The 144,179-nt window shown below is 40.7% G+C and overlaps 4 protein-coding genes across 11 annotated transcripts; 2 read left to right on the top strand and 2 right to left on the bottom strand.

Annotated features, from left to right (window-relative positions):
* Positions 1 to 31,728: 31,728 nt before the first annotated feature.
* On the bottom strand, positions 31,729 to 60,502 carry ADPRHL1 (ADP-ribosylhydrolase like 1). The gene is made up of 7 exons (XM_048495407.1): positions 60,025 to 60,502; positions 50,522 to 50,686; positions 43,135 to 43,260; positions 40,565 to 40,705; positions 37,580 to 37,707; positions 34,043 to 34,175; positions 31,729 to 32,765 (listed from the first exon to the last, which is right to left on the bottom strand). The coding sequence occupies exons 1-7, from the start codon at positions 60,236 to 60,238 to the stop codon at positions 32,608 to 32,610; spliced, it is 1,065 nt and encodes a 354-aa protein (XP_048351364.1). The 5' UTR covers positions 60,239 to 60,502; the 3' UTR covers positions 31,729 to 32,607.
* Positions 60,503 to 64,456: 3,954 nt separating this feature from the next.
* Positions 64,457 to 80,025, bottom strand: DCUN1D2 (defective in cullin neddylation 1 domain containing 2). Of its 2 annotated transcripts, none has more exons than XM_048493124.1 (7): positions 79,886 to 80,025; positions 77,312 to 77,528; positions 71,368 to 71,536; positions 68,711 to 68,841; positions 66,676 to 66,758; positions 66,159 to 66,255; positions 64,457 to 64,973 (listed from the first exon to the last, which is right to left on the bottom strand). In XM_048493124.1, the coding sequence occupies exons 2-7, from the start codon at positions 77,484 to 77,486 to the stop codon at positions 64,894 to 64,896; spliced, it is 735 nt and encodes a 244-aa protein (XP_048349081.1). In that variant the 5' UTR covers positions 77,487 to 77,528; positions 79,886 to 80,025; the 3' UTR covers positions 64,457 to 64,893. The 2 variants fall into 2 exon arrangements, with proteins under 2 accessions (XP_048349081.1, XP_048349080.1); XM_048493123.1 differs by lacking the exon at positions 79,886 to 80,025 and adding an exon at positions 79,673 to 79,820.
* On the top strand, positions 79,765 to 112,947 carry TMCO3 (transmembrane and coiled-coil domains 3). Of its 2 annotated transcripts, none has more exons than XM_048493121.1 (13): positions 79,765 to 80,436; positions 82,373 to 83,248; positions 87,605 to 87,784; positions 88,383 to 88,574; positions 90,162 to 90,290; positions 91,363 to 91,455; positions 94,327 to 94,513; positions 96,821 to 96,938; positions 99,235 to 99,430; positions 103,509 to 103,659; positions 107,353 to 107,432; positions 108,758 to 108,907; positions 111,461 to 112,947. In XM_048493121.1, exons 2-13 carry the CDS (start codon positions 82,727 to 82,729, stop codon positions 111,572 to 111,574), a joined length of 2,112 nt encoding a protein of 703 aa, XP_048349078.1. In that variant the 5' UTR covers positions 79,765 to 80,436; positions 82,373 to 82,726; the 3' UTR covers positions 111,575 to 112,947. The 2 variants fall into 2 exon arrangements, with proteins under 2 accessions (XP_048349078.1, XP_048349079.1); XM_048493122.1 differs by lacking the exon at positions 79,765 to 80,436 and adding an exon at positions 80,475 to 80,643.
* Positions 112,948 to 114,252: 1,305 nt separating this feature from the next.
* Positions 114,253 to 143,629, top strand: TFDP1 (transcription factor Dp-1). Of its 6 annotated transcripts, none has more exons than XM_048493774.1 (12): positions 114,253 to 114,392; positions 116,358 to 116,443; positions 128,544 to 128,610; positions 132,328 to 132,434; positions 134,566 to 134,687; positions 135,249 to 135,414; positions 135,721 to 135,864; positions 136,905 to 136,973; positions 138,162 to 138,313; positions 139,456 to 139,622; positions 140,968 to 141,049; positions 142,363 to 143,629. In XM_048493774.1, exons 2-12 carry the CDS (start codon positions 116,432 to 116,434, stop codon positions 142,511 to 142,513), a joined length of 1,239 nt encoding a protein of 412 aa, XP_048349731.1. In that variant the 5' UTR covers positions 114,253 to 114,392; positions 116,358 to 116,431; the 3' UTR covers positions 142,514 to 143,629. The 6 variants fall into 6 exon arrangements, with proteins under 6 accessions (XP_048349731.1, XP_048349726.1, XP_048349730.1 ...); XM_048493769.1 differs by having other exon boundaries at positions 135,718 to 135,864; XM_048493773.1 differs by lacking the exon at positions 114,253 to 114,392 and adding an exon at positions 115,399 to 115,420 and having other exon boundaries at positions 135,718 to 135,864.
* Positions 143,630 to 144,179: the final 550 nt, after the last annotated feature.

The following is a 144,179-nucleotide window of genomic DNA, read 5'->3' as shown; positions in this document are numbered from 1 at the left end:
TGGTTCTATGCTGTATTTGTTCAAATTAGATTTGAAGTATGTCATCAAGAAAAAAGAGGAGATCAGCTTACATTTACATTTGTATATAAGTTACAGATGTCCAGTAATTATATTTGTGGGTGTTTATAGCAGTTGGAAGGGTCATCTTACATTCAGAGTAATCTTTTTTTTAAATAAATATGGTAAAAGCAGAGAGGCAATGCAGTCTGATTTTGTTTTTTGTATGTGAAAAACAATGATGATATGGTTTTAGTTCATCTGAAAAGGTCTTAGCTTCTGAGATCTGGCAAGACTGGCCTAGCCTTACTCATTGCATTCTAATAAAAATGCAGAGAGTTTCATTTAACACTTGAATTTTTGGACTAGTAATGATGCATATGATCAGCAGTGGTGTACCGCTAATGGGGACATGGGGTATCCCATGTCCCTGGGCACCCCCATATGACAAAATGGTGTGCTCTCGAGCTGCACACCATCGAGCTCCACCCCCACCTGCCTCCCTGCTGGCTCTTGTAAGTGGAATGCAGGGGGAAGGGTGCGGGGAGCTGGGACAGGGGGCAGCGCAAGGAGGCGGTCATGACCCAAGGCACCATTTAGGCTTGGTATGCCACTGATGATCAGACTGCTCATTTGCATATAGGTTCCTAGTACTGCACTGAAGACAGGCTTCTGCCCACCCAAACAGTTCATTTTGCTTGCAAATTAGAACACGCTAGAAAGAAGGGATAGGGGTAAGCAAGATGTACCATATCTTCTCTCTTGCAAGGTAAGAATAGCTAACTGGCAGCGCCGTGACTTGCTCTAGGCCACAAAGCCAAATTATGGTAGTGTTAAATTTTAATCAAGGTATGATATAAATTATTCCCATAATCCTTCTTGTAAAGATTATCCTTGAACATCATGCTCATATCAAATTTTTATAAATTGTCTATATATTAAAGTTGGCATCACTGCTGTTTTAATTTGTGAGGAAGGGGTTGGCAGAAGAAGCACAGCAAGTGATGTTCAGAATACTGTGAACACAGGGAGCAATGCTAAGCAAGTCTGTTTAGAAGTATACCCCCATTTTATACAGTGGGTCTTACTCCTGGGAAAGTGCTCTTAGGATTTCAGCCACAGTCTCTTATTTTTATTATTCAGTCAACAGACCATTTAGTAATACAGTCATTAAAATAAATCTTAGTACTTCTAGATGTTTGATTTAATAGAGTTTTTCAGCTTTCAGAATCTATATAGCTGCATTTTTTTAAAAGCCATACTTTCTATAATTAGATTCAAGTCCAGTAGCACCTAAGGCCAATTAAACACTGCTGCTCTGCTCCACAGCGAGGGAACATTTCCTTTGTGATAGAGTTTTCCTTGCAGATCCACTCTATGTTACAGTGCCTCAGATTCCAAAAGCCCTGTGGTTAGTGAGAGTGGGAAACCCCTGATGTATTCCCTTGCTTCAGAGTTTCCATTCCTTCTGGTTTCCTCCCCCACAACACCTTACGGGCTTTTCCTAGGGCTTTTATGAAAAGCACAAAAATATTGACATTACATAGAAATATCGATATAGCATATAAATATCAATATAAACATTTAAAAACAAAGCCAGCAATCTTGCAATGACCAGGAGTGACCTGGAAGTGGGAGTGGGCAAGCTACGCAGCAGGCAGTGAGATACCTCCTGACTTAGAAACAGAGAAAGATGAGGAGACCCCACTATGACCACACAATGCAGTGAAGAGCCCCAAGGAAAACACTCCATGCATAATGCATCTTAGAGATCAACAAGAGGTTCAAGATATACACTTTCGACAGTCACAGCTCCCTTTGTCAGACATTAGCCTGATTAAGGGAGCTTTGATTCTCAAAAGCTTATACTGGTACCCTGAAACGCTTGTTAATCTCTAAGGTGTCACTGGACTCAAATGTAACTGTTGTACTGCAGACTAACTCAGCTGCCCTCTGAGGCTCTGAGACTTTCTATAATGTGCACATTTCTCTTAATCAAATAAAAAGAATTACAAATTCTTTTGTTAAACTGGCTTTTTTTTAAACCTAGGCCAAGAGTGGAGCAATTACTTCATCTATGAACCCTTCAAAGAAACTACAAAATAGCAATACGCAAACAGCCTACAGTTTCTTCTGTTACTCCTGAAATCCGGGAGCATTTGGAGGAATTTACTTGTAAGGGTCCTCAAGGATTTGTTGGCAGCAAAACCTTACAACTTGCTGAAGCAGAGTAACACAGTATCTCCATAAAGCACATACAGTTGTCAGAATGGAATTTCAGTAACAGGCTAATTGCTACTCAGGAGTTACTTTTTATACTGCTCAGCAGGTTAAGGGGAGAAGCGTTGCATTCTTATAGGACATTCAGCCTCTAGGCCCTTGCAAGAGTGAGCAATACTGGTTATTCAAGTCTGCTAGTAGTAAATAACATTCAACTGAAGATTAATGACCAACTGGGAGGAGGTAGAGAAGAGAGGAGCCAAACAGGAAAATCTACTTAGTAGAGGATTATTATGCAAGAATCCATTATCACACTTAGGTGTTAGGGTGCAATATATGCCTTTAGTACCAGCCCTTGATATGTGGCATCTACATACCTTAACACTGATCATACTATTACATTTTTAGTCATTTATCATTAGCATGTATTTGACACATGACGTTCCCTATTGAAATGTACTTGGTACTTCTTTTTTAAATGTAGTTCTTTATTACAAAATTAGAAGTATTTGTGAAAATGTAAAAAGTAAATCAAATTGATACTGTTGAAGTCAGCAGTCTTGAGCAATAACTTTCACAGGAATATTATGCTGAGATCAAAGTTTGCAAGAAGGAATGGATAATTACAATCTAGGATATGGCGGATGCCACAGGACAGGAGATTTTTAAAATGCCTACAGACAATTTTCCTACTGCTTGTTCCTCTTACTCATTTGTTCACTATGCTAGCCTAGAATGCATTGATATTACTATTATTTGCCTAATTTCTATTTGGTTCTACTTGAGAATTAGCCAAAGGACCACCTCTTTTCCCTATTATGTTTGGTCATTTCCCCACTTCTAAAATGGAGGCTATTTGAGCACACACAATATGCGTCTATGCCCATGTGTGCTCAAAATGACGTGCAGATGTGGATTTCTAGCGTTAAAACAAAAAAGTACAAAAACAGGCTGCGCGCGCATCACGCACACCCCACCGTTGCCTAATTGGACGGGTGGCTCTACGTCACCAGCAGCGGCAGGAGACTCAAACCCGGAATCACCCCCCCCCCCGGGCTTCCCCACTCCCCTGCGCTCGGCGAGGGGTTTTTAAAAAGGTGCTCGACCATCCAGGAGCAGAAATGATGCACGCTGAGGGGGAAGGAGAGCGGCAGAATCGGGGTCGCCGCGCTGTCGCCACTGAGGTAGTGGGGAATGCAGCAGGCCCCCGGATTACTTGCTGTGAGTAGTGCGCAACAAATGGTGAGTGAGGAAACGACCTTTCTCATCTGAGAAGCAGCTGCTGAAGATCTCTCACAGACAAGTGCAATGTGTAATAGCCTGGCTTGGGCCCTCTCAGTTGTAGCTCTTACATGATGATGTTAGGAAACCCCCTTTCTTCTTTCCCTCCACAGACTATTCAAATTTACCCAAAACAAAGATGATCCTGAATGTACAACATTCCCTCTTTTCAAAGGTTGCTGTCCATAACTATAATTTGCATGCACATTTCACATGCCCCCATCTTTTAATTGATGGCACATGTAAAAACAACAACAACCCTGTAGTGTTCCTGGTAGGTAAGCAGGATATATAAGTAGGGTTGCCAAATCTGCTATGGGAGATTCAAAGAGACTTGAGGTTGGGTTGTGAAGGGAAGGGATCTCAGCATGATACAGTTTACACTCAAAAACTAATTTTCTCCAGGGCAATGGATTTATGTAGTCTGGGAGATCTCCAAGCTTCTCCAGGAATTTGGCAACAGAACTATTTAAGAGGGTTCTTTTATCACTGATGTTTCTAATAAAGTTTGTAGAAGTTTTATTAATATTTATTAGGCTTAAACATTTTAATTTTTTATTGATATTTATTGGTATTTTATTGGTATTTTATTCTTACCTGTTGGTTTAAATATTTTGAGATGCTCCTTTTCTTGATAAAGAAAAAGAGTTTGGATTTATACCCCACCATTCTCACCTTTAAGGAAACTCAAGTCAGTTTAAAAACTCCTTTCCCTTCCTCTCTCTACAGTAGTCACCTTATAAGGTAGGTGGAGCTGACAAGAGTTCTGAAAGAACTGTGACTGTCACTAGCCCAAGGTTTACCAGCAGGAACATAGGAGTGGGGAAGCAAATCTGGTTCACCAGATAACAGTCTGCTGCTCATGTGGAGGAGTGAAGAATCAAACCCCATTCTCCAGATTAGAGTCCATTTGCTGTTAACTGCTACACCACACTGGCTTTCAGCAAACTATAGTGCTGTAAAATATATAATTAATGAGAACATGTAGCAATGAATTAGCTGAAAACCTGCCATTTTATTTGGCACTTTATCCTTCATTGGTTCTTCAGAAGCTGAGACCTAGGCCCAGTTCACACATGCAGGGAAATGGATGGTAGTAAGATGGTAAAATGGCTGGCACAGCAGGGGATTCCAGCCCAGCGTGTTCATTTGTATACTTTTCCCCAGGTAACTGGACAACTATTACAGCTAGGAGAAGGCTTCTATTTTGCTTGGTTTTCTATTTTGCAGGGATTTTTAAATATCACTAACTTTTAAAAACGTGATGCTCTGTGACCTTCCATTTGCAGTCTGATCCTCCATATGCAGGGCTTTGCTATCTCATTCCCATGCATGTGAGAACTGGCTGTTGGAATAAGCAACTTCTGCATGCCTGGACACTGGGGGGTGCTGTGTATCTCACTCTAACTGTGTTGTTGCCTCTCTTGTTTGCCCTCCTTCTCTAGGCCAGGAGACCGCCCACTAACTTCCTTTCTTCCCCATGCTGGTTTCACTTCTGTCCTAGTCTTTGACCTGAGTGCAAGGTCAATGGCTGCCTGCCACAGTGGGGCTTTCCCACTATAGCATTCTCTCACCACCACACACATGATAGTGTGGTAGAGTGACCACTTGTTCAAAGGGAAAGTATTCCTTAGACTAGGGCCCCTTCCGCACACGCAAAATAATGCGTTTTCAAACCACTTTCACAACTGTTTGCAAGTGGATTTTGCCATTCCGCATAACTTCAAAGAGCACTGAAAGCAGTTTGAAAGTGCATTATTCTGCATGTGCGGAATGGGCCCAGTAGGTTTCTTTCTATCTACTTTTTTCCTGGAACAAAGCTGTGAACTGGAGATGCTTGAAAAATGTAAGTTTTACCTTTTACATTTTATCTCTTGAGAAGTTTCTATAAACTGCACTCACACACACTTCTGGGCAGATCCATTCTAAACAAAATCTAACACTGGCAAACAGTGGGAGGAGAAAGCAGTGGGAATAGGGAGTACTGACATGGTGCCATTGACAGATATCCAGAAGTGACATCATGTTACCAATGTTGAGCCTTAGATGTCTAAGCTACTGTAGCCTGAATCAGGCCATGCCTCAGATCTAACTTTAGGGGCAGAAAATAATAGGGACATACAGTATCAGCATCTGTGACTGACAAATAGTATAAACCCCCTGGATTAGACAGGTCTACCAGGGTTTCCAACTGGCAAGAGGGTTGGGAGCCAGGTGCTTGACGATGTCACTTCCAGGGAAGTAGCTGTTAAAATTGCTGGAAAAAATGGTTTTCCTTCGAGTTTTTTGGTGATTCCTAGAGCTACTGCCATCACTTCTAGGTTTTCCCTGGAAGTGCCATGCTCATGATGCCAGTAAGTTTTTAAAATGTTCCCACCACTTGAGCAATAGGAGATAAGGGTGGAGTATGCCATGTGCCAAATGGAGAACTGGTAGACCTAGTCTTTACATCTTTTAAAAATACTCTCTCTTTTTCTTGATGGCACAAATGGAAACAAATCAGGTGTCTTGACTGGTCAATAGAGCTGTACATTTTCTCTTATTGCATTTGAGTTCCCAGCTCTTATATCAACTGTGAACCTTAGAAACCATTAATTGGGAAACCCTGCATGTCTAAATTAAGTACAGCTGTTTATTGCTCTGAACTCAGAGCTAGTTGTATTTACATCTACCAACAGCAAGCTCTTTTGTAATCCAGCGGTTCAAAGCAAATTTGTTTTGCAAGTTTAGTCTAAAAATCATGTTTCCAAAAGCTAAAATAGCTCTGAGAATGTGTTTTTGACTCCCATGAAATTTAGATGATGTTAGTAACTGTCAACTGCATGTTGTAATTCAGAGATGGTGCAGCTCACATTTTCAGCGGTGAGGTTAAATAATTGAATAAATGTTCCACATTAAATTAAAGGATTATACATAAAAGTGGCCGGGTCTCAGCATAATCCTTTAACCATCCAGAAGAGACAACAGAAATGTGGCATTATTACAGTAGACTGAAATTTTGTACAAGATGATTCTGAGAACTGCCAAAAGTGGGGATTTGGTAATTTGATGGCGTCTTTTACAGAACCTTTCCTAGTTTGCAACAATTTGTGTTTCTTCTGTCTTGACATTATGGTAGTTAACATAAAGCAAAAGAATGTGTGCAATGACCATTCTCTTATGTCTTTGTAAATATGATGAGTGTAAAATAATGTTTATGTATTCCTTTCTTTCCATATCTGTATATCGCTGCCACCAGGAATTTAACTGCAAACCCTTTTTTATTTCATCCTGAAGTAGTAAGTAGTTAAAACAGTTTCAAACGGCTAAACAGAAATTACTAGTGTTGGAAATTACTGAGGAAATTACTAGTGTTGGATTCCAGGTTTAATTTACTGAATTAAAATTTTATTTATATATGTTCTTTAGCTTAAAGGTTTGAAGAAATAATTTACAAGAAATGAAACAATCTGAGGCAACAACTTCTGATGAGATAACTTTCAATCCACTCATTTACATCTCTGAGATCCTATTAGGATTTGAATCCATTTCTAGTCTCTCAATGTTTTTACCAATTTGCGGGGGGTGGGGGGTGGGCAGTTCTACGCTTTGTATAATTCTAGGCTGTTAACATCATCAATCCCACTTCTCACTATAAGTTTAAAACAGACAACTGTTTTCAGCACACTCTTCACAGTCACTCTTCAGTGACAACCATAATCTCACTCTCTCATCCCCCTTTCATGCCCCCTTCCTTCTACAATTTACATCTCATTTTAAAGGAACACACATACAACATTTTAAATCATTACAACGTGCATTTCTTAAAACATAAATAATTATAATCCAAAGATACATTCAAGGGCTTTAGGTTTCTATTTCTTTTTCTGGTGTAGAAACCTCTTATGGCTGCAGCTTCCTCAAGTTTAAGTATTAGTCTATTTGAGGGTGTGAAGGCCTGTTTTCAAAAACTGAGGATGCTCAGAATCTCTCTACATATATAAAGTAAACGGCATAGTCCCAAAGGTCAGAGCTAATGACATAAATTTAATGCATTTTTATCACAAGAAGCTTGTGGGCAGTATACATAGTATGTCTCCATTTTATTGCCACAACAACCCCATGCAGGTAAATTAGACTGAATGACTGGTCAAAGGTAGCCCAGTTGCTTAGTAAGGGTTTGAACCTGCGACTCTCTGGTAGTAGTGTTGATGGTGCTGGCACCTGACAGGAGTAAGGTTGCCAACTTCCATGTGGGGCCTGGAGGTCTCTCCCAGAATTACAACTGATATCTAGACTAAAGAGATCAGTTCCCTTGAAGAACATGAATAATGGACTCTATGGCATTATACCCTTCTGATATTTCTGCTTACCCCACCCCCCGCCTCCCCATGATCCACCTCAAATCTCCAGGAATTTCTTAACTTGGAACTGGCAACCCTAGAGCTACCTGATCAATATCAGGCTGATAGTGGGACATCACTGCTGGCATGAAATGGAAGTGATGTCATTGCATTGCCATGCCATTCTAGTCACCAAAAACTTTATGGTTTCAGCAAAGAGATTCTAGTGACTCATAGAGCGGCACGTTGGCATGATGGCATTATTTCTGGCTTATGCCTGTGATGTCACAATACTGGCTTGATACTGAATTACACCCCCTCCCCATTTCTCTACCATCCTGCTGAGCAACAGGGAATGAGTGATCTAGAGCAGGAGCTACATTTTTTTAACATGGAGTAATGCTTATGTAATATAACATTATTTTAGGTATTATTTTTATCCTTCCCTTCCTCCAAGGAGCTCAGAGCATCATTGTGCCTGCCTTCATTTTCTCCTCACAACACTCCTGTGAGATAGTTTAGGCTAAGAGAAAATAACTGACCAAGATCGTTCAGGGAGCTTTATCACTATAGTTTGGGTTGCCAGCTCTGGGTTAGGAAATAGCTGCAGAATTTGGGAATGAAGCCTGAAGAAGGCAGGGGTTGGGAAGGGGAGGGACTTAAATGGGGTGTAATACAATAGAGTCCATTTTCTAAAGTGGTCATATTCTCTAGGTCAGAGGTGTCTAACTCTGGTGCTACAGATGTCCATGGACTACAATTTCCAATTGGCCAAGCCAGCAGGGGATGATGGAAATTGTAGTCTATGAACATCTGAAGCACCAGAGTTGGACACCCCTGCTCTAGGTGAACCAATCTCTGTCACCTGGAGATCAGTTGTACTAGCAGATCTCCTGCCACCACCTGGAGGTTGGCAACCCTAGTGGATGGCCTGGCCTCCCTGTTAGGGAGACCAGGTCTCCTGCCACAGCGGGAGGCCTCCTGGCATCCCATCTTGTTTCCTGTTGGTGCCTTGTGGGAGGAGATAAGGGCGGGGAGAGCATGCACCAACATTACAGGAAGCCCGGTAGCCCTCCTCGTAGTGTTGTTGTCTAAAGGCTGTGGTTTCTGTATGCTGTAATAGGACTCACTGTTGGTTTTCATTCTAACTCAGCCTGACCATATATCATTCTGTGGGAAGCACAACTCAGAAAACAACAACTTGAAGGAAGGGAAGGGTGGTGAGACTAAAAAGAAGTACTAATAATTTCCCCTAACTTTGAACGTTGTGTGTAATGCAGTTTTCCCCTTATAATTTTTCCATGGAAGTATAGCCTCAGCAAAACAGCAGAATTTTGTTTGCTATCTTGCTGATTTAGAACTCACTGAATTTCTAAGAATTGAAACATGGCTAATATGGAACTGCTGGGGTTTTAAATATCATGTGAAGCTTTTGGGGTAGATAGGATTGTTATCCTTGGTTAGTGAGAGCCACTGCGGCACAGTGAATAGCATGCCAAACCACTGGGTAAGGTGTAGAGTTCCCAGGCTGTGTAACCCTAAATAGGCTGTCTCCATTTTTAGTTGGCGGAATTAGCCGTGGAGACAGCTTGCGGGGGCAGTGGGGGGAGCGTACTGAGATCTATAAGCTGTGTATACAGGGATTGTCCGGGTGGAAACTCTTAAATAAACAGACCATTGTAAAAAGAAAGAGTTTTATTAATAAAATAACGAAAAACCAACATTGTATTTATTCAATCAAGCGTGCAGACACAAAGCATACAAGAGCTAACTAAAATAGAAAGGGCAGAAGTTGGATAAGGATATAGGGATGGATAATAGTTGCCAATCTTGCAGAGAGGGACTTCCAATGAAGGCAGTGCTAAAGAGGAAAATGGCCAGAGTTTTCAGGGGGGAAAAGAAGGGTATAGTGGTTAAGAGCAGTGGACTCTAATCTGGTGAACCGGGTTTGTTTCCCTGCTCCTCCACATGAAGCCTGCTGGATGACCTTGGGCTCTAATAACAGTTCTCTCAGAGCTCTAAGCCCCACCTACCTCACAAGGTGTCTGCTTTGGGGAAAGAAAGGGAAGGTGATTATAAGATGGTTTGAGATTCCTTAAAGGTGCTGAAAAAGCAGGGTATAAAAAAACCAACTCTTCTTCTTCCTCTGCCTGACAAACTTAACCACCATAGTTTCAGATTTTTGAAACCTGCAGTTTCTGCACGTGGAATGGGATTCAACTATTTTTGTTAAAATGCAGTGTGTTGTGGTGGTTAGAGTGTCAGACTAAGATCTGGGACATCCAAGTTCAGATCCCCGCTCTTGCTATAAAGCTGTCTGGATGACTTTGGGCCATTTGTTTGTTTATTTTCTATATATTTATTACCTGCCCATCACCAAAGTCCCTGGATGGGGTACAATAATAAAAGCACCATAAAATACAATGATGTAAAACCATCCTTTTTAAAAAAAATTCATCCTCTACCCTAACTCACCCTCCTAAAAATTTACTCTTTATTAGCCTAACCTACCTCACAGGGTAAATGTGAGGGTAAGATGGAGGAGGGAAGAACAATGTACATCTTCCCTGAGCTTTTTGGAGGAAGAGCAGGACAAAAAGGAACAAATATGATTATATTACATATGTATAATTGCATATTAAAATGTTCATTATTAATGTAGGCATACATGTACACTCCTATTTCACTGTGGGCCATTTCCTCATATAAATTATTTCGCTCATCACCCACGGTTGTCTAGGTCGCAGCGCTCAAGGCCTCACCTCATGGCATCATCCAATCTAGCATGTTATGCTGTTGCCAAATATTCTGACAAACACATTCCTCCACAGCTTCTTCCTCAATTTAAAAGCGTTGCTGCATAATGGAAAATGCACCATCTTGAGGTAAAAAATAATACTGCAAGAAAGGGTTCAAAGTACGTAGCTTTTAGCAGGTTTATTCAGGTTCCTATTCAGGTGTATTCAATGAGGCTTATTCCCAGGAAAGTGTTCATAAGATTGCCCTGTTACAGTGTCATCCTACACTGAGTTATACTCTTCTAAGTCCATTGAAATCAACAGGCTTAGAAGGGTGTAATTTTGCTTAGGATGGCATTCTAAAGGATAAGGAGATAGGGAGACTTTTCAAAATGTGCTTAGTTTGCCATTAGATAAATGGGATCTGACTTATGGGGCAAACTAGACAGTAGCTTTTTGAAAGAACTGAGATTGGGTTTCCTGGAACATTACATCAGCTGTGGGAAATGGTTATTAGAAAAATAAAACTGAGCCTCTTTGGGCTCAGAATGTCACCACAAGGGTCAGAAGGGCTCCACACACGCTTGCAGCCATTTTCTGTGCCAAAACAGTGGTGAGAGCTTATTTTCCTATTTCTGCTACTCTGTGCATAAGAACAAGTGGGCCCAATCCTTTACAAAAAGTAAATGTCTAGTCTGGCTCTAAGCCTAGCTGGATGGTGTCCTTTATTTTCTGCCTTCAGGAAGTTCTAATACCTTGTGTCAAAAAAATATACCATCAGCTGAAACAGCAGTTTCATTTGGGTTTTTTCCTCCACTCACCTCCTTCCGCTGCGAAGCTACAGGACCAGGCAGGCTTGGGCCTTCACAGCCATGCTGCTGCCCCTGTGCCCTTGCGTAGCTTTGCTGCAGAAAGGTGGGGACTGGGAAAAAAGGGAAGCGTGGCCAAGTAACGCGCTTCTCGAGGCAGCTGTTAGCTTGTGAATTGATGCAATCTGCATTACAACCAAAGAATCGCAGATAGTGCAATTCTCAGATAACCTGTTTTGGGCAGAAATGTGGGGTGGACTTGTTCCCACCAAATGGGTTCCCCCCATTGTTACCCTGGGGTTATTGGTCCATGTGGAAGGGGCCTTAGAAGCACAACATTAACTGTTCTTGCAAGGCAACTAATATCTTCTTAATAGTCCAAACTGGAATGACTAAATAGAATGACTAAAATAGAATTACTAAAAATACCAATTTGTTGTTACTCTTTTGAGGTGGTCAATCTGACCATCTTTCTTTTGTGAACACACAAATATTTTAAAAAGTAGAGAATGTCCTTCAAATGTAATATCTCAGGAAACTGTAAACTGCTTTTAAAAACATGTGAGCCTGTGTATAGATTTGTAGAGATGATCCCTTCAAAACAAAAGGAATCTTCCTTTCTAAGTAGGTTCCCATAACTCTGTTACATTAACACTTTTAAGGTCTTTTTTAGTTCTATATTACATTACATTATTACACTAAAATATTATGATCTGTCTTGACTCACATTATGAAAGTATGTGAGGTTATACCAAGTTTCATAGAATATTATTCTTCTCCAAAATAAAAGAAGAGCTTTGATGCCTGAAAGCTTATACCTCGATAATATTGTGATCTCTGCTACTGAACTTGAATCTAACTGGTTTCCAATAGCAACCCTTTGAGTCGGATCCATGTGGAATGATTTGAACCAATTAAATGCACATTCCCTGATACCTACTTCTGCCTCCAAGCTCCTCAACAAAGTGACATGATCTACTGTATCAAAGGCTGCAGATAAGAGAAATAATTGTAATAGAGAGGCATGGTCTTTGTATATACTCAGAGATCATCAACTAATGCTAGCCATCTCTGTCCTGAAAAGCATCCAGAGCAGATGCATTGCCCACAAAAACCTAGAGTTGGATTGCTATTACACTCTCAGTCCCTTTGTCCAGAAAGGGCAAATTAGAGACTGCACAACATTTCTCTTAGACCATCATAACTAGTTGAGTCAATAGTATTGCTATCTGATTTTTTTGCTTATTATGACAAAGAAAATATTGCATTGGATTATGCAAGTATTTTTGTTCACCATACAACTAGCAGCTGATTCATAAAACTGGTTGTACATAAACAGAAATTGAACCGTACTATAATTAATGTAAATATTTGAAGCAGGCTCAAAAATATCATGTCTGTGGTATGATGAACAGTTCTATTAGAATAATAGAATTACAGAGCTGGAAGAGACCACAAAGGCCATCAAGTCCAAACCCCCACCATGCAGATGGCCATCCATCTGTTTAAAAACCTTCAAAGAAGGAGATTCCATCACACTCCGAGGCAGTGTATCTCACAGTCTTTACAGTCAGGAAGCTCTTCCTAATGTTTAGGTGCAATCTCTTTTCCTGCACCTTGAATCTGTTATGCCTTGTCCTGATCTCTGGAGCAGCAGAAAACAAGCTTGCTCCATCTTCAACATGACATCCCTTCAAATATTTAAACATGGCTATCATGTCACCCCTTAACCTTCTCTTCTCCAGACTAAACATACCTAGCTCCCTAAGCCATTCTGTTCTCTGTGTCAGAACAGAGGAATTACTAAAAGGCATATGTCTGCAGCCATGCCGGGAGGAGATAGGACTTAGCCCTCTTCCTTTGTTTTGCTGATCAAAACAAATTTCTTCCCTCTACAGTGCTGGATTAACGTAGTAGCAAAAGTACAGTATGGTATGCTTCAGGCCCTGCAAGTTAGAGGTCCCACACTAAAGGTTTGCAAGCTATCTGGTGAAATGGGCACCTCACTGTATTCTCATCTGTTTTCTGGCAAAACTGTTGATTACTTGTTGGGGGAGCTGCATGGTACTAGTGTGCAGGCGTGTGTTGGCTCCTTGCTGTATCATGTGCACAGGCATGATGTCCTTTGTGCTATCTTCCACACTCCCAAGTTGCTGCAGTGTGCACTGTTACGGCCCTGGAGAGCATGCCTGTGCGATTGTGTTGACCTGAAATAAGGGCCGTGCAACTCTAGAGTTGGGCTGGACATGGCCAGATGTCAGTGATTGTCCATTACTGTCACTTTGTGACTTGTGAGTATGATTGTGTAGAAGGCGCAGTCATTACGGACATCATGTCATAAATAACATAAGAATAAATAATTTTGTTCAAATTTATTTTTATTGAATTAGTTAAGTTTATGTTTAGACTGAGGAGTGTAATGTAAAATGTGGTGTGATGAGATGTGGTGGAGTTTCGACTGTTTTATGCGGCACAACTCAGTTCATAATTCCTCATTTTTTTCTTCAACAAATTTTCTCATGCTGAATCTGGAAAATGTAACTTTTAAATTGCAGTTTTCTTACTTTTGACATTTGAAAGTAATACCTACATGTAAGTAGTAGCGTTACTGAAGTATTAGCTATTTGTCTTATTATCTGGCTGTATAGCAAATGATAAAAATTGAATTACTATGCAAGTGAATAATTTATTTTTTAAATATTTATGTGCATTTTTAAAAAGAAATTAGAGCCCCTTCATAACATATACTACAGGCCCTGCACTAGCTTAATCCAGCCCTATCTCCCTATGAGAAGGAGAAAAGTTGAGCACCTTGTCTTTTGCCTGCTTTTTAAAAATCTTATAATAGTGTAGGAGGTCCACATGTTGTGTGTTTTCCAGGCTGTGTGGCCGTGATCTGGTAGTTTTTGCTCCTAATGTTTTGTCCACATCTATGGCTGACTCTTCAGAGGTACGTCACAGTGAGATGAGTTTCCCTCCATGTTACGTTTCACCATGACATACCTTTGAAGATGCCAGCCAGAGATGTGGGCAAAATGTTAGGAGCAAAAACTACCAGATCATGGCCACACTGCCCTGAAAAAACAACCAGTTGATTCTGGCCATGAAAGCCTTTGACAATACATAGTGGGTGGGTGTTTGCCAAACCTGTAAATGGAGCAGTGAGGAAAGCGTTAAATGCCTTCTTCCTTTCAACATGGCCTCAGTCCAAATCTGCTTCTACTACAGTTTTAATAGCATTTAAAAATATTTGTCAGATAAGTTTATAGCTCTCCCAATGTCTTGTCTAGATTAACCCTGATTAATTCCCTCTGAACTGACATACTTGTGGCTGAACTGTACCACTTCCGATTTCTGGCATAGGTTCATATGATGCATTGCCACACTTTGTCCCACTCCATCTCAAAAATTAGCACATCAAAAGGGAGGATATTGCTCTGTCCTTCTGCTTGATTAGACTGAGCTGTGTGCAAATGACTGTGCTTTGCTAAAAGAACCTGCATTAAACATTCCAAACAAGGCAAATATTATTTTAATCATGGCTGTACAATACAAACTATTATTCTGAAAATACGGTATATAAACCAAAGTCCTTACAAGAATCCAGGTAATTCATCACATGATTCAACATGCATGCCTGGAATTTTTGGTGCAATCCTATACAAAGTTATTCTAGTCTAGGACAGGAGTACAGGGGGCATCGAGGACATGGATAGCACTGTCAGCAATGGTACTGCGTTAGTTCTGGGGAAAACCCAGCAGTGATGTTCCATGTTCACAGGAATTTCTGGACACTCTATAGAAAAATGGTGTCTAAGGATAACTGCCTAAGGATTAGAACACTTGACACCAACACACTTTCCACCAGTGGGCACACCCTGCACACCCATTGGTTGGAAGTTAGTCGTGGGCTCATGTTCCAAACAGTCCCCTGACCGCCTTTTCCCATCAACAGTCTCCCCATTGTCCCCCCACCCTCCCCCACTCTCCAGTCCCCCTCGCTCTCTCCCAACCTCAAAGATGAAGCCCTGTGGGACATCAGCAGCAAGCTGCTGATGCTCTGTGGGGCCCAGCAAAAATCCCCCTTCCCCCATTTGCTGTCTCCCCCCAAGACAGTCAAGGTCCAGCAGAAGCCCTCTCATCCCGTTTGCCATCTCCCATCACCCCAAAGACAAACCCTGCTAGAAGCCCTGCTAGAATGCCCCACTCGCTGTCTCATACCCTGAAGTCCCAGCAGAAGCCCCTTTCCCTCACCCATCATCTCCCACCCCTCAAAGATGAAACCAGGGTCTGCCAGAAGCCCCCCGCATTTCCCCTGACTGCCATCTCCCACACACCTTAAAGACAAGCCTGGCTGGTAGGGCACCACCGACCTCTCTATCTCACATCTGCCTTCTTCCACCCCCTGTGCTGCCAGCAGGCAGTGCATGGCCAGGTCTGATCCCACAGGACAAGATGGCCAGCAAACACAAGTGTGGTCAGGTCACAGTCCAATGGGTCAAATCAGGTGGCAGTCAAGGCGTAGTCAGGTCACAATCCAATAGGTCAAGGCACAAGAGAATTGAGAAGCAGGCTGGGAATCAACAAAGAACCAGGCACACCGCAGTGACAAGTAACACACTTGTTGCACCCCAGCAAAAGCAAGCTCACAGCAAGGCTTATAGAGAGAGCCTTGTTCAAGGGGTAGGGATTCTGCAAGGAGTTAATCTTCATCAGATGCAGAGATCTCCCATATCTTACTGCCAAACAAGCAGTCCTTTGCTTCTGCAGTAGCAGCCTCTGCTTCTGCCTCCTATGCACAGCTGGTTCATCACTGGGCTCCCTAGGAGGATCTGCAGGGTCCTCCACCTGTATGTCACCAGGCAGAAAAGGGCTGGGCATTGGCTCTGCTGCCTGGTCTTCCTCAGGAGCAGCCAACTCTGGCTGCACTGTGTCCTCAGGTTCTGCCTCAGAGTCCTCTGTGTCCTGGTAAGTACCCAGGGGCTGGCTCATGACACCCCCAAAGACAAACCTGATTGATGGGGATGTGTCACCATGCCACCCACTGTCCTTTTGAGCCTGCCACTGGCCTCTCAATTCCCCCGCATGCCCACTCCCATCCCCCAAAGACAAGCCCAGCTGGAAGGGCAGTGGCACCTTCTCCCACTTCCCAGAGACCAAGGTGGCCCAGTTCTTTGCCATTTCTCCCTTCCTCACAAAATCAACCAGGGAGACCCCTCTCTGTTTCCTCCACCACATGGCCCCCAAGCAGCCTGCCCATCTCCCGCCATCTCCCGTTGCTTTTCATGCCCCACAATTCCCCTCCACCCTGTCTAGAGCCTGCTGTATTCTTTATTACAGCGAGCTATACTGCTAGTGCAAATATATACTAAAAAGGACACCATTAGCCCTTATGACAGCAAATGATGGTCTAAAAACAAATGCCAAATACAGGTTGATGATCCAAATGGCTGAGTCAGCCCATAGTATTATAGGAAGGCTCTGATCATCTGATAGCACAGTCCATTTGGTTGAATGTAATGTCAGCTTATTTCAGAAGGAAATACTAAAACTGTGTTTCTTGGATATGTGCTTATACAAGTCTAAACAGACTTTAGTAACAATTTAATGTCATAAGCACAAAGTTCATTTGGAATACACTTTAAAATACATATCTGGGCTGATACAAAAGTTTAATTTATGCAAATATGTGCATAATATGTTGTAACTAGACCACTGAAGAAGGCCTAAGGGCTGAAATACATTCGGCATGTGATTTTAGATCATCAACCTTGTATTTGGCATTTGGTTTTGAGATCATCAGCCCTGTACATGCTGCTTTAAGGGCTAATGGTTTTAATATATATTTCCATGTGCGCTTTGTAATAAATCTATTTCACTGTATAATTGGATTTCATTTCACCCAAACCTTTGGGTACCTAACTTTGTTTCTAGATTGGGTCATGTGCCCCTCTGTTCTGTCTAGTGCCTGAAAGTCTAACACATTTTTCCTAGCATGTGGTGAATGTATGATTCCAAACTCACTTCATCAAATGCATGAACCTGATAAAGTAAGATCTAGTTCAAGAATTCTTAGGGCAGGGCTGATTGGTTAGTTCAGGGGTCTTCAGCCTATCTCTTTAGAGTAAATGCGGTTATTTTAAAAGGACAATGAAACCTTTATGTTATGGAAGGGCATGTAGGATACTAGAATAACTAGTATGAGAAGGGAGTGGCAGGCAAAGATTTTTATGGGACTAAAAGTGTTTCTTAGAGACGCCTTAAAAAAAAGAGAATGATTGAGGTGAACAGTCACCAGTAATCCTAGTTTAAACCAGGCATTTATGGCAGGTTACTAAAACAATTGCACAAGATACTCCTGCGTCATTTTATTACTTGTTAAAAGACCATGTGTGTCCCTATTCCTACTAAAGGACGTGCAACAACTGGCGTCTGAGCTGAAAAAATTTATGAATCATTAATCAACAAGCCATTTTGCAAGTACATTTAAGCTGTCTATTTTCAGTTATGCATGCAGACATTCTTATACTGGCTCTTTATTCATCCCTTGCTCAGAATGATAAAAGGTTACTAATAGTTTCAGTTACCCTAAAACACTTTGTTCTATTAAATTACCATCCACTATATAAAGTAATGCCACAAGGTGGAGCGTTCCTCCTTTCTATTAACGAGCACAAGGCAGGAACTAGAGCCCTTAAGGAAGAACTAGTAAAGAGTCTCTGCAACTTCACTACAGGAACGTTGAACTATGCAAGGAGAATCACCAGCAGCTGCACTGCAGTTTTGGTGTCCCTATCTGGAACAAACCCCCACCAGAGCCCCACTTCAAAATCTCTATCACAGTGCAACAAAAAAGCAAGCCCAATGTAAGTCTATGGTGGGAAGTTTAGAAACCCCCCCCCCCCCCCACCCAGGTTGTGTTCTCAGATGTGATGTGTGGCTTTGCAGCAGGAAACATTGGAAACAATGCAAGATGGAGGAACCCCTTTTGGGGGTCCATAATATTGGACCCCTGAACCAAATTTTACCATACTTGCGTAAGTATGGACCCCTGAGCCAAATTTTATCATACTTGCATTTCCACACCCACCATGCAAATTTGGTGCCTCTACTTTGAGAAAAAAACTCCTCCTCTGGATACCCCCAAAAGTTCCCCATAGGCTATGAAGCCAAATATTTTCAGTTTTTGGGCGGGAGACCTCCTCTTAATTAAAAGCTCTGTGCCTCTATCATAAACATTATAGCCACAGAATAGGAAAAAATGCCTTTTAGCAAAAACTAGTCAAGTTTTTCTGCTTTACAGGTTCTGCGACTGTATCTTGGCACTGCACTCAACTCCCAAGGGTGAGCTTTGACTCTGGTTAAGCCTGTGTTTATGAGATATAGATTGGTGAGCATGGAAGGTACCTTTATCCCCCTCAAGGCTGCTGCTGTGAGGAGAGCCTGCTAATCTTGTGCCTTCAGAAAAGAATGTGAAAATGACACCTTTTTTAATGTTCCAGGAACAGCATGTTCCATGTGACATCTTCAGAGCACTGTTCCTACCCTCATAGACGTAGCTGCTGTTTCTGCTGCTTTATGGGGGTTGATTCTTCTTTTTCTTCTGACAGTGGTCCTGAAGAAGGTGAACTCTTAGACATTTTGGACAAACAAATTGAACATTTTGTTAATTGAAAAACCTCCCTATACATAATATATCCAGTTTTATAGAAATATATGATTAAAATTTTCATTCATGCTTATAAAACAAGTAATAGGTTAGGGCAGGGGTAGGGAACCTGCGGCTCTCCAGATGTTCAGGAACTACAATTCCCATCAGCCCCTACCAGCATGGCCAATTGGCCATGCTGACAGAGGCTGATGGGAATTGTAGTTCCTGAACATCTGGAGAGCCGCAGGTTCCCTACCCCTGGGTTAGGGCAACCACATTTCCCTGTAGGAATGATCAGTTAGGCAGGTTTTTGAAAGTTACTAGCAATCTCTTGCCAAATGTGGGGTACATGAATTGGTATATTCAGTGGTGGGATTCAGCAGGTTCGCACCACTTTGGCAGAACCGGTTGTTAAATTATTTGCTTGTAAACAATCAGTTGTTAAATTATTTGAATTCCCACCACTGGAACTAGTTGTTAAATTATTTGAATCCTACCACTGGATATATTTATATATGCTGCAAGTATAGCCCAATAGCTGAGTGGCCTCAGACTGCACAATTTTATTACACTTATTTTAAACATTGATATTCTGCATCTCTACAAGTGGCTTGCAAAGGTAATGGCAATTTCTCTTTAGTTCCTGGTCTTTGAAAATCTGGCAGCCATATAACACTCAGGCATAAAATGCTAGAGTATTTGTGGATATGGGATATTCCTGGATATGTTTTCTCCTTCAACTGAGTGAATTCTCTCAGCCATGGGGGGGGGGGGGGGATGCAATCCGAACACTACATACTTGCCTTTCCATCACAGAAGCCAAAAGCTCCTCATCTCCATAATTTTATTGAACTCTGAGGTGTTCTCACAAACATAATTAAAAAAAACTTATGTGGTATTGTCACAAATATCCAGAAGCATCTGAAAGTTGCAGTAAGCTTGAAGAGATGTAAATTTTACATAAAATGACTGTATGTCAGATCCAGATCTTTGCATCTTAAGTAATGCAATGTTTTTCTCTTTGTCGCCTTGTCACTTATTTAGAATCACTCATTTATACTAATCTGAGAATACCCATGATTGTTCCATTTGAAATATGGCAAAGTATTCTGCATTATTCAGCAGAGATGTCCTTTATGAAGACACAGAAGGCAGTCATCATCCCTCCTCGCGTATTTCAGAATATATTTGGTTATCCCTCACGTTATTGTATATTCTTGTTACTATAAGGTATAATCATTCAGCAAACTTTGATGTTTTCCTCTAGGCTTCCTCCAAATTAAGTGGCTTTCCCTAGAAAAAAGACCACTTCAGTTGGAGGAAAACTTCAAACTTTGCTCAGTTGCTGCCCAAAGTTGCTTTGCTCAGTCCAACCACCCGTATCTCACTGTCACTGTGTTTCCTACTCTCATCCCCACTCATCACTGTCAGACTTCGGTTTCTCTCCCGATATCTGTGTTGCTTAGCTAACAGTAATTATTCCTGGTCCAGAGTTGAGTCTTTTCTATAGGCACCAGACTAACAAAGTCAGAAAAGTTATTCCCACATGATCTCATTGTTGGCTGGTATGGAGACAGCCATAATAATAAATTAAAATCTCCATATTTAGGAGATCACTGCTGAACCACATATAAAATGCAATCAGTTTTTTTAAAAAAAGATAAAATAAGATGAAATGTTTACAATTTGGAGGACAAATTCCAAAGAGACCAAACATATTCAAAATATGCAACTTGTATTAAAAAAGTCATTAATGGATGATCATATTATACAAATCCAGATATAGAGAAGAATTACAGACCTATCTGTAATGTTCACATTACAATTTGTTTACTGAAGATTGTTGTGTGATTGAATAGAGCAATGAAGAGATCCACTGTCAGCAGAAATCTGCTCCATTTCAGGCAACGAGAGGCCAAATTCACATGTGCTTTTCAGCCTCTCTTCAGCTGTTAGCGTGCCATCATGTGAAAATCATAAAGGCAGTTTTAAACATGCCAGAACCAAGTTTCTGGCCATGCAGAAAGGAAGATTTACTGTTGCAATATATCAGCACATGTGGGCTCGATTTCATTCAGCAGCATTCAGTTGGGGAGGGAAGATAAACTGATATATACACATTAAATAATAAATCAATAAACTACTTCTACTTCATTCCATCTTGTATGAAGATCCAAAATTATGCACTTTTAGATTTTCATTAATTGCAATGTGATTTTAAGCACATGTGGTACAATCTCCCATTACAATATTTGAGAACTGGAGTTGCTTAGTTGAATTTGGATGATGCCTTGTATTTGTCAGCTTTACAAATAAAATAGGTTATAAAAATGTTTTCATAATAAATATCTTATGTGATGAACACGAGAAGACTGTGTGGATGTACCTCTTTGAGGCATTTGATAGTCTTAACTGAGCATTTAGTTTTCTTGTAAAAGTTTTTAAAGGAAAAAAAAGGAAATGCATATTTTCTGCATATGAAAATGGGAGGCACATAAAATACTTGACTTGAAGTGGTAAACATTAGTTCTTTAACTCCACTGCTGATGGAACAACTCAAACAAAAGTCCTCTAAGCCTGACCAAATATGGTTCAGTCAGACTCCATCCAGAGGTTGTGTCTGCGCTTGACATTCTGAAAGTCGTCTCCCTTCAGTGCAGGTCAAAAACCTGGGCTGCTCATTAGCGTTGAGTTTCATTTTAGAGTTCGGAATTCTGTTGCTGTGATCTTGACCTTAATATGAGCCCTGCCTTACATCCTTCTGCTGTGTTCACATAACATCAGTGCTTACAGCAAACTGGGTCACCTTTGGCTCCTAAGTCAGCCTCACTCTTTTTTAAGTCAAAAATATTGGAGGAAGAAAGACAGATGCCCTCCCAAGATACCCCCCATGTAGTCTTCAGGGTCTCCAGCCTCCAAGCGGGACCTGAACATCCCTGGAATTACAGCTGATCTCCAGTCTGCAGACTGTTTCTTTGGAGAAAATGGCCACTTTCAGAGGTAGACTCTATGGCATTGTATCCCACTGACATCTCTCACCTCCCCAAACCCTGACTTCCCCAGGCTGTACCTTCAAAATCCAAATCTCCAGGAATTTCCCAAGCTAGAGACAGCAACCATATCTTTGCTTCGTAATTAGGTGCTTGACACAATTCTAATGGTTTTGTTCTGCTTCCATGTACTTCTTCAGTTGCTGAAGATCCAGTTCTTCCAATTCCAGACAATTCAAGGTTCTGGCACTGCTGTACTTACCACACTAATAATAGAGGCCTCAAATAACATTATAAGCCACTACAGACAAGCAAGTGAAAGTAACATCCAAAGTTGTTCCAGGAAGTTAGCCAGTAACATCATATTTGAATGAGTAAATATAAAGTGCATTCTCAGAATAGCCAACTCAGTTATACAGAGATGGACTATTTATTTGTTTATTTCAACATTTATACCCATAATTCTCCCCATCCTTGGCATGATAGAACAGAAGCATTAAACTATAAGAAGGGGAAAATTATACTGTATCCTCCCTGCCAACATCTATCATTAGGGTCCATCTGAGTAATTTTGGGTTCTAGGACAAAATTCCAGAATGGAGCCCAAGAATCACTGTGTGTGTGTGGTGGTGGTGGTGGTGGGGGGGGCAGAATGTCACACAGCTCTGAGGCCCCCTCACTACCTGCCAGCTCATTAACACCACCAGTGAGCCAGTATGAGCTTGACAGAGGGAGAGGAACTCCCTCCTAGTCACTAATCATCAGGCAACACTGACAGTGGTAATGCTCCCGGGGAAGGCCTTGTTAAGCTCATGTTGAGCTCATGTTGGCTTCCTTCCTGTAAGGCAGCGCTGGCAGTGCAGACAATGTGACCAACTTACAACTGATCAAATCAGCTATAGGGTTGTGGGAGAGGCCCCCTCTCACTGCTCTACAGGGGACTGCCTGCTGTTGTGAGTCCCTACTGTGCAAGGCTGGCAGCATGGAGGAAGGATGCCCAACAAGGCTGCTCAATAGGCAGAACCCATAGTATGCCTAGTGTTGCCAACCTCCAGATCAGGCCTGGAGATCTCCCAGAATAGCAATTGATGTCCAGACTAAATAGATCAGTTCCTCTGGAGAATATGTCTGTTTTGAAGGTGTTATATGCTGCAGAGACCTCTCCCCCAAATCACCCCCTCCCCAGGCTTCACCCCCAAACCTCTAGGAATTTTCCAGCATGGAGTTGATATCCACCCTCCGGGGAGGGCCAGAACTGCTGCTCCAGTTGCCCATGGCTTAAGACCAATGCTTTTAAAAGTGAAACATGAAACATGACACACTATGATTTTAAGGTCAATGGGACTCATCAATGCTTAACTTAGGCTGTATTGTTCTAATTATTACACCTAAGTGTTGCCATTCTTGAATAACAGATTTACAATTAACTAATCTCAGATAAAATGTAATAGATTTTTTAGTGTTCATGGTAGATAAAATCCATAATTGATCACTGCGGAGCAATTATTCCGGTACGAATTACATCATGGCTCTGAAGTGACACAGTGGCTGAGGAATTAGACATTCAAGCTTTTATTCCAGTTGTCCAAGCTCTTTTAGTTATCAATCTTAATTGTATCAATTGCTTGAACTACTATTGGTTTAAAAGACAGTGTTAATGGTCCTTCGCTGTAGCTCTTTGCTATGTATTTTTCCAAGCCTGCTAATTTAGTTTTTTTCTCATTCCCTGCACTAGTCTGGCATTTTTGAGTTTCGCCACTTTCAGGACCAGATATGTGATGTGGTGATAGTGTCTGGTACTTGCCAGAACTATGTTGCATTTCCTTCTGATCGCAAGGAGAGCTCTTGTTCATTGGGCCTGTATCATTCACATATTTTGTTTTCTTCTTCTGTACTACTGTGTCATGACTCAGAAGGGGAGCCAGGCCCTTCTCAAAGTTATTCACCCAGCCTCTGTTTCCAGAAGCATTCTTCTCATGCAAGTCCAATCCCTCTGAGGAGAGCAAACTGTCAGAATTAGGATGTGTGTGCTTTCTGTCTCTAGCTCTAGTTTGAGGCTTGACATAATCCTTTGAAGGTTGTGGTTGCTGCTGCTTCTCCAGTCTGATATCTGATGAGGGTGCCTGGGAGTTCTTAGAATGCCACAAAGTCTGTCTGTCAGCCTTAGCCTTGGCATTTCCAAAGTCATTTAAGGCTGGTTTCTGCTTCTTCTCTGCTTCAGGGCTGATTTGCTTGAACTTCATTTCATTTGATGTAATTCCATCTTTCTTAAAGTCACCCGAAGGGTTCCAGTCTCTCCCAGCGTTTTTTGTATTCTTTGGAAGCCTATTTTTAGAAGAAAACAGCTTTTGACCCAAATTTCTGTCATTTTCTCCTTTCTTCCTTGTTTTATCTTCAGACTTCCCTCCATCATCAGGTGATAGTGCTGTCACATTAGTAAGTTTCGTCTGGCCACTTGTTCCTTCATGTTTTCTTTCACCCTCGGGTGATGATGCTTGATATTTTCTAGTATTTTCATATCCTGTCATGGCACATCCATGTTTCACTGGGCCACTAGGTGGCATTTGGTTGTTTGAGTTACCTGGGGAATGTGTCAGTCCTTGATCATTAGCCTCATTCTTTGATGGAGGTAAATGCTGTGGTTGTAAACTTGGAGAGACATTTGGGTCTGTTGCATCATCACCATCCTTTGTAAAGTCACTTCTTATGGACTTCTGGTGCAGCCTGGAGTAAGGTGCCATCTTCTTATTTCCTTCTGTCCGTCTCTTCTCTCCTGTTCTCTCATCTTCTTCCTCTCTTTTGCCAGCAGAAACAGGAATAAGAGGGTTTGCTGCTTGCAAATCACTTCTTCCTGCAGCACTATTGTTTCTCTGCTGTACAGCCATTTCTTTTTGGAAGGGAAGACTCCTTTTCTCTGACTTTCCTTCCACCAGATGTCTTTCTTGCTTCCCAGTTTCTTTTTCAGTGGGCATTTGGTGCTTCTCTGTATTGCACAAGGGATTTGCTTCAGTAGCAGTATTGTTTTCAAGCTTCCTAAACCCCCTTGAGGTGGATGGTTGGTATTTTGGCCCCTGGTCCTTGGTATTCTTTCCTTCTGCTGCGTTATTATCACTCTTGTTCAACTCCTTATATGATGCTAAATTACATGACGTTTTGTTTTGTTTTCCAGTAATGTCACTGGGCTTCTGTGGTTTGTTAGAAGAAGATGAGTGGTATTTATCAGAATTCTGGCTAGTCACCATATCTTCTCTAACAGAGCTTTCATTCTCTGTTGACTCATTTGATGAGGATGTTTGGAGATTCTCAGTATTGCACCAGGGCCTATTGACTTCTGCAGTATTGCCCCCAGTCCTTGCTGAATGGTCTAATGAGGGGGAATGACATTTTTCAGAAGCAGGCCAGGGTGTTTGCTCTGGAATGTGGGTTTTGTGAATGATGAGTTCTTCTAATAGCATTTGAGAGGTATCTAATTGGCTCAAACTGCTCTTCTCATAATTGTTTTCAGAGTTTGTCATTTCGTTAACTGAGCATGCTTTGGCCATGCCAATATTTTCTTCTGCTGTAACAGAGTTGTGCGTCACTATATCACTAAACAAAGGGGAATGGTGCTTTTCAAAAGCACAACAAATACTGTCTCCTCCATTATTTGCATGGCTTCTGTTTGGAGTGGAAGGTTGATTCACTGGACTTGTGCTCTGGGTTGATGTGTTTGGCCTAGAATTATCCACATTATTTTGGTGACAAATCACTGGATAGATTTGTGGCTTCTGGAGGAATTGTGCACTTTCTGCTTGGTTGTCGGGGATCTTGTGTTGGCTTCCCTCTGGACTTGACTCTTTTTGTTTTGCTCTTGTTATCTGTTCATTTTTTGTCTGGCTGGAAAATGTTTCTTCTTTCTCAGGCAAGTTTTCTCTTATAGGAACGACACCATAACATTTGCTCTTGACATCTTGTGCATTCCTCTGACCTGTTTTTAAGGGAGGCATTTTGTCAACAGCTGCTGGTTCCACACTTGATGGTAGGTCATCGATTGGAGACTCTGTGTCGCAAGATGCCTGAGCTACAGGAGAGCAAAATGGGGGAATATTTTCCAGCACTTTATGTTCAGGGAAACATTTTTGGCTGGCAAAAGGGTGATCTTTCATAAGCTCTGTGAATTCTATTTCTGTCTCCTTTGGACTGAACATGCCCTTTGGTATGTCATGAATCTCATCCCCCTTAATATCCTGCTGACTGTGTCTAGCACTAGGTCCTTCTGCTGAATTTGAAGAGTCACAGGTAGGAGATAAGTTTTCTTTGTTAATTGTTTGCAATGCATTTTTATCTCTGGAGCCAGAAAATGTATTAGACACCACTGTGTTGACACTCTTTTTGTCACCTACGCTGTTTTTAGATACAATAGGAGGAATGCTCTCTGCAAGGAATTCTTGTTTGCATGAAGGTGGGCAGCTGTCCAGACTAGGACCTGACGTAACATTCATCTCAACTATGTCCTTTCTGTCATTCACAACCTTGGGCATTTTATGTTTGTTTTGCAACTGTCCTTTCCAATGTCCGTGTGCCAGGCCTTCTGGTATCTCGTTCTCATCAGGATGAACGTCACATGTGTTCTGGGAATCCTTTGTTCCCCTCACTTTATTATTATGATCAGAAGGCGGAATAGTGCATTTGGTATTGGTTGACCAACTCCAAGGGTGGCTAATTTCAGTTGCAACACAGAATTTAGGCAGGGGGACAGTTGTACATACCAAATGTTGAAGTTCAGGGCTATCGATACTTGGGGCTGTCCTCCGGTCTGTCTGCAGCCCCCTGATTTCTGCTTTGTGAATGACTTTTGTCTTTAGGGCCTTTTTGTTCTTTTTCTTCCCATTGCATGGCAGCAATGCTTTCACCTCAATAGCTGAACAAATGTTACTGGTTTGTTCAAACTTTTCTTTCAGTTTGGACATGACAAAGTTCCTGTTGATTATTTTGGGCAGATTATTGTCTGGTGCATTCTTTTTTAGGGTCAGCTGCTTCTCCTTAGTTTCTTTTTCCTCAGCAGCTAGAAATTTCTTCAAAATGTTCTTAACAGTATTTTTTCCACATTTGACTTTTTCTTGAGGAATTATTTTTGGGCTTTCTTCTATTAATGATCTTCTGTCTAGCTTGCTTACAATGGAATTTAGACCATTTCTGCCGGCAGGTTGCTTTTCCTTAATGATAAGTTTGCCAACCTCCCTCACCTTCTTTCTGTAAGGTTCACGGTTGCTATTCATAAACCTGGACTGCAGAAGTTGAAATTTGGTCGGGCGAATGCCATTGGTTGCACCTTGGCGTTCACGCCTCACATTCATCTTATTTTCTATGCCTTCTAGCCACTTCACCTTCTCACTCTGGCCTTGTGGGTGGTTGGATATGAGTTCTGTGAGGTATAGCAACAGGCTGCTGAGGACAGCAAATGCACCCAGTTCAGTCGATATCTTACTAATCTTCTTCTTCAGTGCTATGGGATCGATCAGCACATTATCACTGCCAAACTTTGTACCTTTTCTGTTTCTGTATAAAAGAAAAATGCCTGTTTTGAAGCCATCAACATTGCTATTACTTTCTTAAGTATGTACTTTACTGTGACTCACTGTTATGAACACTTGTCCAATACAAAAGGAAGATAAATACAACAATCACCTTAGAGGCCATCATCAACCAATGGTCAGTAATACATATCTAGCATTATCCACTAGCATAGTGCATATACTATGATCATTAGTCCCCTCCGGGGATGGGGCGGTATAAAAGCTTAAAAAATAAATAAATAAATAAATAAATATACACATTTAAAAAAATACTTTGAAAAAGACAGAACCCCTGCAGAAATTTCCCAGGGGTTTAGTTCCACAGCATCCTGCTTCTGAGCCTGCAGGAAGTTATACCAGAGTGGGGAGGAAACCACCAGTGACTTGGATCCTACAAACTGAAAGCAGAAGGCACTTGTAGTTGCAGATACATCCCACCTCCTGCTACCCCCACAGTAGTTTCCTATGACTCCTTGAAAAATTGGTCTTGAAGGCTAGATGAACCTTATGGGCAAAATGCCAAGTAACATTGAAGTCTGCAATGGAAAAGAGAAAGTCTGTCCTCCCCTCTTGATGAATGGAATGGAACACTAGTTCTGCCATGCACCTCTTCAGCAGTGACAGGGAGTTGCAAGAGAAAGGGGAAGTAGGAAGGATCTGCCTTTCCTTAAGTTTCAAGCCAATATTAGGTAGTGCAGAGGTTTATGTATCATTCTTCAGTGCATTGGGGAAAATGAGCAGAAATAGTGAGGTATGGTACACTTGCAAAATATTATGGAGTCCCAACAACATATTTGCACAGGTGCAATGGGTTTCAATTTTTTCTGGGCTAAATGAGAATCAGATGACACACCACCACTTATTCAACTTCATGTTCTCTTAAAATCACTTTTCCCAAAGGATCGTCCCAATGAAACTGCAGGAGTAAAAATATTTTATATCCACAGCAATGTCAATTGACCTCTGCCTTTCCTTTCAGTTCTTTCAGTGTAGCTGCATTCTGGCATGGCCATAACTACAGTTTGAAGAATTAGCCTTCAGGCAGCTGGGGATTTAGGAAGTGCTTTAACTGGTGAGGATGAGTGGCTAAATAAAATAGTGAACTCATTGTGAAAGCTGCAGAGTGAAGTGAATAGCCTTGGGAGAAAAAACACACACTAAAGGTTTCAACTTTCTAGCACCATACGTAAATAAATAATTCAGAGGTTAATTCAGGGAGGAATAAAATAGCATGTGACTGGGGTTCAGTGTACATACCAGGAAGGTATTACTTGTTTATACCTCTTCATATACGAACAGAAGCAAGACAACAATTCATATTGGGATGAAATCCTGGCTCTGATAGATACAAGGCCGAATGTAACTTTTGTTTCTAGGAGCTCAGCATTTGATCCCAATTGCATAGCAACATGGTGCTCAGATCGTTAAGAAGTACTCTCCAGATTTCAAGTATCAGCATAAGCTGCTTTGTTCAGGTAGATTCTGCCATCCATATCATTGTGAGCCAGTCAGGCTACCTTGTTGTGGCTGGATACCAATAGTGGGATGATTTAAATGTGAGTGATCGGTTGTCTTTGTTGTCATGTCCTATAAACAGTCTGTGTTGGGGAGGGACACAACAGTGCTTGGGGGTGTCACAGAGGACTGTTTTTGGATCAATTCAAGTTAAGCAGTGTGCTTTAAGTCAAGCAGAGCGCTTCTTGTGATTATTATTTTTAATACCTCACAGTAACCGGAAATGCAGATTTTCCAGAGTAACGGTAATATGGGGCTGATTGCCTTCTCCACCCTGTCTAAATAGTTCATACAGTCTGTAAATAAAGATGGCAGAATCTATTGCTCAGAGCTCTTACTCACAGATAAACATTAAATACAATAACATTGAAATGAAGCAGTTGTTCTGAAAATAATTTATGAAGACCATAGCTTTTTAAAAAGTATGTAGAAGAGGGGGGGGGGATCTTTAATACTTGGCTACAACAAGCAATATGCATCACAGTATAAAAAAAAGTAACTGGATAGTGTAAGGCATTAATAACACATGTGGTGATGCATTTATAAAAAGCACCATTTCACTGAAGCCGTGCCATGACACGTGTATGGAAGAATGGATGAAGTCACTGCTTTGAGGATTGCATTTATTGAATCTGGCCTCTCCTTAACAGAAACAGATTATAGAAGTCTTCAAATCAGAAAGACATGGAAGCATTTCAGTTCAAATATGGATTAGGATGCATCTATTTATGAGAATGAACATTCCCATCCCCTACTGCTTATACCTTCAAGTGTGACATAGCTGTTTAAAAGTTTGTGAGTTTATTACCAGACAATATGTGTATATATATATGGGTGATGTGTATATATATGGGTGCTCCACACAGCACCCAAGTGATTCCGGCCGTGAAAGCCTTCGACAATACATTGTGTATATATAACTGCTTATTATCATTCAGTGGGACATATTTCTGAGAATTAAATTCTACTCTATTCTATTGTGTAGAGTCAGTGGCTACATCCCATATATTTCAGTGGGCAGTTAAACATACTTTGTCTTACACTGAAATAAGTGGAATTTCAGTGTTTTACTTCAGAAGAAAGTGAGATTTAAAAAAAATCATACCTACATTTTTTAGAAGTATTGCCAAATGTATGTTTTCAAAGCAAAGAATACATTATAAAAAAGACGGTCAGACCCAGATAATTGTTTTTCACGTTGGAATCAATTGCATTTGCTTAAAAGCCGCCAGATAGCCCTGGAATTTCCAGAAGCAAGAGGGATGTGTTGTGTGTGTCCGGGGACAGCATGCAGCACAAAGAAGAAATCAGCAGAAATCATTCCTCTCCCTTGTGCAAGTGCTACAGAAGTTCTTCTTGCGCTCAGAAGTTTGGATCCAGCCCAGTGATCACAAATAGGTGGCCTCATTTTCTACCCACAGTTAGAAGGATCATCTTGTTCAATGGCATTATCTACTTCCCTTAACATGGTAGCAGTAAAAATGGGTAATTAATTTAGGATTTTTGTCTGTATTGTATTAGTGCATTTTAAAAGGTAGAGAGTCCAGCACTGAACACATATTTAGAAACCAAGCTTTTGACTTTCATATTCCAGGAGGAAGTGAGGGAAATGATAACAGTGAAGCTGTGGCATGAGAAGGAGAGACACGTTGTCTTAATATGTGAAATGGGCACAGCCATCTGAGCAACCCCAACTCTTCTCTTCTGTCCATCTGGTCTTGGACCATTCAAGGATCAAAGGCTAGGCTTCTCTAAACAATGGCCACAGTTGTCTGGATTATTCCAACCTACCACTGTTCCCTGCCTGCATTAGAACACCCTGCAGCCTATCAGGACAAAGGAGCAAATAAACTGGACACTGGCAATTGGAAGATCTCAGGAGGAAAGAGTGGGGTGAGTGGAATGGGGGAAGTAGGGAACTCCATACCTTCCACCTCCCTTGTCCTACTTGTTCAGTGGACAGATCATTAGCTATACTCTGACTCAGAAAAAGATGTTAGTATGGGCAGTTGTGCTACAGCAGTCGAGAAAGCTGTATGCTTTTGCATTAGAATATAGTTCCAGGCGAATATGAGTATTGTCATTTTATGTGCAGGGAAGGCCAGCCAGGAGTAAAGGTGTGTAACTGTGTTGAGTTGTATAATTAAACTGAATGCCAAAATGTATTTTTACTTTCAAATTTTCAAACGGATTGGGGTGGGGGGCAGGACTAGGTAGCCATTCTACAACCACATGGTCCGGCATACTGAGTTATGTGGGAAGAATATACAACCCTACTAACATCTTTTGCTGAGACAGACTATAACACTGTATAATACTAGTTTGATCTTGAGTTTCTCAGGCAGGGTGAGCCAAAAGAATTAAGCAACTAAATAATTTTCACATTGTCTAATGTAATCCTTTGACATTTTTGATACCAGAAAGACGTAAATCTCCTTTTATGCTTCCTTCCTGTTCCAGAACCAGACCTTTTAGACTTCTTAATGGGATACATTTTTGGTTACCAGAAACTCATCCTAATCCTGACCAAAAGTGAGCTGCTGACAAGGGCAAGCGAGAACTCCAGCAAGGACACAGTAACATGCAATAAGCGTCGTAGTGAAAATAAAGAAAGATGCTTATGAAGAGGCATATGATTAATTTATTTACAAGTATTTTAGTCACCCAGTTTTTTAAAAGTTTGACTAGGATTTTTTTTTTTAGAAAACACATCAAAATCTGTAGATTTATTTTCAATATGTATTTGCATGTTTCTTCACATCTGTTTGTACACTGCCATTCCTTAGACAACTTCCTGGTGCTAGCTTTAATTTAGACTGCTGTTATAAGAAAGGAACACTATTAAATGAATTTGTGAGTTAGGTGGTACCAAAGAGACAATGAGAGTAAGGAACTGCAGGGGAAACAAAGGCATTTATAAATATTAATCTCAGAAATATTTTCTTTGGAAGAGTGATCACATTAGTTAGGCTTAAACAAATGTGCAAAAAGTATTTGTTTTGCATGTGAAGTCATTATGTTAATTAAGTTGGGGGACGGGATCCAACCATGCATACAACCATGAAGATGTGAAGGTTCCCCAAGATCCTTCTGATGTGCATGGTTTCCTTTTCATCTGAATAGAAACCATGCATATTTTCTACTTCAGGACATGATGTGCAAAACCATCATTTTTACTGAAGTAGAAAACATGTCCTGTACTCTATTCATATTATATAGCAACCATGCATATCAGGAGAACACATTACATGGCAGCAAATCCTGTTCTGTAACCAGGGGCATATTTAATAGGGAGCTGCAGACAAACTGATAACTGAGTCAAATATTACATTTTTGGTGTATGCTTTAAAAACTTATGTGCACACTTACACAAAGGCTGTGTATGAAGTGGCTCTTAGGTCTGAATGATTAAATCAGAATTTGATGTGAAGTAGCGTTACAAATAGGTTTAGGACCTGGTTCTTATAAATTTGGCTACAGGGTGTGTTATAATACTTAAAAAAGAAGGTAATATGGCAAAAAAAAATCTTTACTTTTCTTCAGTAGTCAGTCGGTAAATAGCCTCTCCCAAGTGTTCTAGCCTTTCCCTTTGTTCAAGATCCTGATACAAGCCTTTTGGGACCTTGTTGAGGCCATAAAGCAATCCGTACAAACAGCCAGCAATAGTTCCGGTTGCTGCGCTTTCACCTGCAAAATCAAGCACAAACACACACCCAGGTCCATTAGCGTGCCTTTCATCTGCTGGTGGAAGGGAGAACAGCATTCCTCTGTCAACAAGAGATAGAGAGAAATGTCTTCTGACATTTCTGCTTGTATCTGTGAAATGCCCCAACAAAACCTTCAGTGGAATTTCTACCATCCAACCTCACCAGCACTGTGACTAGAGCCCAACCCACAATGCAAGAGCCCTCATTAACCTGCTGCTTTAATTCTCCAGGCCTACCTAGGAATTGCATGACAATATGGAAATTTTTTTTGAAGAATGACTGCTCAAGGACATTTAAATAAATGCATAATTGTACAAATGTCAACTCTTTCTTATACTTCATGTAAAACCTCTCAAAAAGATTATTCACACTATACCAGTAGTGCTTTTGCATTATTCTGCGATAGATATCACTTATATGATCTGGCTTCCAAAGAAGACTGTGTAGCAGTGAAACCAGATGAACAAGAGTTTGTAACAATGTCTCTAAGCACCTATGGGAGCAGCACAAAATATCAGAAATAAGGAATCTTTCAAAAATTATTCTCTCTGCTGTCCATCAGGAAGTTCTATTGCTGGGGAGCTGGTAACACTGGAAATTTTTACATACTTTTAAATGTATCTACTTCAGTTATTCCCCATCTTTCTCCCAATGGGGAACCAAAGCAGCTTACATTGTCCTCCTTTCCTCTATTATCCTCACAACTGTTGGAGTTTACCGCACAGAGAAGAAGCTAACCCACTGATTAAAATTGTGCAAGGTTAATATTTATCAAGAACTCCATTAAGGATAGGAAAAGGATAGCATGCTGCTATCTTGCTAGTTAGGAAGAATCTCTGCATCTAACTTCCAAGATGAACAAGAAAATTACACCTGAGAGTATCAATCTAAGGACAGACAAGAATGACACAAAAGGACGGAGGGGTCACTAACTTTAAAGCCCTTTCAGCAAAAGTTATTAGGATTAGCCTTTCCTTATAGAGTGCCAAAATGTAGCCCACCCAGTAGAAATCAACAGATGAAACTTTCCGTTCTGTGTCAGATATATAATGCACAACAGTTTCAGCTGTTGAATAGTTTAACACACATAATAATCACAATAAGATAAACAGTGCAATCCTATTCAGAATTATTACAGTCTAAGCATATGAGTCACCTAAGATAGTCAATTTATTTGGATCAGAAAGAAAAAAAACACTTTAAAGGTTATAGGAAATACATTTCTGTATATTATGAAAGAATTACTAGGTTACTCACCACCATGGAACATGGCACGGTTGCACAGCTCAGTCCAGTCACCACCACATCCCAAGAGAGCATCATATGCAATCATGGGAGCATCATGCCCTCTCCTTCCACCACGACCTTCCGAACTCCACCTCCTGTAAGTCTGAATAGACAATTGACACATTTGGTTGGGTGCTCTTGATGGGAAATTACGTCATATAGAAATAAACATTGTATCTGCTTTTTTTGTACAAAGGTGGAGAATTAGGCCAAAGCTTGAGGTGACAGGTATTTTTAGCATACTTTACAATCCCATTTAAAATGCTTTGAGTTACAACATGACCTATTATGATTTATTTCCTAGGCATGCAGTCTGGTTTGGTTTTGCCCTAAATATTTTTTGATGCCTGAAATATTAAAGTGGGAAACAAGATAGATGCCCTCTTGCATGGCTTGGTAGCAGCTACAGCAGAAAGAAGGTTGTTATCTCTTAAGTCAGGTAATCATGTTTTTGATGTCTTTAACGGGGCCCCTGTTCAAATAACAGTTCAAATTTGCCTTGATCTGTTTCTCCAAGATTATGGTTGCACTGTTTGCAACATGCCTAATTGTTGTCAGGGCGGCAACCATTTGTCTGTCATCATTCACTTAGGTCTACACATGATTCTATACAGTTACTTCCTTGGAAGTCTTGGAGAGGGAACTGCATGGTACTGTTTTTGTTGTTCTTGGCAACCTTATTTCATTCATTGGTTGCTGAATGCTACATGAAGAGACAGACAGCTGAAGATAGAGTGATTATAATCTTCGTAGACAGAAGCCTGGACCTGCAGCTGGCTTCTTGCTATCTGCTGTAAGGCTGAGTTTTTCCTTCTTTTCTTTTCTTTTCTTTTCTTTTCTTTTCTTTTCTTTTCTTTTATATGAGTATCACATTATTCCAAGCACACACATACGTCTATTTCACCATGTCTAACTGAGGTGGCCGCCACTGGCCAACACGAGTAACTCTAATAGCTTTCACAGTATAAAAAACTAGGGAAACGCCATACAGCAAAACATTCCCAAAACAAGTTCCTCTGAAAAAAATGCAAAAAAACTAAAGAATATTAAACAAATTAAATGTTGATTTGTTCATTAGCATCAACTCACCCTTACTTTAACTCTGTATCATTAATGTGTTTTTATGCTTTGGAGTTTTCAGTAATAGTTTTTGTAACACTTTGGGGTTTTTTCTTTTATTGTGTTTTAGTGTGTTTTTCAGAGGCCGTTTCCGCATGGGCCAAAAACGGCGGCCTGGGGGCGATAAAAACGCCGCCCCCAGGCCGCCGTTCGCACAGGCGGCGCTGCTGAAACGCAGCAGCGCCGACCTGGCTGCCCTTCCCCTCCCTCAGGGCGGCGTCAGGCCGCCCTAAAAAACAACCCTTTAAAGGGTTGTTTTTGAGGGAACAGCGTCTTCCCGGCGGCGCGGTGCGAACAGCACCGCCGGGAACACGCTGTTTCCCTCCCTTTCCCACTCACCTTGTCCCTGTCGTCGGCCTGCTGGCCTCCGAAGCCCCTCCCTCACTGTCCTCCGACCCCACGCCGGTAGAATTCTTGCCGGCGTGGGGGCGCCTGGGGGCCATGCGGAAACGGCCAGATAAAGATTGGTCTCCAACTTGACAAAATCCCAATTACCATTTAACAAGTCTGGGGGCGGGGGGATTGGTGGAAATCACTGCAACCAACCCTCCCACCACCACCCCAGCGCTGATTTGTTACCAAACCTGACGACTTGACTCTGCGCCATTCAGATGACCAAAGAAGCCACGAGACGTCCTCTTTGGCTGTAAAGAATTGGCCTCATCTCCTGATCATGCCAGGCTAAGCTCCTGCTCTCTCTCTTACCTCTGGGAGTTGACACTTTGCCTGCCTTAGAACTTCAAGTGCACCCGTTAAATGCCTTCTCTGGATAGCTTTTGAGTTTCTTAGATTATAGCAATGGACTGCTTGGAGCACCATACCATGATGAAAGTGGTAAACCTTCATGCTTACTATGACTTTTCTTTCCTTTTCTCTCCAAGCTGTTCCTTTCTCACTCCCACTTCTTTCCCTCCCGAAGCTGAAGACAAGACTGTCACAAATAGTCACAAATAGTCACAAATAGGCAGGTAAAGTGTTAACTTAAGCCTTCACAATTATCGTGACACAGCCATGCTCCTCCTCTTACAACTGAGCACAACATCAGTTATTCTGACCTTCCCCCCTTCTCTTAACTTTCCTTCAAAAAGTTGCCATGTTATTCAAACTAGACACTTTCACCATTAGCTGCCTCCAACACTATCTACACTCAGGTTGAGGAAGCCAGCCAACAGTGATCATTTACAATGTTCATAAGTCCTGGTTAATACAATTATATTTATTATTATGGTCTAGTTCAGCAAATTATGTAGTCAGCATTTATGTATACAAAGTTAAATCTGTCAGAGGTGTCACAATCCCCCTTTTTGCTTATAAGGAAAGCGAGCAATTTTAAAATGCATTAAAATCCATTCTGCCATGAACTTAATATCCCTTTCAGTGAGTTGGTAAATATTGTATGTTTAATCATATGTCTAATGTTATGGAAATAAAAATAAAATAACGTCCCATGAACCCAAGGGTTTCTTTCCTATGAACCCACATACCACTGTAAATCCACATACTATGCACCACCATACTAGGAATTAATTAGAGCAATGGGGGAACAAACTGGGCTGTGTTATGGGTGACAAAACACCTTGGCCCCTTCTGCACCTGCAGAATAATGCACTTTCAATCCACTTTCACAATTGTTTGCAAGTAAAATCCAGCTGCAAAATGCATTGAAAGTGGATTGAAAGTGCATTATTCTCCTGGTGTGGACGGGGCCCTTGAGTCAACGCTAGGATGGTCAATGTCATAGACCCTGCCACTGCTGTTGCTCAATAGTAAAATGTGTTAAAATGAGGGAGGTGATTTGGCATCGTGCTGGCACTGTGACATCACTTCTGGCATGAACCAGAAGTAACACCATCATGTTATCACTCTAGGCTTAACTACAGAGTTCTTGTTGAACCCTCTTGTTGAACCCATACAAGGTTGGTATCTTATATCCTCCTGGGACTCTGACCCTGTTTCTAGTTGGGATCTGATACCCAGCAAACCATGATAAGTGCAGAATAAAGCTAAAGCCTCCAGTACTGATGCAACATTTCACACAGACCATTTGTCAAGGCCTGCCTTTATGCCATTTGACCCAAAGGCCAACAGCATTCAGTCCACTGTCACTGCTAACAATTTATGATAATGGGCCATAATTATTTCTCTGTAAAGTGACATAAGCTAGGTCATGGGGTAGCCATGGTGTGGGGGAGAGGGAGGGAGGCAGAAGGGGTTGTCATTTGGTTGTGGCCCAACCACCCTGCAAAAGGGGGGAGGGGGAAGCTAAAAGCAAATTAAGTCACAGTGAATCTGCATACTGTTATAACATAATTTCTACTATTTTCAAATGGATAACTAATGTACACATTTTTTACAAATACATTCAAATGTTTTGTTTGAAAAGTTTACCTTTTCTCTCTCCTCTGCATCATAATTATCAGGAAACAGAGGTTTATTCTGGTTGTCATCAGTAATTTCTCTTTCCTCCAAATAAAACTGCCATTTTGCTTCAAAGTAAAACCAGTGTTCCTGATATTCTGAATACAAAACACACTTATTATGGTATGTTTTCTTTAAATGCTTCTATAGGTACGTTTGATAAATTTTGGTTTACATTATGGTTTATAGAATAATTTACAGTACACATGACATCAATGTACAATGTAAGAATATAGCTATTTCTTGCCATAATAAAAATTTATAGCAGAAAATAAAATAGGTAAAAGGAAAGCAAAATAACATGTATCAAAGCTTTAGTCCTGATAAAGTTATTGTGTTACATGTTCACAATTCTTTTATATCTGAAGATCTTTCCCACATTAAGATTTTGAACAGTTACAGGACTGCCACACTGCCTCAGAGGGCTTCCAGGTAGTGTGGAGTGACAGAAAAACCGACCAACCCCCAACTGCCTGGAAATCCCTCAGTGGAATTACATCATCCTTATGGGTGGTGCATGTCCAATTCCTCCACCGGGGTGTTCCCGGCTTGAAAGCCTGGGTAAAAGCTGATTAAAGTCAGCTTCAGCCTTAGGCCTGATCCTAGCCCACCCCCAACTCTGCCAGTGGCCAGGTTTAGGACAGGGCAGCTCTTCAGCGGGCCAGCATTTCCAGTGCTGCCAAGTTGTGCAGCACCCACCCACCTGTCAGTTTGCCCTCCCCACTGGCATAAGTGCAACTTACCAGTGTAAGTGCCACATGCCAGAGAGATGGGACAACATACTGGGGCATCCTTGTGCTAGCCCCATAAACCCATTCACCACCAGCACCATCCCTCCCCCGGATTGGGCTATTACAATGCTACATAAAGTTACTGTCATTTCCAAGCTATTTAACCCCAAAAGCATTCTGAAAAATTTTGTACAGAATTATTGGAATTGTGCCAGCCAAATTTACATAGGCAGCAAGTAGTATTCATTAGGAATGTGCAAATTCAGAATATTTTAAGATTTAGATATTGAAAGGGTTTCCATACCAGTATTCTGAATTGTTCAGATCCCCAATGTCATTTCAGAATTCAGATTTAGTTCCTCCCCGCCACATAATTTGTAAATCTTGGGAGTTCATTATTGCCTGTGGAGGGTCTCTTTTCAGCAAGATGGAGGGGATGTTAAGCTAAAGACACTAAAATGCAGAACTTAGTCCTTTCTGACTAATAAAGACCCCTAAGTTACAAGAAAATTGTATCACAGGCCCCTTCCGCAAACGCAAAATAATGCTTTTTCAAACCACTTTCACAACTGTTTGCAAGTGGATTTTGCCATTCCGCACAGCTTCAAAGAGCACTGAAAGCAGTTTGAAAGTGCATTATTCTGCATGTGCGGAATGAGCCACAGGTTCTAGTTCTATAATTTCCTGAATGATGTGTCCCCTACTTGTCTCCACTGTTTCCTGTGGGTGGAAGACTCTATGCTTTCTCCAGTGCAGAGAAACCAACAGCCAAGAGCAACCACTGGCTAAAAATCTCCAAGTGCAAACAGAATCAACAAGTCCAACAGGAACAGTGTCAAACCAAAGAATTCCAGCAGGACCACGAGGCTACCCATCTCCAACCAATGTCAAACCAGACAATCTAAGTCAAATGAATTTAGACAAAGGACACTGTTATGAGTCCAATAGAACCAATGTCAAACCATAGAAGCCAAGCAGAACCCAGGACCAATGTGGCAAGCCCAGTGGAACTAGCATCAAACTGCAGAATCCAAGCTACACCAATTTAACCATGTTCACTCAGTTGCAAGCCCACTCAAACCTGTAAAAATGAAGAAAAAATCCACCTTCTTCTGAATACAGCTTCCTTCACTGCATCAGGACTGTTGCACTATTGAATACAGCTCCTGAGCAGCAAGAAAGCTCCAGGAAAGGTTTGTTGATAGATGCTGCAAACATCCTACCCCACCCCCTGGCAACTTGAGAGCCCCAATATTCATTTATTTAAGATGTCTAGCACTAAGCATGAGCAGGGTGAGAATAAGCTTTGCAGAAAATATATTTGCTGGAAAAAGAGAAACTTTAAACCGTTTTGTTTTTAAAGAAACAGAATGTATTACACACACACACACACACTTTTAAGAAAAGGGACTCAATCCTGTTGCAAGCATAGTTTTCTTTTTTAAAATAGCCATAGGAGCTACATACAATGTTGGTATGACCAATGCATGCTTCAGGAGGCTCACATATTTTACTCAGCGGTGGTCTTGCTTTCTTGGAGTGACAGCGGCTTCCTTCTGTCAAAGGCAGGCCTATATTCACAAATCCAGCACCTGATCTAATCTTTAAAAAGTTGAAGAACTTCTGTGAAGGAACACTGTGCCTGAAGCCCCTTGCTAGTGTCATCAGATCCCTGCTCCAATAAGTGTTTGCTTATTCAATTACATGTGTGTGCTTAAATACATAGGTCTATCCTAAAACAGGAGGGCAAAGTTATAGCTTCCTGGGCTTGGAACCATATCACTCAGTCCCAGATTAAAGAGAAGAAGAAAAAGAAGAGTTTGGATTTATATCTCCCCTTTCTCTCCTGTAGGAGACTCAAAGGGGCTTACAATCTCCTTGCCCTTCCCCCCTCACAAGAAACACCCTGTGAGGTAGGTGGGGCTGAGAGAGCTCTGAGAAGCTGTGACTAGCCCAAGGTCACCAAGCTGGCATGTGTGGGAGTGCACAGGCTAATCTGAATACCCCAGATAAGCCTCCACAGATAAGCCTCCTTCAGGCAGCAGAGCGGGGAATCAAACCCGGTTCCTCCAGATTAGAATGCACCTGCTCTTACCCACTGCGCCATTGCAGCAGCCTCTAAAACTGTAGGAGGGGAAATTAAGCAACCAAGTCAAAATGACTGAGCAGAAAACTTGACTCTCCTTGCAGCTGAATTTTGAAAGTGTATATATGGTGAGAGTACCTGCCATATGCCGAATAGTCTTTTTGCAGTATTCTTCAGCCACTGGGACAACCTTCATCATTTCTCTTCCCCACTGGACAAGTGGCTTGCCTTGTATTGCATAGGAGACAAACAGAGCTGTGCACAGTGATCCTAAAAACCCTAAAATGAGTGAGAAAAGTAATTCGTTGAATACAAAGTATATTTATGTACTTCGTTATGTCTTTCTCCCCAGTATGGACCCAAATCAGCTCATGTAATTCTCTTATCCAAATCCAAATCCTTTATTAGGCATAAAACCAGAGTGTTTTCTCTTTTCCATTTTATCCTCATAACAATCCTGTGGGGATGTTAGGCTAAGAGTGTGAGACTGGTCCGAGGTCACCGAGTGACCTTCCATGGCATGAGTGGGGATTTGAACCTGGGTCTCCCAAATACTAGTCTGTCACCGTTAACCAGCACACTGCTTCTCACAGGTTTAAAGATATCCATTGTGAACATTTGAAGTTGCATTCTCTTTCAGGGATAGGTTTGTACCCATAGAGCAAGCAATGTTAAAAGATCAGGAACATTGCACAAACATGCTCTTCTTGGTGCGCTCCTTGGCGCAGCAGCATGGTGGACAAACTAAGGAGTCTGCAGTGGGTGAGGAGAACTGGTGGAAATGCACCCCCCCCCCTTTATGCACGCACATACATTTCTACTGATGTCAGCAGAAAAGTCTTTGCTTCAACCCAATAATTATAAAATCAATTTAAAATAATAAATCATTATGTGGTTGAATATAAAAATGCACTTTCATCCACAGAAGGAATCTGTTGTTCATGGCATCTTTTAATCCAACCCCAAAGTTGCCCGGGACGTTTTCTCTGCATGCATTGTGCCTGTGCCTCTTTTTATCTCCAAAAATACATAGCTCAACTCAGTTCTTCCTGCTGATTCTGGCAATATATAATTTTCCCCTTCTTTATTTTCAGTGAGCTGTCTTTGAAGATACAAACACACAAGATGAGAATTGGAGTTGATTCTCATATCGTGTGTTGGGGTTCTTTAAAAACAGCTAATTGAAAATTTTGAAAAGGAAAACCAGTATTAAACTCACACTAGCAGTGAAATCCTATGCAGAATTATTCCCATCTAAGCCTATTGATTCAGTGGGTTTAGACTGTCATGATGCCTCATATGTAACTCTGCATAACACTGCCTGTATGTATATCATATATGAGTCTGCTATGGAAATATTCCTAATGATGAATACTAGGGATGGGCACATGAAAATGGCCACCAGGAGAAAACAACAGTGAGAGTTTTTTTTATTGGGCAAGAAAAATAAGTCATCTCTTGAGCTCCGCACAGCAAGCAGGAGATGGTTTTAAGCCAACTTGGCAAAAAATAATTGCTAGTTTAGCATTTTCACAAAGACAAAACAAAACAGGTTGAGCAGAAATAAAATGTCCTGAAGTTGTCTTTGGGAAAAAGTTCCTCCCAACAACATTTCTTTTAACATCCTCAAGACGTTTTATTTGTGCTGTGCAGAAAGGGCCACTGTCTTGGATCTTGCTTCTGCCAAAGTAACTTCTCAGAGAGCAGATGAGATTATTGGGGAAGTGGCTGTTGTTTAACCAAGCCCTCAAGATTTATATCCAATCATATAATATAGCAGTGACTGGCTGTACTCTGTATAGTCTGCTAAACTCATGTTTGCTGAGATGTCACAAATGTGTGGCAAGTGGGGGGGGGGGGTTAGAGGAGGCCTTTTATAGGAAAGAGTCATTACGCACCAAATACTTTCTAATTACCTCCTGGCAGGATTGGATTTATTGCAACCTGTGTTAGTTGATTAAAAAAACTGTTCTCTTAGCAGAAGACTCTCAAACTGTTCTCTTAGCAGAAGACTCTCAAAAATGTATTGGCCGATTAATAACTGCTGTTAAGTTTCTGTTCTCTGCAATAAAAATACAGGCAGAGATCACATCCTCTATAATTAGGCAGACACTAACCCTTAAACTGTTGGATATAATGTTGTCAGTTCTAGGTTGGGAAATTTCTGGAGATTTTAGAGGTGGAGCCTGGGGGGGGCAGGATTTGGGGAGGGGTGGGGTATAATGCCATAGAATTTATCCTCCAGAGCAGCCATTTTCCCTAGGGGTACTGATCTGTGTGGTGTGCAACTGTAATTTTGGGAGAACTCCAGACTCCTCTTGGAGAGTGGCAAGTCTATCTACATCACGCCAATAATATTCTTCTTCCTGCAGACGCACTTGATTCGCCACCTATGAGGCAAAGCTCAGGAAATGGATGTATATTTTATGATATCCACAACTCCCTGGAGCAACTAACTGAGTCAGATTGACGCCCTACCAGCCAGCAACCTCTGAGGATTTTGTCTTGGAACATTGCTGGCTGGAATAATCAGATAACCAGTCAGGTCTTTTTACATTACATTATGAGACACAATATCATACTTTTACAAGAGACTTGGTCTTCTGCTTTAATCCAACTTCAAGGTTATACTGTACACTATCTACATCAAAACCTGCGTTTGCTGAATGCAAAACTTAATCAAATGTAATTACTTCCCAGGACATTACCTGTTGGGTGATTGTGAGTCATCCGTCCAACTTCAATGCTTACTTCAATGAGAGTTTCCAGCCTCTCAGGTTTCCAGTATCTCATCCCTAAGCACATGGCTTTTGTAGCTGCCCCAAACCCTGAACCTACAAGAAAAAAAGTTACTGTAGACATTTTTAAGGAAGGAAAAATAGGACGGGTTATACATAGGAACGTTAAATATGTTTGAAATTGAGGTGAATACTTAAACAGAACAAAAAGGAATCTTTTATGGCTCCATTTTTTTTTACAAACAAGGTGAAATGTGATACACCTCTGAAGATGCCAGCCACAGATGCAGGCGAAATGTTAGGAACAAAATCCACCAGACTACGGCCACACAGCCCGGAAAACCCACCAGAACAAGGTGAAATGTATTTACTGTAAAGGTAAACTAGATTATTTTTTTCTTGGCTGTCTTGTAATTGCAAATAAGTTAAAATATGTACTGTAATTAAAAATGTTTCATTTAGAACAAGTTTTAGGCAAATTGTCTTCCTTTTGGCTAAACAGTAATAGTAATAATAATATTTTATTTATTTCTTTACATTATTTAACTCATTGGCAAAAAATTCTGCTCCGATGAGCAAAGCTGCAGCAGCAGAGCATAGAGGGAGAGACTGGCCCTTTCCATGTAACCAAAATAAAATGTTTTGAGGCAGGAAATAAAACATTTTTTTCTAAAGAGTTCTGCATAGTTTTTAGCCCAAAATGTTTTATTTTCAGCCTCAAAATGTTTTATATGCATCCTCTATTTTAATTATTCTTTTGTGAAAACATTTTCAAAATATTTTCACTTGCTGTGTGGAGATCTTTAAAACATTTCTTAGTGCTCTCTATAGTTCCCAGACTGCCTCCTTGGAACCTTGGAACCATTTTCTGAACTCTTTTTTTAAAAAAAATGGGGGGGGGGAATGAATATCTTTGGAGCTTTGAAGATACAAATCACAAAGAAACACAGCACGAGTCTTTGAAACACTGAAGCTTGGAGTCATCCATGGAGTCATTAAAATAAAATGGGAGAATAACAAAAGGGCGGACAGGAAGCGTTTCGAGAGGGTGAGTGTAGACAAACAGGGAGGACTGAAAATCTTTTGCAAATGTTTTCAGTGACTTGTGTGGAAAGAGTCACTATCCTGCAGATAAGAAGGATCAAGGCCATGAAGTAATAGTCAATACCTCAAATATATTTTATAAAAACATATACCGTGCAATGCAACAAAAGAAAGGACTCCCCACTGATGCCCCTGAATGAAATCCACATTTCACTTTATAAATTGTAACCGTATAAAAACATATGTGTGGATCCAAATGCCTCCAGATAATACCTCTGGCTTCCTCTGTGATTTAACCTATCTCATAGGGTTGCCACCCCTGGCTTTGGAAATTCCTGGCAATTTAGGGGTTGGCCTAGGAAGGCAGAGTTCAGGAAGTGAGGGAGCTCAGCAGGGACAGGATGCTATGGAGCCCACTTTCCAAAACTTCTTCTAGTGGGAACTGATATCTGAAAATCAGTCATAATTCTGGGAGAACTCCAGGCCCCACTGGGAAATATCTCACACCATTCTGTAGGGCCATCCAACCCTCAGGAGTGGATTACGGATGCTCCAAGTTGTTGCAGCTTGAGACCTTTTTGCACTGCTGAGATTTGAATACTGCCTCTTTGAAGCCATGCCATGTAATATAAAACATAATAAAAATAAAGTCAACAACAAAATAAATACAGTCTGTTTTTAAGAAGTGAATAGCCAGCAGGCACTGACTACTCATCAGAGACTAGGAGGCAAGGCTTCTAGGTCAAGCACAGAATGGTTTCCAAGTCAGCTTGAGTTGTGGTTTTTTTTTAAAGACACCATTAATCCGGTGAGACTTTTGGGCCTATAAAAATAACCAGGTGTATGGAGGACAGCTGGTTGTTTTCTGCCTGCCTGACACAAGATTGTGTGTTAGCTATGGTGGTGGGGGTGGGGAGCTGTTCCCAGTCCTGTGGCATAGATAAGGTAGGCAGATGAGGGGTAGGAGCAGACAATTCATAGGAGTGTGGTTTGTTCCCAGCACTGTCATTTTGACACCCGAGCAAATCTTGTTATCGGATCATTTATGAATCTCATTTCCCATGAAAATCATGGAAACAGGAAGAGTTCACTGATTCTTTGTTAAAGTTTAACATGGCAAATGAATCATCCCACACAGGAACAAAGAGGAAGTGGAAATCCAAATTGCTTATGCAAATTCGGGAGTGCATTAGATCTCAGATTCATTCAATTAAATATGCAGGTGCATATCTACTTAGAAACATTACTTGGGTCAATGGCAATGCTGGTAGAGCAAAAGAACTAATGGAGGTGGGAAAGGCTGCAGTCTCACAGTATCTTGTTCAAACAGGGCTGCCTCTAAAGCTGGGAAATTCCTGAAAATTCAGGGGGTGGAGTCTGAGGGGAAAGAAGGAATTGGAGAGGAGCTGATCTCTGTCGTCTGGAGTTCCATTGTAACTCTGGGAGAGAGCTTCAGGTTTCACCTGCAAGGTGGCAGCCTTAACTATCACAAGGCCAATTTGTATGTTTAATTAGAGTGCCAGGACAACACCCATCTGGGCTACCAGTCTGTGGCATGCCAAAAAAGCATGTGGAGCAGACCACCTTATATGAGTGAAGTTTCACAAGAAATCCCTCTGATCCCAGAAGTTCAACTGTTTATTTCCCCCTAAAGGTATCACAAAAAGGAGAGCCCAATCTAAAAACTTCCTGCATTAGGGAGAGAGTGTATCTACAGGTCCACCTATTACATAGGGCAAGATGAGGTATAATATCAAATGAGCTGGAGGTCGCCATATTCTTTTAAAAAATATTCTTTTCCTTCCAGTAGCTGTCTTGAAGAGCCAAGTGAGAGAGCAGAGCTGTTCTGCCTGACTTGGCTGATTGTTCCAAGTCAAAAATAATCACAGTAATGTATTCCAATGTGTATGCGCTGATGTTGTATCAGGACAGGATACTAGAGTTGAATGGCTCCATACCATAAGGACATAGAGTCACACGGACTGGATCCAGATTTTGTACTACCCGTGTGAGGCCAAGTCACTTAATGAAGAAGTGGTACTGGGGTGCCAGCTTCATGTTGGGACATTCCTGGGACATTGAGGAAAGGGCCTGAGGATGTGGAGAAGTGAGGAACTTCAGAAAAGTGTAATGACATAAAGCCCATTCTCCAAAGCTGTTGCTTTGTCCAGGGGAAATGATCATTGCAGGCTGAGATCTTTTGTCATTCTCGAAGTTCTCCAGGCCCATCTGGGAGGTTGGCAACCCTAGGTACAGCTGATATTCTAAACTGGCAGTATTAAAGACTTGAAAATAACTTTAGCAGAAGGTGAAAATTATTCTGTGGCGAGACCTGTACATCCAATGCAAAATTATACAAGGCAGGATATCAAGTAAGTATCGACCAGTGTGTTCTGCTTTGGCAGCTATGGAAAGAGGCTTTGCAAACATCTAGTTTTGTCCTCTTCATAAGCTGATTTCAATAGATCACTTTCACACCGGCAAAAGGCTCAGTAAGTGCAGACCCTTGAATGAAACACGACAGATTATATTCCTGAAAATAAATACACAATTGCAGCAGAAAAATCTGGACCTGAAGGCATAATGCCAAGAACAAAGGCTCTTTAAATAGACATTAAGCTGGGCAGTGCTGATTTCTAAAAGGACACAATAACCTAACAAAGGAATTCCTGGCCGCTCACTTGGCATCTCACGGCTAGGACTATATAATCGGCATCATCATCCTTCTGTTTGAGGGCAAGTTGAATTTTTTTAAATCCCTTTTTTTATTCTGTGTTGGACCCAAATATTTTCTAAATGTATGATCTTTAAGGAATCTTCAGAAAGCCATGTTCACATCAGGTATGACATAACATAGGACTGGGGTAAGGTTCAGTTCCCTACTCTGTCACAGAAACTTGCAGAGTGACCTTGGGCCAGTCACAGACTCAACCAACCTAACCTACCTGTTAGCCCTTGGGGATTTTGCCCCAGGTGGAACACAGTATGTCCCTGCATGATCAAAGAGTTTGTAACCTGCCTACAGTAAAAAGGTGTATTAATATACCTATTTATTCCTTAGCCAGCTAACAGATTAGAAGACTGGAAACTTTTAAAATTATAAATACTCCTTTGTGGGTTTGCTAGAGTAACAACTTAGCAGCCTTATGCAGGAGGAAAAACAGCTTATTGCTTACTGCAGACTGTAAACAGAAAATAGGTTTCTGGAAAAATAGTACCTTTTGAAACTATCTGCTATGTAAAGGTGTTGTGGTTTAACTAAGTGCTGGCTACCTTATACAGTAGGCAAATATGTTCCATATTCTATATAAAAATGTATTTAATATTTGTTAAAAGCTTGATTTAAAATAAACATTATTATCAGCAAAAAAAACCCTATTAGGTGAAGTTCAAAAGTCTAAGTTTCACTGTCCTGGGAGTAACCCGGGGCAGGGTTCATGTAGATGTATTAGCAGAAAATGAACCTGCCTGCGTGCAGACCCTGCCTTCTGTGTCTTGTGCCCATTGATACAGATGGTCTTTATACATGACAATGAATAAAGAGACATAAACTTTTCACAACTCTTTGGGTGTTTATTGGCAAAATGACACCTCGTGTTCCTCATATTTTTCCCAGTTGACCCTGGTAACAAGTTTGCACCCAATGGCTCTTTCCACACTGAAACTTTAAAATGTTCCAAAGTGAGAAATAAAATGTTTCCTCCACGGAGTTCTGAGTTATTTTTATTCCTAAACGTTTTATTTGCAGCCTCAAGACATTTTAAATGAATGCCTTTTTAAAATGATTCTTTTGTTGAAACATTTTCAGAACAGCTTAATTTGCCTGTCCGGTGCCTTTAAGACATTTCCCAAGCCTCTCTTCCTTCCTTGTACTTCCTTGTGAGTGCCATTTTCTCAGCTCACTCCTTGCCCTTCGCCTGTTTGACCGGCAGGTTTCTCTCTCTCTCTCTTTTTTTGGGGGCGGGGGGGCTAATCATTGAAGGATGGACTGCAGGGAGTGCAGAAAATTGCAGCACACCACTGGGAAGCATAGAAGCAGTGTTCTCAAACAAAGAGAAAAAAAGGAGAAATCACAAAATGGCAGCCAGGAATCAGTTTCCACCTCTCATCCGCATCAATTTCACAGAGTTGCTGGAGATAAAAGTGATATAAGCTGCTTTGTGTCGCCATTGGGAAGACAGGCAGGTATAAATGAAGTATCTCCAGGACTCACAATTTTTATAGCTAGAGTTATAAGGCATCCCTTTAAAAACATGCCTTCTCTTTTTAAATAAAGAGCCAGCGTGGTGTAGTGGTTAAGAGCAGGTGAACTCTAATCTGGGGAACTGAGTTTGATTCCCCATTCCTCCATGTGAGTGAAGGAGGAGTGAACCAGATTTGCTTCCCCACTCTTAAATTCCTGCTGGTTGAACTTGGGCTAGTCACAGTTTTATCAGAACTCTCTCAGCTCCACCTACCTCACAAGGTGTCTGTTGTGAGGAGAGGGAAAGATTTTATAAGCCACCTTAAGTTTCCTTACATGAGAGAAAGGTGGAGTATAAATCCAAACTCCTCCTCCTCTTCTAATAAAGGAAAAGGGGGGTTCAATTTTTCATAGTGAACTGGAATGGTGGTCGAATGGTTAAACTCTCTTCCTCTTTCCAGAATGCTCCAAGGAAAATTGAAGTCACACAAGCCTTCCATCTTATGAATAGGTTTGAGCCAACCATACAATGAGATGCTAAACTGGGGAGGTGTCAAGTTGATCAGAGTGAGTCATTGTTTGCTATTATATTGTGATGTTATATTGCAAGGCATTATACCGTATATACTCATGTATAAGTCGAATTTTTCAGCACATTTTTAATGCTGAAAAAGCTCCCCTCGACTTAAATGCTGGTCATTAAATTTTTTTTGTGTTTTTACTTTGCCAGCCAGCAGGGGGCGCAGTTTTTATGCTAGTGGCACCAAAATTTCAGGGTACCCTCAGAAGACACTCCTGATGATACTAGTCAAGTTTGGTAAAGTTTGGTTCAGGGGGTCCAAAGTTATGGACCCCCAAAGGAGGTGCCCCCATTCCCCATTGTTTTCAAAGGGAGCTATTAGTAGATGGGGCTACCCTTTTGAAGGTCCATAACTTTGGACCCTCTGAACCAAACTTCACCAAACCTGGCTGGTCTCATCAGGAGAGTCTCTTTATGATACCAGCCAGGTTTGGTGAAGTTTGGGTCAGGGGACCCAAAGTTATTGACCCCCAAAGGGGATGCCCCATCCCCCATTGTTTACAATGGAAGCTAATAGTAGATTTTCCATTTCTGATAATATCCCTCTTAAAATCTAAGTTGGGTTACATTTGGACATACAGATGATGATGAGGAATCCAGTTTTGGAGGATTTTAACTCTTGTGTTTTAGCTTGGTTGCTGGTTGAGCTAAGGTTTTTGTACTTTTAAAGTTATTGTTGATACCATATTGTTCTTGTTGACCCTCTTTTCCACTTACAGAGCCAGTTTACTGTTTTTCTTTGAAATAAATATTCAAAAACATTTAACCTACTGATGTCTCAATTGATGTAATTTTATTGGCATCTATTTTTATTTTTGAAATTTACCAGCAGCTGCCGCATTTCCCACCCTCGACTTATACGCGAGTCAATAAGTTTTCCCAGTTTTTTGTGGTAAAATTAGGTGCCTCGACTTATATGCGGGTTGACTTATACACGAGTATATACGGTAGTTATGTACAGTAGATGATGGTGATCCTTTCATGCCCTGGGATTTTTCTTGTGGAGTAAAAGAATACTCTCCATTATCACGATGAACAATATTTTAAAAATTTATATCTATGTATCTCATGGATTAGTGTATTGTCAAAAAACAGGTGTTACAAGTAGAAGAAATCAACCAAATATAACAAGGTATGACTTACCTCTGGAACCTTTATACTATTTCTAGACTATGTGAGAATTTGAAAGACTGTGTGATGAACAATGGCTTAAAACATCTACATTCTAATTGTGAACATCTTGGTTAGAAATGAGATACTGTGTGGATTCCTACTTTAGGCTGGAGGAAGCCTTCATAAATTGCTTAATGGAGTAATAAGGTATAGACCAGTGGCAAGGTGGAAAACCTACAGTTCTAATGGAAATGGAACTCACATTGGTAATATGATGGAAAATGTTCACCAATTGTTGGAATAGATGGATATGAACAGACAGACTTCTATTAAGCTTCCAGTGGTTCTTTATAAATGAAACTACTGTGAATTACGTTAACAAACAACAGTATAGGATAATTTCAATTTAGAAGAAAAGCAAAAAGGCATTCTCCTACCTTTCTCATTAAATGGTGTGTGCCAAGCTAGGAGGTAGTTGTCTGGCTTCAGTTGTGAACAGCCCTCAATAGTAGCCGGATCTGACCATCTTTCAGGAAGTTTGTCAATAACATCAACATAACGTTTTACGAGTTCCCGATACAGATCTTCTAAACACCAGTAATCTGTTGAGAAAAGATCAGTATTTCTAATTCTCAAAATCATCAGATCTGTGGATACTTAAATCTGCAGTCATGGACATCCAAGACAGCTTTTTTCAAACCTGACAAATGCCCCAGGTTTGCAAAAAAATCTAAAATCTAAAAAATTAAAAAATTAAAAATTGGGAGTTTAAAATCTATCAAAATAATGGAAGCACCACATGTAGCTTTAAGAAAAAAATGCCCTCAGTGGCCACTGCTTGGCAACGGCAACAATATTGCCAGCTTTCCAACACTGGCTTTTGTCAGTTAAAGGCGGCGATGCAGGTGGGGGGGGGGGGACTTTCCAGAGCTGTTTTGGCCCTTATGCAAAGACTCATCAGGGCCAAGAATCACAGGAACCAGCTGCCAACTTGATACCACATAACTTGCAGGACTCACCTAGCTATGGCTGCTTGCAACTGTTCAACAGCAACAACTCCATGAAACCCAGTGTTGTATAGTGATTACAATTTCAGATGTATGAAAGACCCAGGTTCAGATCTCTATTCTGCCGTGGAAGCTGGTTGGATAAACTTGGGCCAGTCACACACACTCCGCCCCACCTACCCCGCAGGATTTTTTTAAGATAAGAAAGAGGAGAGGGTATAAGCTATCTTTGATTCCTGTGTGGAGAAATGAAGTATCTGTCTGTCTGTCTGTCTGTCTGTCTGTCTGTCTGTCTGTCTGTCTATCTAATTTGCTATACCACCCACCCCAAAGGGCTCTGGGCAGTGTAGAGAAGATAAAACAATTAAAACATCATTACAATAGAATAATTAAAACAGAAATAAACAAATGTTACATCAGAATAAGACAAAAAAGACCTAATATCAGATGGCACTTGAAGAACCTCCTATCCCCCAGGAGGGGACTGGACACAATATAGCAGTAACCAGTTATGATGGTATGAGGGGGATGGTGGGGGAGGCAATCAGTGACCAGCCCCCCCCCCCAAAAAAAAACCCAGTGAAACAACTCTGTTTTACAAGCCTGCAGAACTGTCCAAGGTCCTGCAGGGCCTTGATGGCCAGAAGGAGAGTGTTCCACCAGTGTTCCTGGCCCCGGTAGAGGCTAGTCACATCATTGAGAGGCTGGGGACCACCACCAAATTTGCCTCTGCAAATCGCAAAGACTGAGTAGGGCCATAAGGGGAGAGATGGTCCCTAAGTTTTGAGGTATAAATAAGGTATAAATAAAGTTAATAGTAAATATAACTATGGGGACAGATAAAAGACAGGTTGAGAATGAGAGAAGGAAGTAGGAAAAGGTGAAGATATGGGGGTTGCCAAGAGGAGGAAAAGAACAAATAGTATGGGGAAAGGGATACAGGAGGGAAAGGGAAGCCCTCAACATATTCTGTCCAGTTCCCTACTGCACAGCTGGGCCTGGCCTACTGCTCAGCCCAACCTGACTTTCCCAGGGAGCAGCTGCCAGGTTATGGGAAGGAAGAGGAGCTGAAGAGAGGGCTAGATAAAGGTAAGAGGAAATAATAGGGGAAAGGAAAATGAGATACTCCCAAACAAGCCCTTGTAGGTGACTTGCGCGTAACTCCATTATCACAGAAATGTTGACAAGTTGGTAAGAAATCACCTAATTGTCCCTCCCTTTTGTCAAAGACATTGAATGTTGATTATTTACCCTTCAACAGCCTTGAAAATTACAACAGCATTATTTTCAAAACTATCCTTTAATTTTAATTTATATAAAGTACAGATTGTAATCTGCAGCCCTTTGCACCTTTAATTTAATTCTGTGATTGTGAGGACAAAATGGTGAATATTGGGTGTTCCAGGTATATTACCACAGAGGGCAGAACTACATAATTATAAAGGGAATTATAAAGGGAAATTCTTCTGTATAATCAGGGCTCTCTTCATTGTTCTGTTTTACATCAGTGTAACTGACTGTGTGACAAGACTTAAGATACTGTGTTCTCCTTAGTATTTCAGTCTCCCATTTCTCCAGTGTTTGAAGGATCTTCTCCAACAGAATTTCAGCTCTGTAGGAGGATCAGTTCTAACAAGAATATGTCCATAATAAGTGGAGGATCCCCCGCCACCAGAACGGGAATGGCAACTCTAGCAGGCAAAATTTTCAGAGTATAGAGACAATAGATTGCTACTATCTTCATGTCAGCCTACCAATAAAAGAACAACAATAAAGGCAATGTAAGCTCATATTTTCATATCTGAACTTAATTTTCAATATTTAGGAAAAATTCTTAGAATTCTATGTTTAGATTTAAAATAATAATCACTACTTTAAGTTTTATTTTTATCACCATTTATTTTATGATATTGTTTCATGTTAATTTTGTAGTTATCAAGTATTGAATAGTGTATTTTATGTATAATTTTCTTTCTGCTTTCTATGAAAATGACCTTTGTCTTTATTTGCTATTCTATATCTTTCTTTTTCATTTAATTGATAAACAGGAAATGTAAAATGACAGTGACATAAGAGCTAAATGAATCGTGCCGACCTATTATACAAAAATCCAGTCTCAAATGTATCTAATGAACAACAGAACATAAAATGTGATATACAGGATGCGTATTAAATATTTACTCTACTTTGATCATCAAGAATTTCTGGAATGCCATTTGCTGCCTTGGGGGGCCATATTAGCCAAAGGTCATAATTTAAATAAAGCCGATGAATACCTGTGAATTTTGAATCTATTTCTTGCAGATTTTGTACAATTTATATAGATAGTCTTCAGTATAGATCGTTTACATATACATTATTTAAATACTATTCCATCTTTAATATATTCATTAGGTTTGTCAGATACAGAGCTGTGTGCAATTTTGCATACTCCTTACTAACATAGCACCCTTTATTTTTGACTACTACAAAGTTACTGGTGTACAAGAACAAAAAATAAGATGGCAATTTACCATAGAAACTTCATAGAATTTGTATGCTCCATTAGAACATTATGTACTATATTACATCTTGAATATAGTTAATGCTTCAAAGAAAAAATGGTGCCATCCTTCTTTCTAAGGCTTCTAAGAAAAAGCTGAATGACCTTTTTTTCTGAGACATATGACTCCTTTTTCAAAAGAACTTAAAAGGAAATGCAGAAATCTTTTCCTTCTGCCACAAAACAGCTTAAAGGAAAAAATCCAGAATTGCTTGTGTGCCTCTGAAGGATAATCTCTTCATTAAAAAAAACTCTTCCCAAACTAGATGTGCTATGGCAGTTATACTTGTCTATTCATGTTTGATTGTTGGTACCTGAGCAATACTTGGAAGCAATCGACTATCACCTCCCTGCCTATTTTCTGCTAATAAAGAGAAAACTAAATGTGAAGCTTGTGTCAAGCCCTTCTACAAAATGCGATGTGTTCTTCTGCAGGGGCATTTCCAATTTGGTTTTGATTGGTTCATATCTCAGATGCACACAGCCGAGGCCCCACGGCACTTAAAAAGAGCTATAAATAGAAGCCCCCTGCCCAGATCAGTGATAATGAAATATTTCCACCTCTGAAGCAGAAAATTATACAATGTCAAAGTAATCAACAAGGAAGTGTCTACAATAGTTAAATAATTCATTCAGGATGTATCTATGAGTTAGTACATTTGCTTTAAAATTGCGGGTTAATATTATGGATGATCAGATGTTTAGTACAAGGAATTGCTTAACACTGGAAATGACAGCAGTTAACTATCAAATTTTACTTTAGCCCAAGAAATCCTGAGAACCTCTAAACCAGAGTAAGCAGTACACAAGACTTTTTTTCCCCTTTTCCCCACTTCTCCCCAGAACTTATTTCCTTTTCCCCACTTTTTGAGAAAGGCAGGGCTGGAATAAAGATGGGGTGATCTCAGTTCCCAAGTAGGAGGTAGTAGAGCATTCCTGATGCTAGCAGAATGTACAAGCGGTAGAGCAACAAATGTTCAAAATCAGAATTTTAAGTGTGGCCATTTTGAAAGAGATGGCTCTGAGTTTTATATCCCTCACAGGTGCTCTTGTCCCCCATTAGGATACTGCTTGCAAAAGCATCTTTTAATACTGGACACCATACAGGAAATATTTTCATCCATTATAATCACATTCCTAAATGTGTTCCAAAAGCAAAGCCTTAATATTTATGTCTCTAAAACAGTCTTTGAGTTCATTAGTCTTCTGAAAAAAAATGAAACAACATCTGTACAACAAAACAACTGAAAACATTTTTTCTTTATGATCTTCCTTTTTTGGCCACTCCTTTTGAACTGTTGGGAATTTTTTTTAAAAAAAACCTTTAATCAGAAAAGGATATGCATTGAATTGGGAATGCAAATGTAACCCCCATGCCCAGAATGGGTTGGCCCAGAATGGGTTGACCCAGTAAGGGGGTGGAGACTCAGAGCAGCAGAAAGGCTGAAAGAGCTCTTTGCAGAAGACAAAGGTACCAGACTCGGACCTTGATTTCTATAAGCCCTTAACACCTTGTTAAGGTAATTGCAATATTATTGGGAACTACTGGGAAGGTAGTTGTTTTTGCTATGTTGTAAATGTTGAAGTTTATTGTTTCAGGGTTTTCTTTTGGGGTTGTAATGGGTGAGAGTTCTCCTGGAGACCTTCATCATGTTGCAACCTGTTCATCAAGCCCTTGGAGTCTTCAGGAGCCAGCCAACTTGCAAAGAAGAATTTGGACTTGGCAATATCAGTAGACTGTAAATAGAAGGACTTGAAATGCAACCTGAACAGGACCTTGAATTGTAACGTTAAATGTTGATGTTTTAAAAGTGTTAATTGTAAAGAAAAGTAAACCATTTTGTTGTTTAAAAATTGTTGTTGCAACTCATTCCAAGTACTGCCCCACAGAACCCACAAGCTGAGGTTACACAAACACCATGAAGTTAGCATGAGAGATTAACCCCTTTTTTGCTCTCTATCTCAGACCTTTGCTGGCCCACAGAGAGCTCTTTGCCCTCCCTTTTTGCACCCCTGTTTCTTTCAGAGGCGTAGCAATGGGGGAAAGCTGGTGCATCCTCTGCCCCCGCCCTGGAACGCTCACACCCCAGAATGCCTCCAGAACGCACTCGCCACACCCCCACAGGAGCATCACGCCCCTCGCCCCCTTGGAGCTATGCCTTTGGTTACTTTTGATATAACACACCCAATTAAGTTGACAGGCAGTAGATTCAGGATGGACAAATGTGGAATTTGTTCAAAATCAGATGTGGACTCAAATGTGGAATTTGCTGCCAGAGGATTTGGTGATGGCCACAGGCATAGGCGGCTTGAATAGATTCATGGAGGAGACTGGATAGATTAATGAAGGATCAGCTATCGGTATCTGGATGGATTCATGAGGAGAGTAGCTATCAGTAGCCACTAGCCATGGTGACTAAAGTGAACCTTTACATTTGGAGGCAGTCAACCTCTAAATTCCAGTGCCAGGAGTCAACATCAGTGGAAGGCCTCAGCCTGTATGCCTTGTTGTTGGACCTCCAGAGGAAATGTTTGGCCACTGTGTGAGACAGGAAACTGGACTAGGTGAACCACTGGTATGATCCAGCAGAGCTCTTCTTATGTTCTTACTCCTAATGTCAATAAAAATGGCATGTTGACTCAGTCCCGCCCCCTGCCCTGGCAATTTCCTACTTGCCTTCCAGAATAGTGGTAGAATACTGCACTTGGATCTGGAAGGCCCAGGTTTAAATCCCTTCTCTTTCATAACCAAGAGAGGGGAACAACTTTAGCCCTATGAAACTAGAAGTATCTAGAAGGTCAAGAAAATGTTTAAAGGGCAATTAAATATACAACTATTACATGTAAAAACAATATACATATTTGCCCTCCCACCACACCCAATATACATATTTATTACACATTCAAATCATCTATACTTGTAAAAGGGCCACAATAGCCTACCTCATACATACAAAATCACACATATAAGAGTCCAATAGAACACTTTTTTGACCACAACAGACAGACATGTTTTGGTCAACAGGCCTTTCTTGGGGGTCAAAACTAATATACTAATGTACTGTCTAGCTTCCAGACTACCAACAGTAGTTATAAAGCTTTTTTATTACTGAGAACAACTGCTAAAGAGTTGCTTAGATTGGCAAATGTCTTCCATGTCTTCCAAACAAAATGATTTCCTCTTAAAAAGTGTAATACAATGTGTCAATCATGCCCAATTCTGCTAGGGCAAAACTTTGTAATGCCTCAGTCTTAAGAAATCCTTCTAGTCTGGAGCAAATGAATTAGGTTCAGCTGGCTGGATTACCTTGAGTCAGACATGTATTCTCAGCCCAAATTACCTCACAGAATAAAATGGAAAAGGGAAAAATGACAGGTGCTATCCTGAGCTCCTTGCAAGAAGCACAGTATTTTAAAAGTACTATATTGATAAAGAATTACAAGGTGTTTCATCTCTAAGTTGACAATTAAAACAAACAACTCCAGTTTTTTTTAGCACAGAGATCATAGAAGAAAAACAGTTCCGCTCCTACAGCTCAGACAGTATGATGAACCACCTGAATACATCCCACCCTGCAAAAGTGTTCATGTCTCATCATTCTGCTGAAGGTATGAAGGCTGAAAGGTAAATTTTCTACAGTTCTGGCCTGAAGAACCAACCCCTTTCTCATTCTCACACAATAATAAGGATGTGCATATTTGGGGGGTGGTATTTTTCAAGTTTGGGTTTTGAAGTCCCAGAATTATTTGGGGGGAAAAATCCGAAAAAGCTCTCAGCCCCCATATAGGTATGGTTTGCCCCCATTCCCCAGAAATTCAATTTTTCTGGGTCTATTAAACCTGATCTAGAAAATCCCAAGCCACCTCTGAAGTCCTTATGGGGTTCAGAAGTGACAGGCACAGAGCTGAACACTGGGCTCAGTGTTCTGCTTTGCACCACCTGTGTCTCCCAAGACTCATGTACACTTTGGAGGCTTTAGCAGCACAGAACTGAATGCTGGGCTCGACTGGGGTGAGACCAGCATCCATTCAGCTCAGTGTCGTCTGCCGACTCCAAGGCCACAGGAACATCAGAGGTGACAGCCCAGAGCTGAACGCTGGACTCGTATTTAACCCTGTGCTGCTGATTCTGCCATCCGTGTGGACTTTGGAGGTGACAGCAGCAGTTAGCAGGTAAAGGAGGCAGAGAGAGAGGGGAGAGGGGGGTTCCCCATCTTTGTTTTTAATAGCAGCAGGGTCAAAGTTGCCTGAAATATGGAAAACAACAACACTTTTGGGGAGTCCATGTTTTAGCTCCCTTATATTACCACCATTTTTTTTCCAAAGTGGGCTTTAACTACAAAAAACTGTTAGACTTTAAAGGTGTCAGAAGACTCTTTTGGTATTTTCATAAGCAATCATATCTTTCTAAATCTATTGACTTGGAAGCGTGTTGTTGTTTTTATTGCCAAGTAAGTTTCTAAGGATTACAAAAGCACTTCTCAGGAACCCCTAAAATACCTCCCAAAGAAAATAATAAACACGTTTATATTAGCAACACATTCTGGAGAGATGCTAAATTATTTCACAAAGTTTTCATTCCTGAAATTACTGGGACTTTTTGTTCTAATTGTTCTAGGATGTTATGGTGGACAGTTTTTAATATTCACTCAGGAAACTTTTAGATGAAAGAGAGTTTGTAAAGTTACAGCTATGCTGTTACCTAAACATGGATTTCCAGTTCATTCCTCAATCTTTTAACAGTAACCACTTACTAAAAGTTAATGAAATAGGGGCAGTTCCTTGTTGACATTATTGGAAGGTCCAGTTTACCATCTTGTTGAACTGGAGGAAGTGCAGCCACAATATAAGGTGTGTTTTTAATGTAAACTAAAAATACAGTTCACGAAATGGCACAGCTGAAGAGTTGTGTTGCTCTTAGTTTCTAAAGCATGCCAACCAAAAAAATATTATGAAGAAACTAATGAAAACAAATCCCGTCGCTGGAGACCATATTTGATGTATTTATTTGTTTAGTTCTTTTCTGACCCATTGGCAAGTGACTACAAAGAGATAATGAAGTATGATGCCACTTCTACCATTTTCTCCACAACACTTTTTTTAAAATGGAAAATTAAATGGGATAATGCAAGTAGCATCTTAATCATCCACCCCTCCTTCCCTCCCTCTCTGACACACAAGCAGAGAAAATAGTTCATGGCCACACATAGGTATTACACCATTACAATGATGCAAATGCCAGTGATGAAATATTCAAAGTCATTCAAGAGCTAGGTGTATTTTTAAATAGCAGCTGCCCTGCTCTATACAATAGAGAGGCATAATAACCTGCTATCCGACGGTTGGCATAACTAAAAATGGTTGCAAACTCTCTTGATAAGACGTGTAGATAACATTTATGCTCCTACAGAGGTCAAGAGTAGGAAACACGTGATGTGCATTTAATCACAGACTATATTCAGAAGTACTTTAGTCATCCCTTCCTTTGATAGGCTGACTTCAGGCCATTATCTTTAGGGTATTAGCTCCCCCTTACATCATTGGCTAACCAATAGCTAGACATGAAATATCCAAGATTCTCTTCAACAGACCTTGGGCAGCTAAATTTAGTACCTGTCAGCAGCAGGCAGATAAGAGCTGAATACAAGTGAAAAACTGCATTGACATTTTTGATTTTAGAAAAGAAAATTAAGAGCAAAAGAGAAATGCAATGCAATGCATTATTTGGCATACACATTTTGTCTTAATCAATGTTTTGTTCTGCAACGCCATCTTACATTGGTCAAATAATGCACAGCAATTGCGGTGCAAAATACAGTTAGGTGAATATGACTTTCAGATCCCTTTTTATTCAGATGGAAGCTACTTTCATACTAGACAGAAACTAGTAACTATTTCCAAAAGGAGAAGAGTAATTTTTTTCATTAAAGACAAGTTTGCACAAATGCATCTTATATAAGAGAATGTATATTATATTACTAAGTTCATAAATCTGACCCCATTATTCACCGTGAATGGTAAGGTACATAAAAACAGAAGAAATCTTGATGGTTCAACATTTTTTTTCACAGAAAATTATAACTAATGCTTACATCAATCTTATAAAGTAGACCAGTATTATCATCCCCATATTAAAGTCGGGGAGCTAATTGTGGCTTACATCAGGCCACCTTGGATGTTTATGGACCGTCTGACGCAGACGTTTCCTGCTTCACAGTGTATGCATTTAGCCACCATAATCTAATCTAAAGAGAACAACTCAAAGCATCCTAATGTTCAGTCAACGCGATGGCACAAACTCCGCTCATCTAGCGGGGCAATGTGATTATAGCTGTCCTCCAATTGCTTTTCTACAACCAAGTGTGCATCCAGACTACTTAGTTTTTCCTACCTGTAACGAGAGCCTCAGCTGTAGCCATGTGCATAATAGTATTGTCACTCACAGGCCATTTGTCAGAAGTCAGCACTAGGTTCTCGAGTCCTCCAATTTCGTTCAGTTCTTCTTTGATCTTTGCACCTAAAGCGCTGTTTTCCCGGGTGAAGTTTCGATAGCCCAAAGCATCCCCAGCCCCGGCCAGCAACAGAGCAGCCTTAAATTTCTCCATCACTGGATGATTTGGATGTCGTTTTCAATGTTCTTTGGTCTCAAAAGCCGCCCCTTGGTGTTCCTTTGTTCTGTTGCTTTCAAGCACCGGTCAAGCTACACTTTATACTGGAGCCATTGTGTCAGGCACAGAGCTGTCTGTACAAGGCGAGCCTTTCCTTTTCTGGCTTTGGAGATGCCGGCTCTTGTCTGCCATCCAAGGAAGGGATGAAAATTCTTCGTGCAAGTATTTTCTAACTTATTTTTAAGTTGCAAGTGCATGAAGTGCGCAAGGCACCAGTGCATAGCAAAAATCAAAAGACCTCCTATAATCCAGGACAAAGCAAGCCAAGAAATATTTTGGCTATCCAGTTTAAGTAACTCTACACTTAGCAAAACACATGCTGTAACCAGGTTTATTTTTAAAGCTGTGCAAATGAGCATGTTTTTGTGTGATTTTTGTGCTACTGGAACTTTTGTGCCAGCCAAGGTGGGTACAAATAGACAAGAGATCAGAGAGAAGGTGATTTCTTTTGGGGACACAGCAGTCATAAGAACAGGAAGTTGTAGAGGAGTTCGGCAGATATAAGAACACTCGGGAAAGCTTCTGCCTGCTTGATTCCTAAATTAAACTACATTTGAGTTTGCCTGCCCTCCAGGTAACTCAGAAACCATTCACCAAATGACATCTTATTTTTTTTTTAAATAAAGATGGCTATTTCTAAGGGAATTAGGCACCAATTTTAGGTTTTCATCTTTTGTGTTCTCTGATCTTTTGTGTTCTCTGCTTATTAAAAATATCTGGCAAGAGTCACACTTGAGAATTTAAGTAGTGATCACACCTCCTACTTCTGCATTTGCTCACAATTAAAGTGAAGTACAGTTGTCAACTTTTAACTGTTTATGTTGTAAATAAATTCAGATCCTGCAGACTATCAAGTATTTCAGGTCCACAAAGAAGAAGTTCTGAAAAGAAAATTGCAAATTAACCAAAAGTAGCACCTGTTACTAGAATGCTAGACACCTTTAATATTTTCTATATTGCATTTGGGGATATGAAATTTTTATTCCAGTAATACAAAAGTTGCTGTACAAATCAAAGACAGTCAAAGTCCATCAGTAATTTGGAAGGGAACATTCAAAAAGAGTAATTCCCTGAAATAGTTATTGTTTGAACGGAAAAGCAGGCAGTTTTAACAAATCACACTTTACCTTTTTGGGGAGTGATGGCCACATGCTTGAATTATGATGGATTACAAAATCAGAAATAAGCCACCATGTGTGGCTGCACACAGGAGTTAAAGACCACCACCTGTGGTTTTATCACAGAGACAGACAAGCTCCAGGATCCTACTAAAGTAGTGGTTCCGATGAGGAAGGAAGGAATCCCAAAGTTCAATTGTGGAAGATCCACTGAAAATAGAGCTGCCTTTATTAGTAAAGGGCAATGCCCTTTTGGGCGGACTTTGAGGGATGCCCTGGTCTCTCTCACTGGGTATGGTGTTGGTACAAGGTAGAGGTGTAACTCTGTCTCATCTGGTTGGTTTTAGAGTTAAGAATCCAGAGGATCAAACTGCCCCCTGTGAATTGCACACCGTCACATGACAGGAGAGAATTTCAGAGTGGGATATCACCTTCAGATGGCTCCTTTTCAACCCAAGTCACAGACCAGAGAGAAACCTGGGCTCCAGGTCCCCCTACCCCACCCCACAATGAGCTTACAGTAAAGCTGAGTCCATTTGCCCAGCAGGGGTCTGCAATCTGTGGCTCTCCAGATGTTCATGGACTACAATTCCCATTAGTCCCTGCCAGCATGGCCAACTGGGATTGTATGGCTGATGGGATTTGTAGTCCATGAACATCTGGAGAGCTGCAGGTTGCAGATCTCTGGCCCAGAGTCATCTCTGCCCCCCAGGAAAAATGACTGCTCCATCCTATGCCTGGAAGCTTGTCTAAGGCTTATACTTTTTTATGTAGCATTTCCCTCCTCCCTACTTTTTGACGACCTTCCATTTTAAATAAATAACTTGAACTGGAAACCAAATAGGATTTTGGAAACTAAAACATAAATTGATAATAAAAAATGAGAATTCTTTAAGGCCATGGAAAAATGCACAATTAGGCTAATCCTCATTCTATCAGACCTCATTGCTTTTGGGCAGCAACATCAAGCAACAGGTAGGCAGCTAAAGTCACATCACAGATTTGCAGGGCTTATTTAGGTCACTGTTTACCATCAGTTGTCACATCATCTCACAAGCTACTTCTGGACTCCCATGACACCCAAATTTACAATATATGAGAACTCCCAACATGCGAGCATATTAAGCCGCTCAAATGTAAACTAGTTTACAGTATGCTGCTAAGGTTTTCAGAGTTAATCTATGTGTTTTGAGCGCACTGCAATTCGTAGATTAAGAAATAGCTGGGCAACCATGATAGATTATTAAAAAGCATTAAATGTGTGGCATTTCAAGGGGCACTTCCGCACATGGAGAATAATGCACTTACAATCCACTTTGCAGCAGAATTTTCCTGTGTGAAATAGCAAAATCCACTTGCAAACAATTGTGAAAGCGAATTGAAAGTGCATTACTCTGCATGTGCAAAAGTACCCAAGGTTAGGCATCTATATACCATGGAACAAGAACAGTTGCAAAATATCCCTATAACCTTTGTCTTTCCTTGCTAAGAAATCAGTCTAAAAATAGAAATAATAGTGATAGATTTGTGGACAAATGTATCGAAGTAGAGGAACACTCTTTTGATAGTACTATAGCGTAGGTTTTTCAGTTGCGGTCTAACTGCTTGGATAGGAGACAAGAGGTCTAAGAATTAGCATACTGACATCTAGTGGAGGAATAAAAGCCAGGCCACATTTGAAGTGCAGCACCCAGGCCAGCCTGATCTCATCAGATCTCAGAAGCTAAGAAGGGCAGGTCCTAGGTAGAACTTAGATGGGAGACCATCAAGGAATTCCAGGGTTGCTACGCAGAGCCAGGCAATGGCATATCACCTCTGAACGTCTCTTGCCTTGAAAACCCTCCAGGGTTGCTTATGTTGGCTGCAACTTGATGCCACGAGAAGTATATTTCTCAAATTCCTTACTAGACCAAATTTTCACTTTTGCAGGCACAGACATTGCTTTGAGGCTGATCTTTTGAATGGACTAATATTACACTTTGGTAGCTACCTGGCAACGTACCCAGAGGGCTCCCACGATCCACTACTGCAGTAGCTTCCAAACATCTGGAGAGCCGCAGGTTGCAGACCCCTGTCCTATACCAAGGTGCCTTTTTTGCCTTTGATCTCTAGGATTACCAGATACAAAGAAAGCAAGGCTCTCAAAATATTAACAGATGATGAAGAATAAGAGTTTGGATTTATATCCCCTCTTTCTCTCCTGTAGGAGACTCAAAGGGGCTGAAAATCTCCTTGCCCTCCCCCCCCCAACAAACACCCTGTGAGGTGGGTGGGGCTGAGAGAGCTCCGAAAAGCTGTGACTAGCCCAAGGTCACCCAGCTGGCGTGTGTGGGAGTGCACAGGCTAATCTGAATTCCCCAGATAAGCCTCCACAGCTCAAGCGGGGAATCAAACCTGGTTCCTCCAAATTAGAACGCACCTGCTCTTAACCACTATGCCACTGCTGCTCTAGATGGCTAGAACTAGGAATTTTAGAACAGCCCTCCAAGCAAGGGTGAGAAAATGTGCTAAAATAATATTTCCACCCCACAGCTTTAAAAAACAAACAAACAAAAAGAAAATGGCAGCACTCCTTAATAGTGACCTACCTAAGGTACAATTCAATTTAGCACTCAATCAGTGGGCACAAATCCACCAGATGTAAGCAGTTTCAATGGAAGAATTAACCACACACGTGTATCTCCACCCCAGGGATATTTTATGTACTTACTAAGACTTCAGTTCTGGTGAAATTGTCTTGTGGACTTAATATATGCAGCCATTAACTAAGGGTAAAAACCCCAAGAGTTCCGTGGTTGTTCCAGCATTAAAAAAATATTAACATTGCAGGCATTATATGACATCACTGAGTAAGAACAAGCCAAACCTTTGCGGGATAATGCTGGAATGAGAAAGATCAAACTTTTAAAAAATGGGTTTGACTGATCTCTTCATGAGCCTAGAATCTTGGCACAAAGCTGAAGAGAGATCAATAAAACATTTCATTGCATGATCTATGCAGCTATTGAGCTTGTATAAAAATACCACACACCACACATTTTATTCAGGGATTTAATTTATATACCACAAATACTGCTTTTAATATAAGTACAATATAATACAGTTGTAATTATGTAACTGCTGGTGTTCACCCTGGGTTATGAACTGAATGGCATGCTGTGCTGTCAAAACTTTTACTAAAATGGCCTCTAGTTAAACTTCTTCAAAGTATAAAATCATGCAAAAATCTACATCCTATATGATACAACCAGTACAATAATTGAAGCCAATATCCTACAGTCTGGCTATCTTCTGACTTTCGTCTTGCAGAGTCCACGAGTCAGCCATCATTTTCTTTGAAGCAGAAGTAGGTTTTCGTTCTGTCAGTGGCATCCCACCTCGACTACTGAACAGTGTGCACAGTTATTGGCCAAAATGTCTTCATTACCTGATGCAGTTCCAACTGCAAACAAGTCCACTGAGGAGAGTCTATGGTTAGGAAGCTTTACGCTTTCCTCCTGTGACTACCGGTCGTGCGTATTCCACGAAGTCATCTATTAGAACTGGCCATGCGCCTAAAGAAAGATCAAACAGTTTCGAATTAAAACATCCACATCTGTTTATTAAAGCAGATTTTATCTTTCCATGTCATTTTTATTCTTAGGCTGTTTCCGCACGGCCAGAGCAGCGGCTTCCCACTGGCTTAAATAAAGCCGGTGGAGCGGCAGGACCGCTCGCACAATCCCGTGCAGGCAGCCCCGATGCCGCCGATGCCCTCAGGGGCGATTCCGCATGGAGCCGCCCAGGGTGCTTGTGGGGCACTTACCTTTCCTTCCTGTGCAGCTCTGGACGGCTGGAAAGGCACGCCCACGCTGCCCTCCGACCCCCAGGGGTCAGAGGGCAGCATAGGCATGTCTTTCCAGTCGCCAAAGCTGCACAGGAAGGAAAGGTAAGTGCCTCGCAAATACCGGAGGGGCCAAAAGCGGCGCCCTCATGCCAGTGCGGTTCATGTCGCACCGATGGAAAGACACCGCTTTTGAAAAACCTTGCTCCCCAAGTGAGGTTCAAAGGCGCTGTCTTTGCGCCACTTGGGCGACACGAGCATGTGCAAACAGCATATGCAAACAGCGCCCCAGGGAGGGTGTATTTACCATCTCTAGGGGGCTGTTACTGGGCTGTGTGGAAACAGCCTTAGCTTGACACACTTTATTCAGTGGGACATGGCAAAGCGATGTGTATGCTATCAGGACTAGAGCTACTGTAGGGCCTCTTTGGCTACACCTTAATAGTAAATGACACTGAGCTGTATTTGGTGGTGGTAGAACAGGACATCAAGTCACAGCTGATTTACAGCGACCCCTGGTGGGGTTTTCAAGACAAGAGATGCTTGGAGGTAGTTTTCCATTGCCTGCCTCTGCATGGGCTGAGAGAGTTCAGAGAGAACTGTGACTGGCACAAGGCCACCCCCACCAGGCTTCATATGGAGGAGTGGGGAATCAAACACAATTTTCCAGATTAGAGTTTGCTGCTTTTAACCAGTACACCATGCTGGCCCACTGCATTTCAAAGCCAAGCATCACTTGTATTTTGCAGCAAAACCCTACCTAACAAGTACATATATTAGTTATTTCTAGGGATAAATAATTTTCTTTTGATTTTTTGCTTACTAAGGCGAACTCAAAGACTCACGGGGTGATTTGTTAATGGATGACACACCTTCAACACCACTGCATTTAATTATGAACATTCACATCACTTACCTTCTTCATCGTAGTTTGACATATCATCTGCAATCATATTTCCAAAGTCTAAAAGAAGATTCCAAGTATCTTTAGGGATCGATCTTTTATGATGTTCCTGGGCAATAATAAAAACAAAAAGGGACTCATGGGTTTCCAATTTTGCAGCAAATTCTGTAAAACCTGAATTGAAACATTGAGCCAAATGATTAGATCGGAAAAGGCTGAATTCATAATCTGGTCAGCAGAGGGGAGTGAATGTTACTGATTTCCCCATCTCACTGGTAGGCTCCCAATTCTATGCCAGTGCCGTTGCTCACGATCCCCTGCCCCTTGAGGGGTGCAAGACTTGAGGGAACTCAGTGAGCTGCAGCAGAAGGTAAGAAAGACCCATTCCATTGACAGGAGCACCTTCTATTAGCAGATCCAATCCGATTTTTTCACTTTAAACTGTTAAAAGTCTAGATTTTAAAAGCCTTTATGAAATCACCAATATTGGCACACAACCATCAACACACACGCATACAGATCTACTTACCAATAAAAATTTATTCCAAAGATCTAGAAATTTAAATCTCCCTGATAAGACTAAATTCCAATATGCAATTGCCATTTCTAGATCTGAAAGAAACAAACATAAAATGTAAAAGGGTTAATCTTTTTATACATGTTTCTGTAAAATAACATCAGGACAGCCAATGTATGATGGAGCCAGACAAAAGGTATCTATTGATATATGTTTAATACTCTTCCATGATATGTGCTCATAAAAATGACATTTTAGGAGAGTCCATTTCGTCATTTCAATGTAATCTATCCTAAGTGGGGGTTTTAAAGGTAATTTCATATACAATGAAACATTTTCTTTTTACATTTCTTTTGTATTTACTTTCTTCCTCTGTGTAATTAGCCCATGTCAATTAGTAACAATTATGGCATTAAAATAAAATAGCAGGTTGGAACCAAAAATTATTCTATTCATAAAATAATTCTCCTTCTGTCAGTGATAACTAATGGCATCTTTGTATCTAATCAACAGCCCTAAATATTCTCTTGCAATTCACAAATGAAGGAGGAAAAGAAGAAGAGTAGAAGAGTTTGGATTTAGATCCTCTGAAGATGCCAGCCACAGATGCAGGCGAAACGTCAGGAGAGAATGCTGCTAGAACACGGCCATACAGCCCGGAAACCACACAGCACCCAAGTGATTCCGGCCGTGAAAGCCTTCGACAATACAGTTTGGATTTATCCCACCCCCACCAACCTTTCTCTTCTATACAGAGACTCAGAGGGGCAAACTCCTTTCCCTTCTTCTGCCCACAACAAACACCTTGTGAGGTAGATGGGGCTGAGAGAGTTCCGAAGAACTGTGACTAGCCCAAAGTCACCCAGCAGGAATGCAGGAGGAAGGAAACAAATCCAGGTCACCAGATAAGACTCTACCGCTCATGTGGAGGAGTGGAGAATCAAACCCGCTTCTCCAGATTAGAGTCTTAGAGCTCTTAACCATTACACCACACTGGTTCAAACACTTCCAATTAGTGATATCCAGCCAGAGGCAGAGTGAGGGGAAACTGTGCCCAGGGCACGCACGCCCCCTGCACCCCTGCCACCTGCCTTGGAACGCCCCCACCACAGTTCTGTCGTGCCCCCCTGAATCCACTGCTGCGCCACTGTATCCAGCAGCAGTTGGGCAGATTAGTACTAGTTTTCAAATGTGTCTCAGCCCCTACCCTTCCAAATAAGTATCATGCACCAATATACAAACAAAAGGGAACAGTCTTGCTCAAGCATATTTCAGTTAAGACCCACACTTTTACATTTATTATTTCTTGCAAGCCAACTTTATGCATGTTTACTCATGCTTCCCTGAACTTAGCCGTCTCAAGTCTCAAGACTGCTGCCTTAGACCTAAACTTATCTTGGAATTTATAAGAACTATGTTTATTAAAGATCAGCATCAACTTGAGTGATATGTTTAATCAAGCTTTAGCTGACCTGTGCTATAAACATTTTCAGAGCTGTACAGTAATGGGATTACCTTACCAACAACTTAACATTTGAAGGACAAACATTTATGCTCCACCCGGATAGAAAGGAAATGGGACATTATAGTTGGGGTCAATGAATGGAGAATGCATCCTCATAAATTTGACAGTTGTTAATTTCCATGATTAACACCAAAGAGAATTCAGTGTTGCTGTTCAGTGAGCCACATATAGCAACCCTTTAGGGCTGAAGACAGTATTTCAAAAATCCTTGGCATCTGCTTCAAAAGCTTTTCCATGGTATTTGGTGTTTCTCCAGTTCTACTTATGCACAGCATTTTTATGTAAACAACATTGTCAGGATCATTAGGAGAAAATCAGGTAGTGATGATCTTTTCAGTATGTAATTTTGTTACAATGGCCATGTTTTGCAATCTGGCCACAGTGCCTCAAACTAAAAGGGATTAAAGCTGTTAAGGTGCCACAGCAAACTTTGAAGTTGCCCAAGCTATGGTGTAGTGAAGAAGCTTATTACTGAAAGAACTGTAATTGAACTCAGCCTTTCAACATACCCTTTGGACTTACCTAAACCTTTCTGTCCAGGATTCTTAGCAAAATTAAATGTAAACTGATAAAAATCTTTAAATTTCATTGGGTCCTTTAATTCTTGTTCCAGTCTTGGCAAAAGAGCTTTTAACTTGTCTGTAGTATCACACCTGATGAAAAGATTATGTTACAAATAAGACATTATCCAAAAAGGACAAACAAACATTTATAAATGAACAACGTTGGGGAATTGGTTTTGATTGATATTGCAATATTAAAAGGAGAGTAGTAGTTCCTAGTCAGCATTTAAAATATTATCATGTACAAGGCAGCAATCAGACTTGCTGTAGCAAAAAATGTACATGGGGAATGGGGTTGCCAGATAACTGATATGGTGGTTTACAAAGCTTTTTTCCTGGCAGCAGTGGCAATCAAGCAGCTATGCCAAGTGCAAGGAGGCCATACCTGAAATCTAGCTAAGAGCTGCAGCCAGTTCTACCACTGCTTGGTACTGCTGACCAGGAAGCCCAGCCTGACAGTGATATGAAGGCAGCACTGTCTGCCAAGTCCCAGACATGACTGGTGCCCTCTGGTAGCTGCCAGGCTGAGTGCAGCAGGCATCAGTTCCCTGGCATGATGATTAATTTAATGTATTGTTGAAGGCTTTCACAGCCGGATTCTGGTTGTGGTGGGTTTTCCAGGCTGTGTGGCCGTGGTCTAGTAGATCTTGTTCCTAATGTTTCGCCGGCATCTGAAGATGCCAGCCACATATGCAGGTGTAACGTTAGGAACAAGATCTACTAGACCACGGCCACACAGCCCGGAAAACCCACCCCAACCAGATGATTAATTTAGTTTGCCAGTTAACTGAGTACTTGTTAACAAAGCTTTACTGATCAAAAAATGCACTGTACTAATTCAGTGTAGGGGCTAAAGAAATCCCGAAGTAATAGAAATAAAAATGTATGAAGTTTCACTGAACGTGACTCCCGCTGAAAACAACAGTAGCAGCAACAACAACAAAAACCCCTACAATTTCATTAAAGATATTTATTTGACAAGACAGAAATAGTTACTCAGCAGGGAGAAACAGACTTGTCAACGTCATCCTATAAGCTCATTTTACTTTCACATTTAATGTAAAGGTGGATAAAAATTGTTTGAAAATTATACAGTTTTATTCCCTTCTTGAGGCTATGATTATTAATATGACTGGGATCCGAGTAAATAAACAACTACTTCAGCTCTCCTTTAATTCATTATCTGGCTTTTAGAACACAAAATAGCTCCACCTCCATGCAGCTAAAATCAGTAAAATGAAGACTTGAAAGTTGCCATCATCAAAACAGTGAAGAACTGCATATTAGCTCAGTAAATGCATGCCACAAATAAAAAAGCAGGACATTTGTGAGGGAGAATCAGAGGAATGGCTAATTCTACTCCTTTGGGTCCTCCCACTGTTCCTTACAGATGCCTGCCTTCTCCATGTTAGTGTTATGAGACTACGAGGCAAATATAACAATCCCTGACCCATGTATTAATGGTTATACACCAAATAACAAAACAATCTAAAAGAAACCCACCACTTCATGTGAGGAAACAGTGAAACAGTGTGGTTGGCACCTGGATGAACTGTCAAGATGCTGCAAAGGATTGATTCGGCTGATTTCTTCATTCCAGGCTGCGTTTTTGTAGAGCCACTGATGTTGCCCAACTGTGACATAAAGGGTCTACTGCACATAGTTTGATCTGGATATGTGCCTAACAGAAGTGGACTCTGGTTCCTGCCCTCCCCACAGGCCACCAGTCCACAGTGGCAATTGTGCAAGGCAATTGTGCATTACTTTCATCCATGCACAGATGATCTGTGCTGGGTTAACAAACCTCCAAAGAAGAAAGCCTGCAAAACCGTCTATAGACACCACTCACTTCCCCTGTTCACAATATGATGGGCTGGGGAGGCTTTATATGGAAACAACTGAGCACCAAGAAAGTATTATGAAAAAGAAATAGACTATCATGTGTAATTTTATTGTTACTTTATGTTCTGAATCTTCAAATATGATTTCAAAGCAATTTGGTGCTATGGTAGGCTGTATCAAAGGCATAGATAAGCACAAGAAAATTTGATTTTAAGGTAAAATGCTCACAAACAACTCTCTGGAGTGCAGAGAAGCAATATGTGCCTTTCAGTACTGCTGAAGAGGAACCAAAGAAATATTCATGCTCTTCAGTTGCAAGGCAGGAAATTCCCACAGCAGCATGCCTTTAATATCACCACCACCAACTTTTCTGGATTAAGTCAGATAAATTAGATTCCAAGTGAAACAAAAACAGAAGAAGTGGCCTGGTGGCTTGAACAGGTACTCCAAATGAATTCAAAATACTCACTCAAATATATGAATGTGTGTTTGGAGAACCAAGAGTGCTTTTGTAGCTTTTACTGAGACTGATTGCACAGTGAACAAGGCGAGCCACTGTTAAATTTTAAGTGGTTTACTTTGCCTGCTGAAGATGCTGTGGCTGAAGATGCTGTAAATGCCACAAAGAAATCCTTGGATTCCCTCACACATAAACGATGTATTGGATCACAGTTCAGGTCATATGAATATAAGTTAATGGAGTACAAATTAAGGAAGAGGCATCTGTGTTCTACGAAGACAGACCTTTCTACTAAGAAAGGCAGCCATACTCACCCCAGTTCTGTCATGCCATCTACAAATTCTTTTTTACTGAATTCACACTGAGTCGCTGCCCTGAATTTCCATGCTATGACCAAAACGCTGATACTGGCAGGATCCAAGCTCAAATCATCACAAAACTGTTGAATACCATCAATGCCAATTTTATTTTCATCCTGGGGGTCTGCATTTGAAAAAAGAACAAAACACAATGTTATGCTTTACGTTAAGAGCTTGCAGACCGTATTTCAAACTTTCATCATCACAAATCACTCTGCTAATCTATTTTTTGTCATAAACTAAAAAAACCTCTGGATTTATACCTATGTAAGCCAAGTCCTAAATGAACAGAGATCACCTGATGACCCTGAATGTACATAAAATGACATTTGTTTGTAAGTTACAGTGACCTTCAGCAATAACAGAAAAAAAATTTAAAGCAACGTGGTGTAACATGAGGCCAATAGGTTAACTGTGCCTCCCCCCTAATTTGCATTCTTTGGAATATTCCAGATGCACTGTTTTGGGTCCTTTCCCATCTCCCTGTAAGACTTCATGAGCCCCTCAAAAGCGGGGTGGAAAGAAGAAATGCCTGCATCATAAAATGTATTGCTCTTTCTTTTTCTGTATACCAAAGAGCACACTGGAGTTGGCACTACTTTTCTCAGCCTGCTGCAGCCAAGCAGCAGGTACTGCACAACTTGCCTGTATTTAAGATTGTACATGAACTGCTCAGAAACCAAATGCCTTGTGTGGTGTTATCACTAAACTCAGTGAGACAGATAAATGCATGGTGGTGGAGAGGGCAGGAATGGACTGGAGAAGAAAATAGGAGGCAGATAGCAGATGTGATGGTGTAGAACAGAAAACCAGGAGCTACACACAAGGAAAAGGTTGCAGGCTGCATTACAGGCTCAGAAACAGCGGGAGATACTTTAAAGATGGAGCACAGAGACAACTGTTGGAGAAAAAGAATGAAGGGTCTAGAGAGCAGCCTGAAAAAGAAGACTTACTGTTGGGGGGAAAGAACGAGGATCAACAAATAAAAGCCCATTGCTGGTACTAAGAGAATAATATCAGACAAAATGATTTGCACAAACAGAGAGTGGATTAAAAAGGAAACACTGAGTGATCTGCAGTTATGTTGTGTTAAGGTCCACTTGATTGGGCAAAAAACCGACAACTCAATAATTTCAATTGTGCAGCCCAGGCTGGCCTGATGTCATCACATCTCAGAAACCAAGCAGGGTTAGTACTGGTTAGTATTTGGATGGGAAACCACCAAGGAATAGCAGGATCATTATGAAGGGGAAGGAAATAGCAAACCACTTCTATTAGTCTCTTGCCTTGAAAACCCTATGGCCATGGTGGCGAACCTATGGCACTGCAGATGTTCATGGACTACAATTCCCATCAGCCCCTGCCAGAATGGCCAATTGGCTGATGGGAATTGTAGTTCAAGAACATCTGCAGTGCCACAGGTTCACCACCACTGCCCTACGGGGTAATCACAAGTCAGCTGGGACTTGAGGGTACTTTACAAACACACAACCCTATTTTAAAGAATTAGTGGTACAGATCTAACCTTCTGCTTAAGAAGCCTTCCTCCCATAGGAGAACCTCTAAACTTAGGCTGAGGGAAAGATTGGCACTCTTCCCAGTGGTGCAGTAATATAAAGGTAGGATCCACTCTAGCATATCTAATCTTAAACCTATAGACAAATTCCAGAAGGAAAGCAGTACAACGTGAGCGTACTTAGACAAACCAGGCATTTTGATACACTTGGGATTTTTCAAGAATGCAGAAAGCATAACTTTTTGGTTATAAAATAAAACACTCTACAATAAAGAAATTCAAAAGCCCCTAGGGTCAAGTCATTCAGCATTAGTGACAAAAAAATAATAATCACAAGATGTGACGTAACAGCATTTTCAGGCAAATATGCCAGCTCAAAGGCTTAGAAAAGGGAATTTGTGGACCAACCTTCACTTCACTTAATCCAATGGCAAAATTCCTGGTTTTATTAGGAATACATCTATGGAAGTTACTCCAAAAGTACTAAGTTTAATGCATAAAGACCCCAAATTTGGGCTGTTTTCAGTACCTAAAATATTTATTCAGGGAACAATATTTGATCTTAAAATAGCATATTACTATCAACTTCCTTAGGAAAAGGTCAGACTGAATGTTTATTATGGCAAACACAAACAAAAAAACTAGCAGACACTACATAATTTAACTTAGTTAATTTATTCCATGTTCCACAGCTTAGCAATAACAGCAACAAGCTTATTATGTCCCCTGATTTTCTTAAGAATTCGGTCACAAAATTTGAAGTAACGTTTCCCAAACGGTACATTTACTTTGTACTGGGCAGATAACCTGCAAATGTTAACGCTGCAGTTGAAGCACCGCTGTGATATTTAAAATAAACTTTTATGCTAGTATTTTACATTGATCTATTAAGTAGTATTTTCACCACTGCTGGCTATTTATGTTCTCCATTACCATAATAAAGATAAGCTTGGGGTGTTGTGGTTGCCAGCCACAGATGCAGGCAAAATGTCAGGAGAAAATGCTACCGGAACACGGCCATACAACCCAGAAAACCCACAACACCCCAGTGATTCCGGCCGTGAAAGCCTTCGACAATACAAAGATAAGCTTCTTCATCCACCTGACTGGAATGGGCATGCCAGGGAACTAGGGGATGTCTGGCATATTCCTAACAAGCAATAAGACATAAGCATGTACACTGGGAGAACAGATTTTCCATCCTTTAATAATATGGATTAATCTGCCCTCTATATCTTTCCCCTATATGCTCGCCTTCAAGCAGTTATGCCCATGAGAAATGTTTTTTTCTTCTTAATGACTCCTCTTAATCTATAGAATAATTGCTAATCTTAAATTCACTACAATACCAATAAAAGGAAAACTATTACTGTATGCTCTCTATTAGAGTAGTCAGCTAATTAAAGTATTTAACAAATATGCCTTTCCTTTAGCTGATGAAATATAAGCAAATTTGCACATCGGCAGATATCTTCTTGAGTTACAGGAGGGCAGAATAATCTATATCTTAGCAAACTATCACTCATTGTCATAAAGGAAAGTTAATCTTTATTATATATTTTTTTCCGTTCCCTATTATGCAGCCCAGTCCTGGATAGCCCCAGGCGAGCAGAGTCTCGGCCCTGGCAAACATTTGGATGGAAGAAGAAGAAGAGGAGGAGGAGGAGTTTGGATTTATGCCCCACCTTTCTGTCCTGTAAGGAGACTCAAGGTGGCTTACAAGCTCCTTTCCCTTCCTCTCCCCACAACAGACATATTGTGAGGTGGGTGGGGCTGAGAGAGTTCCGAAGAACTGTGACTAGCCCAAGGTCACCCAGTAGGAATGTAGGAGAGCGGAAACACAGCTGGTTCACCAGATAAGCCTCCACCAGTCAGGTGGAGGAGTGGGGAATCAAATGCTGTTCTCCAGATTAGAATCCACCTGCACTTAACCACTATACCATGCAGGCTCTCAGCATGGAAGACCTCAAAGGACTACCAGCCTCAGGAAACAGAGCCAGGCAAAAGCAAACCACCTATGAATTTTTTTGACTTGAAAACCCTTAGAGGTTGCCACAAGTAAGCTGTGACTTGATGGCAAAAAAAAGGGGGGACACCAGAACAAATACAGCCTAATAAAATGATGTGTCCCACAACAAGCAACCTCATTAATTAGTAATAATTCACCAATACTGTAACTTAGGTTTAACTCTGGCAAACAGAAATTGTTTCCCGAATACTCCATTTTTTACCAAGCAATATGCAGAAAAGGAGCAAGAAATTGAGTCTCATGGGCAACGAAGCCAATCATTTTTGTACACCTGTTTATTAGTCAGCTAAAAAGATACTGAATTAATTTAGCAATTTAAATGTGGTTGCCGTAGGACTGATATCTCTAGAAAGGTTCTATGCCGTGCTATTTACCTATCAAGAGCAAAAGACAGCTATTTGCTAGCAATATCTCACTCCTAAGTAAAGTGTCAGTGAAGGTGGACAAGTAATATAGAAATGCGAAGTAACTATGCTGATGACTATAATGCAAGAGAACATACCTATGAATACATGGGCAAGAATTTTATGGGGCACTGTTATAAATCAGATCTTGTATGCTTAGTCTGAAGCAGCAGCATCAGGACTGAAAGGTCCCACTATGTTGCAGATTCTCCATCTGGCAATGTGTGTGTAGATGTACACTGTCCGAGTGAAAAACTACAATGTAATGTGATTTTTTAGTCCTGAAGATGCTACTTCAGAATAAGCATACAAGATCTCTATGTGTATACACACACGTATACTGCACATTGTACTGTACCACAGAACTGCATCCAAGCTTATGAATGTGAAACATGCTCCCGTTCCTACACAAAATAAAACAGGCGATTTTAGTGAAGTGGGAAATGTAAATCAACTGCCTAGCTGGGACAAATGAAACATATTCTCAATTTCTTGTATATATATCAAACCTTTAGAAGAAATTAAGGCAACTGTCTGTAATAGAACTATTTGCCCTTAATGTATTCTTCAATGTATTATGCATAAATATCCTGCTCTTACAAGGTGTGGCAGCATGTGGGAAGAAAACTTATTTCTGGAAAAAGATTACCGATGCAGATTGGGGTATTTGGTTATGCTGCACAGGGAAAACAAACAAACAAACAAACAAATAACAGCAACCTTGCATTCAGCACTTGGATAAAGCAATGAGTATCCGTTAAGAAGGCAAGACCCTCTTGTCCAGCAGCATGAACTTAGCTGATGTCAATAAATAAGAACCTATGAATTCAGGATGGAGTGTTTATGAGAGGAAGGTATGCATATGCAAACATTTATAAGCATTTACATTTGTGAACTAAATATCTGTTAAATTACTAGTTCTCAATGTCTTTCATGCCAATTTCCAACTTAATTTTTAATTTCAAAAACACTTTTCCTCCATCAATGATTTATTAGCTATCTCAAGCTATAGACAACTATTTTTTGTTGTACTCAGTACAAAAATGGAACCAAGCATGTATTTTAAATTATTGAAACTGAGAATTATTTTGAGTTCAAATTCCCATTAATAAATCAGTACAACTTTCCACATACACTAGAACTTAAGTAAATCCACAGAGCAGAATTTAGATTTATACCTTGATACAACTAAGGATGACCACAACCAGAAACAAGCTTTTTGCGAGACCAAGAAGCACAAACTTAAATGAGATAAACATCCAACTGCACTTGTGAGAATATGCACTACATATTTGCATTGCACAGGTTTAAATGACAAATGCATTAGAGTGCATGGTATCTCAGTATAGGTGACAATGCTCATTGGGATGTGCATCAAACTGGGAGCATCAGTATATGAATGGTCATCTTATTTATGCCCACAGTTCATGGTACATCAAGAGATCTGCACATGGAGTCACATCACAAGACACAGTTTAACTATATACCCTCAATACAGGGTTTAAAATCCTCAGTACAGGTTTTATGTATTGTAAGAAATCAAATACTGTAACATACACACACTAGAGATTATGTTTCACACATACTAAGAGTTAAATGGTTAGAGAGTTTCTCCTTAGCACTAGTAAATTCTTTAAAACTTTATATCGTTTTAAATTTTTAAAAAATCACTCCATATTGAATGCTGTAAGAGATAACACACAAAAGAACCAGCTTCACACTTAAAAGGTTTCATGTACTGCAGAAATACACAAATAGATCATTAAAGCAGAATATTATGTTTAAAGGCTGGGACTTAGAATGCTTACTTAAAAGTAACTTCCACAGGGTTCAATGGTATTTGCTTCCCCGGAGTGCATGCTCAGGATTGAAACCTTTTTCCCCCTTCTGATGGTCTAAGCTGAAGTAGAAACCAAATTCAAAAGAAAAAAGTGAAAAAATAAACCTTACCTTTGTACCTGTTATACAATTGTTCTAATTTCTTTCTGTCTATTGAATTTTTCATGGATTCTTTGTAGTACAAGTCTGGGTTCTGGAAGTAGTTGTCTGTTGCCACTTCTAGTTTCCACTCATTCTGCATTAAGCAGTATATAGCAGTCCTTTCACCAGCCTGGGTAAATGCCATAAACTGGCGTACCTTGTCCTTCTGAGACGATTTAAGTTTATGCTTTGGGATGCAAAAGAAGCAGGAAAGCCAATGAAGCTAATCCAGAAGTTTGTTTCAGAATTCTACTACAACTGCCTATCTTTAAGAAGGGTTTAGTTCTTCTGCTGTGACAAGTTTCACTTTAGCATAACAAAGAAATCCTTGTTCTTCTGTAGTTGATGACAGTACCTTCTTCTGAAAACTGAAATAACAGCATCTATATGTACATTTTTTTAAAAAAGTTTGAACAGTAAATTTCAGTCTTAAACTTTACATTCCTGGTTGTACCACTGGCTTCCAACAGAAATTCTTAAATTCTTCACTTGCTGTCGATTAAAACTAAGCACATATATTTATTCAAAAGCACTGTAATAAATGAAATTGGGATAAAAATAAATCTCTGTCCTTAAAAAACATGACACATTCAAAGGTCTGAAAATATTTTCAATGAATATATGTAAGGATGCAGCAGAGAACATTTTCAGAAGGTGGCACTTAGTCCAACATGTCTTTAGTTACAAAACAAAACTGAAAATTAAGATGAAGTCACTTTATATGTGCATTCCATCTGTTTAAATATTTCAGTTACATTTCTGTACTATCTACATTACTCTGTATTTCCTTGTGATTTTCATTTTCATGTGTGATTTAGGAACATCACTCATGAGGGAGTTTCCTATATAAAAATCACTTTAGTTTTTAAAATTCCTATACGGCTTATCCCATATGATGAAACTTCCATATTTTACTATTAGGACATCTCTATGACCTGATCCTTACATCTCGTTTGCTGAAGAAATTCTAGCAAAATGTAAACCCATGTTTCTGTAATTGCCAGTCACAAATGCCAGATTTAAATATTTAAAATATTTATAGTTCGACCAGATTTCTTGCTGCTTCTCTGGTGATTTTCATTCAAAATTCATTTTCCAGGAGCAGGATGCATAGAAAAGGCTTTTAGTGTTAATGTTTTAGTATTACTGGCAAATTGTACTTCTTTCTCTGTGTGAGATATATATATATATATATATATATATATATATATATATATATATATATATATAATATATATATATATATATATATATATATATATATATATATATATATAGAGAGAGAGAGAGAGAGAGAGAGAGAGAGAGAGAGAGAGAGAGAGAGAGAGAGAGAGAGGGTTTATTACTGAATGACAGCTGCCAATTCCAGAACCAAGGCAGCAAAGGCAGTTTCTTCTGCCTCCAATTTTACATCCTCACTTCCTCTCAAAGAACCTGCTCATTTCCACTCAGTGACAGAATGGGAAAGCAGATAGTTGAACAGCGGCAGCAGAAAGGGAACCGAAAAGGAGCGGGGAAACAATTTGGCCTCAGCCGGACGGACCTCTGCGGTGTAAAAGAAAAAGCCTCAACACATAAACACACCCACACACCTGCAGCTCTGGGGCAGCTGGACATCCACTTTCTCCACAGAACAGGTTGGCAAAACACTTTTTTAAAAATAGAAGTGTTAAATCTTGGAACTAATCTGTCAAAAACAGGAGTGACAACACAGCAAGGGGCACCAACATGTGGAAGAGGCACAGAGGTCAGGCACCCGCAACCTGCCAGCTTCTCCCCTGCCCAAAAAAGGGAAAGGTACGTGTGTCGGTGCTGAGAGTCGTCCTAGTCGTGCCTCTGCTGGGAGTCTCAGCTGCAGCTCGAGCGGGTTCCCAAAATACCACAGAGAGACAGGCGACCTCCCAGCCGGCCGGCTTGTGACTCCCTCATGTCCACCAGGAGAGGAAGGCAAAGAGGAATGAAACCTTCACGCCTTTCTTTCCCGCGCAGGAAAAGGCTTTTAGTGTTAATGCTGTAGTGTTACAGGCAAATTGTATATCGGTCTCTACATGTATAATCTGTAGTTTCTTACTCTCCTCGACTCCCTCATGACCTTTCTTGATGCACTGATGCAAGGGGGGAGAAGACGGGGGGACGGAATTTGGGGAGGGGAACAAGTGAGAGGAGGAAAAGGAGGAAAGGTCGCTGCTCTGCACTTTGCTTCGAGGCGGAGACTATCCTGTCCCCCCCTCCCATCCCATCATATGAGCTTTCTTCGCTTCCTATACGGAGGAGGCGGGGGTAACACAACCGGTGCAGTTGCTCTCTGCCCCCACCCCCCTTGCAACCTACCATTTTATCGGCGGCGCTTTCGCCCAACTTCACTATCCAGCGCTACCGCTGCTGCCGCCGCCGCCACGGCGTCCTCCTGCGCATGCGCGTACCGGGCTCTTTCGCTTGTCCGCCCCCCTCTCACCCTCCCTCACCCGACCTCCCCTCCGTCCCTCCCTCTAGTCCCCTCAACCGCCTGCCATCGTCCGGCCCCAATGTCAAGAAATCCCGTACTCCGCTCTTTTTCCGCTGCCACTCCGGTGAAGTTTAGTTTTTCCACTGCGACTCAAGGGCAGCGCGCCGGTGAATCAACAAGGCCCAACGGGAGAGGGGAATAGGAGAACTACATTACCCATGATACATGGCACTTAGAGGATACTTGCCCCTATTTCCCACAGTGCACCGGTAAGCAGGCACGGCGGGGTGAGCATCAGCTTTACGGTTCCCACAGAGCGCCGAGTTCATAGGGAAAGGAACTACATTTCCCATAAGGCCCAGCAGATGGGTAGATGGAGCAGGAAGTCGTTGGGAAGCGTCTCCCTTCGCGATGGATTTTGATGACAGACCGGAGACCAGAGAGCGGAATGTTTGTCTTGGACCGGTGAGGTGACTGGCAGGCTAGCTCTTAAAGGAGCCGCAGCCTTTATTTGGGTTGGGCGCGGAGTCTGCCTGCTGCTCCTTCAGGAGGCAGAAATAAGGAAGGAGGTGCGCTGAAGATGGGGACGTGGCTGTCGCCTTGCAGGAGGGCAGCGATGTCTGATCTGTCGTTGGTTCTTCCCGTACAGGTGAGTGGCCCTTCTGAATTTTTCCTGTTGCCTGCATGGGAGGCAGGGGATGAATGTGTGATGCAGGAAGTGTGATGCAGGATGGAAAAATCCATCTCTTTTCCAACGTTGAATCTTGGCAATAAACATTTTTGATAGTAGGTTGAATTGTGGGAAGGCTGCATTCCTCGGACTACTAAGATGGAATTTTTTGGGATCTGCTTCAGAGTAAGTATGCACAGAAGGGAGCCACAGTCAGAACCTCCACAATCTTTGAACTAGTTGGTGGGGGAACTTTGCCTGCTCTGACTGAACTGTTTTTATTAGATCTTGCGTCTGATGAAGTTGGCTGTGGCTCTCGAAAGCTTATGCTGGAATAAACTTGGTTAAGATTTAAGGTGTCACTGGGCTCCTGGTATGTTTAGCCTTTCAACGGTGTGTCTGCCCCCCAAATTGCGCAGTTTAAATGTGTGTTAGGGGTTGTGAGTTAGCCTGTAGAATGGCATGATCTTGTGTGTGAATGTGTGTGTATCAATTTTTCTGTCCCCCCCCCCACTCCATCCTACACTGCCTTCTGACTATTGTGGGATAACTGTGCTGTATTCTACCCCACAGAACCTTGCAGGTTCTCCTATGCCCTTTTCCAGTTTTCTCTGTGACCTTGTCTGTCAAAACAATCAGCATCTTCTTCTTCACAGACATGCTTAAAATATGTATGAACGCAACAAATTTGAACTTCCTTTTAAAATAAAAAAGAAACCACAGACATCTGGTTCAGGTGTGGCCCAGTTTGTTTGCTTTAACCAGTGAATGAATAAGCATTGCAAGAATGCAGTACTGGGGAGTAATAGAATGTAAATATGGTGTTTGGAACCTTTGCCCCTCACACTTTTTCTTGTGTCTCTGATACAAAACAGGATTGTTGATTCTTGGTTCCTTATCATATATGGAGTTGCATATAAAGAAGTATGTTTGTAACTTATTGGTAATGTGAAGAATCTCGAAAGACAGTCATTATTTGAGGTGGCACCAAAATTATTTGAGGACATAGAAAACAAAGTGCAGAATAAAGTAACCTGCAAGGCTTATACTTGCTGTGGAGAAGATAACAATCAGGAAGGTAAAGAAGACTAGAAATTATCTTCACTGTTGAAATGGGATAATCAGGTGGCAATAGCCAAGCCAGTGAGATAAGGCTAGGGCAGTGGATCTTGAGGGAAGATTTCAAGTGACTTGAAAAGGAATGCCATGGTGCAGAGTGGTAAGCTGCAGTGTTGCAGTCCAAGCTCTGCTCACAACCTGAATTCCTTTCTGATGGAAGTTGGTTTCAGGTAGCTGGCTCAAGGTTGACTCAGCCTTCCAAGGTCAGTAAAATGATTTATCCAGCTTGCTGGGGGTAAAGTGTAGATGACTGAGGAAGGCAATGGCAAATCATCTCGTAATCAGTTTGCCTAGTAAATGTCTTGATGTGACTTTACTTCATGGGTCAGTAATGACCTGTGCTTGCAGGGGGGACTGCCTTTCCCTTATAGAAGCCATGAGAATAGATAAGATCAAGAAAGAGAATCTTAGAGAACCAAGGCTCTGATCCTGGTAGGTTTCTACAGTGAAAAGAGAAGAAAAACCAGGAAATGCAGATTAATAGAAACTGCGTGGAATCTTTGTTTGCTCATCCAAAGCTAGGATAATTATTAGAAAATGAAAGTACTGCAGAACATTACAACATTGTTTTGTGAGGACTGGTAATTTCAACAAAAGATCAGAAGATACAATCTGCTTTAAAAATATTACTATTATATATAAATTACATTTTTAAATGAATTCAGCTTACTTACTGCTCTATTTCTTGAAATTTTCTCCATCTTCTGTTAGAATATGATTGTGCCTATGTGATAATAGGATGAGATGATAGGATGTAATGAGAATATAACATACTTTTATTTGTTTTAAAATGTAGGATTAAGATTCCTAGTGATTCACTGACAACCTAAGAAGATCAAGCTACCATTCCATAAGTTAATTTAAATTGAGAAGCATTTGATATTATCCAAGAGAGAAACAATAGAATAGTTCCAGTACCATTTGATAGATGCTAGCAACTAGTATGTTTTGGAGAAAAATCAGACAAGGAACTAACACTACATTGCTAATTCAGAGGAATTTAAAATTGAACAGAAAAGAGCATGCCATGTTGAACCTCTGCTGTCTTCAGGCTTCTGGGGATTTGAGTTCATATTCAATTCAGTGGCTCCAAAGTATAGTACAGTTGACAGCTAATTTTTATTAATCTTACACCACATGCGTATCTAAAATGCAACAAGCATACCACAGAGAGTTTGGGATAACTTTTGAGGGCTTTTCTGCAATTGGTAATAAAAGCTGGACAATGAAAGTACCTGGATGCATTTTCTTATGGGTGTTGGCTTCATTGCTGTGCAGTCATCTAGTAACGTCTGCAGAACATGAGGATATAGTAAAGCATGCAATAAAGCTACATCGTGGGAAAGGGGCTATCACAACTCAGAGGAAGCAGTGGCTTGTAGAAAATTGCAGAAAGCTTTCTGGTCTCCTACGTCAAAAGAACGTTGTTCTCAACAAACTTAAAAGTGCAATCAGAGCAGTGGAAAAGAACTCCGGGCTGTCACTTGAAGAGAGAACTTTTCAGGTCCACACATTTGAAATTTTCCAAAAGGAGCTGAACGAAAGTGAGAATTCAGTCTTTCAAGCTATCCATGGACTCCAAAGAGCTCTTCAAGGTGATTATAAAGATGTTGTGAACATGAAAGAAAGCAGTCGGCAACGACTGGAAGCCCTGAGAGAAGCTGCAATAAAGGTTGGTAATCTTAGTTTGTGCAGAATACGAAATTTTCCCCAATGTAAAGATGTCAGGGGGATGCCATCTAGGTGATTGAGATGCATTCTCAGAACCATGCTACTGCTTCAAATAACAAATTGCTGCTGCAAGAAAGATATATGTAGCCAGCCTTCTGTATGTATCCACTGCCATCTGTGCACTCTTTCCTTAATCTTTACTTCATGGCTTCACATGCTTGGTAGACAACTAGGCTTCCCTTGGGAACTGTATTACATCTGTTATCTTGTAGGGCAGGAAGCCAGGTGGCTTTCTCTTGCTATCTGCTGCCAACCTTGGGGCGGCTTAGCTCCAAAGACTGTTTTTCACAGACTCTTGGGAAAATGGAAGGGGGTTTCTCTACGGGGGATAAGGGGGGCTGTGAATGCCAGCTTCGTTAGAACTGGCTTTGCCAAGTGTGGTGCTTTGATCCTTATTCAATCAGTGCTACTGATCAATACTTCAGAGTCTGTTTATTGGCTTAAGGTTGCGAGACCTAACAAAAGGGCGGACAAATCATCTTTTATGTGCAATAGAAGACTAGAGACTGCTTTGGGGGGAATTGGACAATTATGTATGGTTGGCAAGTGGGAGTGTATTTGCCTCTATCTTAGAGTGCACCACTAATCCTAACTGTGGGCTGACTAGACATCTGTATAAAAATCCAAGGGATATTGACTCAAACCATGGGGTGGCAATCCATCCTTATATCTTGCAGTTAGTTACTCAGCTTTCGCCTACTACATGCCTTGGATTTTTTCTGTACCAAAAGTATTATGCAAATTAATTTCCTACTCATGGATGTCTGGCACTGACATATGGCGGAAACAGCTACAGTGGTCCTATATTTATATTACACATAGTAAATTAATCAGAACCAGCTCTCCTTGGTTTATAGTGCATGTATTATTTGAAAGCTATTCTCCTTTAGATGTTTCTTTCCCCCCATATTTCCATTCCACATTTTCTTAAAGTTGACATTTATTAGTGATAAAAAGGAAGTACAGTTTTTGTTTTACTTAGCTCTCTCACATGTTAAATTTTTTATTCCATCCAATGGATGCTTTCTGAACTGGAGACTAAAAAAAGGATGTATTTATTTATAGCCCACCTTTCTCACTGAGGCCCCTTCCGCACACGCAAAATAATGCATTTTAAAACCACTTTCACAACTGTTTGCAAGTGGATTTTGCCATTCCGCACAGCTTCAAAGAGCGCTGAAAGCAGTTTGAAAGTGCATTATTCTGCATGTGCGGAATGAGCCTGAGACTCAAAGCATATTACACAAAGGGAGTCAATTCAGTCAACAGGACAAAACATCTGATTATCAATATAATAGGATTAGCGATGGGAAGAAAGGAAACCATCTTCATCTATTTCTCCACCTTGTTGGATTTATGGGTCTCAATATCATCACCAGGGCTGGTCCAGGTACTTTTTCTGCCTCTGGATGACATTTTTAAGCTGTGAAGACTGAGCCAGAAGAGATGAGACCAGTCATAGACCAGCAATAAATCAGGAGCTGATAGTTCAACACCATCTTGTCTCCTCTCCCTTATAGGACTTGGATTACAAAAATCTGAAATAAAGCATAGAGCAGTGGACATGATACGTTAAATGGTGTTGCATAATTATTAAAGTAATGCAGGGAAGGTAGGATAATGCTATACTTGGTTGTATAGGTCAGGCCTGTTCCCTTTATAAAAGCACCTTGCTGAGCCATTTTGTTCTACGATAGTCATGTGTTCTTTAGAAAAGTGCCCTCCTGAACAACTCGGAGTACTGTTCTGCCCTGTCAGTTGGCACCTCTCCACATTGTCAGAACCAAAACTAAACTCTTTCTTGGTTGGACTGATAAGCTACTGCAGAATTTGACTGCTGAAGTTTCAGCCAGTTGAAATAATTGCTACCAGTTTGTTGTAGTTATCTCCATTTTGTTGTGCTTGTGAGCTTCCAGTGAGAATGTGGGGCACTATTTGAGTTCTGATCTAAATGAGCCTGTGGACTGATCCACATAGATAGTACTTACATGAGCTGTTTTTTAGAGCAAAATTTGATTTAAAAACGTTTTATTATGAGTAATAGTGTTCTTTTTGTTTACTAATTGGGAAGGCAAAATTAACTACCAAAAAAGTATATCAATTTGGCCATTCTATTGCTTTACATTTGTCCTTACATAGAAAGCTAAATGCTTTCTAAACAAAGCTAATAATTGCTATAGATGGCTAGATAAGATTCTTTAAATAGGTTATCTATTCATTTATATGAAGTATTTGCATTGAAAGTACCATTTACGGTAACTTTAGATGAGTTTCTTTGCAACTGGATACAAAGTATATTTGCTCGCCTACAAAGTCCCTTTCGAAATCTGAAATTTTTGTTCAGAGCTCTTAGCGTTCTCTTAGCGCTCTTAGAAAATTGCTATGGCTGGAAATACAAGTTTCTGGACTTATCACTTACAGCTGTGAAATATAAGGTTAAATTCTGTTTCAAAATTGTAATTGCAGGCGAATAAGGTTCTTGAAGCTAACAAAGCTTCTTGATACCTCAGTTTGTGCCTTGCACAACCACCAGCATGTTGCCTTCTTGAAGAGAATTTTTTTTAATGATGAATCCTTCTGTGCCTTTTTCTTCTTCTGTGGGTGCCTATCTATCTCAGGGTAGAGTTTCTTCTGGGCATTAATAGTAAGCCTCCCCGCTAACAGTAAGGAACAAGACCTTCCATCGTCAAATGTGAGCTGCTTTTTCTCACTGTGTTCAGTTGTTGCACACTCCTTTGTTAAAGTAAGAACATAAGAACATAAGAACTAGCCTGCTGGATCAGACCAGAGCCCATCTAGTCTGGCACTCTGTGACTCGCAGTGGCCCACCAGGTGCCTTTGGGAGCTCACGTGCAGGATGTGAAAGCAATGGCCTTCTGCTGCTGCTGCTCCTGAGCACCTGGTCTGCTAAGGCATTTGCAATCTGAGATCAAGGAGGATCAAGATTGGTAGCCATAGATCGACTTCTCCTCCATAAATCTGTCCAAGCCCTTTTTAAAGCTATCCAGGTTAGTGACCATCACCACCTCCTGTGGCATCATATTCCAAACACCAATCACACGTTGCGTGAAGAAGTGTTTCCTTTTATTAGTCCTAATTCTTCCCCCCAGCATTTTCAATGAATGCCCCCTGGTTCTAGTATTGTGAGAAAGAGAGAAAAATTTCTCTCTGTCAACATTTTCTAGGAAGGTCTTGGGCAATGCCTGCTTTTTAGTATGATCTTCCTGGACCTTGCATGAATCCTGCTCGGTAGTGGTTAGCTGCTAACGTTGCTATGGATGCTGCACTGACTCATAGTGGGCAAGGTGGGTAGGTAGGGGATGTGAAGCCAGCAAGGGTCATAAACAGTCTGCTGCCATAGCAATCAGAGGGTTGTTACTCATTTTCTCCTTTTTCCAACCTTGTTCCAACAGTCTGGAAAGTGAAGGATTTCTGGAGCAGTACACAGAGAGAGGCAAACTGAGATAAGAACTGACATCCTTGTATTCACAATTGTTATAATGTGTCCCATTGCTTCATCTGACAGGTTGCCTCTCCAGCTTGGGAAATCCCTGAAGATTTGGGGTGGGGGTACCTGGAGAAGGGAAATTTGGGAGACAGAAAGAAGCTCTGCAGAAATATTATGCCTTGAAGTCTGTTTTCCAAAGCTACAGTTTCTTCCAGGGGTCTGCAACCTGCGGCTCTCCAGATGTTCATGGACTACAATTCCCATCAGCCCCTGCCACCATGGCCAATTGGCCTGTCCCAGGGGAATGGATCAGTGTAGTCTAGAGAACAGTGGTAACTGTGGGGAGAACTTCAGGCCCCAGCTTGATAGCTCTACTGACAGTGCAGTCTTCTGCAGAAATAATTCTACTCTGAACTCATTGAAATCATAGGATTGCGCTTGCGTGTCCTTGGTGTAAATCATGGTCTCACAATCTAGTCTACCTGACAGGATGGTAATAAAAAGAATAAATGGAAACCGCTCTGAGCTTCCTCAGAAAAGGTAAATACCAATATATGGTTGATAAATAGCTGCAGCTGCTGATGTGAATGTATCTCAGTTCTCTATCTATTTTACTGGTTACCCCTTTTTAGTTTACAAATTGAAAACTGTTGCTTCAGTTCTTTTGAAATGCTGTGGCTTAAAAGAGGTTCAAGGGCAACAAATAGTTTTGCCAAGAATGTGTGTTCTATAGCTTTCCTCAAAAGTATAAAGTTCTCTGTTTTGTCAGAAAGCTTCAGTATAATGAAATGTTGACCTTATGCAAGTGAGCTTTGGAAAAATCTTTGTATCTTAAAAAAATTCTAATAGGAAGAAACAGAATACGTTGAACTCCTAGCAGCAGAAAAGCACCAAGTTGAAGCCCTGAAAAACATGCAGCATCAGAACAAGAGCCTGTCCATTCTTGATGAGATTCTTGAAGATGTTAGAAAAGCAGCTGATAGGCTGGAAGAGGAGATAGGAGAGCATGCCTTTGATGACAACAAGTCAGTAAGTCTTTGAGAGGTGGATTTTGTAGTCTTGTGAGCTGTCTGGATGTAGTTTCTATCAATGAAGTAATTGAAGTTTCTATCAAGTAATTGAAGTTTCTATCAATGTTTTGAAGTAATCAGCCAGGAAGAAAAAAATAGCTAAGTGGCATATTTGCAGAAAAAATACTCTTGGGAAGATTAATGTTTTTGCTACTTGTTAGGAAATGTATTGGGTTTTTTTTTAATGGCATACCTGGGAAGGAATCCAAGAATACAGGTGAAGCATGTAACATAAAGGAGGAAGTATGTATTATTCTATACAACTGTTGCAACTAAAGCAGCAAATCAGGTTTGAGCTCAAGGTTACAGAACAGCAACACAGAAGATAAGAAGAAGAGAAGTCATTGGACAGAATATAGTTCACAGCAACACAACTGGATATATTAAAACTGAATTGTTACACCATAGTGGGTCAGAGACATAGTACTGTAGAGTTCGGTATTAGTACATCTTTAAATTCTAGAGTTTTCTCCATAGTAGATGCTGAAATCTTTTTCTTCTTCAGAGTATTGGAACAAAAATATAGGCACACTAAGAATTCTTTGCTTCCTTAATAGGTGAGAGGAGTTAATTTTGAAGCTGTTCTAAGAGTGGAAGAGGACGAAACAGACACAAAAAGAAATATTTCAAAAAGAGAAGTAGAAGACGATTTGGGTCTAAGCATGCTTATCGACTCCCAAAACAACCAGTACATACTTACAAAGCCCAGAGACTCAACCATTCCACGTGCTGATCACCATTTTATCAAGGTAAACTGTTATCAAAACAACTTGAGCATCCATTCTAAGCAACATGAAAGACTTGCGTTAAGATCATTGCCCTGCCTGTTTGCTAATCTTTCACAAATATACAAAGTCCAGATTGTCTTGGCATTTTAAAGGTTTTTAATTGACCTTTAGTTAAATGTGTGAAACTTATCTGGATCAATTCTGTCTCTCTGAGAATTAAATAGTATATTTTATATGGAACGGCACATGGTCATAAGCGTTTACAGCTCTGACCTGGGTAGCCCAGGCTAGGCTGATCTCATCATATCTCAGAAGCTAAGCAGGGTTGACCCTGGGAAGTATTTGGATGGGAGACCTCCAAGGAATACCATGGCTGTGACGTGGAGGCAGGCAATGGCAAACCACCTCGGAACATCTCTTGTCTTGAAAACCCCACCAGGTGTCACCATGAAGCAGCTGTGACTTAATGGGGTGGGGTGGGGAGTGTTGTTTCAGGATCCTATTCCCTACATGAGCATTTTGGGAAGCATCTTCTTGACTGTTGGAAAACTGTTTCAGAGATTACTAAACAATGCATCTAAATTTACAAGTAAGGATACCCTCAACTGCAGCGGTTCTCAACCTGGGGGTTGGGACCCCTTTGGGGGTCAAACGACCCTTTCACAGGGGTCGCCTAAGATGCTCTGCATCAGTGTTCTCCATCTGTAAAATGGATAAATGTTAGGGTTGTGGGTCACCACAACATGAGGAACTGTATTAAAGGGTTGCGGCATTAGGAAGATTGAGAACCACTGCTCAACTGGAAGATGTTGCCTCTTGATTGCAGCTATGTAATGTACATAACTATTGTGTTATTGTTTACATGTAGACCTAATATATCCTGGGTATGCTTTTTGCCTTCCCATTTGTGAAAAAAAGTGTGAAGTGACTTTCTTGCCTTACTGAGGTATAACTGTACTTGATAGAAAGGTTCCACCATTAAATATATTAACCTTTTGATTGTCTCATTAGTTCTCCTATATAGATTTAAAATTTAAGATCTGATAAATGGTACTGTATATAACATCTGCATGAAAAATTCTGTGGCATTGATTTATCGTTTCAAATTAAAAGTACTATGTAGGCTTCAATATGATAAAAAAGTAGGGTTTCCTTCTATTCTTTCATTTTTGGGGGCAGGCAGTGGAGATCTGTAAGGTTAATGGAAAGGTCAGTCATAGGGGAAGTACTGTGTGTGAACAGCTTCTGACCAAGGCTATGTTTGTATAACAACTGCAGTGGCTATGGTTACAGAGTACAGACATTAAACAGGGTGATGACTGATAAAAATATTATCAAGCTGAACCCCCCAAAAAACCATGATCCACACCTTAAATCACACCACAGGCTGTTTGTTCTTCTGGGTGAAATGCAACAGGTTTTGTGACACCTGTACAAAACCCCTACAATGTTTACATTTCTCAGGACTGAATAGCCTGGTAAGTGGCTGATAGTTGACGGTGTTATCTCATTCTCTACTCAGGACATACGTCTCCTTTCCTTACATTTTAATACTATTTGTAGGGATGTGTCTGTTGAATAGAACAGTGTTTTTATTTTATTCCTTAGGACATTGTGACCATAGGAATGTTATCTTTGCCGTGTGGCTGGTTGTGCACAACAATTGGATTGCCTATTATGTTTGGGTACATTATTTGTGGAGTTCTTTTGGGACCATCAGGAATAAACAGCATTAAGGTAAGGGAAGTATATTTATGGGAGGATTCTGTATTTATAATGTGGGTTGAGTAGATGAGAAAAGAATGTTTGTGAAAATTAAACTACTGAAGGATTTAAGTAATAATTCATTGGATTTTATTATTTTTGTATGGATTTTTTAAAAGATACAGTGTGATAGATATTTCCCCTAAAAATGCAATACTGCTGTATATAAATGGGAAATAACTTTGGCTGTGTCATTTTTTAAACAGCAGGGATTCAGTAGTTGGTTTTCCCCATGTGTAAAATGAAAACATACGTTGATAGTTTCAAAACTATCATTAGAGAAAATATTCGATGTGTTTTGTTATCTGACTGGAAAGTGTTTGCAAATTAAAAACAAATGTTTTAAGCAGTTTTGCTGCAGTTCAGAGTCTGCTAATATACTTGGAGCTCTGCATTGAGAAGGTCTTCTGACGAATAATAATTTAAATGACAGCTGGAGCCCCGGCTCATGCAGAGCTCTGGAGGAGCAGCAGAGCCTCGTCTTGTAAGCCACACTCCTGGATCATGGCCCGTTAGTCTTTGTTAAGAACTTTTCCAGTGATCTCTTGCCGCAACTTAAATTGATTTATAAGGGCTCCTCCAGTGGTGGGATTCAAATAATTTAACAACTGGTTCCGGTGGTGGGATTCAAATAATTTAACAACTGGTTGTTTACAAGCACCATTTCAACAACCAGTTCTGCCGAAGTGGTGCAAACCTGCTGAGTCCCACCACTGGGCTTCTCCCATTATTTTTCTCCTGCATATATTTTACATTGGTTAGTTTATTTCCTATCTTCCACATCATGTCCAGCACATTTGATTTCATTTTTTCTCTGAAACTATAAGTAGCAGTTTGGGTCCTGATTAGGACCTTTCTAGGTATTCTACTTCTGATACAGGAGCACAAATAAAGGCGGTGCCTTGGTATTTTCCAAGTTGTATATATTCCATGGTTGGCCTTCTGGGTTTTAATAGTATAAAAGTTAATACTGTGTAATGGAGGTATTGAAATGAGCTTTGAGACAATAGTACTGTTGCTTACTGAATAAATTTGTGTTTTTCAGTCAATTGTGCAGATTGAGACGTTGGGAGAATTTGGTGTATTCTTCACCTTGTTCCTGGTTGGCCTAGAGTTTTCTCCTGAAAGATTAAGAAAGGTATCCCTCTGTAATGAATATGTTCTGTAACATTTACAAATGATTTATTAGGAATAACACTGTGGTTTAGATTTTTCAGATTGTATCATTTGTCTTGGACAAATGGTCAGGAGGGTGGTGATACTCATTTGGAAGTTTCTCCTTCAGGACACTTCCCATCGTGAAGATCTCTGGTATTGATTGTGTTGGTCTGAAGAGAGCTTGGCTATCTGGCTTGTGTATCAGCTGCCTAGTGTGCCAGCAAGTACTCCATCAAGACTGCCAGAGGCGGTATTGGGCTGGGCTTTGGAGTTCCCTGATGGTTCGTCTTGGGGGATTTCAGTGTCCCTGCTGATGTACTCATCTTCGTGCAGACTATGGACCTAATGTCTTCCAGTAGCAGCACTGGGACACTCTCAAATTGTTTCAGGTCCCATACTTTTAGCAAGGCACACACTGGATTTGATCTTCAGCATGGGGGTAGATACAGATCTGAGCTCCATTAACAGAGTGCTGTGGTCAAATCACTTTGACCAAAAGGCCTATTTGGGTGTTTCGATCCCTCCTTGTGTAAGCTGATTTATACTTGCCTGCAGAGACTGATGGATCTGTTTGGTTTCCACAAAGCTCTGTGGGATCTAATTCCCCACTCTGCCCCCAGCAATTTGTTAGATGAGCTGCTTGATGATTGACATAGTCATTTTTCCAAACCATCGGCACAATCACTTGCTGACACGATCACTCACTAACACTCTCTTTGCCCCTGCCCCAAACTAACTCTGTGGTATACTGTGGAACTGTGAATGAGAAACTGGGAGCTTAGACAGCTAAAGCTTACTCATGATAAAGCTACAAGAACATCATATAGGACGTTTCTGAAGTCTTATGGGATGGCACTGAAGGCCACTAAAAAGTATACTATGCAACCTCCATTGCATCAGCTAGCTCTTGCCCAGTGCAATTATTTAGGATAGTTTGGTCCTTAACGTCCCTTTAATGGGGATCCAAGAATAACAGGGATATGGTGATTAGCTGTAAGGCTTTTGGGAGCCTTTTTGCAGATAAAATCTTGTTGATTCACCGGGACCTCCCTGCTTATGTTGGTACAGTTAGCGGTGTATGTACCGCCACAAAATGGCGCCTGTGTCAAGCCCTGGATGCCGTGCCCAGCCCCTAACCAAACTTCTTGCCCCATCCCCCACTGAACACCCCCACTGCACCCTCCCCAACCACTGTGTGGTTGTGCAGGACGGGCAGCCAAGCAAGCAGGGTGACCTCCCTCCCTCCCGGCATTCTCCCTGCCTTACTGGACATATGGTAAACCTCTGGGAAGCTAGGGAGGAAGCCGGATGGAGGGAAGTTGCACTGCTTGCTTGCTCGCCCTGTGTGCCTTGGAGCAAGCAAGAGGCATTCTGAGCTCAGCAGGTGAGGCCTGGGCTTCACCTGCTACATTCAGAGTGCCTGGTTCACTCCAAGGCATGCAGGGCAGTTGAGTAAGTGGTGCTGTCAAGGTGGGAGGGAGAGATTTTCCAGGCCTCATCTGCTGTACTCATAGCACAAGATCCCCTTCCCTGGGCAATTTCTCATTTTCCTTGCATGCCTGAACCAGTTTTTCATTGCTTCTGTATCCCCGCCCAAGGGTCTCCCTGCCTATGACTGCTTCCCTCGCCAATCATGTGCACATACTTAAGAAAGAAGGATTTTTGTCATTCAGCATCCTTCATGTAGATCCTCTGGTGCTTCTTTCAGCCTAGTGTTAAATGGTATTGAGGGCTGGGTTTCCATTATCCAGTTACAGATTTTTGAGCTCCTAGTATATTTTAATGATGGTTAAAAAAATGTATCAGAGAAGATTCCCTTCCCCTTTCTTGATATTCATAGGGCAGTGGTGCCAGAAGTGGCACTCAGGGCCCTCTCTGTGGGCATGCGCACACAGAGTTTGTCGTGGAGGGGCAAAAAATCACACACACCCCAAACACATCTAGGCTGGCCTGGGCCGCTGGGCACGACGTGCGCGCACTGCAGTGAGCAGAGAGGACTTGGCTGGCAGGCCTGGTGCCTGTGCTCCAGATGGCTGCTGCCATAGCACTGTTAAGCCCACTGATTTTCATGGGAAGAACTAAAGCACGATCCTTTACCCAGGAGTAAGCTCAGTTGCTGGCAATGGGGCTTGCTCGGAGCCAACTGTTTTTTCTAAACTAAAACCTCAGTATTCAGGTTAAATTGTCGTATTGGCACTTTGTGATAAATAAGTGTGTTTTGGGTTGCAATTTGGGCACTCAGGCTCAAAAAGGTTCACCATCACTGTCATAGGGTTTAATATGTCTGTAGTCCAGGGACGGAGGGAGAGGGAACTGCGCCTGGGGCACGATCTGCCTGCGCATCTCCGCCCACAATCCGCCCCGCCCCTGGGAAGGGGGTTCTGGGGAGCGATTTTCTGCCCCTACGTGCCTATGGTGTGCACCTGAGGTATGGCGCCCCCGACCCTATTGCAGCTTCACTGCTGTAGTCTAGAAGCTCTGACAATGAACATTTAATTTATCTGAAGAGCTCTTGGTTTTGGTGAAGTGTGTGTGTGTGTGTGCGCGCGCTGTCAAGTCATAGCTGACTTATGATGACCCTGTTAGGTTTTCAAGGCAAGAGAGGTTTGAAGATGGTCTGCCATTGCCTGCCTCTGCATGGGTTGAGAGAGTTCTGAGAGAACTGTAACAGGCCTAAGGTCACTCAGCAGGTTTCCTGTGGAGGGGTAGGTAATTGAATCTGATTCTGTTAGAGTCTGCCACTCTTAAGCATTTCACCATGCTGGCTCTCAAATTCTGCAGACCGTAAGCTGTGTTGAACTGAAAATTACCAACATGACTGTTTTGTCTGAGTTAATGTTTATTCTCAAAGGTGTGGAAGATATCATTGCAAGGACCCTGTTATATGACTCTGCTGATGATTGCATTTGGCTTACTGTGGGGACACTTCTTACAAATCAGAGCTACTCAGAGTGTTTTCATTGCCACTTGTTTATCATTGTCAAGCACACCATTAGTATCCAGATTTCTAGCAGGGAGTTCTCGAGGAGAAAAAGAAGGTAAGTGCTGCTTTGCTTCTGAATTAGAGTATTAATTGCCAACTGAGTATATGCATAAGAGCAAAAGGAGTTAGCCTAAAAAAGTATGTCTGGGTATGGAAAGGTACTCTTACCAAGCAGTTAACTTTAAGTTCAGTAACTGACAGTTTTGAATATGGATGCTTTGGACTTCCAAATACTTTAGCCCTCAGAATAGTTTAGCCCTGAATGTTATAAAATCTGTTATTTTCAGCCCATTTGGGCAAATGCCTCTCATTCCACGTGTAAGTTGGAGATAAGACTTTTGACAATCCACAGCTGTAGTGTGTCCAAGGCCCAATGATTTGTCTTCCTCTGAACTATGAATTATGTAGTCCAGTTTCCAGCTTTGCATCTGGAAAGCCAAACTAAAACAAAGGTAATGCTGTCTTTTGGGGGAGATTGCACAACCCTGGATCATCAGTTAACATCACTTGAGTTCACGAGACTTTGGGTAATAATTTGTCTAGTCACAGAATTACCTTGTTTGCATTTTCTGTGCTACAAAAGTGAATATCTAATGATATTGAAGCCCAAGTTTTTGAGGAGTATGTAGTGTTGATTTCAAGAAGTATAAGTGCAGGCTAATTAAAGACAAAGATTGAAGTTTGGAGGTTAAGAAGCTTTTGATAATCCACGCCTCTAGTGTGCCCAAGGGTCCTTTGGAGGCCTAGTGGCTGTTCTTCAGGTAGTACAGCTGCCTACCACGCTGCCAATGTGTTACTTGTGTACCAGGTAGACAGAGATACCTCCTGGTCCCTCTTTTTCTAATTCCAAGACTCAGGTACCAGTTGGAGAGGAACAGATGATGTAAATTTACTGAGCAAAATGAAGGTCTTCAATTAAGAACACAGGACTTTGTTGGAAGAAAAGCAGGATGGGGAGAAATTTTAAGAGGAATTCAAAGCAGTTGAAAGAAAATCACTGAAAACTACCAGTAGTTCTGCTAATGCTACAATTCACTGTGAAGTTGTGGGGTAAAACCCCTATAGCAGAGTAGCACAATATACTGGAACACCTGTAGGAAGTCAGACTCTCACATGACAGCTCTGCTTCATAGAAGCGGCCCTACTTTATTAGTTCTCAGGTATAGCTCTCTCAAGCAAAGTGCTTTGCAAGGCAAAGCGAAGACAAGTGTCTCATAGTCCTCAGTACACTGCAGCCTTATGTCTGGTTTACTGGCCTATCACAGTCCATTGTCAATCAATCCCAGAATGAGGCTGTCAGGTGTTACCTGTCAGATAGCTGTCAGTTAGATTTTGATGATCAGACACATGTTACATCAGTGCTCTGACATTCACTTTTTCACTTTTGTGAAAACTAATTCACTTTTGTAGCACAGAATGTAGTACTAATTCTACTCTCTCCTGCCAGTTACACTCACATTTTTCTAGGAGGAACTGACTAGAAAGGACTTGTCAGATTTGTGTGTGAACCTGATCTGGCCCATTAGTTTTTTTTTATCTAATTCCAATATGTAGAAATGAGTTGTGATGAGAGATGACGTCCCTAGGGTATGGATGCAAGCATTTCCTACTGTACACTTTGTTGATCTGAAGTGTTGTGTGCCTCACTGATGTCTTGAAGTGAAATTGAAAGCAATCTTTGGAGGACTTGATCTACAACATTTTGCAACTCAGCTTGTGTTCTGAAAATTAAACCTGCACCCTGCCTTTACAATTAGAAATTATTCCTACCTTCACACTAGCAAGAACTTCATTAGTAAGACGAACAACAGCTTCACGTGTACATTGTGTTGAGAATGTAGGAACATTTTTCCAGATCCCATGAAAAACTGATCACAGCTGCTTGTCTAGCAACTGAACAGGTTTTATTGACTTATATGCAAGAGTGAGTTTTGAGAGAACTGTGACTGGCCTGCAGGCTTGATGTGGAGGAGTGGGGTCTTAACCACAGCAACTTCAGCGGCCATCTTGACAACCACAGTGTTGTTCCCAGACACTGCGTGGAGGAAGATGGCCTCACTTCCAAATATTAACTCTTTCCTCAACTGTATCATTCTTTGTAACTCTTTACCACAGTTTACAGTTACATGGCTAACTGTTTTTAATACTTCCAAAGCATGTGTTGGGGAAAAAATATCATGGTACACATGCCAGTATTAACTGAACCATTCACCATGAATTCACAGACACTTTCTATGAGTGGTTGATCATTATTTTAATAGGGTCCACAATTTTCAGTAAAGTAGTGATTCTTATCCATGGCGTATTGCTGTTGAATTTGCAGTAATGTATTAATTTAATTTTTGGTTCTCTTGTAAAACAGGTGATATTGATTATAGCGGCGTTCTCCTTGGAATGTTGATAATGCAGGATGTACAGCTTGGCTTGTTTATAGCAATCATGCCAACGCTTATTCAGGCTGGAGTTGGCACACATTCCAGGTAACAAAGTTCATCTGTGTGTTTGTATTTCACTTTTATTGTCTTTCATCCTGTCCGACCTGCAAGCATCTTAGGGCAATACACACCATGAATGAGTACAGTGCTTTCCAAAATGTGCTTTTAAACATTTTGACAAGTATGGCATATACCTGCTGTTTTTGGTGATGGCAGTCCAAAGATGTGCTTACAATGCTGGCAATAAGTGACAGCCAGATTCTTACCACAGTAAGACCCATCTAAGCTCATAGACTTAAATGGAGTTAGAAAGGTATAACTCTGTTCAGGATTTCAGTGTTACTCAATTTCCTCTTCACCTTAATCCTAACCTTTCCTCCTCTACCTTGCATTCCCTTCAGTTTGTGTGTGTTCGCTATCAATGCACAGTGAACTTATGGCAAACCCGTAGGGTTTTCAAGGCAAGAGAATTCACAGGTGGCTTGCCTCCACATGGGCTGAGTGAGTTTTGAGAGAACTGTGACGGGCCTGCAGGCTTGATGTGGAGGAGTGGGGAACTGAATCCAGAGTACAGTCTGCCGCTATTAACCTCTACACTACACTGGCTCCCTTCAGTTTGGCATGGTAGACCAAGAAACTGTTGTGTTCTATCATTCATACCTATACAAGGTATTGCTGTGGATCATTGTTGGCATTGTTAAATAAAGAGCATGTTGCAGTTGAAATGTTAGAACCAGTTTTAAAATTTTTAAAAGAGTTAATTGCTACAAATGTTAATTATTTCATTATCCTCTCCCTACTATAAACTAGAGTAAAACGTTTGAACCTTATTTATTTTATCTGAATCTTGCTGTATTCTATGCATTTGGAGCAGCTAACAGCAGCTCTTATTCAAGTAAACATGCGCCTGTTTCTCAGGAGTTTACAGTCTCAATTTTTTTGTGAAGGTGAACATTCTGTGACCCTTTAGACCAGGGGTCCCCAAACTACGGCCCGGGGGCCAAATGTGGCCCCCTGAAGGCATTTATCTGGCCCGCCAGGCATGGTGGCGATGGCTCTATTCATGTGCAGTGGGGGCTCGAGGGAGAGGAGGAACCGGCCCCAACGGCCATTGATGTGGGGCACGGGTCTGGTGGCGCGGGAGGGTTTCCCACTGGGTTGTTGTACTTGCAGTCGCTTGTCTGCCTTCAGGCCCCACACAACCCGAGAATGGGGCTACCCACCTCTGCCCCTGACAACAAGGCCAGCTGAAAGCAAACAGGGCGATCCCCACCCCCCACCTTGCGGGACCGGCTGGTAGGTGGCGAATGGGTCTCCGGGGCTTTGACTGTTGGGTCTGCTGGAGGGAAAACAGAGCTCTGGATATACCCGCTGGCTCTTAGCCGAGGTCTGCCAGGATCGGGCTCCCTTGAGCTCCCTGGGCTCCCTCTTCTCTCCCCAACCAGCCTATGCAACAAGGCAATGCACACAGGTCTGCTCTTTTTCTGTGACTGGAGTTGCTGCTTTCTAAACATTGCTGATCACAGGCAGGAGACATATTTAGTGGATACTACACTCCTATGTAAGAGTAGCCAACCCTCTAGGGAGGCCTGGAGATATCCCAGGATTACAGCTGACCTCCAGGGTGGACAGAGATCAATTCCTAGAGAAAATGACTGGACTTTGGTGACCTGTGGCTCCCACCCCAAACCCTGCACCCCCAAATCTCCATGAATTTTCTGAATTCAGAGTTGGAAACCTTACATGTGGCAACTTTCTCTGCTCAGGCCTCCACTTCCTCTCTCTCGGCTACTCCATGTGTTGCTCTCAGGCTTTCTGTTCCGCCTCACTCCCATTGGCATCAGCCAGGCTGGTGAATCGCTCACTGGCTGCTAGGGAGGAAAGAACCCAGGAAGATATCTGATTCTGGGTTAGAGGGAATGCTTCATTGGGAAAGTTCTGCTTTTTTTTTTTTTTTTTTTTTTACAGGGGAAGGTATTCCATAGCCTCCCCACCAATATTTGGAGCCCACCCTGTACTTGACATAATTTGGTCACTGTTCTAAAAACAGACCATGACAGAAAGGCTGAAAGGTGAAATTAAACATTTTACAATCATTTGTGCATAGGAATTTGTTCATAGTTTTTTTTAGTCCGGCCCTCCAACAGTCTGAGGGACAGTGAACTGGCCCCCTGTTTAAAAAGTTTGGGAACCTTCTTTAGACAAAGCTGTAACAGAGAACTGCAAATACTAATATGGCTTTATGAACACTTTATTTTTAGTAATAAAAACAATGTAATTTCAGGAAGAAATCATATTAGAACTGAGAGAGTAAAAGTGACTTTTTTTCTCTCTTTTGCAGCATTATCAAGGAAATATTGAGAATATTGACACTGATTGGACAAATTCTCCTTTCTCTGGCTGCTGTCTTCTTCGTATGTCTTGTTTTAAAGACTTATCTAATAGGACCCTACTACCGCAAACTTCATATGGAAAGCAAAGGAAATAAAGAAATCCTGGTTCTAGGAATATCTGCTTTTATATTTTTTATGTTAATGGTAATCTTTCTAAATTTTAATATTTATTAAATGCACATGGGGTACTTTTTAATAGCGAATGATAGAGTTTGGCCACTAGATTTGTATTTACTCGTGAAACGCCAAACAGGTTTTCTTGGTTGGTTTGCAAGGACTCCTATATTGATATCACCAATGAATCTAATTTACAGAAGCCTAATATTAACTCTCTAAAACTGAATGTTAACATTGTGTTAGGAACAGTAGAAACGTAATTCTGTTGTGCGTCTTGTTTCTAAAGCTGTTGTTTTAAAAAGCTGCTTGGTGCTGTTACATCAGTAGAGGCTACAACTTCTGAGCTCATGGCTTGGTTCTTTTGATCAGGTTTAGAAAACAATCATAAAATGACTATGCATTGCAAGATGGCCTCTGTGCGCGCACTGTGTACTTACTATACATATATTGTTAAAAGCAGCAACAAGCCTTATGGGAAATAGAAGACCGATCAGTTTATTGTGGAGTGACAGTTATAGGCCAGAGTCCCTTCCCATCAGGTGAGGGGCCTACCAGTGCAATCCTGTGCCAAGACATGCCTGTCCAGGCTCACTGAAATTAATGAGCTCAGGTTCTGCCTAGGTTCACCGTAGGTTTCCAGAGGGGGCCTGGCTGAGCAATGTGGCACCTGCTTTGCCCACAGAGTGTTCCTGGTTCTGTCTCAGGCGTCTCCTGTTAAAAGATCTGGGGCAGCAGAGGTTGGGAGATCTTCCTGCCCCCGAGGAACTGGAGAGATGGTGCCAGAGCAGACAGTATAGAACTGTATAGTTTTCTCTGATGGAAATCAAGAAAAAGGTCCAAGCAAAAATTAAACCAAAAGGCCACATAATATACAAAGCATAAATACACACGATGCAGTTAATAAAGTTGTGGCCCTTACCTGATTAGTGGCCACTATTAATGATTGGTTATAACAACATGAATAGTGTAAAGAATTACTTGGAGATAATTACTTTCAGTAGTGGGCTGACTATGTCCAGTGTGAAATTTGCTAATTGACTCCAGCAGCTTCCTGTCTCTTACAGCCCTTTTTTCTACAGCATCTTGATTTCAAATTCTGTTACAAGAATGTTTTTGGGAACTGAAATATTCATCTATTGATTTCTTTATATTACCATTTGTAATGAGTTCTTGCTTCACTTTGGAGAGGCTGATGTTGTCTGGATGTGTTAATAGCAAAGTGGAAGTCATCAGTGTACAAGATAGATTTTCTCAAAGACAGCCTTTGGGAATAAGAGTTACAGGGTAGGTCAAGGAGGAAAATAATGGAATGATGCTTGTCGCAAGCTGCTCTTGGCTAAAACCTCTCCAGCCTACAAGGGTCAAGGACCTATAGCACATCTTGAAAAATGATCCACTCCCTGAAGAGTGTTTGGCGAAATGCCTATTCTTGTTTCAATAAACATGAGTCTAGAAGAAATTTAAAGACGACCATAGCAGAATTTTATTCCGGCATAAACTTCTGTAGGATATTCTTCTTCTCTTCCCTTTGAAACAGTGGGTTTTTTAATGGAGATAAAAATCTAGGAACTAGCTCCTATACAAAAGCCACTATCTGCTTCAGTAACAATATTATATGTCTAGCCAGTTCATTGAGAACTCATTCACCTGGAAATCTTCTAATGCAATGAAAGTTGTTATTAGCCACCAGAGGCGTAGCAAGGGGGGAAAAGTGCCAGGTGCACTGGTGTGTCATCCGCCCCTGCCCCGGAACGCCCCTGCCACGCCCTCAGAACGCCCTCGCCACACCCCCACAGGGGCGTGTGCCTGGTGCGTCGCACCCCCCCCCCTTTCCCTTGGAGCTACTCCTCTGTTAGCCACAGTGGTGTCCTTCTGTTTACATAGCCCAACTAGGTTAATTTTTCCTGTTAAGGGCATAAATGGGCCCAAGAATTAAAACTGGTAAAAGTTCAGAAAGCAGAAAGTGACCTTTTATCTCTCCTGTGGCATTCTGTAGCAGTAGGCTTTGAGGATACCACCAGAAAGTATGAACCAGAACTGGAATTTATCAGCAAATTTACCACTCTAAGACTTGGATTTATGATTGCTTTTTAATAGAAAGCTTGTATCTCTTTAAAGATTTATGTAAACTATTCATCCTGTTTTTGCCAGTTAATAGCCAGCATACCATCACTTATTAGATCTTTAAGTTTTTTGTGTTTTTCATAATAACTTATTAAACATTTTGTAAAGAAATCCTTTTTATCTATACACTGATTGTATATACAACTGCATACCCAGAAGCCAGCATTTTATACATCTGCTGAAGTATGTCTTGCCCATGAGAGCTTACTCTGCAATAAAAGTATTAGCCTCAGAGGCTAATGTTAAGATTTTAAGATTGCTTTTGTTTCTGTTTTGGGCTATAAAGCAGCTTTCTGAAGCTAATTATTTTGGCACTTTTCCCTTGACACAGAAGTGACAGAAATAGAACAACTAATACAGTTTGCAAATGTGAGAATAAGAAGAGCCATGCTAGATCAGGTTGAAGGCTCATCTAGTCCAGCCTTCTGTTCACAAAGTGGCTCACAAGCTGCCGATAGGAAGCCCACAAGAAGGAGGATTGCAACAGTGACCTCCAGATAAAACATTTATTAGAGAGGCTTTACATGTGCATGGACTCTTCACAGTCAGAGCCTCGTATCTCTGACCAGAATGCGTTTACATGAAAACCGTTTTCTTTGTGTTCAGTGGGAGAGTAGGCAAAGCCTAATAGGTAGAGTGCAAGGTTCGAATGTGCAGCGGGTTTTATTTTTATATTAATAGTGTGTTCAGAATCCTGGATTTTGTCTCGTTTATTATTTATTTATTTAATATTAGGACTGTGAACTACCTGTCAAAAGCCATCAATAGAGGCTTAATGACATGTTGTTTACCAAGTGGTTCTACTTACCTCCATGCCTTGGAAAGTTTCAGCTGCTCATTTCTAAATATGAAGCCTCTTTTAAAGAAACAGGGATTTTTTTTTCTCAAGCCCTGTTGGTAATTGCAGTTGCAACATAAGCTGTTTTATAATTAGCAAACAGCCAGTGTGGTGTAGTGGCTAATAGTCTGCTACTAGGATCTGGGAAACCCAGGCTCAAATCCCCACTCTGCTATGGAAACCTGCTGGGTGCCCTTGTGCCGGTTGTACATTCTCAGCCTCAAAACTGGCTAATATTTGGACGGGAGACCTCCAAGGAATATTAGACACATGACGCAGAGGTAGTCAACAGCAAACCATCTCCAAACATATCTTGCCTTGAAAACCCTACAGGGTTGCCATAAGTAATCTGTGACTTGGCAGCAAAAAACAAGAGCTTCGAATTTTCGAAGGCCCGAAAGAATTGAATCGCTTCGGGTATTATGTCGTGTTTTCGTTGTTACAACTTAATTTTTGAAACTCAAATAAAGTAGGCTTTATTTTTAATGCCAATAAAGGCTTACTACTACTACTACTACTACTACTACTACTACTACTACTACTACTACTACTACTACTACTACTACTACTAGTAGTAGTAGTAGTAGTAGTAGTAGCAGCAGCAGCAGCAGCAGCAATAGTAGTAGTAGTAGGCTTTATTTGCAACAGAGGTAGCCACGTCAGTCTGTTACAAAGACTAAAGCGAAGTTTTCTGTGGCACCTCAATGTTAATGTGGCCCAAGCTTTTTGGGAGCCAGAGTCTACTTTTTCAGATGCATGATGTGTTAACCTCAGCAGGCAGAAATATATACATGGCTACATCGATCAAAAAAGGGAGCGTGGGAAGGAGTTATGTGAAAAAAGTATTACACTATCGTGCACAGAATGAACGAAAATAGGATCCAGTCAAATGGGTGAATAATTCAGTTGGAGGGGGAATGGGCCACTCCCAACAGTTGATAAAATGATCAGACGCGGGGATCGTTGTCTCTGAAGAGACAACAACTTTCTACAGTGAACTAAACACTCCTGATCCCTCTTCTGATTGTAAGATTCAACTATACAACGTGTAAGTATAACTTTGCATTTTCATGCAAGGAGTTGATTGTAGCAAGTTACCATTCAGGAAACTATCTTCTCTTTTTCTTTCCCCTCTCCCAACAGATTACAGAACTATTAGATGTTTCAATGGAACTGGGATGCTTTCTAGCAGGAGCACTTATTTCTTCTCAGAGTCACATGGTTACTGAAGAGATCATATCTTGCATTGAACCAATACGTGACTTCCTTGCCATCATATTCTTTGCATCAATAGGTAACTGTCGCAGTAATGCATACAAATAATGTTTAACTTTGCTAGTTTACCAAGGAAAGACAAAAGGGTATGTTCTGTATTGTGCCCATGAAGCAGAGCACCTTGGTAGCAGTTGCGTCAAGTGCTGAGATGGCACAAAATGTTCGTGAACATTGCCGTTGCTGAGGGAACAAAGAACTGATGAGGCCATTAAGCATACTTTTCTTGAATGGGAGCCCCCTTGACTCATGGCAAATTGCTTTTAAAATGAAAAGGATATTCAGAATCAGTTTGACATGCTAACAGACAAGCTAGTACAAAAAGGAGCATAAAAATCAACTAGGATAAGCCAGCTACTTTTGTGAGTGTGACAGAATATGCACAGTCTGCTTCTCTGAGGGAAAAGAATGCTGTCAGTTTTGTTGGGGTTAAAATATCACACAGGCTCTAAAGACTGGGTATAAAGTGACTTTGTAGATTTGTTATTTACTAACTAAGAGCTTCGAATTTTAGAGCCAGTAGAAAAATACGGTATTCTTTCTTGTTCATCAAAGTTAACAGACAGCCCTGTAAACTAGAGGACTAGTTGTATGTGTTTGCCACTTCTTGCATCTCTCTTGAGCTCTGTAGCATTTTGAAATTGACAAGAATTTTTAGAACAATTCATAGTATGATAAAAGTCAACTGTTCCAGGAGAAATGTAGAACAATCAGCTTTATGTCTCTTGTATCTCAGCCACTCACAAGATCCATCTAACATTTCACAATGCCCACTATATGGACCCCTTGAGTGTAAAACCTTATAAAATTTGGGATTCTCCTCAGGTTTTGTTTAGTGATGCTGGACCTGAGTTGATCAGATATTTTAGTTCTGCCATTCAAATAATGGCCAGAGAGAGAGAGAGAGAGAGAGAGAGAGAGAGAGAGAATTTTTGTTTTATCAACATACAGAAAAAGAAAAGAGAATTAACAATAATAACAATAATACATTTTAAAAATGATTAGAAAAGATCTGCATTTATGATCTTGTAATATAAATTAATGTTAGCTGGTATACTGAATAAAACAACCTTATTCATTAATCACTAAACAATCTAGTCATTTCTTACTACATTTCCGTTGATTACATTTCTTTACCACCTGCTATATTTCTTTTGTGTTCTTGGTTTTTTTCAAGTTATAAGCCTTTATTTTTCTTTTCTCCAGTCCGCTAGAGTCTTTTTCTTCATGTAATGCAGATCCACTTGTTATTTAAAAAGAAAAGAAATAAAAAGGGAGAGATGAGAGAGAGATAGAAAAGAACTAGCAAGGAAAAAACAAAAAGAAGGAAGAGGCTGTTTCCAAGAGCACAACAGCTCACTCACACTGCTGATTCTGGATTTTCTCAGAATAAGTGGGTCTAAAACTTCCAACCCACCTGCCAAATTCATAGTCCCCAATATCTGTGGAGGCAAGAGCTAAGAAGAACTTGCTCTATAGCCAGCAAAATAGCCCCTATCAGCAGTTTGTAGTCTAGGAGCACTCTGGTTCAATCAACCAGGTTGAAATGCCATTCCACTGGAAGTCCCCCAAAATATAGAACTGGCAAAGATTTAGCCCAGATGCTTGGCTTGATCATGGCCTGAAAGAGAAGAAAATAGCTCCTTAGGATTTTTGTATAAATAGAGTAGGTTGAATTCTAAGGCTCCCTTCAAGGTGCGTTAGATTTCTGCTGCTTTCTCCTCCCTCTTGAGCAGTCACCCGTGCTGTTTCCAAGGGTCAGCCAATCCACAGGGGTGATACAATCTTTTAGGTTGTATAGCAGTCTGTAGTAGGAAGGGAAAAACCAAAAAAGCTCTGCTATACAAGCACTGCTTGGAATCTATCCCCTTATCACTTAGAAAGTATTTATCAAGTACTTATTTGTTTTATTGCCTGTGAAAAAGTCCAAACAGGTTTCCAGCCTAGGGAGCCACGCTGTGCCTTTGCCACGTGTAGGTTTCCCCCAGGGATGACCAGGTCCGGGCCATGTATCCTGCCCAGGGCCAAGGCAGCTCCTCCTTCTTGTTCTTTCTCTTCTTAGGCTTTCCCAGACAGCTTACCCTCCTCTCCTCTTTCTCCTTTCTCATGACATCTCTGTTTTTATCCCTGGGGCTTCACCTATGCTGGTCAGGCCCAGCTACACTCCTCCCCTTTTCCCTGAGATCTGCTGCTCACCTAATCCCTTCCTTTCTCTTCCCTTACTTGGGTTTGCACAGGACTGACCAGAGCCCATTCCTGCCAACTCCTCCCCAACCAAAAAAATCCCCTCTCCCCTCCAATACTGCCTTCAGCATCTAATTGATGTGGGACAGGCTGTCTTGTGGATGATGTACCCCCTATCCTACTGGGACCATCAAGCTGCTGCTGCCATTTTGGGTGGTGCCCTGACCTGCTGTTTCCTTTGGCCCAGTAGGTCAGGCCTTCTGTGCTATCTCCTGCTGTTTCCTTATCATTTACATATCAATCTGCAGTTCCATGTTTGTTTTCTGGGGAATAGACCTAATTGAACAAGTGGTAAGCATAACCAGGCAGGGACTTGGAGTGGCTTCGGGGTTGTTCTCACCTCCTGGGGTCCAGTTGGAGGAACAGGGAAGGGCTTGCAAATCTGTTCTTTCATAGAGGAACAGAAATTGAGATGATCTTCTTCATTCCTTTATATGTTACCTTTACATCCCCAAAGTGGTATATTCAGCCCAATGTGATGTAGTGGTTAAGAGCAGTGATCTCTAATCTGGACAACTGGGTTTGATTCTCCACTCCTCCATATGAAGTGGCAGGCAACGGCAAACCACCTCCAAATGTTTTTTGCCTTGGAAATGGTATGGAGTCGCGATGTCAGCTGTGACTTGACAGCACTTTCCATCACCAGTATATTCAGGCATAAATTATTTTAATTTTACATTGCAGAAGATGGAAAAGTCTAAGAGTGCGAGAAACAAGACGAATCATAGTCTGTGTGGTATAAAGGCCTTGCAATCCTTGTTGCAGGAGCCCTTGTGGCATGCAAGGGAGGGGAAGGAGGAGGCCCAGCATCTGGACATGGCCCACCTACCCTAGCAGAGGGAGAGGGAGGGGAGGGAGAGAGGTGACATGCAAGGGGAGGGGAGTGAGTGAGTGAGGGGTGGCATGCAAGAGAGGGGAGGAAGGGGCCCTGGCATCTGGACATGGCCCACCCACCCTAGTGGAAGGAGAGGGAGGGGAGGGAGAGAGGTGGCATGCAAGGGGAGGGGAGGGAGGGAGGGATGGCATGCAAGAGAGGGGAGGGAGGGGCCCCGGCATCTGGACATGGCCCACCCACCCTAGCAGAGGGAGAGGGAGGGGAGGGGGAGAGGTGGCATGCAAGAGAGGGGAGGGAGGGGGCAACTTCCCAGCTGGCAGTTCTGAACCAAATATCTAAAATATTCTGTATTCTCCAAATTAATTTTTTTTTGCCAAAATCATATCCTTAAGAGTGCTGGTGTGTTAATAATCCAGTGAAGTGTAATCATATTCACTGCTCAGAAGACTTTGAGTCTTAGATCAGAGACTTTATTTAGACATGATGCTGGCAAGAGGAAAAGCCTTGCCTCTGGGACTTCACACTAGCACAGAGTCTAATTTAAGCTAGCACTGCCGCCTGTTCAGACCAGCTCTTCATGCTTAGTTCAACACACTGTCGCAATACACACTTGTTTCCCTCTTCCTTCTCTTGCAGGTCTTCATGTTTTTCCTACGTTTGTAATCTACGAACTTACAGTCCTGCTGTTCCTTACACTTTCAGTCGTAATAATGAAGGTATATCTATGTCTTAACATCTTATAGTACAACTAAATGTTAAATGTAACATTTACGTGGCGTGCTACATATCTATTTGGCCATTTTATATTTTTTTCCCACTGGGAGATATTGTGCCTCAGATGAAGAGAAATGAAACTAGGCCTGATGGAAAATCTTGCTGCATTCCACAGTTGCCACATATTATTATTAGTTGCCTCATGCACCAGAAGTAATACCTCCCATCACGTCTGTCTCTTTAGATTCTCTGGTGCATAAATGGAGTTATTTGCACGGTACGTATGGTTGCAAACTGGAGGAAAAAATGCCCTATCCCTTTAATACCGGTAGGTAGGGGCTTAAACAGGATGTTTACCTCATCCCATGAAAAGTTTCAGTGGCCTACCACTGCACTTTAAGCCTGTGTTTAAAGGATAGGACATTTTCCTCCATGCCTGTTGGCAACCCTGTAAGTCCTATTGTTATTTGATATTGGCCAACTCTGTAATCTGTCATTTTATTGTGTAAGAGTACCATGGCTTCTTTTTAACTGGGATTTGACTATAGTCCAGTCCTCATTTAGTGACAGCCACATTTGTACCGTTACACTGGAAGTTACTCTCTGTGTAAGGATTGCTGAAATAATGCTGAGGTAAGACTGGCGGAAAACCCAGCTATCTGCTTTTTTGAATTAAGAAATATGCCAAGGAAAGGCTGTATAATCTAGCACACTGAATTGTAAGTACATGAGGATAGACAGTCTCCTTCATTGACAGTTACAGGAGTCTGTTGTAGTACTACTGATGGTGCGGGGTGGTGATTGTACTGAATGCAGATTTATTGGATTAATGTGTATGATACATGCTTCCTGTTTGTGGTAGTGTTGTGAAATTCTAAACTTGGTTATCTTTTCCAATTAAATTTACAAAGGGTAAGCCATCTTTAACACCAGTGAAGATGCAAGCAATAATGGTGACATGGTTACAACCTGAGTCAGCTGGCTGTTTTCCTTATTTCACATAAACATGGACATTTTTTGCCAGGTTGTACCTGCTGTAGAATATGGATAAGTGTTTAAAGTGAAATACATGTCTTACCCCCCCCACCCCCGAAATGCTCTGTATTATACTCTGTGCTATGTATAATTAATCATAATAATTAATTCTTGGTTTACTGTTTCCTTTTTCTGTTGCAGCAATGAAAAATAATATTATAAGGTTGTTGGTTGCTGTTGCAGTAACCAAGAGCCTGGTATCATTAACAATTGAGTGATGTGATTCCTTGTGCTAACTTGCCTGTGTTTTTCCATTGTATGTCTAAAAACAAACTCTCCCTCTCTCTTAAAGTTTTTCCTGGCAGTAGTTGTCCTGTCTCTGATACTTCCAAAGAGCAGCCAATACATCAAATGGATTGTATCTGCAGGTTTGGCTCAAGTCAGTGAATTTTCTTTTGTCTTGGGAAGTAGAGCACGCAGAGCAGGGATAATTTCTCGAGAGGTGAGCTTTAACACTATAAGAATTCTTAAAATGTTTAGAAAAACATAATTTTTGAACCAAAATTGTTAACTATGTGTTTTTCTTTCTAACTATGTAGCTTTTCTTTGAACACAAAAGAGGAATTTTCTCTTTTCACTCCAGCCACTTTTAGCTACTTCTTTTTCACCTGCAAAAGACTAGGACAGTGTATCTTCCCTATAGTAGATGGAAAATTAGTTTTTTTGGGGGGAGAGGTTATTTGGAAATTAGATGGGAGAAAGGGTTGAGTAGCTCCTTCACCCTCCGCTGTTCCACTTGCTTTAACTCACTGCTTTCCACAGCTATTTGAGAAAATGATATGCAGTCATTTAATTTCTGCTTGGCTGCATTGGTGAAGCTGCTCCGCTGTCAGAGAATCAGAAGCAGCAAAATACTTCTGGAGTTGGATAGTTTAGGACAAAGCAGCTGGTCTGGCGAAATCTTAAGAGTCAAACTTTGTTTACAACCAGTACAAGCTTTGTTAATTGTCGGGTTCCTGCACTTCCCTTCTCCATCCTTTCATACAGAGACTGATCATGAGCTTTTAATCACACATTGTGAGAAAATCAGATGAACACTTTTAGAATCTTTGAATGAAATAATATCTTTTGATTTCAAATGTACATAGCAGACATTCAGCTGGTATCAAAGCTGTTTTTGTTCTCCCCATTAAAAAAATTGTCCAGCTTTCTAGTTCTTGATGTGTTTATCAGATGCATGCTATGGTTAGCTGGATTCTTGGCTGCCTTTGTCTAATGTGCTATAATATTATCAATGAGTGGGACATTTTAGGGGTGGACAGCTTAGTTCAAATAGAGGACCCAATTGGTGCTCTTTTCCTGTGCTACTTCTACTTTCCTTACTTCCCTCCCTCCCTCTTACAACCCTCACAGTTTCTTGTCTTTCCTTACCTCCTTTGTTTCGTGGCCCTTCTCTCTCTTTAGAACATAAGAACATAAGAACAAGCCAGCTGGATCAGACCAGAGTCCATCTAGTCCAGCACTCTGCTACTCGCAGTGGCCCACCAGGTGCCTTTGGGAGCTCACATGCAGGATGTGAACGCAATGGCCTTCTGCGGCTGTTGCTCCCAAGCACCTGGACTGTTAAGGCATTTGCAATCTCAGATCAAGAGGATCAAGATTGGTAGCCATAAATCGACTTCTCCTCCATAAATCTGTCCAAGCCCCTTTTAAAGCTATCCAGGTTAGTGGCCATCACCACCTCCTGTGGCAGCATATTCCAAACACCAATCACACGTTGCGTGAAGAAGTGTTTCCTTTTATTAGTCCTAATTCTTCCACCCAGCATTTTCAATGAATGCCCCCTGGTTCTAGTATTGTGAGAAAGAGAGAAAAATTTCTCTCTGTCAACATTTTCTACCCCATGCATAATTTTATAGACTTCAATCATATCCCCCCTCAGACGTCTCTCTCCAAGCTAAAGAGTCCCAAACGCTGCAGCCTCTCCTCATAAGGAAGGTGCTCCAGTCCCTCAATCATCCTCGTTGCCCTTCTCTGCACTTTTTCTATCTCTTCAATATCCTTTTTGAGATGTGGCGACCAGAACTGAACACAGTACTCCAAGTGCGGTCGCACCACGGCTTTATATAAGGGCATGACAATCTTTGCAGTTTTATTCTCAATTCCTTTCCTAATTATCCCCAACATAGAATTTGCCTTTTTCTTTCCTGAGCTTCCTTCTTTCCCCCTGACTTCCAAGTTTCAATATGAAACTGATGCATCCATTTGGGATTACTTAGCCAACTATAATTTGTCTGAGATTTAGAACAGCTCCTGGGATCCTTTCAAGTAATGTTGCAATAACTCATCATTTAAAAACTTTTAAATCCACTTTTGTACCTTCTTTTATTGGTTTAAGGTCCTTTTGCAAAGTTGGGAGTTCTACATAATTTTATAAAAAACATTTTCTTTCTGTACCTGGCTCCATCGTGCAGATTTTTTGATCCACAGTCTGGGATGTGGTTCAGAATTAGATGTATAGATGAAAACACCTGAGCAGATCAAATAAAGGATTTTAACTTTAAGAGCCAAGGGCAAGTGCCTGCACATGCAACAGGATTTCAAATGGCAGCTAATCAGTTGATTATCACTTTATTTTCAAAAGTTTATTGACTAGTCAATTCTGCATAGAAAATTGTATTGGTAGTGGAAACAGTATGTGGTCCAGAGGGCACTCTTGTGTTAGACTTTCGAATATGAATCTGAACATATAGAACTGTAGCCAAAATGATAAAAGACAAGAAGAGCCAACATTTTGTCAAGATTTTCAAAAAATGATTCAGGGTTATAGTACAATCAAGCTTTCATACCATTTCAAGTATGAAAATCTAGAGTTCAGGAAGACTGTGAAACTTCCCAGATTTGGAAACCAAGGTTAGGCTAAAAGGACTTGACAATCTGATACTACTCATACGTTAATGCTAACCTAAAATAATTACAGTGTTTTTCACCAAACATCTTATGTTTTCTGTATACGTTCCTATCAATTATAACCCCTTTTGTTCTCAATTCCTAGGTCTACCTCCTGATATTGAGTGTCACTACTCTAAGCCTGTTGCTTGCACCGGCATTGTGGAGAGCTGCAATTATGAAGTGTGTACCAAGGCCAGAAAGACGGCTGAGCTCATGAAGATGTTATTACAAAAGCTTCCGTGCAGTACCTGCCTACATGGTTGTTTAATTTCTTACACAGAAAACAAAGTTTTATGTTTTTGTATTTAGTTAGGAGTACACTGATGAAACAAAATGCAACATTTTTCACGAAACAAATTCTTGTTTTGAAATATGGAATAATATTTCTGTTAAATTGGTTATGCAAAATTGGATTTTTCTTTTTAAAAAGCAATCTGTAACACTAATCATTGACTACTGTGCCTTTTTTAACATTATTTGCATTCACTGCAGAGAACTGTGTATTTTATGGTACCTGTGGTATCGTTATGGAACTTTTGAGTACATTTTTCTAGTCTAATGTCAGCCACAAAACATGTATTTTCTGTGGTATATAAAGTTTAATTATTTATTTCAAAAGTAATGTTGAAAACTGTTAAATCTAAGGATTTAAAATTCCTAAAGAATGGTATTTCCTCTGATTTGTCCATTTTACTGTCTTGTACTTACTGTAACTTTGATTTCATACTATAATTGTTGATTGATAAATAATTTATTGAGATTGGAAATGGACCTGTTTTATTGATATCATTGAGAATTTCTTATTTTATGTTAATTGTTTGAGACCAAAGTTCAGTAGAAATTGAATGTTTTCCTGGAAGTGGGGAAAGTGTATTTGGGTTTTGTCTTTTTTCCAGATGGGTAATTCAGAAAATAACTTGAGTGTTTTCAAAAACACTCCAGATGGGTAAGAAAATAACTTGAGCATTTTCAAAAACTTCACAACTCAGAAAATACATTTTCAGAGAAAATAAAAATAAGTGTTCAGCTAATACACTCTTTCAATTCTAACTTAAAATGTAACTATAAATGGCTATTGTTATCCTTTTTGCAAAAATGCATTGGTATAGACAGCTTTCTCTGTCATCTGAACAATTTTAGCAATGCTTGCTGAAATCTACAGCTATAGAACTTCAGTATTAGAAACTGAAGCCTCTTTGTAGCTGAAATTGATGGACTGATGACTAAGCAACAGTTTTAAAAAATTAACTAGAAGGAAATCGTTTTATATCCTGTTGAGGACTCCTGACAATTCCTCTAGAGTCAATCTTTACTCTTAAATTTTTTTGCATCACCATACTAAGAACTTTTACCTCAGAATTTTGTTCAATTTAACAAATTATCCCTCATGATATTGTAAAGGTGGCTCATGTTGCTTTCCTATTTTAATTTTTGAAATGATTTATATTTGTATGTAATTCTCAATTATATCACATCTAAATAAAACCTTTGTATCCTACCTTTCTGTTGATTAGACAACAATTAAAAAAGATAGTAGCAATCAACTTTAGAAAAGTACACATATATGTACTGGTATAAAACTAGCAATTAAAAATAAACAAGAGCGCATCAGATGAAACAAGTCTTTTAACTTTGAGGAGATAACAGAAAGGAAATATGGACACAAACTATTTTAAGGCATTTTATATCTATGCTAATAATTCTGTCCATCTAAAATAGTGGTTCCCAACCTTTTTCCACTTGTGTACCTCTTGGCAACCCATCTCCCTAAAATTGTACCCCCATATTAGCAAACCCAATATGTAATCTTTTCAGGTACCCCCAAATGTTCTGGTGCATACCCCAGGTCGGGAACCACTGATCTAAAGGAAGCCATTATTGGGTAAGGTTGGGTAAGCCTTATTATTGGGTAAGGTTGATCATAAACATGGGCAATAAGTTTCAGATGGCAGATGGGAGGGGTATGCCTGGATTTTTAAGTTGCTGACCACAATTGACTTTTTACTTTACCCATTCACTTTAATTTCCTTTTGATAGTCAGCTTTTACAGAATTAGTTCCATCTTGCCCTGCAACTCCCTATTGCATTTCCTTTAAACTTTTGGTATTCTCTCATAAACAGAATCTCCTCCTCCAAGCACATTCATCTTCTGCTATCCTGAAGTAACAAACCCTTTTAAAACTATGTTTAGGCATGCACTACAAGATTTACAGTGTAATGCAGTACCAATGCAATTCCATAAGTGTAAGCATATCAGCTTATCAGGTTCAACTCCAGATGATGTCACAACCTAGTGACCCAGCCATAAAAACTCCTGGAGCCCGTAAACCCAATAAATTACTCCAGAGACTTAAAATATACGTACTTGAGTTCACAGTATTCAATAGTCCTAGTTTGGAGTTGGGACAGTAGGGTCGCACTGTTAATAACAATTTAAAATTTTAGCAGAGCTCTGACTATATTGTTCATTTTTAGTCCATGTGTCTACAAGGCTTTCAAACGAGCCACATGAACCGAGGGGAGGACATGATGATAGTATAAAGAAGGCATCCCTTCCCTCCAGTCTTGAGGCTCATGAGGATGCCTTCAGCTCAACATACAAAACACCAACAGACAGCGCCATTTACGTGGATTCCGCACAGCATATTTATAACCAGTTGCAATTGTTATACATGAATTCATTTCCCTTTTATAAAGAGGGAAAAAGAGTTCATTTACAACGATTGCTGCAACTCGTTATAAATATGCTGTTCGGAATGAGCCGCAGCCAGGTCAGCAGCAGGGGGCGAGCGGTCTCGCGCTCTAAATTCCCGCGCGCTCAACCGTCCGGCCGGAGGAAGGCGTGGTGCCATCGCCAAGGCGCGAAAACCTCGCGCATGCGTGCATGCCCCAATAGGCCGGCCGAAGCGCGTGTGTTGGTTGGAGATGATGAGCTGGGGGAGGGAAGCGGCGATCTCCCCGCGTGTGCCTCTGTGGGGCACGTTACCGCCCGTGACGTCAGCGCGCAGCGTCACGCCGGAGGGACGCACAAAAGTGTAAGTTTCAATTTTTCTCCCCTTCCTGCCAGCCACCGAAAAGGCAATAATTGTGGGGGGTCGTCGCTGGTGGGGAGGGGGCGTTTGAATGGCGGGCGTTGCACCCCCCTCCCTCCCATCCAGCTGTCCTCAGTGCAGGGACTGTGAACAGGTGTGAGGGATCCATGAGCCAGAGAGGGCAGGAAGGAGAGAGCGCCTTCTCTGCGCTAGGCTAACGTTGGCAGAGGCAGGCAATGATGGCGCTTTGGAGAGGGATGGTCTTGCAGCCCGACCTTAATGCAGGATGCACACGGATGCAGGATGCTTACTCAATGCAAGGGGGGGGGGGCTTCCTCCCAGTTCCAGGATTACACTCCCCCGACCCTTAGCCCTGCAAGTGAGACTGGTTGCTTGCAATGGCCCCAACTCCCGAGTATCGCAGCCCGACTCTGGCTCAAGTTCAGTGTGAGAAGCACCCCGTTAATTTCAGTGCATTAAACAAAATTAACAATCCGAAGTAAGCAGGTCTAGTTTTGCAGCCCTGTCCTGTTACCCGGTCTGAGTCTGCAGGCAGGCTTGCAGAACTCCGTTCTGGGTTATGGAGCTGCAGTTTAACACAGTTGCAAAGGGGCTTCATGGGGAAGGGGGGAGGGAAAGACTTCGTTGGAGTGGAGTTTGAAGAAGCAACAGCCCCCCCCCCCCCCCGCCACTTTTCCCCCTTAGCGATATCCCACCATTTCTGGGAACCTTTGAAACTGGGGCAAAAAAATTGTGTGTTTTTAAAAAACTTTGTCATTCTCCTCCCCCTCAAAATGATTCCAGCAAGCGAGTTTATTCTTTCCTAGTAGGACGGAGGAGGGAGCAGGAAGCACACCTCTTCCTTCCAAAACACAGCCACTTCCCCGGGCGAGGGGAAGGAGCAGCAGCAGCAGCAGCAGCAGCAGCACCTCCTTTCTTTTTCCTCCCCACCCCCGAGGGGTTTTTGAGGAGGGCTGTGCATTGCACATGTGCAGTTGGCATCTCTTTTCCCATGCAGAGCGGCGCTGTGGGTGGGTGGGGGATTGCTCGGGAGCGTGTGGTGGTGGGGGGATGGAGTTTGCTCCCTATTCCTCCTCCTCCACCACTTCTTCAGGTACCCAGGTGGGAGAGTGGAGGCTGCCGCTGCTGGGGCGGGGGGACGTTTAGGCGGGACGGTTTGCATGGGAGGAAGAGCTCCTCTTCCTTCTTCTCCACCCCCCCCCCCCTTCGAGTGATACGAATGAGGGCGAGATTGGCGCATGGGTGGCCCATATCTTTTTTCCTCAGACGTCAGTTATTATTGGGCTAGACTTCCAGGGCTCTGCTGAGGCCCTGGAGAGGGGGCGGGAAGGTGCAGGGGGCGGGAGTTGCTCTGTGAACCGTAGATGCTGTTTGCCTGGCTGCTTTTTTTTTTTTTTTTGCTTGCAGGCGCTCTGAGGTTCAGTCTCCTTTCCCTCGCTTGTAGCAGCATAGACATTTCCCGGGCCTACTTGGATGCTTGCATGGCGAGGCAGTATGCGTTTTGTTTAGGATTTGGGGCAGTGAGCGGAGAGGGTGGGCCCCCAGGGCCTAGCTGCTCTAATTCAGGTCAGGCACAGGCAGATCCCCCCTCCTCTTGTGCAATACAGTGTTGGCTGTGTATGTATTGATATATGAAGCATAATTATGTTTTGCTATGCCCTTCCAGGTTTCCTCGTCCCTTCAGTGATCCCTGAGCTGTCAGTTTAGGCTTTCTTCTCTAGGGGTTCAAAAGGAAGAAGCCAGATACCTTGAAGTTTGTTGTTTTACCTACTTGCAGGGAAGCTGTTGAAAGTCCTCAGTGGTTTTACGTTTGAGCTGGATCTGTGTGTTTTGTTTTTTTAGCTTTTTTGTTGAAAGTAAATAAGTGCCTAATAGTAAGCTTGGTTTTCAAATGTGTGTCACTTCATTAACTTTGTTACTTTCCATAATGTTTTTGTTTTGTTTTAGAATATAGCACTAGATTCCTCGTTCCTCTTGTGGTGCTCAAAGAAGTGGAGAATTGATTTATTGGATTTGGTAACATGGCAAAAGATGTAAGTATGTTTGTAGTAAAATAATCCAACAAATACAGATTACCATTCATGAAAGCTAGGTATTTGTTCTGATCCTATGTTGGTGTAGCATCCATCATAAGGTAAGTGAAGCGGCCTCATCCAGTGCTGCATGAGTGTAGCAGAGCATCTTTATGAGACTTCTCCTGTATTGTAATTGGGTCTAGATGCACTGATGTAACACATAGCCTTGTGATGTAATGTAGACTCCTTCTCTAATAAATAAATAGTCCCATTGTTTGGTGTAGCACTGGCATACAATCTGACAATGTTGGCTCTTACATCACCACCCTTTTGGTCCTTTATCAAGTTGGACTAAAATTCTAGCAGAATAGCTTGGGCTGCAACATTATTCTATTGGTATTATTTGCACTTTAGGACAGTAAGATCATGAGCCAAATTTGCTTATATTTGGGTCCCCATTGACCCTGTCATACTTTAATTATGTACCAGTTTTGCTCGCTGGTTCACTATAAAGAAAATAACATTTCCAAAAGTTGAAAGAGATTTCATGCTTATTTGCTAGGTTGTTGCCTAATAAAGTTGTGACAATAACTTGACTGTTTCCATATAAGGTGTTTAAGAAGTATTTGTATAGCACAAAAATTTGACTTGGCAAGCTGCAATCGGCTATTTGTAACTTAATTTTTTGATAATGCTGACTTGGTTACTTGCTGACTTAAAGCTGCTTTTTCAGTGTTTTCTGTGTCTTAAATACAAAAAATATACATATTATTGAACACCCTTTGATCAGTGAATTATCTTTAATTATATTTCAGATTAAAAATGATAGGTAGTATGTATGTTTCAAAGTGTGTCCCCTACTATTAACCTCTTTCTGGAATTGCATCATCAGCGTAAACAAAGGTTATTGGTAGCTGTATTGCTTCATAAAGAAATTCCTGAAACCATCAGTAGTTTTAGCAGGACTAAACAAAGTACCACAAAACAATGAACAAGCTTTAAGGTTTCTTGGAAGTCTTCAGGCAGAACTGAAAGAATAGCAGAATGTGTTAAACTGGTGAACACACAATACTAGTTTGGTTAAGTCTTGTACCCTGTTTAAAATGGCTGTTTTGACTCATTTGATTTCCTTGCTTTGTTGTGGACCCAAGTTATAATTTTTAAAAATGAAAGCACAAAACCCAATTGCCACAATTTAAAACTCTTCCTTTATAGAACTTGGAAAAATATGAAATCAGCTGTAGCAATATAATAAATTTTTCCAGAAGTATAATCAGAATTTGTGATCACACTGATTTAGGATAGTGGTGAGCATCTTGTGACCCACTGAGCAAAACATAATTTACCAGCCATGTGCTATGGTTTGCAATGTGCATGATTTTGAGGCTCATAAAACAAGAAGTAGACTGCCATACCCAGAGCACGTCATAGCCTGTGATCAGTTTGGTAGGTCACAAGTTGTGTGGTGCTTATGATTTATATGATTAAGAAAAAGCATCAATTTAAGATACTTACATTAAGTTTTCCAGCTTGAAATTCATTATTCTTAAACAAACATATAGAATTATTGCTTGTTGTAATTTAAAACATCTTAATTGTGACTAGGGAGCCTTTATGATGTTGGATCGTACTCCAGAATCTATGGTCAGGAAGCCCATGTAGCCTGCAAAGTTATACTTCAGAAACAGAAAGAAGATTTCTGTTTCATAATCTCTGATGGATTCAGAGATCCTAAACAGGATGGCATAATTGCTAAGGTATCTTGTGCATACTTATTTAGTGGTAAATTCATTTGAACAAAATGGGACTGGCTTCTAAGTAAATGTTAATAGGATTTGCTAAAGAGATAAAATAGGAGCATGGGCTATGAACATAGGCTCATTCTGCACATGCAGAATAATGCACTTTCAAACAGCTTTCAGTGCTCTTTGAAGCTGTGTGGAATAGCAAAATCCACTTGCAAACAGTTGTGAAAGTGGTTTGAAAATGCATTATTTTGCGTGTGCGGAAGGGGGCTTGGTGATAAAATAAGATGGCATCTCCTGAATTCTGTCTCCCGCAACACCTGCTACTCATGGATTTGGTAGTTTATAATATTAAACACAATCCATGGTGTATTGTTTCATTTCCAGTGATTAAGCAAAATGCAACCTTTAACCTGAAACAGGATTCAATTTTAGGAGTTTTTTCAAAGGTTCTAATGTATTTGTATTAATTTTAGATTTTCTTTTAAACCAGGTTATTAAAAAATAGAATTCAATTAGTTTTTTTTAAAAAAATAGACTTCTGATTTAAATACATGCCTAAATATGCAGGGATAAAGTTTTGTCTGTCCTGTTTAGAGCTGTGCCATTGAACGTCCTTATAAAAGCAAAACAAAATTTGGGCATTCAGTATCAGTTTCAAAATGTATTGCTGCCTGCCTGCTAAAGAATATAAAGCTTGTTTTTAGAGTTTAGAGTTGGCAGATCCATTTTATGTGATGAAATTTCAACAAATTATTTCCCATTCCATGAAAGGAATCAAGCTGTCTTAAGGAAATGACTTGTAAAACAAAAGAAATGCCAATAGAAATGCCTATAGCACTTTAAATATGTGATATTCTATACGGAAGTTCACTAAGATATGTTTAAATAGCCAGATAACATTGTCCTAGCTTAAAAAAAAAGGGGGGGGGAAGTAATGTGTCTGTGTCACGAGGAAGTGATAGCTTCCCCAGTGTATGGTGTTCTGCCTTCTGAATCGGCATCTTTTATATGGCCAAAAACTGATTAACTAGTTAACTGCACAGAAGAAGATTTTGGCTTGTTCTGTTTCTTGATCTGTAGTTCCCTGCAAATATCATGTAATAACTGATTGGGTCTTCAAGGACAGACTGTGGCATACACACCCCCTCCCAAAGAAAGGGTAAACACAAAAACAGATAACTCTGGCATGGGCTAGGGGAGTATTTTGGTGATGAACATGCTTTAGATGTAAATCTGTATGGCTAATGAAAGAAGGGCTCTGAAGAAAACACAGGGTTTTAAGAGTAAGGGCTGTATACCTTAACAGGCCGAAGAAAGGAAGATTTGGAGGGCTAGGGATTTCAAACCATTCGAACCAAGGTTACATAAATTGCTGGATCTTTACTTCAGACCTTGTTGTGTAGACTTCTAGTTGCTGTTACTTAATTAAAAAAAAATCTTCATCTGATTTAAGTTTGTATGTGGGGTTTGCAAATAATAACTATCATAAAATTAAAATAGGGACATAAGAAGAACTGTTCTGACTCAGACCAGTGGTCCATCTAGTGCCACATCCTTCCAGTAGTTACAGGCCAGACACCCTTGAAGAACATGAGAGATGAAAACCTCTCCCTGCTTCTGTCCCTAGTTATTGGAACTCAGCATATGTTGCCTATGAAGACAGAGGCCCAGATTCACTGATAGATCTAACCTCCAGGAATTTGTCTTGATCCCTTTTTAAACCGGTTCAAAAAGTTATCATCACTACCCTCTGAATCTCCACAAGCTGTTCTTTGAATGAAATACTGCTTCCTTTTGTTTGCTTTCTATCAATTTCTAGTAATAGAAAGTTTTCTATTTTCTCCAGGCTATGGATAATTTTATACTCTTTATTCCCTCCCCTCCAAATAAATTAAACTCTGCTAGTCTTTACTCCTGGATCACATTTGTTGCTCCTTTCTTCATCTCATCTTCATTTAGATGGAGACTGTCAGTAAACATTATTCAAAATGTAGCTGCTCAGACCTATACAAGGACACTACAGTACTGATTGTTTTATTTTTACTTCAATTCTTAATAGTCCCTGCTGTAGAATTTACCTTTTTCACCAGTGTCCGAAAATGAGGCAAAATCTTCATTAGATTTCCCTCCATGATCCCAAGATCTCTTTCCTGGCAAGTTGCCCCTTGTTCGTGCACTGTCAGGGTAAATGGAAAGTTGGGAAGGGTTTTTTTTTTAAATCATAGTACCATGTGTCTCTTCACACATTTTTGTGGTATTGTCTGCTTGCACAATTGGAAGAGATTATTTTGTTTTTACCTCCCTGCTCCCCTTATCTCCATTTCAGATTATTTATGAATAATTTAAAACAGCATAGATCTGCCCCCTGTGGACTCTACATGTATATTTATTTCCATTAAGAGAACAATTTACTTCAGTTCTCAGCATTTACATTTGCTTTGATTCTTTTGGCAAGAGACGTTACCAAATGCTTTTTAAAAGTTCAAGTATATAAATGCTACTAATTCTTCCTTATCTATGTGGTTGTCAGCCAGAGCCATAGCAGGGAACTGCACCTGGGGCACATGTGTGCCCTGTGCCCCTGCCATGGCCCCACCTGCCCCAGAACGCCCCTGCACCAGCGCACACCCAGTGCAAAACATCCCCTGCTCCCTGGGCGCTACTCCACTGTTGCCAACAGTCTTGGAAAATTCTGTGCTGATATTTCCTCAATATGGCCTGTTCCTTTCTATTCCTAATAATCCCATCTTAAATACAGATTTCTGCAAGTTTACTTTGAATGTGTCTCAGGCTAACTTTCTGAATTCTCAGTATTTCGCTTTTTCTTTATTATATTTGCTGTTTTTTAATAAGTGATCAACAATTTCACGTCTGAGTTCCTTACGAGTCTTTAGTGCATGCAATCTCTGTTTTTAAGCTGTTTATTTCATTTTTAGTCCGCCTTTCTCATTGAGGGTTAAGATGGATTACACAATTAAAAATTCAATGGGAATAGTATACAGTAAAGATGCAAAAAATGGTGAGTATAATTGTATTGCACAAATTAGAGCACAATTAACAGTATTATCTGTACAATATATAATGCAACAGAGCTGAATTGCAAAGTATGAGAATGAAGCAATAGAACAGTGCTGCAACAGGAACGAAACGGTCATTGGCTGCAACTTTATTCCTTCTTAGCGGAATATCCTCCTCAGTTAGCCCTAACCAGTATCTCTTGTCACATCTTCTTGAGTCAGTTTTTCAGCCCCTGAAAATAGTGGTTCTAACGTGGGTCGCTGCCCCACACTGTCCATAGAAAGTGATGCAAAGAATTCATTCACTTCTCTGGAATTTCTCTTCTTCCTTTAGCAATTGTTAAGGTTATTTTTCACTGAATGTCTCAGTTTTCTTCTGTTAAAAATTCTTAGTATACACTTTCCTTTAAACTCTCATTCTGCCTGACTTGCAGCTTATATTTGTTTTGCCAGGCTTGTGTTGCTTTCTCATTTTACCCATTTACTTCTTAAAAGTAAAGCCTTCCGTTGCACTATTTTCTTGGTCTTGTTGTTTAACTATGCTGATATCCTTTGATGATACCTCTCCTGATCTGAAGTATATGTTCTGTCTAAGGTTCAGTTATTGTAGATATTAAGATCTTCCAAACAGTCTGATGAGAATTGACCCCACCCCACCCCCTCTTTCAACTTCCGTTTTACTAATCCTCTCATTTTTGCAGTTTCCTCTTCTGAAATGAAATGTGTTCATCTTGGTCTTCTTTGGCAACTTGTTGTTTACTTAGATGCTGGATTGAATATTATGGTGCTTGTTACTTCAGCAAGTTGCATCTCACACTGAGTTTTAAATATAATTCTGGATGAAGTCCAGGACTGCCTCATCTTTAGTCAGTTTCGTAGCTAACTGGTCCTGGACTCTGTCTTGGCATCTTTTCATTTTTGCTCTTGGTCACAAAACTGTGATGCGCATTTGCCCAGTCAGTGTATGGGATAGTTCAGGCTATGTATTATACTACATTTTCTGCTTTGTTCCTTGCCCTTAATGTTCCCCAGTTTTGAGTAGAATGATAAAAACTCATGTGAATGTGTGTGTAAAGTTCTATCAAGCTGCAGCTGGCTCATGGCAGCCTAATCGGGTTTCCAAGGCAAGAGACTTAACACAAATGGGTTGCCATTGCCTTCCTCTGTTTTCTTTTTTCCATCTCAGTTTCCCAGGTTTGAGTTGAATGATAAAAGCTCGTGTGAATACAGGTGACAGTAGACTGACCAGTGAATATGCTTGGGAAAGCTAAGGGGTATGTTGCTGCTGTTTTTAAGATATGTTGGAAGAATTATAATGGAATCAGAAGCAAGGCTCAGGAACAGTAGGCATTTCAAGTTGGCCTTGGGACCTGTTTACACATACAGTAAAATGTGATGATAAAATCCTGAGGTGGTAGAATGAGCTATACTGTTGCATATAAAAGTGAATACATTTAAAAAAATGTTAAAAACACCCTATGAATTAAAAAGGGAAGATTTTATCCTAACACTCTGCAGACTATTCTAGTTTCTCTGTACAGGAAATCAGTAATGTTATGTGAACTCTGAAAAATATAATCCTTTTCCTGCATTCCAAAGTGGTACAGTGTGTTCTCCTACTATTCTTGCCACCCCAGTTCCACCTCATTCTGCTGTATGTATAGACATAAGATTGTGTACAAAACTAATCTATGGATATTGTTACCCATACAATAAATGCATTTTATGCAGTGCAGCTTTTACAGACCCCAAAATTGACGTGGACAGCTGAATTCAGTGGCTCTAGTTTTAGTGAAAGCTTAGTTCTAAGTGACACGGAGCAAAAAATTTAGAACATACCATATTTTCATAAGTAGTTCCAAAAAAAGTCCAAGTTACTTTGAATGCAATTTAAGGAACATGCAGTATGCTTATGTAGGAAAATGAAAACTTGGTATACTGGTATTGATGCAGAAGCATTTGCCAATAGTGCCTGTTCCTTACAGAAAGCATGATCTTTTTCTGTGGTTTGGGTGTGACTAGTCTTCTGAGGCAAGTAGCTGCATTTGGTGTTCGCACATGTAGAACACTGAACAATGCAGATTATGTTAGCTCTCAAGCAGTTTTCATCCTGCATACCTGGATCTGAAACAAATTGCAGTCAGTGCTTGAAATTGCTCTGAATTATATTTGCAACAGAAATATAAGATGAAACATGAGTTTTATCAATAATACAGTTGTGCTTTGTTAGATTAGTTGATTCATATGTAGTTGGTGTATATGACAACTGAGGGCAGTCTCCTGGTTTCTTGGTTTGAAATAATTTATTTTGATGTAAACCCACTTGCAGCAGTGGAATTTTCATCCAACTAAGTATAGTCAGCATTGGAACCTGATTTTGCTTTCTGAATTACAGAAAACTAGCTGTTTGAACGGTTGTTGCTAAGAGGATTTCAATGGTCATATAAAACACAGTTCTGCATTTTCTCTCGACTGAATTCTCTCGACATGTGGCCATCATGGTTATTGTAGAGATGTTTTAATTTAGTGCATGAGCCATCCTACAACTTTCTGTCTTGCAAATTTGAGGTAGGAAAGAAAAGGTTGTAAGGTGTCTGATAGAAATTAGCTGTAGCTAAAGGACTTTGTGGTGTATAATATGGGCATTCCAATCCTGGTTCCCAGGTGGCTGAGGACAGCCCTGCTGCGGCAGTACCCTGCTGCCTCCAGAAGACTTTCTGGTGGTGCAGGAGGCAGAAAAAGCCAGCCCCCAGTAAGCTCTCAAAGGGGCTTAAAGGACTTGTGCCACCCTTTGACCTGGTCCATGGTACAACAAGCCACAAACCTGCCCCTGGGGACCCCCCCCCCCCCCCGGCTTCCAATTGGGATACCAGTGCAGCTCCACGAAAGCCTAGATTTCCTGCTTTTGCTGCTGTGGAGTTGAGGGGTAGCTAGCCACTGGCATCTTTGCCCCTCCACTAACGTGTGTGTGCCTTGTACCAGCAGAGGATACAAATGGGTCAGTGCAGCCACCCGCTGCCTCTGACTGTTCTACACTGTAATGCTTCATTCTAACATACTTCATGTTTTTAGAAAAGTGTCTGTTTACAGAACAGTTGGTAAATTGAGTTCAGTGACCTGTTTATACTCTGGACCAATTTCTGATGTATTGCACAAAAAGCTTCAAGGATTATTGATTGTAGCATTTCTTCACTAACTTTGTTTTTATGGAAACTGAAAACTAGCAGTTCTGATAAAAATTTGCCCATGCTTTTTAAATTCTAGTTAGGTTTTTTAAAAATAAGTTTGTTTTAACAAATAAGCTTGTACAGACTTACAGATTTTTGTTAGTGTGTATTGAAAAGTTTGAAGAGGTCTTGTATGTCCTAGATGTTAAGTTACACTGTACAGTACTGTAATAAAATGGTCAGGAAGTTGTATTGGTAGAAGGCTAGAGACTCAAACTTACCCTATTTCATTGCTACCTATCACTTTAAGTGTGCTCCAGGCTTGTTTCTATAGTTTTTAATTACCATGGTTAAAAGTTCATACTTGTTCCAGCTCTGTTTGAAATTTCTACTTGTTTTCAGATCTGTATAATCCAAACCCTATTGTATTGATGATTGGATGTCCCATTCTGTTGACCTATACTGTGTAATCTGCTTTGACTTTCAGCAAGTCAATTATTTTTGACTAAATTATTTTTGACTAAATTATTTTTGACTAAATTATTTTGCATTTTATAGACCCCTCTTGTATGAGTAAGAACTTAGTAATTTGCTTATCTACCTATTTGCAAAATGATTTTCATTTTGGTGGCTGGAAGGAGAAGATGACCTCTGGATTGCAAGAGGCCTAGTAAGGAAGGTCACAGTGTAGATTTGCTTGCAATTCCATGACCATGTCTTTCTGATGTACTTGTTACTGGATCTTTGCAATGGGTAATTGTCATAGTTGCTATCCATAGTATTCAGTTTTCCTGGTAGATCAGTCCAGAAATATCCATTCCACTATGTGAGAGAAGGAGACAAATCTAAAATTATACTTCCAAGAGTTTTTAAATGGGCTGTTTTAAATAAATGTTTAAAAAGTGCTGTTCAGTTAATCAAGGCACTTTTTTTTAATCAATCAAAAGGATTATTATATTAATCAGAATAATTGAATACTGTAAGTCTCCAGATAGCAGTCTGCTATGTAGCTGGCTGTGACAGTTAATCAATGAAGGCAAGAGTTCTTGTATAGTTAATTTATCAATAGTACAAATTTTATATAGGATCCAGTCATTATGATTCTTGCTTTCTATAAAATAAAAGGTATGAGTCAGAGTAGGTTTATTTATAGGAGTTTCTAAACATCATCATTCTGAACAGCCACATCATCAGCAATCTGAAATTTGTCATGGATTTTCATAGTTTTCTTTTAGAAGCCCTGGGTGACAGCGCTTTCCTTGCTCACAGACATTTTGACATCAGAAATCACCAGTGTTCAGAAACCAAGGCCAGGGACATTTTAACCTTCCTGGACATGCTGATCAAAAAAGTTGTTGTTCCCCTTCAAAAGAACTTCCAGGGGAGAAATGAAATTCAGGCCGATGGAGTAAAATGTTTAATACTCTTCTTACCTTGAGGAAGAACATTGATTCCTCTACTCAGTGTCAGTGGCCCTGCTTGAGCATGACCCATTTTGTTCAGATGGTAGATCAGCTGTACCTTTCTAAGATCTCTGTATTTCCCTGTTGAATCAAATTACCATATTTGACATTAGATACCATAATTAAATTGTATGTTAGCCATCCCCTGCCTATCTACCAAAAGTTCTCACGTGTTGGATGGGTTGTTATTCTTTTCTTGGTCTGTGGTTACATTGGCCCTTCCTTGTAATTCACATCCCCCCCCCACCCCCCACCCGAGATGGCTGCTCTGTGCATCTGATGAAGTGTACCATGTTTAATGAAAGCTTATGCTAGAATGTATTTTGTTTTTAAAGTGTTGCTGGACTCATATAAGAGTTCTTGATACTTCTGAATCTGGATGTAATGGCAGCCGTTGCCGTACTGGTTGATTGACCGAAGACAGCATTAAAATACATCTAGTACTAGGGATCCTAATATAAGAGTTTTTTTAATACTGACTTCTCTAAATAAGCATGGAAAGAGTTGTTTTTGTCTAGCATGATATATTGCAGGGGTACGCAAGCTTCTTGAAAATGTGGTCACCGTTTGAACTCTGGGACAGGGTGGCAAAAAACGGCTGCTATGAGAGACAGAGCTGCACACACAAAGGTGGTATAAGTGCAGAAAGGAAGAAGGGTAATTTTTAAAAGGACAAAATACACTTGGAAGAGGAGTATGAGAATAAAACCCACACTGCAGTACCATCTGCCGCTGATGTAATCAGCCAAGCAGCAGTCCTGCTGTGCAAGACCCCTACTTGGTATTTTTACAGTGCAATCCTAAGGAGAGTTACTCCAGTGAATTCTGAATAAGTGAATTCTGAATAAGCCCATTCATTTCTTATACCATTTCCCTCCATTTGGACCCCATAAGGCTTACAAAAATAGAAACAAATCAACATGAATTCCTTTAAGAACCTGACAACTTGTATTAATGGCCTCTTGAAAATTTCACCCATGTGAACCTTCAGGAAATGTAATGAAATGCAAGTCTGCCTTGTACTGAATATTTTGGAAGCCCTCCCCTCCCAAAAAAGTCGCAGTAATAGAAAGGAACTTACGAGTTTGGAACTCTGATCTTGGAGTCAGTCATTGCTGTACTAACCTAAATAGTGTTGGGTGTTAGTTAATGAAATAGAAAACAAAAAAGTTATTTGCCTCTGGTGTTACAACCTCATAGGCTTTTCAGTATAGACTATTTCATGTTCTTTTAGATTTTGCCCAAGTTTTGTGCCAACAGTGCTCCAAACAGCTTTGGAGGTTCTTCAAGTTACCCAGCTCTGTGGTAAACCATGATGCCAAATGTCTTCTTGAAGGAAGAAGAGGTATCTAGGGACAAACCTAGTATCGCACCTTAGACCCAATGTGCCAAGATCCTACCAGGGTCCCAGCCCAGTTACTATTTGGATTCAATCATGTATAAGAGCCCCATGGTACAAAATGGTGATCTGAAATATTGCAGTCAGTATTTTTAAGCATCATGGTGTGGGTCCTAATACGGAATGTGCATTGCTGTGTAAAGCTACCTTACTCCAAAATGTTAACCGCAGTCTTTATTCTGTTTGTATTAGCTGCTAGCGAGATGGACATTTTAAATGGATTTCTGAAATTAGCAGTTGTTCAAAGGAAATGCTCTAGAACTTTTGTTTGAAAAATAGGTGAGAGGAGAAGAATTTGTGGTAGGTAGGTTTAAAGAGACCTTTCCAGAGGACCGTGAAAGAATATATCACATGTTTATTGCTAACAAAGGCCAACAAACCACATCCCCCATTGTCATGGTTGTTGGGTTTCTGGAGCTGATATAATATAACACTAGACGTACAGTATAATGCGTGACTGTCATATTTGCCTTGTTTTCAGGATTCAGAATTGTGGTTCAAAACAGTTCATATCTCTTGAAGAGCTGCTTTCCCAGTTCCTTTGTTCATGTATTTTTTTAGTGGGTGGAGTTGGCAAGCTGACTGGAAGTGCCCCATAGGGTACCAGTCTAAATCTGGAAATAGCTAATAAACAACTGTGTGTTCTCCAGCTAGTAAACAACTGTGTGTTCTCCAGGTTTCCAAGACACCTGCTGTGAAGTCCTGGTGGTAGCAGTAGTGCCCTGGACTCACCTGCCAGACTGAATACCTGAGGCCTTGTGACACTTTAGTTATACTTTAGTGTGGGAAGAGGGTTTCATCTTTTGCTTCCCTACATCATCCCTCCACCAACTGAGCCTTAGTTGTGGTTCAGAAATTGCAATTGGGTGTTATATACTCACTTATAGCTGTTTACCTGTCCTTGTAGTTCTGAGATACATTATTCTAAGTGTTGCAGGATGTTGGAAGAGCTCAAGCAGTTTAACACTGGCATCTCCTTTCCTTCCTTTGCCATTCCTGATGCATGACGTAGCCACTCCTTCTGTTTCAGAGAAAGTTGCCACCATCCATTTGCTGTTGCTTTTCACATATTGCATTTGTATGAGTGGTCATACCAATAATTAGCTTTGTGGTTGAGATTTATATGGGCTGTGTCAAAAAGATGAATTGCTTAATCTAAAGTGAATCTGTTAATAAGGTCATGCCAAAACATGTACAATACCGTATACTATACAGAAATCTATAGGTGTACTGATTTCTCTGCCTTAAAGCTTGTAATGGATGATTGTAATTTGGTTGTAAAATATTTTCTGTTGAATTTAAGTATATTTGTCTTCTTTCAAAGGCTGGCCTAATTGAAGCTAATGGAGAACTGAAGGTTTATATAGACCAGAATCTTAGTCCTGGAAAAGGTGAGATCTTTCATTGACAAATATGTTCCACTGTTTTCACAAATGACTTTTTGTGAAAAAATTAAATCCACTCTTTTACTGTGAGCATGAAAACAGGCTGGGATGCATTATCCGTTTAACCCAGATGTGTCCAACTTTGGTGGCGCTTCAGATGTTCATGGACTACAATTCCCATCAGCCCCTGCTGGCATGGCAAATTGGCCATGCCAGCAGGGTCTATGGGAATTGTAGTCCCTGAACATTGGAAGTGCCAGAGTTGGACACACCTGGTTTAACCAGTAAACTCCCTTTCTAGTGATGCTTTTGTTAATTTTTCGCATGAAATTAATGATTTATTATTATGGTGTGATTGGCAGGCAACATTAGTATGTGAGTTTGAATGTTCCTTGGAGTTTATATTTCTGTAAATAATGTGCTATAATGCATTTGTTGCTATGTGTGCAGTAGAATTTGCTGTGGAAGTCCAATTAATCATAAGCCAGATGAATTGAAAGTGCCCTGGTTTTCATCCGGTTCTACGGGAAAATTACATTGAGGGCGATGCAGCTAACAGCATGATCCTATGCTTGTTATTTCAGAAGCAGGCCACATTGTGTTCGGTTGGACTCACTTTCAGACCCAGAATTCCAGCCTTGCCATGGAATTATATGTAGAATTACTCCACTCTGCCCATTGATGTCAATGGGCTTAAACTGGCATTATTCTGCACAGCAGTCCCCTTGATTTCAGAAGGAGAGATTATAGGAGAGATTAAAGGATGTGCTTAAATTTTTCATCAAATTTGATGTAACAGTCGCTCCAGTAATTTTTCTCAAAAACTGGAACACTATTCTTGATATACATTCATTGTATACGGGTGAGGAGCAAAATCAATCAAGTTATGTATAAAATATGAACGACTATTACTAGGCTTTCTAGTCATAACTGGTTGAAATAAGATACAGATTTAGCTTTGTAAATAAAATAACAGTGAACATCTGGCTAGCAATGTGTTGACAATATTTGTAGTGGTCTAGAGTAGGATGTTTCATTATTGTATCGTGTTGATTGTCAGCAGAGGAGCTGAGTGTATATAGCCAGGTGCCAATTTACCCTAGTTCTTCTATTCCAAGCTCCATTGGGAGTACGAGATCTGTAAGTTGCAGTTGAATTGTGAGGAACTGGTCTGGTAAACACCTGTGTTTGTCTCTGAGAAATCCACACTTGAGTGGAATTGTTTTGCTCGGTAATGAAACAAATAAAAACGGGTTTATCCGTACCAAATGGATTGTTGTCCAATCTGGAGGATTTGTCTTAATGAAGACTTTATTTACGTGGTATACTGCAACAGCTTGGTGCGTTGTCACATGTTGAGGATGATATCTGGGGCTGTCCGTGTTCTGACTAGCTTTGGTAGCCAGCCAAAGTTTGTGGGCACACTTTCCCTCCCCTAAACACGCAAAGTTCTATGGTAGTGTTCAGAGTGCCTCCATAGTTCCAGGTTGTTTATAGTCTATCATGTGGTCCTCCCCACTTCTCTGTGTGGGAAGAGAAGACACATCATATTTGCCACTGGGCCCTTAACTTATGGATGAGAAACTGATTTTGTGTGCAGCGTGGCATGCCTTCTCAGTCACTTCAGTTTAGCTCGGTTCCAAAGTCCCAAAGCTTATTGTTCTCGCATCTTCTACATCCAACCACTTAAGCACATTAATTAAGATTTGACTTCTCAGCTGTGTGATAAATATAGTGGTACATGGTTGCAGCCATGTGGAGTGGGTTGGTCCTTCCAGTGCATAAAATACTGCTAATATTGAGGATGACGTGTAGCAAAATAAAGCAGCCCATATTATGCCACCACAGATATCAGAAATGCCACACAGTAAGAGCTCAAATGTGTCTGGCGTCATGTTTCTAGAAGCCGAATTGTCAAAAGATCAATACTATCAGAGACCGCTTCCTGTAGGTTCCCTGGTTGAATATATATATGAACGTTTTAAGCTGCCATATGCTGAGTCAGAACGATTCACTGTACTCTCAATTTGTCCATGGTCTCAGGCGCGTGGACTTCCTGAGCCTGCTAACAGAGATACTTTGAACTAAAGATCGCAGTGATCAAACCTAGGATGTTCGGCTGAAAAGTATTTGCAGCCCATATTATGCTGCCTGATCACAAGAAAGCTCCTCTGTTAGAGAGATAAAATGTTTGGAAATTTTGAAACCACAAAAAACTTATTTTGAAACCACAAAAAACTTATTTTGGAAAAAAAATTCAATGGGGGGGGGGAATTTTGCTTCTTTAACAGAATTTACAGGCTATAATTTATCAGATAGCTTTACTCGTACTAATTGGCTTATTTATGAGGTTTTTAAAAAATAAAAATGCCTTAGTTTTCTTCATGCAAAATTGTAAACATTGCTTGTACTTCAGAGAGAATTGCAATTTTCTGAACCCTATGCTACTGAATCACGTTTGTTAATTTTTGCCATCTAAAAATCAGAACAAATAAAAGTTGAAATTAGAAAACATTTTTAGTGAAGAAAAGATGTATTGTTTGACAGAAAATGACTCATGCAGCTAAAACATGTAGAACTCCCAATACATACAAATACCAAGTTCAGTGGAAAAACTGAATGCTGTAGATTTTCGTATATATTTTTCCCATTCTGTACATTATGGGTAAGTAAACCCTGTCTAAAACATTTCACTTATTACAAAGGGAAAAAAATCATGGGAGTTTTATTTTGTATTCACCCAAGTATTCTGGAGGTATCCCCCCTCTGTTTTTTTTAGTTTCTTCATTTCTTTACTAATAGGTACTGTTTGTAAATGCTATTCTGTAGTAGAAAATATTTCAACATTTCTGACAGTCTATATACCTAGTCAAAAAAAGAATGCTTTTCCTTTTACCACCCAAATAATTTAATTTTCTAACTCCCTCAATAAGGTTTGTTGGCATTTCATTTTTTTAATCACAAGGTGGCAGTATTTGCACAGTTACTCTCTGACTTGCTCAAATTTCTTGTCTGCATGATTGCTGCCAATTGTTGGCAATCCCATACTCCTTTACCTGGGAATAAAACCTGCTGAAGTTGGTAAGACTTGCTTCATTTACAGGATGAGGCTGTAAAGCTTGCTATCTTCTGCACAGTTAAGCACAGTAGTGAATGAATTTCCAGTAAACTTTGATTGATTGAGAAAGAAATAAGCCTGATAAAGCCGTGGCAGTGAATAGGGGCCAGAGATTGGCTTCATAGATGTAAGTTGGTAGTTGAGAATGTTCTTCTCATGGTGACTGACAGTGATTTACCAATTAGTGTTTATCTTGGATCAAAGACAGTGAACAATCTGTATTAGTCATTTAGGTGTTGTGTGGGAGTCTTAATACAAGTTGGAGCTTGGCTACAGCATGTATGTAGTGCATTATGCAGTCTGGGTATGTATTTTGATTATTTTTGTTTTCATGTTTGGTATCTCTGCCTTGAGGGGAAATGAACTACTGCATAATTGCCAGTCCTTTACCTTGGCCCTTATTCAATTAAGAATTGTGCTCCTCTCATAAGCATTTTCAGCTGTTTAATTTTGAAAGTATCTACTTGTGCAAAATAGAATTAAAAAAGGATTCAGTTTTTAAGTGCTAATCTCTTTTCAATTGGCCCAACACTGGGATTTGGTTGCTAAGTGCCTTGCATGTCAATTGTTCTTAATTCTAATTGTGATTATTTGGGTGTCTTCAGGTGTTGTTTCATTAGTAGCTGTTCACCCTTCCACAGTGAATACACTTGGAAAACAGCTCCTGCCGAAAACATTTGGACAGTCTAATGTCAATATTGCACAACAAGTGGTAAGAGGCCTGTGTGGAAAATCTACTAATCTTTCAAGCTGATTGTATTTAGGTCCACTTAATTTGTTGTACTTAAAAAAAAATAAGATTAGTGTATGCATATCACGGTGTAGTCACAATGTAGACATATGTAGTTAGATAAAGTGCATGCACACACACACACCTCTGAAGTGGCCTTTGTTAACTTACCTGTTTGCAGGGTCATGGCGTTGCTCATTTTATATTTTAGTTAAGTTCAGATGTGCAGGTATATAATCTATAAGCAGATATGCTGTTTTATCTATAGTTACTTTAGCTTATAAAACTGTGGAAGAAAAGGCTCTGTTTCTGGGAATTCAGAAAGAAACTGCTTCATCTGCAGGTCTTCTGAATGTAAAATGGTTGGATTATTGTTTGCTGATACCAAAGTGTTTTTAGTGCTTGCTTTTTAATTTAACATACAGAAGGCATGAGAGATTTGATTTAACAGGTGCAAAATTTGCTTCAAGCCTTAAGTGAATCCAAGGGATTGACATGTGTATCTCCTTCCTCAAGGAGATGAGGACAACATATACTTGCCCGTTGTTATTATTGTGTTTCTTTAAATATTGAATAATAGTTTTGACTGTTGGAAATGAAATGTAATCCATTGGTTAGTTTTAGATAACTTAATGCTCATGATCCCAACTCACTATTTGTACACTGCAGCCATGATAGGGTTTTTATAGAAGAAAAAGAGAAGAGTTGGGATTTATACCCCAACTTTCTCTCTTGTAAGGAGTCTCAAAGTGGCTTATAAACTCCTTCATTTCCTCTCCCCACAACAGACACCTTGTGAGGTAGGTGGGGCTGAGAGAGTTCTGAGAGAACTGTGACTAGCCCAAGGTCACCCAGCAGGCTTCATGTGTAGGAGTGGGGAAACAAATCCAATTCACCAGATAACAGTCCACCGCTCATGTGAAGGAGTGGGGAATCAAGCCCAATTCTCCAGATTAGAGTCCATCACTCTTAGCCACTACACCACACTGTTTAGCTCGTTGCCTGATATTGACTGCCCTGCACTCCCACTTAACTGTACCACCCCATTTGCTTTGGCAGAAGCAAGGGCTGCAAGTAAGTCCTGAGCACCTTAACGTTCTGTAGGAGATGAAAAGTAAATGTCTGTGTTGTCTGTTTGGTAGAGTCATGAACACTTGTAATTAGTAATGCTGAGCAAGTTGCACAGGTCAGGTGGTTAATAGGCATAGCAAGGAGCAGAGAGACACTCAGATGAATCCGTGATCTTGGCTCCCAGTATCAAGCTACACAGTGTGAAGTGTATCGTGCTGTATGATGGCTGATGAAGAGGTTTCTGCTACAATTCTTCCATTGCAAAAGAAAATCAGCCATTCCTGCAAGGATCATAAAGTCTTATCTCTGAAATTTCATGGTAGTGTACGTCAGTGAAATTGCTGATGAACGTGGATTTTTGCTGTGATTGCTGAAAGGTGGTAAACGCTTCTGAGAGCAGAAAAGTTTGTTCCTGAGTTCACAAGACCCTGATGAACTAACAACCATGTGGGCCGAGGGGCTGCAATGAAAGGAGTAAAATTGCCTCCCTTCTCTGCAAGTGCAGGGTGGATGGGGCGGCGATTGTTTCATCTCCCTCCCCCCTTACTATATCCTTGTACCCATGTGGTTTTTAGTGCACATGAATCTTGTGACCCCAGTAATCAACTTCCTCAGAGTTGGCAGGGACCCCCGTGGGGGTGCGGGGAAGGGCATGCATCAGATAGCTGCTCTCCTGATGTCTTTTATGTTTGCATGAAGCTCAAGTTTCATTCTAAGCAATGTTATTTTTAAAAAGGGAAACTTATTATAGTTGAAGGGAAAAAACAATTAGATGAAATCAGCTAAGTATAGTTGAAGTGGGATCTTTGAGACCCAGTTTCAAATCATTATTCTGCCATGGAAGCTTGCTGGGTGATCCAAGGCCAAACATTCACAGCCTGCCTTACAGGGTTGTTGTGAGGACAAAATGGAGCATAGGAGAACAATGTGAGCTGCTCTGGATCCTCACTGAGGGGGGAGAAACGGAGAGTTGTATAAAAATCCTTTTTCCCCTCTTGTTAATTATCAATCATTCTGTACCCTGTTTTGTCTTTAATTGTAGGTTATTGGTACGCCTCAGAGACCTTCTGCCCCCAATACTATACTAGTAGGAAGTCCACACACACCTAATACACACTTTGTATCACAGAACCAGACAGCAGATTCTTCACCTTGGTCTGCTGGGTGAGTAGAACTAAGTTACATTACAGCTGACTGGTGGCCATGTTTGGAATATATGCCTCAAAGTCTTGGTTTAGATCTTGAAATCCTGAAGATGGTTCCCCCCCCCCCCCCCGCCCTCCTCCCTCTTGCTCCAGTAGCTTTCTGAGACCTCCGAAATGCTAGTGTGAGTGGTTGTAGGAGCCTTTTCAAGGGGATGCAGTAATGGAAGAAAAAAAAGTAAAATCTGCCTTCCCCTCTGGTGGAACTTCCACTGGTACAGTAGGATTGACATGGAAGAGAAGCCACTGTTATAAAACTTGCTGCTATGAAATCCTTTATGTGGTTAGATTTAGAATAGTTCCTGTTTTGAAGTATCCCACTTCTGTCTGGACATCTCCTAAATGCAGTAGGCCAAAATAGCAATTGTTCGAGCGGATAATGCCTAAGTCCAGTCTGTCATAATAACATTAAATAAATTCACCCCCTGATAAGTTTAATTGTACAAACGAACATTTGTCTGTTTAATGCTCTTTCAATTTATGTGCGTGTATATATAACTCAAGGTGTATATATGCATTACAGGAAGCGAAATAAAAAAGGGGAAAAGAATGGCAAAGGTTTGCGGCATTTCTCTATGAAGGTTTGCGAAAAGGTGCAGAGGAAAGGAACTACTTCCTATAATGAGGTCGCAGATGAACTGGTTGCAGAGTTCAGCACTGCAGATACCCACATCTCTCCAAATGAATCGGTAGGCGTATTCGTGTTCTGAACACACTAGAGAAGGCTGGTATTTTTCTGGACATTCAGGATGTCCCACGTCATTGATACATTTTCCCCATAAAGATTGTCCTTCTGTGTCTCAGAAATACCCACAAGTAGGCACAAACTGTCACTGCACGCTTCCAGAATTTGTCACCAGTCCCAATGTGTAGGCATTGTTTGTTCAATTTTAGTGTCTTTTTTGTTCAAGAAACAGATGCTGCTGGAGCAGTTGCGGCATATATTTTTTCTTGAAATAATGTAATTGAAATAATGTAATCTGTGTCTATAGCAGGCTTATGATCAGAAGAATATTAGGCGCCGTGTCTATGATGCCTTAAATGTCCTTATGGCCATGAATATTATTTCCAAGGAGAAGAAGGAAATCAAATGGATTGGCCTACCTACTAATTCAGCTCAGGAATGTCAGAATTTAGAGGTAAAAAAATCGAGAAAATATTTCTCATTCAAAAAATTACTTTTTCTTCTCATTTCATAACCCCCCCCCCCCAATTGAATGGATTTCAAGTTTTGAAGTAATGTCTCTTTGGACTCCAGTTCACCTGGCAGTGTGTCTCCTAATGTTTAGATATTGCAAATGTGAAAGATTTTTATGCAGAGAAGATTTATGATTACATTATCGGTCTGAGTGGGTAACTTTTTTTTAGGCGAGATAAGTTCAACGTGCTTTAGGAATTCTCAAAGTCTTGGGCATATCCAGTGGAAAGGATTGGCTTTTTTTTTTTTTTGGAACAGTTAGTATTCATGCCCGACGATATGCTTTTGAAACTTCCCTTTGTTTCAAAAGCAGTTTGCTAATCAGAATGCTTTTTTGAGAACAACAAATGTAAAGGCCCTTTGGATTTGCAGATCTAGCTTCATGGCTTGTTCCAGTCTGGACTATAAAAAGTACCGATTTAATTCCTTTCACTGCTACATAATTAACAAGATGGGTAAAACAGCCTATTAAAAGAAAATAACCAGGGCAGTAGCAGGACCATCCTGAGGCTGACATGTGGACTTTTTTATTAGAGGTCTATCCATTGCTCTAACAGTGCCAGAGTTAGAGAGAATTACTTTAAGAATTGTTTGTTTGGAACTGTACTGGGGGGAGGGGGGTATGTCCATCAGGATTGCTGTAGGTCCTAAAGCAGGGGTGTCCAACTCTGGTGATTCACATGTTCATGGACTACAATTCCCATCAGTCCCTGCTTTAGCCATGCCAACAAGGGCTGATGGGAATTTTTAGTCCATGAACATCTGAAGCACCTGAGTTGGACATCCCTGCCCGAAAGAGACAGCAGCTGGTATAAGAGCTGTTGTCACCTATGGCCACAGAATTCAGTTCTTGCTGTAATTCTTTTTCTGTTAAACTTTTGTTAGGGTACACATACCTTAAAGTATTGATTCAAGTCTACCGTATTGCTTGTGTGCATCCAGTTAGACTTTAAAAGTAAAAAAAGTTCTTTTTTCATTGAGGTGGAGAAACAGAGAAGACTTGAAAGAATAAAGCAAAAACAGTCACAGCTACAAGAACTAATTCTTCAGGTATGAACAAGGAACACTTTTCCCTCAGAGGTGAAGGACATCTTGTTGGGTGATTCCCACCATCCAATCAAGAGGGCAGGATTAATTTTTCTTGCTTCGTTGTTGCCGTGGGAGTTGCCCGTTCCCCAGTTTTGCTCCTGCCCCCAGAGGTAGAGCATTGCTACGTAGGTTAGCTACTAAGGCATTTAGCATTTTACCTATTTGCTTCTTTATTTCTATTTATTTCTTAGCAAGTAAGATGAGTTATTGGTCATAAAAGCATTAATGTATCCTACTGAACTTCTAGTTTATCCCTTTAGTAGGCTTTAGTTAAATTCCCATTTTGTGATAAATCCCCTTTTTAATTTCCTGTTGCTTGAACTGCTTTAGTTTATATTTGTGCCATGTTGGTAATCTGTGTCTTGTGTAATAGCTTCTGATCCTCTGTCCCTGTAATTAATTGAGCTCCCTACTCTTACACATATCCCAGTCATTGCTTTTTGGAAGAGCTTGTAAAATTTTGCTGCTTCCACTGATATTTTTTTTGTCAAGAAGAGTTGATGGAAGTTGAGTGTGACAGACTTCCGCAGGTTTGTGGGTACAGAAAGAGACTTGGACAGCAATTGAGAAAGAATAATGCCCATTATGCCTCAAAATCTGTTAGACATTCATGTGTTCGTGTATTGTTTTTGACACAGTCAACACCACTGCATGGATTAGGCCTGTATACATTAGGCTTCATGTTTGTAGGCCTTTATTCAACTGAGATGTTCACATGCAAACATTTTGGGCCTGAAGGTAGACGCTCACAATCCCGACCATCCCTGGCTCCCACACTGCATGAAATTTTCATTTCCATAAAAATTGCAATTGATTTCAAATTGAGGCTGAGGCATATATTTGTGAAATGATGTCTAAAAATTAGGAGAAACCACATGTATCCATGCAAAGTGAAAAAAGGTTTAATTTCTTACTAGATTCCTTCGACATGCATTGCTATAGCAACATGAAAGGTATGTGCTAAGCATTCAGGTTCACAAATTAATTTTAGGTTCACAGATTATTTTAGCAGCTCTTTAATATAGAGAATATTTACTTTGCCTTGTGTAGGGTTTCTTTTTAAAGCAGAGCCGGTCACGGCTGTCCCCCAGTTGTTAAAGAAACTCTGTATTTAAGTTGTTTAAGTTTAAATTGTTCTGTTCCTAACAGCAAATTGCCTTCAAGAATCTTGTTCAGCGAAACCGTCAAGCAGAACAGCAGGCAAATAGACCACCAGCATCCAATTCTGTGATTCACCTGCCGTTTATCATTGTGAACACCAGCAAGAAGACTGTGATTGACTGCAGCATTTCTAATGACAAGTAAGCAGGCAGAGGGGAAGAAATGTGTTCTTCACCTGTAATTATGGTTGTTTTTGTGAAAAGGGGCCCTCAAAAGGAATGTGTAAGACTCCTTAACTCAACTTTGATGGGCACAACCAGTTTCTGGTTCAGAGATCATCAGTGTATCTCTTTAATCATTTACTCAATACCTGACAGATGAGGATGAGGTGTAAAGGCTAAGAAAATACCCAGAATCCACTGCCCAAATGGTTGCATGCCAGATTTGGTAGCTTAGATGCTAACTTTCACCTGCAGGCATTGTTATCAGTAGAAGAGGGAAGCAAGACTTACAGTTATCCCCCTGACCCCCATACACCAAAGACTGAATTAGTGCTTCATTTGATGTGTTCTGATGTATGGCAGCTTGTTTTAGTGTGCAGCTGCCTTAGAAGCAGTTTCTAATAGAAGTCCTAAAGATGTCATCTAACCACAAGAGTGGATGGTGGTAAATGGGACTAATTGTCTCAATATGAGGCCGTTCCAAACAGCCTCATTCTAGAATTGCTTTTTTAAAGGCTGTATTGAAACTATGTATTGCAGGGGTCTGCACCTTTTCCCCATTTTTTTGGATTCAGATTTAAAATTTAAAACCTGGAAATTTTCAAAAAAGCAAAAAAAAGTTAATAACTCATTTCAGCATTCCTGAATTTTTGGGGGGTGGGGTTACCTCTGAACCTAAAAATTTTCACTTGGGAAGCAGCAGCAGAAAGAGCTGAATGCGACAGAGCTGAATATCAGACTTGGCCACACCGACCCTGGCATTCTGTTCCCTCCCCCGCTCCTCTTCCCAAGTCTTTGTGGACTCGAGAAGTGGGGGGAGGGGAGAACTGGATGCTGGGTTTGGCTTCCTAAGTTCATGTGGACCAGGGGCGGGGATGGCAGGGGGAGAACTGAATGCTCTCCCTGCCACCACCCCCTTCTGTAAAGTTGGGGGGGGGAGGGGCTTTAATGGCAGCTTTTTTCAGGTTTATTTTCCACTCAGGCTTACCCAAATTCACAACCCTAATGTATTGTTTTCAAAGTCTACTGTATCTTGAAAAGTGACTTTTTAAATGCTTTGTAAGGGAACCTCAAGTATATTTTCATAGCTTGTTGACCAGTTGTCTTCCTTCATTCTTCAGGTTTGAGTACTTGTTTAATTTTGACAATGCATTTGAAATACATGACGATATAGAAGTGTTAAAGCGCATGGGAATGGCTTTTGGGCTGGAATCTGGAAGTTGTTCACCAGAAGACTTAAAAAATGCAAGAAGCTTAGTTCCCAAAGCTCTTGAACCATATGTGACAGGTAAGGTTCTATAATGTATCTGAAATGTTAATTGGGAAGTAAGTATGCCGCCCTTAGATCTTTTTACATTTACTATAAAATTTCTATACTGCCTTTCCCTTATGGGCTCAGGACAGTTTCAGCCTTTGTAAAACGGTCAGTAAAAATATAAACATGATTCAGAAAGCATCTGATAAATTAGATTTGAAGAGTCGCAGAAGTTAAAGTATAATTGCAAGATCAAATTTAAGTTTTGCATTTTATTTTGATTCACTCGATGGCCCCAGCCTCATCATAAATCCATACTTATCCAAAATGTGGGGGGCAAAAACAGGAGAAAATCAAAGGGAGGGAAGATGGGAAAAGGAAGAACGGAAAAAGAGAGGGAAGTGAAAAGAGGAAAGGAGAAAAAGGAAGATAAAGGTAAAAAGAGGGGAGGGGGAAATAAGGGAGAAGAAGTTGGAACAACTGCAAGACACCATGGCAGCACAGAATATAAATATAGACCATAGCTGCTAAGGATGATAGTTTCTGAGGGTTGCCATGTTGGTCTGCAGTACAACAGCTGGATTTGAAACCAGGAGCACCTGAGAGCAACAAGATTTTCAGAGTTTAAGCTTTCGAGAGAGAGCTTGACCTTGAAAGCGCACATCCTGAAAATCTTGTTGGTCTCCGTGATACTATTGGACTAAAATCCAGCTGCTAAGAATGAGGAAGTCACATTTTTAAGTGGCATAGTAGCTACAGTGGTGTTTCTAATATTCCAGTAACTTCCAGATCCCTAGGGAGTCGTCATAAATTTGGTTTCCCAGACAGCCACATGAGATCAGAGAGGCCAAGTCATTCCTAGAAGTCGTTAGAGAACTGGACACTGTCTTCATGACTGGCATGCCGTTATCCTATCTGTTAGCATTCCATGCTGTTAGCCACATTCCATCCATTTAGCAAAGATGAAATCATGGGTCTGACACTTGTAAGAACTGGGCGGGTTTAACTGCAGATAAGCTGCCACCACACTATCTCATTCTGACACCCCTCTTCTCCCCCAGTCACATGGCCAATAACAGGATTACATAGTTAATTGACCAGCTTTGGATCTGATTGCTCAAATGGTCTCAGGCCAACTCAGATCCTTGGCTATAAAGTTTAGCATTTTCTGTTTAGTCTTTTTCTGGTAGCAGCTACTGAGACTGAGGTGTGAGGATTCATACCCCAGGGTTTGGTGAATTTGTGTGTTGCTGGCCCATCCCACGAATCCCTTAGACTAGGGGTTCTTGACATTGAGTGTTCTGCTTAAAACTTCTAGGAGTGAAAAAGCTGTAACCCTCTCTGGTTGATTAGGCATGTGTCTTTTTTTATTTCACAGAAATGGCTCAGGGATCAATCAGCAGTGTCTATGTCTCGTCCTCATCAGGGTCTGCTTCAAATGGCACAAGATTTTCTAACAGGTTAGAGCATTCTCAGAATCTATATTTTAATTTTAAGTATAGACTGTATTATAGAGTTCTCTAGTTCTGTATCGTACTAACAGTGCAATCCCATACTATCCTGTCTAAGACTATTCACTTCAGTAGACTTATTCAGGAGTAATTGAATAGGAGTACAGTGTATTGCCTGCTGGCTTCCATCTTTTCTTCCTGGGAAGGTAGCATCTCCTCATCCAGTAACTAAAGGATTCAACGAGCCCAGGAGTCTGGGACTCTGTCTTCCAGATAAACTATGTGATTGAGTTTCCCATACAGCCTCTGCTGGGGCATGTGGGCCAATTGGCCATGCTAGCAGGGGCTGATGGGAATTGTAGTCCATGAACATCTGGAGAGCCACAGGTTGCAGACCCCTGAATTAAGGGGAGAAAGGGCAAAAAACCATTTTACTTCCTCACCTTAAGTAACAGATACAGACAAAAGTAGTTACACCAATGCATACTTCTACTCAGGAAGTGAGTAATCTCTTAACCAATGATACATTAAAATATGATTTTCTCTTTGTTTCCCAGTAACAACTCCAGATATTCTCAAAATAATTCAACAAGTATGCATAAAGTCTTATTTGGCTATAAAACCTTCAGATTTTGTTTTATTTCGACGTATCATTGGTTAAGATATTACTCACTTCCTGAGTAGAAGTACGCATTGGTGTAGCTACTTTTGTCTGGACCTGTTGTACACCTACCTTGATTACTATGGTGGGTTCACCATAAATAACAGCATTATCAGTACTAATGTCTCTATATTAAAGTAGAAAAATATTCTTAGCTATGATTCTTAAGAAAGAGAGAATCTACAGTATTTATCTGAATCTTCAGCATTTATCTGAAAGGAAGGCTGCCCACAATGGAAGACACACCCACCCTCCCAAAGAAAGGGTAAACACAAAAACAGATAACTCTGAAATAAGATGGCCTTGCTTTCCTCTATCTGCCTCTGCGCCTCTTGGAACATGCCAGAAGAAGCAGAGCAAAGAGTTTCAGCTACCACTTGGCTTACTTGACCACTTTGAGCCCAGGAAGTTGGCTTGTGGGCTTTTTCCCCTCTATCCCTTTGCAGCAGCTACACTGTTCAGGACAGTCCTCCTTGAACAGGTGAACATTTTAGACTACCCCACTGTGTGGTCCAACCAGTGTAGTGACTCTTGTGTATCCTGGGCAAGACAACAGAAGTGAAACCACTCCTCTGCACAGTACCTCCATAACTGCTGCCTCTTGCATTGTGTGTGACTTCTCCCTCCATTAAAAATTTGGCCTGATGTGCTCACATTTCAGTGACTATTCAAATGGAGGCGACGGGGTGTTGGCTACAAGCTCCAATGGATCGCAATACAGTGGCTCCAGAGTCGAGACGCCTGTGTCTTATGTTGGGGATGACGATGACGATGAAGACGACGATTTTAATGAGAACGATGACGACGACTGATGCGTTTTGGTTGTAGACTTTTTTTAATGTTTAAAATTCAGCAAGCTTCAGGAATAAATTCTAGGAAGAGAATTGTTAAAATTGCCCCACCAAGGAGATACTGGTAAGAGCCCTGAATTTAGAAACCGCACCTCCAGTAAAGTAAGCCAATTGTTTGTTTTTATGTAGGTTTTTTTATATGTGGTGAGGATGTGTGTGTTGATACCGGTGTGTTAATGCAGAACATTTATTTACCCTTGCTTAGGATTTTTAACTTGAAGGAAAATGCGTTTTTGCCCCTAAGTGTTACTGCTAAGTTTGAAAATGTAGCCACATGAATGGAAAATAAAATCTGTCCACCTGTCAAAAATGCATACACTGAATGGCATTTTATTTAGAGTACATTTAGGTGATGCTTCAAACTGAAGTATAGCAGCAAAAAAAAAAAGTTTGCTGATCATGCAGAGTCCAAAGAAACAAACACAAGAGAGCCTCCTTTAAATGTTAATTTGCAAAAATAGTATGAATTTATTTCCCTTTTTAAAATTTTTACTGATCATTGTATTTCCATCTAATTTATATATTGTGTTTGCTGAATGTTAGGACACATGAGTTAAAAGGTTTGGCAAATGTTTACTGCCAAGCCGGTGCAGCTGTGTAAATGTCTTGAAGGTTTGAAATGCGTTTTGCTTATGATGAAAATTTGCCTGATTTGTTACAGGTAGATTTTGAAAACAATTTGTTATATAGCTGTTTACATACCAATAAGTCTATCATATAAAGACATGTACTGAAACAAATGTTTATATTTGTTTCTTAAGCATCTTCCAATAATCTTACTATAAAGTTGAAATTAAATATAGAAAATGTTTTATGTTTAACTCAAAATTTGTCAATCATTTTAATACTTCATTTTTAATAAAAAAATCAGGGCAGGTGGTCGTCTTTTTAAACCTATTCACAAAGAATTAACTGCACAAATACTGTCAGCTGCCTGTTCTAAGACAGTAGTCTTTTTATTGAAACACAAATAAACTTTTCTGTAATATTTTATGGAATATAAGCAGTTTGTTTTACTTGTTTAACTGTGGCACTATTAGTTTTTATTAATAAAATGCGCGTGGGCGTTTTTAACAAGTTCCTGTTTCTTTAATCAAGACTATTTTCACCTTGTATTTTACTCCTGAGTGATAATGTCTTTCTGTTTGTAAGAGTTTCAGATTCCTTTAAATATCTAGATATATCGAAGTATGAGAGACAACAGTACTGCGTTGGTGGAGTTCAATATCCTTATGAGGTTACTGACAGTCACAGAAATACTTAAGTGAATAAATTTATTACAGTGTGCCCAAAATAAAAAAGAGGTTTTTGGTGAAACGTTTTGGCTTTCATCGAGAAATTTTAAAAAAGGTTTTTTTTCAAGCAGGCAGGGAAATTCTGTATATACTAGTACTTCTTTGTTGTCTTCTGATGCTGTGAGTTTGTGTACCTTAAACACAAAAAGTTCCATAAAACAGGAAGAATGATTTGTATGCATTCATATGAAATAGTGGTCACAAATTTCCTTCCAATTTCAGCTGCTCTCGGGGTCTCCTTGCCCAGCGCAATCCAGATTGGGGGCGGGGAGTGGGAGAAGCACGGCAGCAGCAAAAACGGTGCTGCACCGCCTTAAAAAGGGGTTTCTGGT

This window comes from Sphaerodactylus townsendi, linkage group LG04 (genome assembly GCF_021028975.2).
Source record: "Sphaerodactylus townsendi isolate TG3544 linkage group LG04, MPM_Stown_v2.3, whole genome shotgun sequence".
Taxonomy (NCBI): domain Eukaryota; kingdom Metazoa; phylum Chordata; class Lepidosauria; order Squamata; family Sphaerodactylidae; genus Sphaerodactylus; species Sphaerodactylus townsendi.
This window is presented reverse-complemented; position numbering and strand designations above follow the sequence as displayed.

Coding starts and splice junctions, on each gene's coding strand:
- ADPRHL1 (XM_048495407.1), bottom strand. CDS start 60,238: ATGGAGAAATTTAAGGCTGCTCTGTTGCTGGCCGGGGCTGGGGATGCT. Junction 37,708..40,564: donor GACTATTCGGCATATGGCAG/GTACTCTCACCA, acceptor TTTTGTATTCAG/AATATCAGGAACACTGGTTT. Junction 32,766..34,042: donor CCGTGCCATGTTCCATGGTG/GTGAGTAACCTA, acceptor TTGATTTTGCAG/GTGAAAGCGCAGCAACCGGA.
- DCUN1D2 (XM_048493123.1), bottom strand. Junction 68,842..71,367: donor GATGGCATGACAGAACTGGG/GTGAGTATGGCT, acceptor TCTTTTCATCAG/GTGTGATACTACAGACAAGT. Junction 64,974..66,158: donor GTCAAACTACGATGAAGAAG/GTAAGTGATGTG, acceptor ATCTTTCTTTAG/GCGCATGGCCAGTTCTAATA.
- TMCO3 (XM_048493121.1), top strand. CDS start 82,727: ATGCAACAAGCATACCACAGAGAGTTTGGGATAACTTTTGAGGGCTTT. Junction 94,514..96,820: donor TTCTCGAGGAGAAAAAGAAG/GTAAGTGCTGCT, acceptor CTTGTAAAACAG/GTGATATTGATTATAGCGGC. Junction 108,908..111,460: donor CAGGGATAATTTCTCGAGAG/GTGAGCTTTAAC, acceptor CTCAATTCCTAG/GTCTACCTCCTGATATTGAG.
- TFDP1 (XM_048493769.1), top strand. Junction 134,688..135,248: donor TCTTCACCTTGGTCTGCTGG/GTGAGTAGAACT, acceptor TATGCATTACAG/GAAGCGAAATAAAAAAGGGG. Junction 136,974..138,161: donor TACAAGAACTAATTCTTCAG/GTATGAACAAGG, acceptor TGTTCCTAACAG/CAAATTGCCTTCAAGAATCT.